This window comes from Poecile atricapillus, chromosome 18 (genome assembly GCF_030490865.1).
Source record: "Poecile atricapillus isolate bPoeAtr1 chromosome 18, bPoeAtr1.hap1, whole genome shotgun sequence".
Classification (NCBI taxonomy): domain Eukaryota; kingdom Metazoa; phylum Chordata; class Aves; order Passeriformes; family Paridae; genus Poecile; species Poecile atricapillus.
Window position 1 is genome coordinate 9,761,292 of NC_081266.1, and position 121,397 is coordinate 9,882,688.

General features: G+C 39.5%; 2 protein-coding genes across 2 annotated transcripts; one reads left to right on the forward strand and one right to left on the reverse strand.

Moving 5' to 3' along the window:
- Positions 1-24,603: 24,603 nt before the first annotated feature.
- Positions 24,604-73,401, reverse strand: LOC131586093 (1-phosphatidylinositol 4,5-bisphosphate phosphodiesterase zeta-1-like). The gene is made up of 13 exons (XM_058852833.1): positions 73,247-73,401; positions 72,084-72,234; positions 67,539-67,773; positions 60,839-61,040; positions 59,131-59,275; positions 57,127-57,282; positions 49,691-49,918; positions 47,707-47,863; positions 45,664-45,780; positions 36,566-36,738; positions 33,535-33,667; positions 31,837-31,986; positions 24,604-28,407 (listed from the first exon to the last, which is right to left on the reverse strand). Exons 1-13 carry the CDS (start codon positions 73,399-73,401, stop codon positions 28,325-28,327), a joined length of 2,085 nt encoding a protein of 694 aa, XP_058708816.1. The 3' UTR covers positions 24,604-28,324.
- Positions 73,402-73,516: 115 nt separating this feature from the next.
- On the forward strand, positions 73,517-74,061 carry LOC131586094 (F-actin-capping protein subunit alpha-3-like). The gene is given in 4 exon segments (XM_058852834.1): positions 73,517-73,616; positions 73,619-73,793; positions 73,795-73,943; positions 73,946-74,061. Coding segments are annotated over 4 exon segments (540 nt in total).
- The last annotated feature ends 47,336 nt before the right edge of the window (positions 74,062-121,397 follow it).

Sequence of the window (121,397 nt, forward strand, 5' to 3'; positions counted from 1 at the left end):
GCCTTTAGGCTGTCACCTTGGATTCGTTCCATATGAAGTAAGACCTTGTGTCTTGACTTTGGTTGGTTTTTGTTTGGTGTTTGTGTGTTTTTGAGGTCCCACTGAGAAAAGATGCCAGAGACTTCTTAATGTCAGGGGAGGGGTGGGGGATGGTGTTTATGAAAGGAGTTTCATTTCTCAAGTCAGAAGTAATCATGATCTCTTAAGAAGTGTGTGAGGAGTAATAAATCTTAATTTGTGTGAGATGAGAGGCAGTTTTGGATGTACTCCAAGGAAAAATGGTACCTTTAAAATGAAATATTTACTTCTAATCTTTATTTTCTTTGCAAGGAACCTGTAGAGGTTGTTTGGATTCTTAATTTTTAATATTAGGGTGGTATCAAGAGGACTGAACCTGCTCTAAAAGGGGGTGAAGTGAGAAGAGGCAAGTTAATACAACTGTTTGTCTGACACAAAAAGGGATGCCCTAACTAGGAGAGTTAAAACAGTCGTAGAGACATGAAATGAAAAGTGAGAATTCAGCATATAAGAAGAGAGAGTGGAGAAATCCAGAAGGGAAATAGGAATACATGTTATTTTGTTAAGGTGACTCTTACAGGATATGTATAACAAGCATTTAATATCTAATGTAGTATTGGTAGGGGAACCCTGGACAAGGAAGTCTCTAAGTCTGGGAAAGGTCTTTGAAGCGTGAAATAATTGGGTAGTTTGGCTGGGGGAGCTCCAGAGTGTTTTGACAGCCTAATGCAGTCTGAACTAATTGGTAGTTTATGAGCTTGATCCTTGTTCCATTTGAGAGGAGGGACTGGCATTGAGTGAATTGTCTTTGGTAGTGCTTTGAACTGCCTCTATGACTTGTTGGAGTTCTTCCAAGTTATCTCCAGCTTATTTCTTTATAAATACGGCTCATTTTGTCATACTTGATGTCCTCCTCTGAGAGTGTATGCGTTCTTGTTATGAGATTTGGTGCCTCAACTTGGAATTAGTGGCAAGGCCAGATTTGCCACTGGTGTAGTCTGGCACATAACCCATTCTTCTTTCTTTGTATTCATTTTATTCTTCTCTTGCTCTCCCTGCCTGGCATGTCAGGCAGGAGAAGGGCAGGAAAGCTTTCAGATGCAATGGATTGCTTCAACTCCAGTAGGGCCATAATGTTTGGTCTTTTGGAAGACTTTTGAGTCTGTTTCCTTGCTGAAGCTGCTCCTCTGTCATTCTTAGGAGCATCCTGGAAATGGACTTCTCTGGTCAGCCTTGGTTGCTGTAGAAGCTCATATCCAGTCAATTGATACTCAAGTCCTATTAAAACCAGTCCTGTCTGAAGTGCTTTTGGCAGCAAAGAATCTCTGAGTGCTGCAGGGGTTGGTACTGAAGATTTCTGTGTCTAATTTTTCCCTGTATTCTGGAATTATGAAGCACTCACATAAATATGCAAGTATACATAGGTAAGCTGTAAAATATTCCAGTAAAGAGGAAATAACTCCTTATTTAAATTGCAACATTATCTTATTAATAATTTATTCATTACATGTAAATTGATCCTATATTATAACTCTCTCCATGGACAAACTGTTCTCTTCCTTTTTGTTCCAAAATTAATTTTTTTTTTTCAATACTGATGCACTGGTAAAATGGACAAGTTGGATCAGTACCCCTGTTGCTCCTTTCCAAAAATACTATGCCTACAAATTAATATTGGAAAAGCTTTTTTTGTCTAGTGCTCATTACAGTTACTTAGTTCAGGATTGACAGTGGTTATATGGGGGAAATTATTTGGTATTAAAATGTGCAATTACTGTAAGTTCTGATTAAAAATATACACAGGATGAGTAAAGAAATAGATATAATTAGATATTCAATCCAGTTAATGTTTTTGATGCCACAGTTATGAAGCAAAGCCCATTTGGGTATGGACCATTCCCAGTCCATCACGGTGGCTTGTTTGCAGTTCTCCTACAGTTTTATGGTTTCTTCATTCTCAGAAAACAGCAAGGAAGGAACCTCAAAAAACACTCTATCTGCCTCATTAATGGAAAGATTTGAGCCATGACAAAAGTGGTGCAGATGAGGAGGCTGTTTTAGATGTTCATGCAACGATTGTTGCTTTGGAAGGAAACTCTGAGGCAGATTTTTGGGGCTTGAAGGATAAAGTAAGTATTTCTGTACAAAAGTTTATTCCCAAGTTGTAAGTACTGTGGTGACATGTTTGCTTTGTTTAAAAGAAAGTGTTGGTATTATTCTAAGATCAACATGAGATTTCTCTGTAATACTCTATCCAGTAAGATTTCCTTGTTGCAAGATCACTTTCAAGCCCATATGTAATTAACTGGCTTACAAAAGCATCTTGATTTCCCTGTCAGCAATGCAGTAGTTTTATGATAAGAGCTTGCTAATTCTTATGTCCTTGCTGGAGGACAATCTTGTTCTTGCATTCTCTCTTGCCAGGATTTGGTCATCCTGGATAGAACTGGTAACTGAATCTTAGGGGTTGCTCTACAATTGATCTGTTTTATTGTGAGAGTGCTGCAGAGGTGCATCCTCAGCCATAGAGATCAACTAAAAATACCCCCAAATACTTAAATACTGAAGATATGGAGTGTGCCTGTTGAGGATGAGCAGGGCTGGTGATTTCATCCATACTAGGAATTTTGGATTGTGAAAGCCCGGTGTCCCCAGTTCCATTTATTAGAGTGGAAACCTGGTTAGGGTGAATGAGCCCCTGTTAAAAGCAGTAGTGGATTTCAGAACATGCACATTTCCACTTTCTTCAACTGTCACACATCAAATGTACTGCAAAAAATAGTGAAAAGGTTGTAAATCCATGGGTGTACCACATTTAAGCAATAATCCGGTAAAATCACATCCAGCGGGTGCAGACTTTGAGATAACAAAAACTGTGCAAAGCGATCAGAGAGTCAGGGAAACACAACCTGTAAGGAGAGATTATGTAGCCTACAGAAGAGGGAGCTGGAAGGAACTCCAGAAATACACTAATAAGAGCTGCAGCAAAGTGAGAGCAATTGGTTTTCTGTGTCTGGTAGCTGGGACAAGTACTAATGCTCTGAAGCTGGAGCTGGGAAATAAACAACGTAAAAAGAAGAATATTCCTGATAGTTTCAAAAGCCTTGGTGGGACAAATTACAGTTGCAGTCTGTGTTTGTAGTCATGGTGTTAACACACATCCAAATGATTGTTTTGTTTATTAAGCATGTGATCAAAGCATTCAAATATCTAGCTATAGCCTAGATTTATTGGCTAAGAATGTGCTCTGCATGAGCATTTTTGTTTTTATTTTGAAATTATTATGTCACTAATAAGTTGACATGTGTTAAACTTTCACATTTATTTTTGAATCAGTGTTTGTTCAGTCTTGAGTTTTTTTTTTTTTTGTTTGTTTGGTTTTTTGGTGCTGCAGTCTGCATTGTGAAAGACTTTACAGATGCGTATTACTTTTAGGATGGATTTATTAGCTTTCCAGTAGTAATTAATCAGGTACATTCTGTTGCATATTGTCTGCATTTTTTGGTCTATTTTTCCCCTCTCTGAATGTAAATCTCATTGAAGTTTCATTCTATGCTTATATGGATGATAAGATATTAATCCTTGACTGAGTTTTCCTTTATCATGTGTAGCGCACAAATCAAAATACCACTTGGTTTCTGGGCTAAGAAGGGGATTTTCTCAGGTAAAGCTGAGGCAGCTGTATGTGTTTATAATGGTACCAGGTATCAGAGCAGCTGTATTATGTGGTAGCTGTGTTCTGTGGTATCTATTCAATGGTTATTAAAGTGGTTATTATATAAATACTGGAACCAGTATTATGTACTATAACCCACTGTCTGTTACCTTTAGGAATCTGCCTTGCTTTGCATGCTAAACCAAGTGCTTTCTTTGGGGAGCCAAATTTTTTTTATTTTCCTTTGTTCATCTAGTTACCAAGATTTTACAAGTAAATGCTCCTGCAGGGAAATTAATTTTGTCTTTTGGGAGTTAATGCTGTGTTTCTTAAAAATATGTGTGTAGCAATGGCTGAATGGACTGCCTGGGAAACGAGTAAAGAGTCTTTTAGTGCTTTAGCACTCAAGAGTTGTTTTCTGTGATTGCTGGCAAAATTCTTGATGGAAGGTGAAGTCAGTTCACCTGAGTTAGGATGTTAACCTTGCTGTGATGTAATGTGGGGATAAAAGGGTTAGGCTTGAAGTTTGGGTTGATGCCTGAAGTGCCATTAGTAATTAAATTTGTGGTGCAGTGTGAAAATATTGTTGTTGGGAACAATAGATTTTTTTTTTATTTGTTAATAAACTAGTTAACTGGGAGTGCAGGTTCTGTGCTCTGGCATTAATATTGATTAAACATATTATTTTTTAATAAGTGGAGGGGAGAAAAGCCCCACAAGCATCAGTTTGTTCTCATAAAGGATTATATACCTGTTTCAGAACAATTCTAATGCATTCCCTAAGTGCATATTCAGGGTAGGATTTTATTGTAATCTTAAATGTTCTATTTTGTTATTACGCTGATACCCATGTTCCTATGCAAAAAAGCATTAAGGCTGCCTTTGGGATGTTTTGTCAAAGTGGTTGAATTTTATAGCTCAATTTTAATTGTCTAGGAAATGGGGGGTTGCTTTTGTTTTTGTTTTAATGAATGGTCATCTAGAGTATAACCTCAGAATGGTTGTACTAGGCAGACAGACCTAAAAGACCTGTGTGTGATGAATGTTAAGACCTTGAGGAAAAAATACAATGAAAATAGGGTATCTACTGGGTGTGTGGGTGTAGCTAAATGCTGCACCAAAGCATGTTGTGGTATTTTAGTACTTTTAGTCTGCATATGCATGTGGGTTTTTTTGCTCTCTAGGATACTTTATGATGGAAGATAAAGAATGTGTTCCATTTGTTTCTTTTGATGAGCAAAACTTGCTTTTCAGTGAAGCTGCTCATCCATCCCATCCGTCCCATCCGTCCCATCCGTCCCATCCGTCCCATCCGTCCCATCCATCCATCCATCCATCCATCCATCCATCCATCCATCCATCCATCCATCCATCCATCCCTCCATCCATCCATCCATCCATCCCTCCATCCCTCCATCCCTCCATCCATCCATCCATCCATCCATCCATCCATCCATCCCTCCATCCATCCATCCATCCCATCCATCCACCCATCATGATGAATGATGATGAGTGCAGAAGGAATTTTCAGTATCACTTTTCAGTGTGGCTCCCCAGTTTGTCTTTCTGCTTTGTCTGTGCCATTTCTCTCGTGTGCCTCCTCCCCATTCTCTGTGCTTGAGTGCAGGTGACCGCGGGCTCTCAGAGACCCTCCGTGTTCATTGCTGTCCCTGGGGCTGGAGTAGGGCACAATGCTGCATCTCCATGGCCCCTGGAGTTCCATGGTGACAGGGTTGGCTGCTGTTCCATGTTTGCTTTTTGACTGCCTCTGGGCTTTTCTTTTCCAGCCCTTTTCTGAGAGGCAGCACCTAATCCAAGCCTGATGCCTGGCTGCGCTTCTGTTCCCTGTAAGAATCCCTTTTCAATTAATGCACCCCTTTCAATTGCTATCTTGTATCTCAGGCACAGGCTATTGTGGGTTTTCTCAGCAGCCCTCTTCAATCAAATTTCCCTGTCCTGAATAATTTTATATCAAGTGCAAGTTATTCCTGTGCACTTCACTTGCTTTTTCAGGGAGTTTATGAATATCTTGAGTATAATGGGTCCCGTATTCTGCATATTCCTACCTGTACATACACGGGGCTCAGGTTTTGTTTCATTACTGTGAGACTTCTTTAAGAGATCTGAGTGAAGGACTTAAAAAAAATAAAAATCACATTTTTACAGATAACCATGTGGCTCTGATTAATATGATTCCATTACAATAAATGTGAGAGGCTTTCCCCTGCAGAGGTGATACTAATTTTCTTCACGGTATACTCTATACATTGAAATTTCTATTAATTATGTTCTTCTCTGAATACCTGATAATTATATTCTTCTTAATACCCGATAACCACCCAATAGAGGCTGAACTGGGAAAAAAGCAGAGAAGTGAATAAGCAGACAGGATCACCCTTTGGTATCCACATTCTTTGGATAAAACCATCCTCTTACATGTGAAGAGCAGCCATTATGTCATATTACTAATTCTTCTCCTTATTTCCTTAGAATAATTAATATTACTTTAAAGTAATATTTTTTTTTAAAATACTAATTTAACCAGGTGGTTTTATTGCAGTTCACTTATGAGTTCTCCAAAATAAAACTTCCTTAGTGACATGCTTTGGGACGCTTTATAACTCTCTTGCCTATAAAGAAATGCTTCAGTGCTTCTAAGGGGAACTTGGTTTCTCCAGTGAGAAAAACGTGTTTTACTGTGGTTTTGCCTGTCTTAAATGTATTTTCTGCCTCCTCAGATCAAACCTCTTCTTAAGATTCTAAGAGAATTTTGTCTGTTTGGAGCAAGCCTCTGTTCGATTTTTGTGCCATATGCCAGAGGCAATTTTTCTTGGCCTGCTGAAATGCAGCTTTACGTTTTTGCTTTCCATACTTGGACCGGGTTCCACCTTTTGGAGGGTCTTTTTTTTCTTGTGGATTTTATTTAGTGGCTTTTATGTTTTAAAGATTACGACTGAATAAGAATTGGCTGCTGTGTTTACCCAGCAGCTCCTCTGCCTTCCCCCCAGCTCCCTGCTTTCTTACTTGCAGCTGAAACAGAAAACTCCTGACTTTCTGGTAGATGGCAGCATTTACTGCCTGTTCTCCTGCCCATCCCAGTGCTTGCTGGAGGAGCTGGATTCACTTAATATGTGGGCAAACACATTAAAGCCAAGAGGGAGGAGGGGGGGAGATTCTTGTCAGCTTTTTCCCAGACTTGGAGCAAGGATGCCATCCATACCTTTTGGAACGTGGCTTATGCTGAGCAGCTTGGCTCAGGAGAGGTTTTTCTTTTTCAGATCCTGGTTGTGTGGAATTTCTCAGAGGAGATTGAGTAGCTCAGCCTCTGAGTAAGAGGTGATGCTTCTCTGTTGCACAAGTCTGAGTACTGGATGCACAACCTATAAATACAGGGTATATAAATAGCATATGTTAAAGATTACTTAAGGTGAATTTGAACATAAAGACTAGGATTATTCTAGAAAGAAATCTGTCATTAATGTTGCCTGGCTTTAATAGCAGAGATTATTCAGGCTGTTTAAATCAGGTGGTATTTCCAGTCTTTCTTTCAAGCTCTCAATATTCTCTTCTCTTTGCAAATTTTCTGTGAGAACACACTTGATGTCCAGTTTAACATTTTACTTTGGCATAAATTTAGAAGTGAACTGAGAGGACAAAAAAGCAGTGTTGGAGTAGGATGTGGAATAAAATGCAATGGGGACACAAATGAGGATGATGTGGGAAAAGTAGGTATGTCAGGGGTAAATAGAATTGCAATATTTGGTGTTTTCATCCTTCCTGTGGAAAAAAAAAGCATGACTGGCTTCATTGGGTAACTGTGCTTTCAACCAGTTAGTGTATATATATCTAAAGGGGAGGCAAGTGTCAAAATATTTTTAAATGTTGCTTTTTATGTCCTTGAAATGATTGAATATAGGGGAGGGAATGGAAATAGTTCATTGCATTATGGAAGTGTTGACTTTTGTGTCCAAACCAATTCAAGGAACATATTGAAAATGCAGTTATAATCTGTTTATCATGTTCCTCCTGTTAACAAAAACATTTGGATATTTTTTGCCAATCATATCAGACACTTTAAAATCATCAGAGTATAGATGGAAATATCTTTTGAAGAATATGTAACTCACAGACTGGTAAAAATATTAGCCTTTATGGAAGAACTTCATAATACCTGTGCTGTGAATGTTAAATAATATAGCACTTTTCTAATGAAATCTCTAACTCACTGCATTTTTGGGCTGTAAATCTGCTGGAGCTGACTAAATCCTTATGTGTCTTGAAGGCCCAGGTCACTGGTGGGTTACAGGTGTATCAGTGTGACTAAATCAAATTATTGATTCAGAAGAAGAAAGAATGACTTTTGTAATGATACAAGATTTAAAAGGTAGAGTAATTCTGTTATTGCTAGGAACAGAAATTTTTGACTGTTTAATCCATTCTGGCTCTTTCCTTCTCCCTCCTTTCTGTCCCAGCCTGAGTAGATAGCCCAGAGGAAAGAAGTCTCTTTCTCCAGGAAACCTACTATTTTTATTTTCCATGCTCTGAAGGCGAATTCTGTTCTTCGTATAAAAATTTATGTAAAGGATTTTTGGGGATAAACCACAGCAGTCCTTTCTCAGCATCTTTGAAACTTGAGATGAAGTCTAAACCAAACAAACGTGAGACTGTTTGGGGGGTTTGGTTTTTGGTTTTTTTTTTTTTTTTGAAGGAATTTACCTCATGTCTCTTTTACTACTTAAAAGGCTTTTGCTTAGGGTAAGACCCATTCTTGTAGCAACCTTCCTGCTCTTGCTGTTCAAGCCAGGAAGAACATTTGAGGCTCATTTTAATAAATGTAGACTGTCTTATGTTGTGAGATTCATTTTGTTGGGACAAGCTAAATACTTGGATAGGATTTAGTTTTTATTTGGTGGGGTATTGTTATTTTTTTTAAAGTTGCATTTGTATATTAGCTTATGCTGCAGATCAGGTTACTTCTTTCACATGCTTCTGTGAATAAGCTGTGCATGTTCCACATTAAAATATTAATGCAGGACATATTTGACTCCTTGGCACAAGAATAAGATTTTCCAGGTGAAATGACTTGAAGTTGTAAAAACCATGCCAAGTACTGCAGTGCCAAAGAGCACTAGTTTATATGTAATTATTCTCAGATGTACTTCATACAATTAATAATTATATTGTACTTAGCATCATGAATAAAACCTGTTTTTCCAACTGTTTAGGTTATTCATATCTGAATCACTTCAACATGGGTTATTCTGGGGAAGGAAGTTGGCACTAAGTAGAATTTCTTAATGTTTCCAAGAGTGAAGAGGAATTTGGGACTGATTTTTAGAATGGACCTGTTGCCACACTAACCTGTGTTCATCCACAAACAGGCATAAATGTTCTGTACACAATTTAAACCAGAAAGCTGCTGTGAGGGGATACCAGTCAGGTCATCTTTCTAAAGCTGCTTCCAAACTTTAAAACTTGGATGAAGTATTTGAGGGTTAATGCTACTTTTGAGTTAATAAAATCAAAAGCTTTGGAGGAAATATGTGTTACAGGCAAGCATAAATGCTGACACTTTGTTTGGAGGATCTCTTACCAGGTCTTAAAAGAGCAGAAATGCTTGGTCTGGTCTTTAAAATAAAAATTTAGGGTTTAAAATTCATATCCAGAAGGAATAAATGTGATAATCAGCAAAGGTAACTTCTGTCTTCACACTCAAAAGGAAATTCAAATGCCTCTAAGTCAACTTGCACTCAAGTCAAATTTCTCAAGCACACAAAATCTAAAACAGTTTGTCTAAAGAGAATAAAAAGGAAAAATGTAGTAGGCCACAATGTAGCTCTAAAGAATCAAAATACCCCTGTATGAAAGTAAAACAAGTCACTTTGACATTCTTTAATACACTCAGGACATTCTTTATCACATTTGAAATGTGAAGTGGTGATGTAATTTTGATTGATCATACAATAATGACACTGAAAATATCTCTATGTGTGCAGTTCAGATATTGGTATTTCTAAGAAGCTTTTGGTAGCATTTTTTATCTGAATGTGCTCTTTGGACGGTTCCTATTTCCGTGGGTTGGCAGTGGAGTACTAGATTATTGCTTGTGGAGATTGATTTTTTTTTTTTTTTTTACCTCCTGATATAAAAACTAAAGGAAATTGTAACTCTAAAATCTGGGAGCAGTAAGTAAAGGATTTCTTTGAATATTAACTTATTACAAGCTATAAAAAAAATAAATAAAAACCCAACCAAACAAAACCAACCCAGAAAACAAAGCAACAAAACCCCAGCACAAACACACCCTGCAATTCCTATATTTAACAGAATTTAGTAATACAATGTGTAATACTTACCTGAACAAAAAGTTACTTTCAGACTATGGTAGTATTTTCCCTTAAATACATTTAGTAGGAGCACCTGTTTTAAAACTTACAGCAGAATTAACTTTTTTAATACTGTTCATAGATTGTTTTTGATGTTTTGGTGCAGTAAGAACACTGTATCTTATTTAATTTAATCTTAAAAAATAATACAAGTGTGAGGACACCTTGTGTCAGAGAGAGAGAGAGATTAGGGTTTTAGCACATTAATTGAAACCTACTTTTTGGGAAAGCACTTTTTTCTTTGTCTGTCAAACTTCCAGTTCTAAACAAATTACTGAACTTCAGACCCTGGGTTTTCTTGAGCAGGGAGTGTTTGGGTGAGGAGTTTAGAACAGGAGTTGTGTTTTATTTGTTTGCTTTACACATTGAATGAATTATTCAAAACAGGGGAAAGATGTCAGTGAATCTTCAAGTACTGCTGTGCAATCCTGTGTATCCCAGCACATCCTGATGGGCTGTGGTGTGACTTCCTGGGAGCTGGAAGCTGCAAGTATGTGCCTCAGGAGCTGTCCTGGTGTAGGTGGACAAATAAAAAAATCCTGTCATACTCAATTAATAATCCTCAATTAATAGCTGGGGGTTAGTTGATGCTGCTGTCTCATTAGCCCTTGCAAGTACAACATTTGGCAGATGTCAACACCTGTAAGGCACCCTTTGCTATGGAAATACAACAAATTCTTGTTTTTCTCTAGTGGCAGGATGTTGCCAACCTATTTCAGCTCTGTTGGCATCGCTCTGCAGTTGAGAGCACAATGATTCATTTGGTAGTACTATAATATCTCAGCATTATAGTCTCAGCAGCTAAGGATTTACCAAGAAACAGTATTAATCCATAATTAATGCTCTTTTATAATTATTCTGCAATACTACATGTTTATATACAGAGTAAATTAGATTATTATTTTGAAGGTTTTCAGATATAATTTGCTATTTGAACTGCAGCATAGGATATTGCCTTGTAGCTCTATGTAAATTGTTTAAAGGCACCTAACACAATAGATATTTTTTCAGATGAAGGAATTAATGTGATAAAAATGTTAAACTTTTATTTGTCTGGAGATGGTTGCTGGAGAGTTTTGTAGCTGACAATAAAGATGGTCCAGGAGGGTTTGCTCTGTGCATGGTTGAGTTGTGTAGGTCAAACGTGGTGATTTTTGTCTACAGAATCATTGTCTGTCAAACTGCACATTGCAGTTACAGATTTCTTTGGGTACAATCCACTGCAGAAGACAGAGCTGCTGTTGGGCGGAGAAACTTGGAGACAAGTTGGAATAAACACATTTACAGGTTTTGTCCGTTTATGCTGTTTGCACACTCACAATGTGCCTGAACTTGAACTGTACAAACTTCTCTTTTTCAAACTGGATTACTGAAAGTAATTCAGTCTTTTTATATATATCTTTTATATATATATCTTTTTATATATATTTTCTTCCTTTTCAGTTAAGAACAAAACCAGTTTGTCATATTTTCTTATTTTATTTGAATTTATGCAATTGTTTAGGGATTTTTTTCTGAGTTTCAAGCAGTTTGCTTTGAAATCTTGGGTCACAAATGGCTTAAAAGGTGCAGAATCAGCAGCAGTTTCGAAACACAAGCAAATTTTGATTTGTTCTTTTCATCTCTTCAGCAGAGGATTAAAGTAATCATGTTCTCATGTAATAATCAGTGTATAATAAAGCATTTGATCTTTCTTTTATTTTTCTGGTTTTCGAGTAGGATGTCAGAACATTTTTTTTAAATTTTCACTTTCAGTGCTGCTTTGTGACTGTTTGTATTTCAGTGTTTGTGTGGATATTTCTAAGTAATACCTTAGCCTTAAGAAAAGCCCATCAGAGGCTGATGAAAAGAACAAGTAAAGCTGTGAATGAATTGCCTCTGGCTTTCACTGAAGGCTGTCTTGCTCATTAATTTTTCTCTTTTCTTTTTTGGGCTAACTGGGTTTTTGTACTTTGGTTTCAGCATGTAATATACCATACAGTTTACCTCTCAAATTTCCTGTGATTTTTCTTTTTTTTAAGTTCTTTGGATGATAAGGAGCTTTTTTACTTACAGGAAGCCAAAACTCCAGTATTTACTATTCTATTCTTAAAGGTATTGTAAATACACATCAATGTACATCAGTGTTAGTAATTTTAAAGATGGGTATTCTAAGAAAATATAATCACTAAATATTCTTGGTGTATACTACCTTAAAAGAATTTGTACTGGAAGATTCAAAGCTGAAGAGACTTTTATTAGTCATGTAAATCCAATTGAATTGTTGATTTTCTTGTGGTTTTGTTTTTAGTTTATTTCCTGTGAATTATGTTTGAATAGTATCCTGAGAATAAATTGTGTACTTTTTGAAGGACATGAAATATTGGAGTGATAATGAAACTTCGTCCCTGGGCTGTTGTCCTGAAAGCAAAAGTCAATTAAAAAAAGCATTTTCAAGTGTTGCTCCCTCTAGTTTTTATTGATGTATGTAGGCTTTTTCCTATTGAGGAGAGTATAAAGCTCATTAAATCAGTTAAATCTGTTTTAACGAGAGGGAAAGGCAGAATGTGATGATTTTCATCTGTGCTGGTTTTATTTGAACTGTCACTGAGATTAGATTTGCTTGCAGCAGCTTTAGGAGGTTGGTGTCTGACGTGGAGTTCTTGGGGAGGGTAATGCTGAGCTGGTGGCAGCTTGGACAGAAGGAAAGCCTGTGCTATTAGGGGCTAATCCACTCTGCTGGATCCTGTGATTCAGCTGACAACAAAATTAAACAGCTACACCCTGGCTGGTGAATTTTGTTGTCTGAATATAATAAATAGTATCCCTGTTTCAGGCATCTGTCTGTGAAACCCCCCTAACACAGACTCGTATCAAGTATCTGATGGAAATTTATAATTACAGACCTGTGTTGTGTAGGGAAGTTCAACTGCAAATTAGCTGTGGATCGTTCAGAGTTTAATTATCCTGTTCACTGGTTTCATAATCTTTCAGTGTCTGTGGCTTGAGAATTACTCTACTCTCCCTTCCACAATCCATGCTGCATCAGTTTCCAGGGAAACAGGGAACAGAGGGTAAAGCTCTGGCCTGCTGGAGGGAGATGTTCTTATTTGGCAGGCTTGTGTAATAGGCAGTGAAAGTCAACTCTGTGTCACAAGTGGGTGGATCACGTCCTGCCTTGTTGAAAAGGTGAAGAAGCCAGGGGAATAGAAAAAACTGTTGGAAGTTAGTTTTAAAGTTTGAAAAGACAAAACCCTGGTTTCTAATCCATTGATGCTGTATCATCATTCCCACTGGGCTTCATGTAACTGTGAAAAGCAGCCAAATGTAGGAGAGATTCTCCCCTACATTTATTATTATATTATATTATTATCCAGCAGTTTGGCATGTGCTGTGTTCAAGGTTTTTTGAACAGTGTATTTAGTGGTTTTTGCAGCATTTGACAGAAACAGATTGCCAGAGGTGAGGATTTGTTTTGGAGGTTTTTTGGAGAACCTGCACAAGAATTCCTGGCCAGCAGCTGTCTGTGGTTCAGTGACTTCAAGAGTCAGAGCTGATATCTTTGTGTTTAACTGCACCTGATGGGTTTCTGTGTTCACCCCTGACCCCACACCAACTCTCCACAAGTTGTTTTAAAAACTAATTAAAAGCTCTGTGTTGTTTCATACATGCACACAAAACTTTCAGTGAATTCTCTGAGATGACCAGTCTATGAAATGGTATCTATTACTAGATTATATTACTGTTACTGCTAAGGTTTTATTCCATAGTAGAAATGGTCGTCTCAGAGCCCCCTCTTGGATTTTTCAGAATCATGGAATGGTTTGGCTTGGAAGGGGATTTAAAGATCATCTTGCTGCCATGGGCAGGGACACCTTCCACAGGACCAGGTTGTTCAAAGCCCCATCCAACCTGGCCTTGAACACCTCCAGGGAAGGGATGTCCAAAGCTTCTCTTGTCTGTCTTGTTCCAGTGTCTCACCACTCTCATAGTAAAGATTTTTTTCCAATACCTAATGTAACTCTACACTCTTTCAGTTGGCAGCCATTCCCTCTTGTCCTGTGTAAAATAGAGAGGGTTTTTTTTCATTAGTACCACTATGAAATACCACTTGCTATTTTACTGCTTGTGTTCCTAATCTTGTGTAAATCTTCTGTGATCCTTCAGCTGGGCCCTTCTTGTCATCCTGAATGGCACCCATGGTTCTGGGAATACTGCTAAGGTTTAACTTGTGTATTCACTCCCTCTTTGAAATCAGGGTGAAGAGTTTGTGAGCTCAAGTCCTTGCAGGTTTGTTAATTTGCATCCTTTCATTGTTGTGAACCACTACCATCTCTTCATTTCTGGCACCTTAGTTTCTTTCAGCAGCTTTAACAAGTGACCTTATAGGGTACTTTCAGGAGAACCAGATTCTCTGTGAGCTGAAAGGCCTGTTAGATGTTTTTATTATTATTTTTTGGTTTTGTTCATTTTTTCCCTTATTTGGTTTATGGGGTTCTTTTTGTTGTTGTTAGCTTGTTTTACCCAATAGTTCTCTGTGCTATGGCATTCATTTTCAAAAGCTGTTGTGAATGTTTTTATTTCTTTTTTAATTCATTGGGGCTTTTTTTTGGTTGAAAAGCTTTCTGATTTTGAAGTTTGAAATATGAGCTGTGTTAGGTTTGAGATATAGGCCTGTCTCTCCCCTTTTTACTCTACACATTTGCAAGTGATTCCTCAGAGCCTGCAATGTATTTATATTTAGACTTGTGACTTTTCATTGAATTTTGTATTCCTTTTTCCATTTGATCACTTTGAGAATTTTTCTTTGTTCAGTACTTCTCTTACTTTGCTATTAGTGATGCTGATCTCTGTTTTGTTTTAATTAATTTGGAGTGCTAGTCACGTTTCCCTTGCAATATATTAAACTTCCTCTAATGCAGACGAGTTTTGCTGCCACTGTTTTATCACTGTTATTTCATCAACTTAATTTTTGCATATTGAGAGACTTGAGAGATGAGGCAGAGATCTTGTGCTTCTTCAGATTGGTTCAGCCAGTGCTCATGGTTGTAATTCTGCACTGGCTACACAGTCAGCAAGTTGTCAGAATAGCATGTTCTTCTAAGTAGTTAATTTTAAATTCATTAAATTTGTTTTTATAAACTGATAACTCTACAAAAGGGTATTGTAATTTCTCTTTCTTTGCCTCCCTTGGGCTCTATTCTCTGTGTCTACAACTTTTCTCTAGTCTCCCAGCCTTCTTTGGGCTGAATTCTTTTGGGATCCTCCCTTGTGGGGAGTTCCACTTATCTCAGTCTTTATGATTCGAAGAAAACTCCCGAGCTTGTTAGAATCTTGTTTCTCGTGTTTATTGAAGGATCCTTACAAAACTTAACAGGTCTCTCCAGGCTGGTTACAAGGTTAATCTTTGCAATCTGGTACATTTCTTTCTTCTGATGGTACAAACAAGGCCTTGTGGCACACTTCGTGTCTGATACACAAAATGGCCCCGAACTCCGCAGTTCTTTTATCTTTATACCTATTTTTACCCAATTAACAATAGACACGTATATTATTTTTCTTAATGACCCAATGACCCATCACCTCTGTGATGCACTGCGGCATTTTCTATCCAATCACTAACTATTACCCAAAAACCTCCAGGAGAAGAACATGAAGAAGAAAGAAGAAAGGACAAGGGACAACACCCTAAATCCTCCATCTTGTCTCCTGTTCTCTAAACTATTTTTTTTCACCCAGTGATTTAAGAAACTTTCTAATCTACACACCTACACTTTTAGCTTTTTTCATCTAACTTTATCATTTGTTTTCATGTATCACCATGAAAACATGCTCATGAATTTCATATAATATGAAATTCAGTATTCTCTTGAATCCCAGAACTAAAAATTAAAAACAAGGGCACACAGTCTGTATCTCAGACTCCAACATTGGTGTTACACCTTTACAGTCTTGCAGATTTTTATAGCTTGGATTTATTTGCAAACAAACACAATGAAAGATTTAAGACAGTAATTTAAATTGGGAGTAGCTTCTTCTTAAGGAAGTAAAAGCCTTTATTTTTGGGTTAATAAAATTACTTCAGAATTAAACACAAATAGAATTCATTTTAAAACTTTAGGATTTTTCTGTTACCTTGATCACAAGTCCATTCAAGCCATAAAGGTTTTGTAAAGTGCAAAATGACTTTCCCAAGGTACCCTTTGATTTTCCTTCTGCCCTGGACTATGGACAAAAATAATTGATTTTTTAAAAACTTTTAATAAGAATAAAGAGGGAATTTGCTGGATTTCAGAACTACTTATGAGTCTGCTAGAAATCTTACTCTGTTTCTATCCTGAACTATCAGAGCAGGTACTCTTTGCTGCAAAGAGAGAAGTTCCACCTGAATATGAAGAAGAATTTCTTTCCTGTGTGGGTGACCAGAGTCTGGAACAGATTGCCCAGAGAGGGTGTGGAGAATCCCTCACTGGAGATGTTCCAGAACCATCTGGATGCAATGCTGTGCCATATGCTCTGGGATGACCCTGCTGGAGCAGGGAAGTGGGGCCAGATGACCGCTGTGGGCCCTTCCAGCCTGACCCCATCTGGGATTCTGTGGTTTTGGTCAGGTATTCCTCATGTTAACCTAAATTTATAAATAAGCCAGGGCAGACTGAGTTAGAAGTGATCACTAAATGTGATACTGTAATATGACAGAAGTCATAATCCTTAGTAAGAAAAATATTTCTGATGTTTCCTCCATTCTTTATTTCAGTGCTCAACTCAGAAACCCTAGGAGAGGATTCGTTTGCCCAAAACTTGGGGGTTTTTTGCCTGCTATGTCTGTTGTCTTAATAAAACAGTTTACTTCAAATTCCACCTACTCATGATTTTAAAAGAGATTTTTTGCCACGTTAATCCAAGCCTTGTTTTTGCACTATTACAGTCAAACTGCCACTATCACTCCTTGTTCCTGCTAGGAAGTGTCTAGCAAAGTACAACTCTTTCCATTGCAAGTCTTGCCTCAAGAAATCCTATGGTTAAACAGGCTTTTCACAAGAAAAGAAATTCAGCTCTTGTGCCAATCAAAAGAGAAACCGACATAAACTCATCATATGAGCTTTTTTGATTGTTTGGTGGCATAACAGTGCCTCTGCAGATGGAAAACTGGGACAATAGTGGGATTTGGAGCAGCCTGTTTGCCTTTCCTCAGCAAGGGAGGAGGAAGGAGGGAAATGTCACCTCTAAAGTGGGGGAGAAAAAAACCAATAATCAGAACTACAATGTCTACTTGGAATTCAGGTGGCTGGACATCAAATTACCTCTAACAGTCTGACTGCTGATTGCTACTATTCATGAAAAGGGGCTTTATTTTAGTTCTGAAATAATCCAGAGCAACAGCTCCCCCGTCGAGTTTTCCCGTCTGAATCTCTAAAATGTTCTCTTTTTTAATTTTCTCTCTTGACCCTCTCCTCCCACTCACCTCTTTGAACACAGATTTAAATACATTCAAAGAGATAGTGAGGAAGTAGTTTTCAGTCCATCTCATACAGCCAAAACACTGCTGCAAAGTGCCTCCCTTAAATTTTGAGAGGAATCAGCTGACAGAGGAAGGTTAGTTGGCTGAAGGCAAGGTAACATGAGAAAGAGCAGTCCAAAAGCACAGTGACAGTTTTACCTGACTCCTTTTCAGTTAATCACATCCACTTCTGGACACCCATGTCCTGTTAAACTACATTACCTTTGGAGCCTGTCACCTCAGCCTGGTTCCTTCCTTTGTCTGAAACAACTAAAATCAGTTGACCTTCAAGTTACAGTGATGTTTACCTATTCATTGAGAAGTGGAGATCTAGATTGCACTTAGGATCCTGGTTCCTTGGACTGGGACTTAGGGCTGCGTTTCATTCTCCCTCCTGATTTTTAAGAGATGCTCTGTTTACTGTTACTTGTAATCCTCAATGAAGTTTTAGTACAGTCCTAAATCAACAGAGGTGGGTTTTCAAGTGGACAGTGTAAATTATAAATCCTGCATTAACAATGTGGCCACATTGGAAAATACCCTTTAGTTCCATTGCCCTTTAATGGCTCTCTTATGTTGGCTATTGAATCCCATCTATCTAAATCCCATGGGAATTTTAAATCAGATGTGCTTTGGGGAACTTAGCAATAGCAATATTAATCACTCCCATAGTGCTGACAATATGTAATGGTTTGAGTGGGGCATCCTTTGATGCTGTATGATGTTAATGGTAGCAAGAATCAGCTTTGCAGTAGACCACATCATTTGCCTTGAAGGATCATTTCAGATAACAAAAACCAGAGGTTTGTTGTGCAAGAACTGGTTGTTCACACACACAAGCACTGTTTTCCTTCCCAACAGAGAAATTATTTATTGCTAGGAGACAGCAGTTTCTTCTATCCCAGGGATATGTTGTTGATAATGCTGTAGAAAGCCCCACATTTCCAGACACATACTGTGAATAATCAAAATCTGAGAAATTTCTTCATCCTGAGCCAGGTGTAAAACTACAACAGGAGATAGAAATGCAAGTGCCTGTATAATCCTTTGGGTTCATTGGCTCCAAATGTTTTAAGTTCTCTTCTTTTTGCCTGTATTCTCATTTGCATCATGTCACTGCATTGCTTGGGTGCTGACAGGCAAACTTCCTGTCTAAAATGCTGATTATATGATCAAAATTATTGATATTTTGATACACTCCATTTTGTGCTTTCTGACTGTATACTGTGTAACCAACACAAGGGTTTGTATTTAATTATAAGCCAAGCATTAAGTGACACGTGCCTGCTCTGTAGTTTTTAATTTTTATGTTTCTTGTGTGTTCTTTTGAAGCCTCAAGTAATAGAATGTGTTTCCTGAGTAATTGTAATCTGCTTTAGGAATGACTTTACAGCTCCTCAGAAGTTATCAGAAAATTCTCCACCCACCAGCACTGGCTGGTGTTGATGACTGAGCCTGGTTAATAGATTGTCTCTGATCTCGAGTTGCTGCCGTATAAGATGGAATATCTGGAATATCATTCAGTAACCTGAACTGGAAAATTAGAGATTGCAGCTGTGTGATGGGCGAGATCAGAAAGGCTGCTGTAAGAATCCTGTTCTGCCCATATTGCTGCAGGAAATGCTCCTGGCTCTTCTATAGCAATATGTTTTACAAAACACCCTTAGAAACCATCGGTCTCCCCAATATCAGCACAGATACTTGGGGGTTAAAATCAGTAGGAGCTTGCCATCTAAAATCCAGTTCCTATGCCTTGCTCTGGAAAGTGGAAAGGCCAGACTTTGTATCAGATTAAGATGAGTTAGAGTAGATTGAGGCTTAAGGATTTTTTCCATCAGAATGAAAATATTAAAGACAGATAATTTTACCTTGTCTCTGTGTTATTTAATTTTTATTTTCCTGATTCCATTTTAAGCTGAATTCTACTAATGCTTGTTATTCCACTGGCACTCCAGTTTAGCCCAGAGAATACTGAAAATGCAACATGTTTTTATGTCTGCTAAAAACACAGATTTCATTTGGTACTTTTTATTTGTTTTCTTTGCAAGAACATGGACACTCATATTTATGACCTTCTTGTTTTCCAGCACCTCCCAGATGGCTCTGCCCCAAGTGCACACGCTGAATTTTATCTTCTGCCAGATCCTTATGAGGTCAGTCGAAGGAAAACAAGAACAGCTCCAAGAGGCTCTGACCCTACTTACAATGAACTTGTGAGTACCATTCACTTTCTTCCACCCCTTCTTGTTTCATGGAATCATGGAAGGGGTCAGGCTGGAAGGGCCCACAGTGGTCATCTGGTGCCACCTCCCAGCTCCAGCAGGGCCATCCCAGAGCACGTGGCACAGGATTGTGTCCAGATGGTTCTGGGATATCACCGGTGAGGGATTCTCCACAGCCTCTCTGGGCAGTCTGCTCCAGTGCTCAATCACTGCACAAGGAAGTTCTTCCTCCCATTCAGGTGGAGCTTCCTGGGTATCTGTTCCTCCTGTTGCCTCTTGTCCCATTTCTGGGCCTCACGGAGCAGATCCTGGTACATTCCCTGACCTCTTCCTGCAGATGCTGACAGACATGGATGAGGTCCCCTCTCAGCTGTCTCTTTTCCAGGGTGAGCCCAGCTCACTCAAAGTTTTCTCATGAGAGGGATGCCCCAGTCTCCTCACCATCTCCATAGCCCTTCACTGGACTCACTCCAGTGGTTCCCTGCTTTTCTTCATCTGCTGAGCTTGGAACTGAACACAGCACTCCAGATGTGCCTCACTAGGGCTGAGTAAAAAGGCAGGGTCACCTCCCTCAACCTCCTGTCAATACTTTTCTTGATGCACCCCAGGGTCCCTTTTTGGCCATGAGGGCACACTGCAGGCTCATATTGTCCACCAGAACCCCCAGGTCCTTCTCTGCAGAGCTCCTTCCCAGCAGGTCACCTACAACCCACACAGGTGCAATTTGTTCTATTTGCTTTGCCCTCTCTTGAAACAAAACAACAATACAACATTTTTAGAGCCGTTGCAATGAGGGTGACCAAGAAGAAGGAATGTACCATAAGGAGAACCACAAATGGTGATGACTGTCTGCTTTGCATCTTTCTCAGAAGTGAAACAGCGTCTTTTATGTCTCTCTGTTCAGGAAAACAGTTGGATTTTTCACAGTGCCCTGTCTTACCCCATAACCACAGTTACACGTTAGCCAAATGAGATCAAGCATCATTGCACCATAACCCAGCAGTTCTGAATGAAGTTATGCACAGTAGCATGAAAAGTATTAATTGAATGGATGCTGTTATTCAAATTAACATTTGAAAATTGGCTGTCACTGTCCTAAATGATAACACAAGAATGAATAGCCAGGTTCTTTTCATGTTAAAATGCCATTAGTTCACAGCTATATATGATTCTTTCACACACCACTGAAGTGCTCATGCCTCTGGGGTGAAAGGAAACATTTGTATGGAGAAGCATTTATGGCAGAATGGGAAGTGGTATAAACTGTGTTCATTTGTAAGGGCAGATGAGATTGAAACAGTAGGTGGGATTGGAGATTATAATTATTACATGTAACAAATCTCCTAAAGATCTCAAAGCAATTTACAAATGCTCTTTCAGCAGGCTATAAAGTAGAAGGTGTGGAAAATATTACCACTCCACCCTGTTCCATAGATAAGATATGATGAAGGTTAGGTTAGTCAGCAGAGTCTCAGTGCTTATCTCTTCGTTTCTCAGTCCTGGAGTTGTAATATTTCTCTTTTCCCACATCTGTTAATTACAAAAGTTGCCTGCTTACACTGATGACTTCCAGCGTTCTGTAAGAAGGCTCCCTGAGTAGTATTGCTGCTCACAGCTGAGACAAATTTCCCTCCCTACAGTACTGCAGTGGAATAACAAGAAACTAGGCTTTATTTTTTCTGTTCTTTCCTTCTTTTTTCGCTATCAGAGTGGAATAAATCTAATTAATCTGTCTAAAGAAATTCCTTTACATTTGAAAGATATTTAAAGCAAACAAACATAATATGATTATATCATTACATTCATTGTAAGGTATCCAAAATGGACAACAGATAAGAGCCAGCCAGCAACACTGGAAGACAATTATCTTTCAAATTGCTCTTAGAAACCTTTGAATGCAAGGAAATCCAAAATCCCGTCTGCAGTTAGTCACTAGTCACTGGGAGGAGATTTAATTGTGGTTCACGAGTATTCCGCTGCTGTTAAAAGAAATCCCGTGAAAGCTTTAATGTCCTTAATCAAAACGGAGAGCCTTCTTCCCAGATGCTCAATCTTTTTCACTGGGAAGTGCTAATCACAGTGGGGACATATGGTTCCACTGAACTTGGCCCCTTCCAACCCGATGCCTGTGCTTTAGCAGCTCTGCTCCTCCATATGTGATGTCATTCTGGATGCATTTTTTTGTCCAAGGCTGGTAGACTGAGGCAGAAGCCGCCCCAGGGAAGCAAAACTACTAAAAATATAAGTCAGCTGTCTCTTAAGTTAGTTGCTGTCCAAAACACCGTGTACAGAAATGTAGTAGCCTTTTTTATGAGTTCATAAGTTTTTATTAAAGCCAAATGGCTGGAAGGAAGCTGTATATTAATTTCCTTCTTTGTTCCAGACTGAGAAAAATCTGAAATGTGCTTCTCTTGGGTATTTTTGATTCTAGTTTTGTACTTCTATTGCTTATGACTGCCTACAGCAAATTATCAACCTTGCAAAACTGCTTTTTATGTTTGATTTTTACTCGGGTGTGAGAGTGAAGATGTGAAAGTCCAGGAGGGCTGACAATAAAATGAGTTACAGCAAATGTTGTGGAGCTGCTTTTAGCAAACAAATCCTTCTTTTCTCTTGTGCCTGTGTTTGGATTTTGGAATTTGTGGCACTCATAGCAGTTAATGTTATATTGCATTAAGAAATGGTGGTAGAGAAGAGGAGAAGGAACACAGAAAAGTGGAATGCAGTGTAAAGAGAAAAGGAAGGCAGAGCAGCCCCAGCCAGTCTGATGAAAGGGGAGGAGGGGAACTGCACCAGGAGCCACGGCTGCTCCCTCCAGCACCATGCATCAAAACTGCCTTGGATTAATTACCAAATCTAGGAACTGTGCCATGGCTACCTATGGAGAAGCAACTGTCCCTCATTTGTGATTAAAATGTCATTAGACTCCTGTAGGTCAACAGTGTTTCTCTTTTTGCAGCCAGCAATAGTTGAATTCCAGCCCTAACTGTCCCACTGATTTGCTGCATGGCCACATATAACTCACCTCCATCGGATCTGTCTGTGTAAAAGGCAGGCAAATATTCTCACAGCACAATCATTTCAGGATTTAACTGTTCCCAAATTCTGGAACGTGTCATTTGTTTTATCCACACCCTTATTCAGCTTTCTCCAGACCTTTCTTCTGTCCCTACATCCTGATAATAATCCTTACTCCAGCTGAATTTGCAATACCATTTTAGAAACAGTTTACTGGGAGAATTTGAAAACCACCTACCCTGCACTGCAAAAGTCTGTCATTGCTCAAAGATGAAAGCCTATTTTTGGCCAAAGATTGAAAGTTGCTCATTACCCCAGTTCAGTTGCTTAACATTTACAGCTGATATGTGTAGGTTTTGGTGATTTAAAGCAACAGCTGGTACCTTTAATACATTGGCAAAGAAACAAGGCAGCTTTCTTTGATAGCATTAGCATCACCTCAGCATCAGATCACAGACTTACTCTAAATTATATTCTGCTTACTGTGCCTGTCCTTGCTTTTCAGATTTTCTTCATCATCTCACTTTTATTTTGGTGAGGAAAAGAGAAGCTGTGGAATCTGTAATTCATGGGCAATCTGGCAAATTAGGCACAGTAAACATGAAAACCAAAAAGCACCAGGTGCAAATTTCATGACAGCCATCCCAATCTATTATTTCCAAAGGCTTCTAAATGGAAAAGGGAATTTTAACCCCCTGGTAAGACCTTTCTTGGTGTCCTGTTGGTGCTTTCTGTGAGGGTCACCTGGTGTCCTGTCCATTCCATGAATGCAATTGCAAGTGGAAATACAGAGAGGGTTTATCAGTCCAGCCCACAGAGGTCCAAGCCAGAGGGGCTCAGTCTGCCTCTCCTTTCCCTCAGCAGTGCCATAGGTAACAGCCTGCATTCAGATTCCATGGAAAATCCAAGCAGGCAAATGACTTTAAGGCAGTTTCAGTTTTCCATTCTCCTGAAGTGAGAGAATGTCGCCACGTTTGCTTTTTAAATGGCATAGAGAGATTAAAATTTAAAGCATTTTTCCACTGCAAGTGAAATAGCAAAAACATTTCCAGCCATACCAATTTTAGATTAAATGAGCTTCTCTTAAGCAAACTTACCTTTCAGGCCCGCTCTGAGAGCATTTTCCTTCATATTTTTATCAGCCCACATGCAGTTTGCTCAACAGTTTTTGATTAATGCAGGGACTGAAGCATGGGAATTTGTTCTAAGTGCAATTTATTCTTGTTAGGCTATTGCTCCAGATTATTTGGGGTTTTTTTAAAATTCAGAAACTACACCATTATAATTTCATACTTTATCCCTGTGTGTTCTCACAATATTAAGGTAATTTAAAAGCTATTTTAAATCTATAGACATTAATAATTGTTTAAGACATGCTAAACTACCATCTCATTTATTTGGAGAAGTATCAACAGCACATCTGGAGTATCAGATATATCTAAATTTAGTAACTTCCATTTGCTCAACTGGGTCCAATCTTTCCCAGTTTTCACAGGGAAAATTATGAATACTGATTTTTTTTTTTCTCAAGCATTGTTCAAGACAGGTTTCAAATTTATTTTAAAATGGTAATCAGATTTCACGAGCTTAAGCTCGTGATTCTAAGGTAGAATCTCTTTATATAAACTAGATAAGGTCAAATGTATTTCTGAGGTAAATTCACTAAGTTAAGTGAATTTGGCTCATGGTTAATAGCTTACTATTCTGGATGGAAGTTTAAAGCAATTATCACAAAGTTGGATTAATCATCATCCTATTTGAAGTGCTTTGCCTGTCAAATAGATTAACAAACTTGTATTTTTTTTTTCTATTTCACTATATATTATTGCAGATTGTATATGACAGAGTCCCAGAGCTCCAAGGCCGTGTACTGAAGCTTGTTGTGAAAAGCAAAGGAACATTTGTGGGAGCTGTTAACATTCAGCTGAGCAGTGTCCAGTTCAATGAAGAAAAGTGGTACTCCCTGGGAAACAGTGTAATTTAAATGCTCTCCGAGATGATTCAATTATTTGCCCACTCACTAATGTTTCTTTATCCCATTTCCCACGGTACATTTTGTCTCAGTTGCCCTTGAGAATAGGCAGTCATCTGCTGAGCACATATCCTAACATTTCATAATGCTGTTGTCTTAAATGTGCTACCATGTTCCTGCCACAGATTCCTGACAGCGTGAGTTTAAGGAATCACGTGCTAAGGACTTGTAGCAATATGCAGAAGTTCTTATGACAGCAATGAAGGGCTTGGTTTTGTTAATATTAAATAGTACAGTAAAAATACTAAATTCTCAGTGTGTGGGGCCGCATTCTTTGCCCATTAATTCCACTGATGGTGTTGAAACAATGCTGGTAATGATGTAATTTATCATCATTGCATGTGATGAGTTCACCAGAGGACCATGGGATGGTTCCCTGACAATACATTTCCCTGCAGATGTCCAGCAAATTTCATATTAAATCTTATCCAATCAATACTTTGGGTTTTTTAAAGAATGTTAGAAGTTTTGATACAATGTCACATTTAATCCAGGGCATTAATTTGTCAACAATATGTATCATTGTTTTTTTATTCTGACATCCAAGAGGCAGATATAACTGGTCATTTGTGTGAAGAGAGGAGGGAGAAGCTGATGTTCATGAATAAAGAGATTATACTGAGTGTGAGCTTTCAGGGGGGATTTATTTAAGCTCATGATGCCACAGATATTTGTTCAGCAGTCTTCCCACATTGCACTCCTATGCTGCATAAGGGGTTCAAGTCAATACATGCATTGAATAGATTTAGAGTATTTATATATTAAATAATGAACATGAGTGGTTCCTTTAAGTTCACAGATGCTAATTATGGGCCCTGTTTTTCTCTAATTTGAGGAAGCACTTAAACACCTCTTTAAGCATTTGGCATATGAGCAGCCACAATGAGCTGTCCATTACTGCCAGACTCTTGCACACACCCACTGACCATGTAAATAAACCTTTCCAGGGCCAGGGGCACAGTTTTAAGGCACAGGAGATGTGTTGATTTGTGGTCTGATCTGCTGTAAATTTTAAGTTCCCTTATACTGGGCAGATCTGACATTTGTCCTACCAGGTGGAAAAGTGGTCAACAGAGGGGTAATAATCCCAGAAGTGAAGATAATTGCCTTCTTCTCCCAAAGGACACCCACAGCAGTCGTCAGAATAGAAAGTTGTATAAAGCTCCTGAAGTGGGACTTGGAGTGTTAGGAAATAAAATAAGCTGGAGTTTTTCTCAGCATCAAACAAATGGACTTGATCAGGTTTTATCTAAAAATACTTTCCCTAGTCAAACTGATGTACTAAGCTCCTCCTCAGTAAGGGGAGGTCAGGGGAACTCTGTTTGGATATTAATATTATTCATCTATTCAGAGCTGTGAGAAACTGTAAAATATTCGCCACATGCAAAGGATATTGGCTGGCACACAGAATATCATCACTACAAAGATCAGGACACCAAACATTTTTGTACTATAGGGTCTCATGGGAGACAAATCAAGTGCCTTGTCATTCAAGCACAGAAAACACACTGAGACCAGCTTACAAAGTTATGGAATCACCTGACCTTACATTCCAATATTGATTTTAGATTCCTCTTAGTCTACTGTCTCAGTTTCCTTATTAAAACTATAATGCAATTTTCTAACAGTGTTATTTCCTGTGACATTTTCTAACACTTGTTTACCACATGCCCTGATTTTCCATCTTAGAGCAACATTTAATGAAACAGCATTAGAATAACAATAAAGAAAAAGAGCATTAAAATCTATCATCAGAACTGTCTGTAAACTTAAGCAATATTATTTGGTATTAAAGAAACTTGTTGATATAACATCCTTTTTTAAAAAAAAATCATATTTGAGTGACAAATCTGCCATTAGTTGTGTAACTGTAGTCCTGTGGAAGGTCAACAATGCTTCAGTTCTGAAAGGAAGATGGGAAAATTGTGTCTTATGGGTAAGATCTACACTGATGTTAAGCAAGTAGTTGTCCTCCTAGATTTCACACACATAATCAACCCTTGATTTTTCTAAAACTCTCCAGTTCTCCTCGGAATACTGTGTTTCCAACTTCCTGAGTTCCCGGTAAGATGTATCCTGAGCTCCCTGCTCCTATGAGGAATATGGTTCTTTACAAACTCTCCATGAATTTTTTTATCTTGCTTTAGCAGCAGAACATTCAAGACTAAGCTAAGGAAAGGTACCAATACTAGCATATGATTTTTTTATGATTTTAATTTTTTTCTGAAAACTGTTTTTTCAGGTAAGAAAATGACAGTGGGCACTAAAGAGGAATAATTCAGTCAGAGCCCACTTTTTCCAAATTTAAAGGGAACATTGTATGTATAATTTTTCCTGTCCCCTTGAAAAGCTACAATGGTAAGAGATGTTGTTCAATACAAATAAAAATGCCAAATTCACATGCTTATATCCTAAAAAATTAGCATGATCTCTTATATGTATTGGATTATTATTCTCACTCAATAATTAATCATAAATTTGAAATTAGCTTCAACTGACATTAACTCAATTTTTAAAATATTCAAAAGCATTCAGTGTTTATTAATTGTTTCTAAACATTCATAGAATAATTGAATCACAGAATGTCTTGGGTTGGAAGGGATTTTAAAGATCATCTCATTCCAACCCCATGCCATGGCCAGAGACACTTTGTAGGTTGCTCAGAGCCCCATCCTACTGGTTTTGAACTCTTCCAGGGATGAGGAGTCCACAACTTCTCTGGAAACCTGTGCCAGTGCCTCACCACCCTCACAGTAAATAATTTCTTCCTTATACCCAGTTAAACTTACAGTTTAATTTACAGTTAAATGTAAATTACAGTTTAATCTTTCAGTTTAAAGCCATCCACCCTTTTCCAATCGCTACATACCCTTCTACTGGAAGGTTCTATAAAGTTTCCCTGGAGCCTTTTCTTCTCTAGGCTGAACAGCTCCAACTCTCTCAACCTTTCCTCACAGCAGAGGTGCTCCACACCTCTGATCATTTTCATGACCCTCCTCTAGACTCTCTCCAAAAGATCAACCTCTTTCTTGTGTTGGAGGCCCCAAAGCTAAATGCAACTTCCCAAGTGGGACCTCCTGAGAGCAGACTAGGAGGGTAAAATCACCTCCCTCAACGCTGATTTTGATAGCAGATGTGGGCTATGTTTCCACTTTTTCCATCAGTGGGAACTTCCCCAACCTGCCCTGACTTCCCAAGTGAGGGATCGCGGCTCAGGCCAGTTTCCTCAGGACCTGTGGATGTTTCTCATCACGTCCCATGGACCTGTGCACCTCAAGGCTCCTTAGGTTTTCTCAGACCCAGTCTTCTCCTACAGAAAAACAGCAGTAGGGCCAAGGACAGCAGCCCTTATTTGGGATACCCCCTCCATAATATTCCCTCTGGCTTCACAAAATCATTGTGAATGTGCCTCTCTGGGAATCAGGCCACTGGGGCTGTTGCGAAGTTAGAGATGTTATTTTATTGGAGCAGGGGGCAATCCTCCAGAATGATTTCTTCTGCAGAAAGATATCACTAATAGTACCAGATATGAACAAACAAAGAAGCAGGTTCCAGCTTGATGCCTTCTTTGGATATCAATGGAATGTTACGGTAACCTGTAAATATAATGACACCTTTATTAGCGTATAAACCACAAGCACAAATATTATGATGGAGTGTTTTTATGATCACCAATGCAAACAAGGCATAATTTATGATTCTGTAAGTAGCTCTTTAAAATAAAATGAAATTATACTAGAACTGAATATCATTTGTGCTGGTTTTTCTCATTTATATATATATAGTATTTCAATTCTGGTATCTTTGGTGTCAGAGTGAAAAAGCCCAGTGTTTTGCAGGATGTGATATTTTTTCAAATGGAAGACTTTCAGCCCAGTGATATTTAAACATGGGCAAACTTACATTGTAACATCCCAGGTTATGTGCTGCACACATTGTTTTGAGAGCAAATGAAAGAACTTGTGAATCAGCAATGATAGCACCTACAGAACGGTGCTGCAGCAGCCATGCACTGTGCAGCTGAGGCAGAAAAAAGTGAAGTGTAAGACTTCCTACCATGACTTCTTAAATGTTAATTTCATATGAGTAATTCACTTTATCAGAGATAGGTCATGCCATCATGAAGCTACGTGTTCATCTGGTTGTTGAAGCATTTGGAAAAGCCATAGTTCTCAATTTCAAACATAATTCACTTACCTGCTTAGAAAACAAAACAACTTTTTCTTAAAAATCCCGGCCTGTACTGCTTTATATGACTAAATGTCCCTTATTTAATAACAAGTGACAATGTCACTTATGGTTAAAAAAAATTCTGTGTTTTTTCTATGTATATATGTAAATAATTCCAGCTATTTAAGTAAGTCTGTTTTGTAGAAGTATCCATGTTCTGAACTGCAGTTTTCAAAATCCCTCTTTAGGTGTGTGTGGATGCCTGTGGAGTCTTTGGGAGCCACATTTACCTGGGTTTGGAATTTCTTGCTTCTTTCATACAGAATCATAGAATTGTTTAGATTGGAAAAGAGCTCTAAGATCATCAAGTCCAGCCTTTGACTGAACACCTCCTTGTGAACCAGGGCATGGCACTGAGTGCCACATCCAATTGTTTCTTGAACACCTTCAGAGATGGTGGTTCCACCTCCTGTCTGAGCAGCTCTTTCTAATAATGGACAACCCTACCAGTGACAAAATTCTCCCTGATGTCCAACTGAACCTTCCCTGGCACAGCTTGAGCCATTTCCCCTTGTTCTGTCACACTACACATAAGTTCCTCTGGTATTTAAGGTTCAGATTCTAGGCAGCAAATATTAAAGCTGGTTGTAGGCAATTTACATTTGAGATCAGTTTTTAAGGCATGCACACAATATGTGGAAGGCTTGGTTGATTTCTTATCCGAAGATACACTTCAAAGACTAAGACTAATTTCTGAAGACTTGTGTTCTAGCCCCTACCTACAGAAGATTCTACAAAGTTTCCTGAGAGAAGTAAAACTTCTTTTTTGTTATTGAAATTGCCCCAATTTGCATTAAATGATTAACTACTCTTGGATCCCATGATAATAGAGTTAAAAATTGAGTTCCTGTCCTGTATTAGTATTCACCATGGCAGATTCATTGGCACAGGGACTGTAAGAGAGGACTCCCCCCTCCTATTTGCCTTTAACCACCCAGGTAGAGAATTTTTCTCAATTTCAGCCCCTCTGAGTATAGCTACAGAATCACTACATGGAAAATCAAATTCTGCTGCAGCTGGACAGCGAGCATTCCTCCCCAGTGGAGTCTACAGGTAGTTGGGAGTCTGCTGCTGGGGAAAGGAAGGCAGTGTGGATATAGATTTGAATCCTTTCAAAAGAAAATGCAGAGGAGGGAGGAAATGGCACAACTTTGCCCCTCTGGCTGTCAAAGAAAATAAAAGATGTAAGCACTGCTCAGCTTTTGGAAGCAACTTGCCCTCAGGGAAACCTCAGGGATATGAATCCTAGGGACCTGGGGACAGTCCTGTAGTACAGATTTAAGCAATTGGAATGCTGAAGACTAAGACTGAAATCCATGCTCACTCTCCAGCATATTAGGCAGTTCTTGCCTTGTCTTCTGCTTGTTGTGACTCCCTCTGCAAGAACATTATTTTCCTATTTGACTGTTTAGAGAGTACTTGGGTACCTAAAGCAAAACCATCGTTCCAGACCTGCTTTCAGAGATCTCAATGTTAAGCATTGCAATGAATGTAATAAATTGTAATAAATTTTGAAATTATTTATCACTTTACCTCTTAGAAGCATTTTATTTATGGCCTCTGGGCATTCTGATAGCAAATTACTTTTTTTATATTGTGTTAAGTGGGGATTGGGGCAATTTGTTTGGCATCATTTATAATTTTTGTACCTAGACTCACTCCCTAGAATTTTAATTATTGCACTGAAAATGTTTCCTCAGAAATCTACTGCTCTTACTTTTCCAAAATATGAATCCCTCATTTGTAACCAAAATTATAAAGACATTAAGCCTCACTGAAAATTTGTATCTAAAAAAGCCTCAATCAATAATTTTGCAAGTACTTGTAAGCAGCAGTGCCTGATATTTGAATTTGTCTCAGATATTGTGAATTGTTAGGTTGAGTGTTCTTTCATTATCCTGAAGTATACAAATAAAAGGAAACTAAAAGGTTATCAGTGTAAAAATTCATGTTGTAGAAAAACAACTGAGCTCTAAGAGTAATGTCATTTTTCTTGTATAACTCCTCAGCCTCAACTAAGAATCACAAGCAGCTTTATGACTTCCAAACATGAGGGAAAAAAAATGCACCATTTAAAATCCTGTTAAGCTTAATAAAAAAGGTGTGGTGCCTGTTGCCAGCTCCAGTGTTTTGCCTTGCCGTCTTTATTCACTAATAAAAGCTGTTTGTTTTGTCAGAAATGGCTTTGGAAAGCCAGTGTAGTAAACAGACATTTTACATAAGCCTTTCTCCTTGGCCTATTGGCTTCTGTGTCTGCTCTTTATGAGCAGCCTTTTCATTACAAAAGTTCCAGGAACTCTACTGGCTTAACAAAAGAAACTCCAGCAAGAAAAATACCATGAATATTTTGCCCTATTTTTAACCATTGTGCTCCACTCTGAAAAGTTGCAGATAGGTTACCTGAGGGGGTTTTGGTGGTTGATTTTGTTTTAATTTGGTATTGGGTTTTGAACTTATCTAAGTGCACAAAACCACTGTCTTCATAGCAGCTCTGACTAGTCTCACTTCTTGCAATGAATTAAAATACCACCTGGGCAGTTTCCATCTAGAATGGAACACTGCAGTGGGAAGAATCACCTGCCATTAATATTGTTCTGATTTCAACATCATGGATTTGCATTCAGAGAATATGTTTATTTCAAAAACAGAGAGTGCCATTTATTCATTTTGTTACAAAATCGTGCTCTAGAAAATAAACATAGTGCTGAAGTCTCTCAATGCTACAGTAACAAAAAAAGCCTGGAATGTTGCAGATTTTTTTGAGCTGTTATAGGTGGTTGACATAAAAATATTACCTGTATTCAGGCTCATCACAGGTAAAGTGTACTGGCCAAGGAATTCGTTGTTACACAGAGAAATCTCATCCTGCACGCAGAAGCGTATCATTGCCAGTTCTGGAACTTGGATGTTAAAAGAGAATGTTTCATTCCATTTAGGGCTCAAAGCTAATTAAAGGAGAAAAGAAACAGGATTAAAATATGATTTCTTTTTTTTCTACTCTATAACTAAGCTGCTATCACTAGTCTGAACTGGTAAAGAGTTTCTTTTACCCTAGGTATCTGTGCCCATTTAAACAAATAACTAAACTCCCACTGACTGTAGTGGGGCAAAAGCCTAAGATAGTTGGTGTCATCCCTTAAAAGAGAGAAAAATGAGACAAGGATAGCCAGGTTAAGAACTTCTGCTCAGCTTAAATTTTCCTATAGCCATACCAGTTTCATGCTTTTGTCAAAGTTTCTCCTTTCACAGTGTTGGAAATGAATAAATTCAGGTAGTAAAACGTTCACTTGACTAGAAATACAAAAAGAGAATGTAGAACAGGAGGGGTTTCCCTGGTCTTTAGCAATGTTCATACAGGGAAAAGAAATTCAGGGGCTGATTTTAAACAGCAGCTATCTATAAAAAAGAAAAAGGAAGCATAGAAGACAGAGGCACAGACAAAATGAGATCACAGAAAGCTTGTAGTCTGAGACATCAAGAAGATCTGTATTATAAAGATAAGGGAGTGCTCACAGACAGCTACAAAGAGTACACACTTCACCTGTCAAGCAATTAAGGGATTACTCCTACCAGAGACTTCAAATGAGACGAGTGATGAAGTTACAGCAATTTCTTAAGAAAACCTCGTAATTAAGTTAAGTTAAGTGGTTAAGGCTGGGATAGGGTTAACTTTCTTCATGCCAACCCCTATGGTGCTGCATTTTGGATTTTTGACTCAAACAGCACTGATTACACCCCAGTGTTTGAGCTATTGCTGAACAGGGCTTCCACAGTGTCGAGATTTCTGTCTTTCTCACTGCAGAGCAGCCTCCCCATCCCAGTGAGGGGGCTGGGGGTACCCAGGAAGTTGGGAGGAGGCACAAGTGGTACAGCTGACCCCAGCTGGCCAAGGGGATGTTCCTTACAAATGGTGTCATGCTCACAGCTGGGGAGAAGGAGGAAGGGAGGGCATTCAGAATTGCAGTGTCTGTCTTCCCAAGTAACCTCAGAGCTCCAAAATGAAGCCTTGTTTCCCTGGGAATGGCTCTACACCTGCCTGCCCATGGGAAGTGGTGAATGAATTCCTTATTTTGCTTTGCTTGTGTGGGCAGCTTTTGCTTTATCTATCAAACTGTCTTCTTCTCTACCCGAGGGTTTTCTCATTTTGACCTTTCCAGCCCTCTTCCCATCCAACTAGAGGAGAACAAGCAAGCAGCTCTTTGGAGCTGAGCTGCTGTCCAGGATGAGCCCACAGCAGTGTGCAAAAAAAACAATTCCACCTTCCTTTAGAAAGGGGGAGTGCTCCCAGCTGTGTGTTTGTGCTTCCTTAATCTATCAGTCTAGAAAAATGGCACACACAGCATGAACTTCTGCTACAGATTTTGTGCCAGGAAATCCTAGTCTAGAGAGAAATAATTGCATTTTCTATAACTCCTTGGGATGCAAAGTTGGTGTTTCCTTATAAAATGTTGTTGTGCTTTGTTCACAGCCTCGAGGAGCAGACTGATGCTCACCATTGCTTCTTACAATACTAGATTTCTTTCTTGTTTGGTCCTCTGGTACACCATAGATTTCTATCTGCACTGTGGGGTCAGCTTTGTTGGTCCTAGAGATGCTGCTGGGTGGTAACTGATGGCCACTGATGAGCTGGAAAATTAAAGTTATATTGAAATAACTGTAAGAACGAACTAATTCACCACAGCCATATAGTCACCATAATAGAAATAGCTTTCAAAAGAAATTACTTTAAGTATATGCCAGTCATAAACTGGTGTAATAAACACAGTGGAATCAAGAATATGGTGCTTCCTATCTAATTTACTTATATATATATATATTTTTTTTTTTTAGAAATATTGTGGTTTAGGAGCATGTTTTAACTAGATCAGATTGGTCTGAGCCCAGTCCAAACTGACCTTGAATGGTTAGAGGGATGGGATACACATAACCTCTCTGGGCTGCCTGTGCCAGTGTTTCACCACCCTCTTTATAAATAAATAAATATATAGATAAATAAATAACTGAAATAATATTTTAAACAATAATTTTCAGGTTTTTTTATTCAATAGCTATACATAAAAATTATATTTTGCTACTGTACAAAATAATCCTATTGGAATCAGCCTACAGTGATTTTTACATTTTCTGCTATCGAGCTCATGAATTCCAATCTGTGTGGAGTGGATCAGCATCAAGACCCACCGTGACATCAGCATTGTGCTACAGGGTATGTAGCAGACTGCCTCACCTGTGCCTCATCTCTTGCACAGTGTTCCTTAGTATTAGACAAAAACTCTTCATTCAGTGAGCTTCCTGATGTGTTTTGACCAAAATTTCCAAAAACAGGAAATTTTGTCTCAGACTGCCCTGTAATCTGGCACCCAGACTAAGACAGGATTTATGAAAGTCACAACTTTGTCTGCTTTTTATCTATATTTCAGGGTAGCTAGGAAAGAGTCAACATCTGTGCAGTAATCAGCCTTTTAGGAATCAGTATATAACATGTATTGAGAGAGATATACAAGCCTGAAAGCCCAGGTGAAAGATATGACTCCCAATCCTGGTCTCAGGCCTAAGCATCATAAGAGATTCTTATTCCCCTGTCAACCACCCCAAAAATCAAAACCCACAAATCCCACACTTTGCTTTGATATTTTCCAGTGCTTGTAGCACCTTGCCCCCAGAGAAGTTCTAGCCTGAAATACTGAAGAGCAGTGGCTTGGCAAACACTGATGCTCTTTCTTCCTAAGGAATAGCTGCTGCCTTCACCAGGAATCTTTGCAATCACTGATGGGCTGCCCACTAAGGACATGGGAGATTCCTTGCCATTTCCTGAGGGCCATTGCCAAGGCCTGCATGACCCACTGCTAGACCTAGCCTAAGCCTCCCCTGGCATGGGAAAAGAGTGAGTTCTTTCAAGCACACCATGACCCAAATCCATAAATCAAATCAATTTTTGACATCCAAGGTGAAGCAGACATACAGAGTGATGTAAAAATTTAGGAAGCACCTTGAACATCCCTATTTCTGCTTCAAAGGCTCTATGCCTCTTGATGGGAATTGTGGCACATTGGGTTAAGGATAAGGAATTCAGTAAAATCAGGCCCTATGTGATTTTTCTATTCTTCATTCGTTCATTCATTCATTCGTTCAGAGAGATTTGCCCTTTAGATGTTTTCTATCTTTGCTTTCTGTTGTCATTTCTGCATTCATCTGGTTAGTAACTTTTTCAGCAGAAGCTGCTTTTCCTTTGACTCCTGCTCCAAATTGCTTTTGTCTTCAACCACAATTTCCTGGTTTTTGCTGCTGGCTATGAATGGGGCTCTCTGTGCCCTTCATTCCCTCAGCCAGTGGGATGCCATTGCCTCTCTGCAGCCCGCACTATCCAGCCTGAAGTCTCAGTCTAAAGTCCTCAATCTTAAACACAGCCTTTCTCTTCTCCAGCTCCTTCCAAACTCAGACACTTCCTCTGCATTGACAATGGTTTTGCCTGTCTCCTGCATTACAATTCAGGGTTTCTCCTCATCCTAATTCCAGCTTCATACAAATTAGGGCTAAAATAAGTGATGTATTTGCCTGGCTGCCTGAAATCATCCAGCAATGTCTATTCACAATTGGTATGCTCACTGTCAGGACACTAGAATGTTCTTGATTAGGTGCGTGCATTATGTAAGTATTTTATAATTGTCACTAACTATTGTTTTATCTCTGCTATTTATTACTCTGAAAGAAACAAAATAGCAATTACACACTAATTATATGCTAATTAAATAGCATTTATGCAAGTGGTATTCTGTGTAATCAGAAATATTACTTTTTCATTGGGAAAAGGGACTTTTCTAATTAGTGAACAATTATAACAAATCTACTTGACCTCAAAATAAAGGCCTTATCTAATCATTTATTTGTAAATGGCATGCATTTCAAGTATTTTTGGGAAGTCAATCACATTATAATTTGGGAGAAGTAGAAATAATTCAAAGACTTATTAATTCATCCCTCCTTTCACCCTTATTTATACCATTTAAGGATTATAAATAGTCTTTTATATATGCATAGAAAGATAATGAGACTTAAAAGAAGCATAAAGCTTCCTATCTTATCTTTAAAAATTTCCATTTGTCAATTAACATTATAATAGTACAGGTGGTATTATTGATAGTGAAAGAAATAACACCCAAAGTGCACATTTGAATTCTGTGTTTTCAGTTCAGCTTCCACATGCACAATTGTCTGGCCCCTTTTTCAGCTACATTATTTATATTTATTTGTACAGCATCCTTAAAAATCATGTATTTTTACAGTCTCCTGGAGGCTCTGAACCCCTACATATTTTTAGCAAGCATAAGTGAAATACAGATGGGAAAGCACCCAAGCAGCAGTTGATACTCTGTGAGAGTTTTACCATCTTGTTGAAAACATTAGTTCCCAACAAACAGGAATAGGAATAAAATGGGGAAAAAAATTAGATAATAATTGCATCTGAAATACATAAAATTTGCTTTCCCATTTTCATGGAACAAAACAACACTTCAGTCATCTTACCCTTATTGACAGAGACATTGGTTTGCTGTATCCTCCCACATTTCGGGGTGTAAATGTGGTATTGCGATCCCTCAAGAATACAGGTTTCAGCACATAGCCACAACCACCATTGTCCAGGAATTTTCCATCTTGCAATTCCATTTGTGTTCCCGGTGTTTGGAAGTTTAAGGCCACTGTAAAATTATATCAGTATTGATTTTAGTGAATTAGATTTGATAACATTTTATAAAAAAAAGTTAAAAAAAATTTCAAATGAGCTTAAGATATCTACATCTTTCAATTCATATGTAGGATCCTGTTATTTCCCTTAAATTAAGTGATACTCAATAACGAATTATTTGTGCACAAAAACAGTACACTCTTTAGAACTGCACCCTCTTTTAAGAACTAATCTATAGATCTTTTTTACATTGCTATACCTCTCTTCCCTTTTCTTTCTAAATTAGACCTTGGAGAATATGAAATAAGAGATCCTTCTCTCTGCAAGAACTGAATTCACATCCTAGTTTCTCTACAGCAGCAAGACCCTGCACTCCAAACCTGCTATCAAAGATCTGGTGCAGAAGTCAAAACCTCAGGATTGTATCTAACCTTAGTTATGGTGCAGAATTCATCACAAAAACATCTCACCCAGAAGATTAAGAAGCTTTAGTTTAGTTAGAATACTCAGTGAAAATACATATAAATTTATAGAACTAGAAGCAATTTTAAAAGTGTTCTTAAATTTATGTGAGCACACACTCTCTTGGAGCTTAATCCTCAAGTACTGGTGATTATTCTAAGAATACACCTGACAGATTTTTTCCTTTCCTTGGCAGTTCAAAACATTTTCAGTTTGCTGCAGCACCAATAATAAAATATCACACTTCTCATCAACAGGATATTGTAATTCATGAGATAAAGCCAACATTGAAATAGACCTGTTTAATGAAATTTCCCCCTATTCCAGTGCAATGGAGCTTCTTGTCACATTCCAAATAGAAAATGCAGAAGTCAAATCAGCAATGAATTATGACATTATGAACCCATGACATGTGTTAAACAGAGAATGATAAGAAGTCATTTACTTAAAAGGATGGTTTGGTAGGAATGAAAAAAGAAGACTTTAAGCAGTTCAAGTGACTCATAATAATTCATAAAGAGGACCTTATTACATTTTCCTGGGAGATAATATGAATGCATTGAATGAACATTTGACATAATGCAAAAATCCTTATTGCAAGTGGAAAACACACAAAATTGTTTTCACTGCAAAAATTACTCATTCCTTCACTGCTTTGATGATCATTTTAAAATATTCTGAAGCAAACAACACAAATAGGAATGAAGCAGCTGGTACAATGGACCTGATATTTATAATATGATATATAAACACATGTTTTTGGTGGGGTTACTTCTGAAGAGCTCTGGTTCTGTAGTCTCAAAACCAATGAATGGGTGGAATACATGAAGTGCTCCCAGAGTGCATCATCTGTTTAATCTGAAAGGAATCCCATCTGTGCTAGCTAAAATTGCTCTGCATCATGAACCAGCATGCAGCAAGTAGGAATAACTGGAAACCTTGTCTAGAAAAACCTCAAACAAAACAAAAAAAGCCTCCAAAACAAAACACAACATGCACTCCTGCTTTGATCTAAGTGTTAATGTAAAGACATGATTTTATGTTAATATACACAGGAATTTTGTTTTACCTTTAACAACAGAAACCAAACTTCAGAGTGTTCATATTGCCCATTGCCCACCATTGCCTTTTTTAAACAGGGTTGGTATTTTCTTGGTATGGTTTTGGCAGCGGTTCAAAATTTTCTCTTTATGACTCAACCCATCATCCAGAAACAGCCCCAAATTTGGTGCTATATGATGCTTGTATATTTTAATGCACTGAATCAAGCTGTGCAGAGGATGCTACAGGAGCTGCAACCCTGTGGCCCCTGGAAGTCTGAACTACAGATAAGCCAGGATCTCTCAGTCCTCAGGTGAGTCCTAGGCCACACTTTCAGGATACGTGGGTTTAAAAGTGCAACTGAAATTAGGCACATCGAACAGTCAGCTTCAAATAGCAGCTTCCACATGATGAACCAAATTACATGATTGCACATAATGAGACTATTGCTAAATTTACCAAGCTTTATAGGCGACTAAGCAGGAAAATCTGATGTAACAACAGCAACAAGCAAACGAGAATACTTTATATTTTATCACATTAGGAAAATTACTTTTGCAACACAAGTGAAGGGCAATGTTATTATGGGTTGATATCTCTAAACATCAGCACTGTGTTTTCACTTAATTTAATTTGACCTTAAGAACAAGTTAAAAAACGCATGGAACAGTAGTTTTAATTTACTTACTGGTTTCTTTGTATTGCAAGTTTTAAGGTGATTAAGCAAATGTGAGATTTTGTGTCATATTCTCTGAGATGCAAACCTCTACTAAAACTGTTTACAGGGCTCATAGCTGCTTGGAGCCTCCCAGGGCACTACTTTATGGTGCATTGATGTACAATTTTTCTTTTTAATCAGGTGCAGTATAGCCCTAACACTTCTTGAGAAATGGCAAGGATCATAAACTAAAAGCTATGCCCAGCAGCTTGGGCTGAGCAATATCTTTCTGCAAACAATCCTGAACTTCTACCCAGTGTTTCATTTTAGCTTTGGTGAATTCAAGAGCAGAACTGTTCAATAATATTCTTTGTACTTTTGTTTTATGAAACAGTATAAATTTAATGCATGTATGAAGAGAGATTTAAACTGACAGTTTATTTTGGAAAGAAACCCAAATGAGCTTGCAATGAAACCATCTGAGCAGTACATACTCTTAATGCATGGTTTTCATGGGGAAGTAAAGGCATCTGAAGTTGAACACGGTGTACATTAAATTTTCTCCTCAGTCCTTTCATTAAGCACCAGAAGAATTTTAATATTGACATCAAAATCAAAGCAGCACAGCAAAACATGGGCTCAGGGAACAACCTGAGCAAAGCAATTCTTCACTGTGATTCCTGCACCTAAAACAGATTTAACTATTCCTAGAACCATGAGGCTAAATCCCCTTCAGATCAGAGTATTGAATACTCAAATCATCTTGCAAAGTACCAAAGCTGCCATGGCAGTCCCAGTAAGCCCCAGGTGTAAATAACTTCATATGGCAAACTGAGGTTAGGAAATAGACTAGCTCCAAAAAATGAGCCAATCCATAATACACAGAAGGATATTATTTTTGACCCCAAACCTCTGTATCACAAGCAGTTAACTGAAGTCAGTTCCACCACTAATTGCAGAACTAAAGACACTCTAAATATTCATACACAGCACCTTCTATAGGTGCCACCATTCAAGACATAATTGATTTGTGGACTAAAAGCAAAAGCTTTGTAAAACCAAAATGAGAATTGTGACTGTGATTTGAAGGCATTGAGGAAAACTGCACATCTTTTGATCCTGCCTCTCATTAATATTCCCAGTGGGACTTTTAAATTGTAATTTTTTATTTTTTGTTCTTTGCTTCCTGGTTCTATCAGCTACATCACAACCATAAGGTTTAATGCATTTTCCCATTTAAATGGGAAGATTTTAAAATAGATAAGGACACATTTGTCACCATTTTTTCTTGAAATGAGTTACTTAATTGCATTTTATGCCATTTAAAAATGCATCTCAAAATGTATCAATTTTACGCCCTTTCAAAAAAACTCATATTCAGAAAGCACTCACAGTGCCAATGTTCCTATCCCCATGGTTTACCTCACTCATTTGAATCTAAAGAGATGTAATAGATCACACTTTTATCAGCCTTCTTGTCTTGCTCTCAGCTCTTTCCAGTTGTCTGTGCTCTTAAAGTGGGCCACTCACAATGAATGCAACGAAAATCTGTGCCTCAGATATCCCAAATCTGAGCTGAATTCCACCCAGCCTGGGAAATGCTATTGCAAACAGGAGCGTATCCTAATGCTCTGGAATGTTGCCATTGGTTATGAGATGATCAATGTGATTGGATTTGAAGCCACTGCTTTCATTCCACACCAGCACTCCAAGCTGGGCACAGACTGTCTAGGCTTTCTTCTCACATGCAGGTCACAGCTGCACTCAATCCATCACTGCCCAAATTTACAGAAATATTTCAGAAGTCCAGGAAAGATGGAGCGAGACTATTTACAGGGGCATAACAGGACAGGGGGGAAGAGCTTCAAAGTGAAAGAGAATAAACCCGTGAAGAGGTGAGACCCCACACAAACTTTATGAGCAAGGACTTTGGTCTACTAGACCAAAAATAAAGAAAAAAAACTCTTTTTTTTCTACCAGAAACAAAATAAAATATATAATGATTGATTTTCCTACAACACAGAGCAAGCTTATATGGACAATATACATTTTGGCATAAAAAGTATCACCTCTCTTCCTGGCAAAAAAAAAAAATCAGTAAAACTGTATTTTTTCTCTTCCCTAACAGACTCCAAATTGTATTAATCTTAATGATAACTTCTGGCTTTATTTTTCACCTGCACATTTTGAAATGGTTGTTTTCACTCTACAGAAGCTTGATTTATGGCTTACAATGTGAGGGATTCTGCCGTAGGAAGAGGGACTGCTCCTCTGAGAGCTGAATAAATGCATAACTGCATGACATAACATCCTTAAAATGTGCAGTCAGTCTTTTTTGTATGGTCTTTGGGCCAGTTTAATACTGTGGCTCTAAAGACACTGTCATTAGAAATGTGAAGAATCCAGTCACACAGTTCATAACTGCTGACATTGCTCCTACTTCATTACAAGTGGTCCTACTGGAAAAGAGATGTCAGGTGATTAAGAGTCCTCCATTGTCCAAGTAAATCTGCAAAGGGTTTAAGTAGAGATCCTCTCTTGTGAGATTCTCATGGGAAAAGTACCTAAAGCATTTCTGATAAATTATCAGATCTGAAAATCTAAATTGATTTTTGCTGTCTAATTAATGTGTCAGTCTGAAAGTCACACTTCAGTGTAAGTCTGAGTATTTTTGGTTGTCATTTGACCAATTTTACACCTGAAATGTTTCCAAAATAATTTTTAAAATTTACTTAACTTGTGATTCTTGGCAGAAAAGTGAATATTATCAGCTTCCCTCTCCTGTTTTAGTCTGGAGTCACTGACAAGTTTTAGAACAAGATCAGCAACTACTTCAGAAACAATTGTGTTCCTGCAATTTTTTCCCATCTTCCTTTAAAATTTATTAGACTTCACATAAATTATTTACTATTCTATTGGTTGTCTGCAGTGAAGACAGCTGGAAAAACTGATAAAATGGAATTTCAGTGTTTCTTTGCTTTACAGTGAAATTCCAGTATCTATGACACACACCAAAAACTGCCTAAAAAGAAGCAGAATAGCCCAAGAGCTTTTTCATAAACCTGGCAGTAGAAGCATTTCTGCAGAAGAGACATAAAACCTTCATTCAAAACCACTCCCAGCATTTGGAGCCATTCCAAAGGAAAGTTGAGTGCATTTGGAGAGCTTCAGATGTTGAATCATATTATCCCACCTATCTTGCAGGTGTCTACACCTGAATTAGCAGTACCACTTCACTCTTTGTGAAGACTAAATCAGTGAAATTCAAGGGAAAACATTAAAAAAAAAATTAGTCCTCTAGGTTTCACTTCCTAAGGAGGCATTTCTGGACTATTAAAACCAGTAGAAGAGAGCAATAATATAGTTATTGACACAGAACCCAAGCAGGGTCGGGTTTGAGTCATTTTAATTTCCACAGGTGAGGCATACCAAGATCAAAATTAGTTGGTTTCTTTTCCCTTGGTTGCTTCAGAGGTTAAAATCAGAACTAGTTAGAGAGCTCCTTATCACTCCTCTTTTCATGCATCATTTTTTACCATATTTTGTCATATTATTGCACACAAGACTGAACCACAAAACAGATGTGACAAAATTGCCAAGCTGCATTTCAGTGTCACAGTCCAAAATAAAACCTACAGAAAGTAAAAAACCCATCATACAAGTACAACTTTCACAGCAGCATATAAATTTATGCACACCCCAAAAAGCACATATGAGATATTCTGAAATAAAATTCTCTACCTACAACACCATGGTTTTCTCCTGTAAGTTATGGCATGTTTTGGTCATTCCTGCAGAGTGCTTTGGTACATGTAGAACATTTCCAAATGCCACATTCAAAAGGTTATTTAAGTCTTTTTTTATGATTTTCACCAAGGCTTTCTTTCATTTTGGATTTTTGTTGTTTTTTTCAGTCTATATAAAACAACTGATATCAGTTTATTTAAATAAATGTCCTGAATTTTATTTCCCTGCATAAATCTTTCCATTTCATTTTATTTCCTAAATAAAAAGGAGACATGGATACATCAAACCAGTTCTTTCCAGTGCCTCACTGCAGTTGTATGCAGGAGGCATACTAATTTTCACAGACTATGAAAAGTGAGGGTTTTTCTCCATAAGACCTCTTTTTTCCCAAAACCTCCTGTTCTTATGAGTCTCAATTTTCAGAGAATGGACAGGGAGTACACAGTGATATCCAAAAGCTATTTTGTGGAAACTCTGTACTTTTTACTGAGCTTTTTAACTTGCCTTCCTCTGGAAATTAGGTTTACACAATTACATGTCTTGTCCTCAGCCCCAAAAAGTCTTGAGCCTGTTGGACCATTTCATCCTGCTTTAGCTGAGTGCCAGGCTGCTCCAAGTTAATATGTTCCAAGCAATTCAGAGAAAATTGCTGGCAAGGTACAGAAGAAAGCACTGTTTTGAGTCAATCACTAAGGGAAGTGAAGGAGTAACTCAGTTCTCATAATTACAAGATGCAGAGGCCTGGAAGGCAGTGTTATGTGTAGGTTTGAACAAAACCTAATATATTTTCTTTGCCCAGCCAGAAAGGTTATGGATGTTAAAGGAATGTAAGCTTGCAGGTGTGGGGAGGAGAAGGGAGTTAAGAAGGGGAATAGGTGGCAAAGAGAAATCCAAGAGTCCTTTGAAGAGTTTCAGGGAATTGCAAAAGGGATCTAGAGGATTCACTTCTGTGCATGGGGTGTAAAGCACAAAGGCAGGCAGACAGGAGGGGTGTGTGAATTATACAGACATGGGACAGATATAAAAATCAAAAGTCTGTGTTAAATCAGTGAAAGGACATCAGCAGAAGATTCACTGAGATACCCTCACTTTGGGAGTTGCATTGTGAAGAGCTGCTATATTTCTGCCAAACAGCTATCTAAAGCAGATTAGGGAATAAATAGATCTAACATAGCTTGGAAATAATGTATGTGGAGAATTGTTTTTAATCAGCCTATTCCCATGTGAAAAATAGAGGGGTTTTTAAGTGAAGATGCAAATGAAGTGACCAAGAGGGCAAATCTAACCACTTCCTGCAGATTTTTAATTCTTCCAGGAAGGGGCCCAAACCCCCTATGCACCAAAAGTCATATGTTTTGCATATAAATGGTTAGACTGACTTCTCATTAAGGCACACTCTGAGTAAACAGCCAGTGTAGTAATTTTGAAAGATTTTGGCGCTGTCTGTGATCTAACAAATGGTTATCCTTTGCAGAGATAAGTGTGGAGATTCACAGGCTAGAAAGAAAACTAGTAAATTGCAGTATGATAAGACTGGGAGATTAATTCAATTTTAAATTAAGGACCTCTGGCGAGTGCTTTCTCTAAGAATGAAACAAACTTCCTAGTTTTTAATGGCAATGTATAGTTTAGATAGCAATGATAGCACACAGGGAGGGCAGCACCCCAGGTAAATAATCCAGACATGGCACTAAGTGTGGATGAACCACAAGGACACAACATAATCAAACCAATTTCACACAGTATGGTGATGAGAAGATACTTGGATAGTCCAGCACAAGTCCAAATCTGTACTGCAAATAAGCATTTATGAGGACATAGAAGCAAGTCAAATTTATACTAAATAGTAATTTTTGTACTCCTTATGTAGTTATGTAAAATAACAGTCAGGATGGAGAAAGTAACTTGTCACAGAAGATATATGGAGAGCTGAGAAAGGAAACAAGTGGAAAAGGAAGCCTGGAACAAGGGTGACATAAGCTCCAGGGCCCTACAGACAGAATGAAATCTGTGCCTGTCCTTGGATGAGTGTGTATTTCAACATAACAAGGTGAATCCACACCTCTCACCTCTCAAAACCGAGAGCCTAAGGCAAAGTGCCCTGCTCACCCCACAGTCTCCCTCAGGTGGCCTTGGCAAAGACTCAAAGACAGAATATATACCTGGGTACAAAAACTATTCTGCTCTACTTTACCTAGGGCTGAAGAAAATTTAGCAGGCAAACATAGAAATATGTTCTGGAACTGAGAATCTTTTAAACTGAAGAATAAACACGTGAAGGTAAAATTGTCTCTAAAGCCATTAAAAAGGACAAAATGCTTACAGGTGAGAGGTTTTCCAAAGCCTGCTGGGTACAGAAGTCATGCCATGCTTATTTTGAAAAAATTCAAATAAATAACTTTCAATGAAGAAGCAGAAGTTAGCACTTTTTTTTGTTGCCCAGGAAACGAATATGTTTTGTACTGGAAATTAAAATTCTACATGTATGTTCATCTGAATAAAGACTGGAGACTCCCAGCAGCTCCCAGCTGTCTCTGGATGTTGTGCTGACCAGGAATGTTTGAGTGCTGCCTTGTGTAGCATATCCTGTTCTGGGAATTTTTGGCACTACTATCAATTGTTGTGCTCACATCTGCACCTAAGCAAGTCACAGAGTGCCACTGAAAACCCACAGACCCTTCAGAAGAAACTTGCATTGCTGAGTAACGGAAACTTAAAAATGCTGAGCTTGTTATTAGTGATTTTCTTAATATCCAATTCAAAGAGGTAGTTTAAAGAGATTAATAAAATAGAATAAATGGAATATCTGGCATAGGAAACAGCTATTTAACACAAAGTGATATTTACAATTACTAGTGAGAAAAAACTGGTGGAATATGTGGGTTGAAGGAAAATTTTATACAACAAAAATTAAAATAATGCCACTGGGGGAAAATTACGTAACCTACATAACACCAGAATACTATAGGAAGCAAGAAACTCCTTTATCTGTAAAGCCTAGAATGCAATAGTTTCTGCAAGGATACATACCCATCTGACACCCTACATTCCAGAACTCCTGAGGATTATAATTTGACGAGCTCATTCTTGTTCCCTTGGGGTAAATTCTTGTAATAAATCTTGTAGTATGTGAAATAAACTCTTTAGCTGATAAACAGAAGGATAAAATCTTGGTAAGAAAACCTTTGTTATTAAAGAAATCCTATTTGAACAAATAATAAAAATACAGTAATTTGATCCAGCAATATTTTTACACAATATTATGCCAATTTATTCTATTTTAACATCATTTTATTTTGAAATATATTCATTTGTTCATTTAATAATTAATTTTTAAACCTTAATATTTTGTGTGTATTTGAATCTGACAGTATTCCTGTATAAAGAAATATATATTCCTTTGTAAGAAGTTCATTATCCAAAAACCATCCCTTCCCTGAAATATTCTGTTTCTTCACCTTTTTGCAGGGTAACCTTATGATTTCTACACTAAAGCCTACTGTATTCTCATGGGAAACTGAGACACAGGAAACTGCACAAAAGTTTCCCCCTTCTATAATAGCTCAAAATGAAAAAAAAAGGAAAAAAAATCATCTTTAGATGATCTTGGCTTGTTTGTTGTTTGGAGGTTTAAATAAAATGGCTAAATAATATTAGGACCAGGGAAGAGCACGTTTTCAAAAGCCACTGAAATTCTTGTTATATAAGCCTCAGAAGATAACTATCATGTACATTGTTTTTCCTTCTGCTGGCAGTGTTCCCTCCTTTCTCATATGTAAGCATTGACTGCAGGGATGTGGGAAACTTCAGATGACTTCTATCTGCACGATTCCTTTTTAGTGATTAAACAAAAATCTACATTTCCAGGGTCATCTCTCTGATCTCCATTTTCCTCTCACCTCATTTTTTGTTTGTTTAGCGGTTTTGTTTGGTAGAGTTTGGTTTGCTTTGTTGTTTGGGGGTGGTTTTATTGAGGGGGAGGAGAGGTTCTAGAGCTACTTTTCTATCTCCTAGAGTGCTGGAGGAACCAGAGAGAGGACTCAGTGGCTGGAAAATCCTACTTTGTGACACTGTTCAGCATCATTCACCTCGCCAGCTGTTGCCCTGAAAACTAAAACCTGATAATGTTTTCATAGCTTTAGTTACTTTCCCATGGAAGTTCTATAAACAGAAGTTGTTTATCACATTCCTTCTAAGAAACATCTTTTGATGGACGTTTCACACGACCAGTGTGCTTGGGAAGGTGTAACTTAATTATCCAATTCCTGGTCATTGTTGAGAATCTATAAATACTGGGGTCAGAAAATAAAGTTCCTTCTTTCCTGTTCTACCACTGGAAAGTGTTCATGTGAATCATTTTGTGTCCTTTAGCAACAGCCAGCCACTGAATCACCTCCACAAAGTGAGTGGGCATGTGGCAGCCTTCATTGTCATTGTCACTGTCATGCTCGGTGATCTCTGCTTTTAACGCTCCCTCGGGGCTCTCTGCAGGCAGCTGGAGCTCAAACAGCAGAGGCTGCACCAAATGGAGCTGCTCCAGCCCAGAATGGTTTGGATAATTCAGTTTGGCTGGGATGGAAGGTCTGCTCCAGTGGAGCAAGCTGCCTGCTCTGGGGTTTATCCATCCCATTAATGAGGACTCTCTTATCTGCACTTGTCACCAAAGCCAGGCGACTGCCGAGCCAACTCCGCTCAGTTCTCAGCCCAGACATGGGGGTGGGGAGGGAGGTGGTGAAATTTATTCCACGCTTTTTCAAGTGCTGACTGCAATTCCTAAATTACTTGATGCAGAAAACAATGAATCGAAAGGCAGACGTACATTTTTTAGACTGTGTTAATATTTGTTCTTATAAAAATACACGGAATTAAAGCAAAGTTGAATTTCAGTTTTCCTCCCAAAGCCAACAGAAATAAAAATATTATGCAAAGTACATATCTAAAACAGTGTTATACAAAGAACCAAATAAAATCAGACAGCAGGTGTTTCATAAAATTTTAACCCTTCAATGCCTAAGCAGTGAAGCAATCATAGCACCAATGTAACTTTTAACTGATTGACTCAAAAGAAATTACCTGAAGATCTTAAAAGTTTTCGTGCTGCACTCTCTCCAATTGAATTATTTTCATAACACTGCTGATGCTGCAGGGAATGCTCAAAGCTCACAAACTTCTGAGATTTGGTATAAACCACGAGGTCTGACAATGCAAGGGCAATCTTTCCCTTTCTCACCTAAACATCATCAGATGAATAATGGAATAAAAAAGTCACAATGATGAGTATTTCATTATTATTAATATTAATAATTCAGAGAAACAATCATTTTGGATGCATAAAGCATGAAAAAATATGTCACAGTTAATGAATCTAATAAATATGACCTTTAATAGTGAGATCTGATCTGCTGAGAGAAAACTGAGGTTATTGTGCCCACGTTTATCACAGCAATCATAGGGTGAGTGGAGAGATCCTTCCTAGCAGAATGTTCTTCTCAATAGCTTTACAGTTTTCCTGCTCCTAAGAGTGGTTTGCAAATAATATAATTTTTCATGGCTTTTAATGTTGCTCCTTAAAAATATACCTCCAACTTTCTATTCATAAATATATAAAGTACTAGAAAAGACCAACAGAATAAACTCATCTATAAAATGTAGAATAACAGGAAAATATTACATTGCGCCAAGAAAATTAATCAAAGGCCTATTCCTTTAAGCATTGCCCTGAAGTTAGGAAAACTCTTTTCTTCTTGATTAAGGTTGAAAGTTCTCTCACCAAAATCTTCATTTAGTCTTGCTCAATTACCAAAATAAGCCAAAGTGACTGAAATTTTACCAGGATCTTCTCTCTTACAGAGAAGCACTGTGTGACCACTTCATTTTCCTCAGCATAACTTCTGAGCTAATTGGGGGCTCAGAGCACTGCTGATCTCAGATCAGAGAGCTGCTGATGCTAATCATGTTTACATTCCATTAAAGCTTTTGAAGGCAAATTCTCATCCCACAAAATAATAGAGATTACCTGCTCATGGCTCTTAAACTATGCAACGTTCAAGTGCATTAATTATTCTGGGGCTATGTCCCATGAGGACACCAGGAGTCTACTGCCATGGAAATCCTGAAAAATACAACTCTGGAGGCAGGCAAAGCCAGCAGCATCACTGGGGTATCTTGGCTGTGGATTCAAATGCTCTCCCACCCTCCCATAAAGCAATACAGTGGGACATCAAGGCAAATATTCCAACAGAGTGGGACCCTGGAAACCACTTTCTCTTCTGCCTGGGAAACATGAGCAGATCCTTTTTGTTGCTGCTGTTTAAGAGTCTGTGGAATTCATTCTAGTCCGTTACATGGTCCTACAAATATTCTTGAAACCTATTGTCTAGAGAGCTGGTCCTTCCTGGTCAGAGTCCATCCTTCCTCAGAATTTTTCCTTACTATTTCTCCATGTCAGTTGGAATGAGAAAGAAGAAAAAAACTTTCAAATCATATAAAAAAAAAGAGACACTGCTTCTCAGCGAGAGTGCTGGGCTCTGAGGAGCACTGCTGGTTTAGCCACATTCAGGCAATCAGAGCATGATGTGCAAGAGTGACTGGGTACACCAGGTGCTGCCTGACATCCTAAAAAAGCTGAACAAGGCAGTTTCAACCTTGATGAAGCAACAGATTTTCCGTGGTAGAGAGTTATAGTTGGTTAAAAAAACTAAGTTCAATTTGACTTTCAAACACCAAATTTTTACACTTTTTTCAGAAATAAAGTTAAGTCTCTGCATGATAAATCTAAAAACACCTCTTCAGCTCCAGGTGCTGAAAAATGTTCCAGCACAACCAGGAATGTGCACCTAATTTAATGCAAAAAAATCCAGAACTGAAGAAAATAGGAGACTTTATCTATCTTAAAAATAGACTGGAAGACCTGGGGAAGAAATGGTTAACTCTGCCTGTTGTCATCAGGTACTGCTGTAAGTGTTCTCTATACATAGTTCCAGGAGAGCCATGGCACCAACAAAACACATCTTAAATCTACTGTGTGTTCTCTATATTCAATTGCAGCAAAAGTTACCTTTGGTTTTTTTTGAGGTGGGGGTGAAAGTCTATGATCTCTTCTTCTTCTGGTGGGACTCCTTGATGGCTGAAGAGGTAACGTGTCATGTGCGTCGTCATCCTCAGACTCAGATTCAGAGTCACTCAGTTCCTCTGTCTCACCACCATATTCAGCATCCATCCTGAGCAGACCTTCCTCAATTGTTCCAACTTTTTTATTTTTTATCAGAACTTTGAATTTTAATGCCTATAGAAAAGAGGTTGAACAATAGTAACTAGAATTACTTAGGTTTTCATCTCTTGGTGTTATTTAACCAATCTTCAAAGTTGTTTATTAAATATAATGATGTGAGGTTGCAAAATGAATTAAAATAGAGTGAGGCAGAAGCCAAAGCCAAAGAAACCAAACAGAATCTGGGGATCAATGTACACAACAGAATGAGCCTATCTAACACCATGACAGGAAAAAAGGCTCTCTTCCACAGGAACCCAGATGCTGAAACTATGAAAAGATAAAAGTAGAAAGCTAAGTAAGAGCCAAAAGTGATAGCCAGGCAAGACATAGAAGGTATATTTTTTTACTTATTTTTTTACTTCTATTTTAAGCCTAAATGTACTTCTATGTGTATATACACACTTAAAGATGTGTCTGCTATTCATTTGGAATGTTTTCATCTATCACTAAGCCTGCAGGAAATTTGTTATTTGATTAATGCCTTTGTGCATATCTCTCTGGTGTACCAAATGAAAACTTTTGTTTATAACTTGTGTTATTTTACAGTAGAACCTTATGCTGGTCTTACCTGGCCAGGGAAACAAAAGTTTGGTGATTTTGCCTAAGCAGTTTCTCTATTTTTAAATAGACGTGTATCAACCTCCATAATATGTAATGTAGAGGGAGAAAAACATCATTGAATTATATTGATTCTAACAGCATGGCTTTCATCTATGGAACAGAATCCTATGAGTATATATTTCACTTCAATTTACAAAACTATATTAATAGTAAAGCTTCTATTATGCAGCAGTACATCTGTACACAGGAGCTGTCAGGGAGTAACAGGACTTACTGTCACTCTTGAATAAAGTGATCCACAAAAATGTTCTTTGAATTTCCTATGCTCTAGTGGAAAGGAAGATTACACTACTGGGAGTGTGGCGGGAAGAGGGAACAAAAAAATTCACAATAAATGAAAGGTAACTGAAATGCTGTGTTTTAAGGTATCCACGAAGTAAATATGAAAGGTATGGATAACAGAAATATATAAAGCCAAAGTTTTTTAGTAGAAACCAGAGCCATAGGCAAGGATAGAGACATTCCATTTATTTCCATTGCAAGCTCCATTGCTCATAATCCCCCTATCGCTTCAGATCTCGTGTTGGTAGTTTGCCAGGGTGCCAGTGGAATGAGACATCCTATGCCCAATATCTATCAATGCCGTGCTGCTGGAAGGTTTGATTAGTCTCTCTGCACTGGTGACTCAGGATAAGGATGCCCTTTAACATTGCCTTCATTTCTTATTAATGCACTCTTTTTTTTATTTTTCTCTGGTATTTTTAGAAGAGTTTTAATATGATTAATGCTACTCATGTTTTTTAAGAGTTCTGAATTTTGCTTTGCATGTTCACATTTCCCAGTATCTAAAAGCAATTCTATCCACTTTTGATCTTGTATTTTGTTATTCATGGGAAGACTTCATTCTACAAATAAAAAAAAATAAAATAAAATAAAAAAAGACCTGGTATACAAGGGAAGAAAAAACTATCTATGGTTACATTACTGCCTCCTATATGCAAACATAACTTTAAGTAAAAAAAGACAATAGTGTGTGTGTGTAATGATATAAAAATGGGTCATGATGTCAATCAGTCTCTAAAATTCTGTTTGCGAGCTGTTAGCAAAAACATAAACATCCTGAGGTAGGAGAAGTTTTTTAAGGTTTGCTTTGTTTTCTACAAAGGTAACATTCTAAAATCATGGTTCTTTTCAGAAACAGTTACAAAAATACTCCAGAGAATTTGCTATTTTTTGGCCAGAAGCAAATGACAATAATAGTTACCCCCAATCACTGAAAGTGAAACACAGAGTGAAAAAATGGCATAGGCTTTTGTCTGAACTTCACACATCTTCAAAAAAACTTATAACAAATGTATGGTTACAAATTCAGTGACTGTGTGAAATCTGAGTTCTTTAATTGGTAATCAGCACTGCTAAACATGTGACACCTTTTTCTCTACATGTCCAGGTCTTCTAAGAGAGCTGAAAAGCCTTTTAATGAGCTGAAAGTCTGAGCATTCACTATAACTTCTCCTTTCTAGTTTTATTATGAAAGGCAAAATATGTTAAAAATACATTTGCTGTTTACTTCTATAAAAACTGCAAGCATACTAAAAAATTCAAATATGTAAAACATCATAGGACCTCCCTAGAGCATAGTGGGACTTCAAGACTGGCATAAGCAAAAACCTCGAAGTGCAATCAACTAGAACAAATATTTACATAATTAAATGAACAAAACCTTTTTCTTGTGCATTCTGGTTAATGGGATGTATAACACAAATCAGCTGAAGTAATGCCAAGTTTCCAAGATAAAAATCACAAGCACTTTGGATCGGGCAAACCCACCTATTGATGACTACAATTAATGTGAAAATTCAGTGCCCAGAAATGTAAGGAACAAACCCTGGATTTGAGACAGAAGTATTAAAGACAGAATAGCTTCTCCTGTTTAAATTGAGCTTGTTGTTCCCCCTTCTTCTCTCCTGACCAGCTGTAGGTGCTCAGTTAGAGGAATATCAAGCCTTGAAAATCTTGCTAAGTAACAAAGTTAAAATCTCTTCTGAGTTTTACATAATATTCTATTTCAAGAATGATACTGCTGCCTTAAATACTGATATAGGGTTAAGATACAACACCTCCTGTGAAGTCTGACACAGGGAAAGGTTTTGAGACAATGACAAGATTTGTTAAGTACAACTGTTAAAAAAACCCAACACCAGCTATCTTTAACGAATCACACTTAGTGAAGTGTGAATGGATGTCTTTGTGGCAGCCTTATAAATCACAGTTATCATCTACAGATACTTTATATCAATACTGTATACTTATTATACAGATATTTTTAATCAATACCACCAGCAAGGTCTGAGCTCTAGGCAAACAAATATTAATTATATCAGGAGCAGCATTTTAGCTACCTCATAGCAAGTTTTCCTACAACACATTTACCCAGTGAGAAGCACCCTACCCTGAAAATTCCATTTCTGTGTTGTGCTCTGTAGTAGACTTCAGGTAAGTCTACTTACCTTAAGTCTACTTAAGGATAAATAGCTGTGCTATAGCTGAAACTATATTCTACATGGGCAACTAAATCTCTGGATGCATTGGAAATAAGTCCAGATGATTGCAGAGAAAGATGGTTACAGGTTGGCTCAGAGTCTTCATTGCACAGATTCCTTACCAAAGTTCAATGGTCCAAGAAGATGCCTTACCAAACAAACCACATGATTTTTATACACCAAATAAGCCATTGACCCAAGACCTACCTGGGTAATGATATAAAATATGGCAATGTCTTGTTTTTAGTTACCTCCTGAAGTTGCTTTACAATGCAAAGAAGCTATTAACAGATAATGACTGTCACATGTTTACCACATTTCTGGGAAAATCATGTTCCCTCAAGAGTGCAATGCCTAAAAATAGTGAAGGAATTAGATGAGTCTTCTGTATGTACTCACTACAGCCTAGAGATTCCTGAAATTTTATGAGAAACAGTATGGATTTTTTTATTATTATTTTTGAGGTCATCACCAAGACATACCACATTCTCTTTTTTTTTTTTTCATATTTTTTGTAAAGAATAGATGCCATAGACTGATCAAAAGGCATAAGAGTGACTAGAAACATTTTGACTTGCTAAGAAACAAAAGTATTTCTGATGCAAAGACTTGGTCAAGACATTTGCATATGTGAATGTGTTGGTCAAAATAAATAGGAATTAATCTCATAAATGAAGCAACAGAATTAGATGTGCTTAATCTTGAATTTCTCACTGAAAACACTCACTGTGTAGAGAAAGCTCTCCTTTTTATACTGAGTAGATAAAGGTGAAGAAAAGTGTGAAGGATGAGTCCTGGCTTATGGAGTTAGCTGGTTTTCCCCATAATAGCAGAATTTAAAATATCCATAGCCCATGAAGTTGTACTGGAGACCTTCTATTGATCTTTCTCAAGGATCTCATTAAACAGATCCTTTTATTTGGACACCACAGGTTTAACAACCATAGGGAAGCCTTGGCAATCCTGGCCAGAAATGCTTCTGAGACATCACAATGCAGTAATTGATCTTGCAGCTGTGTGGTAAACATTAAAGAGAACTTGTAAAATCACAGTAGTTGCCACTTCACTTTCAGTTAATCACACAGCAATATCTCATTCCAGCTTTGTGACAGGAAACCTGCAAATAATAAAAGATTCCTAACTATCTGATATATCTATCCTGTCAGCAGTGTAAGGCAGTTCAATGCTCTACAATGCAAAATAATTGAGGAACAAACTTTCATCAAAGCATCAATGTGCTTACATTCTTTTCTGTGTTATATTGGATGCCCACATGCTCCTTTCAATTGCTGTCAGATCTCTTGAGAGGAAGAACACAACAGGGTAAGTAAAACCTTATCTCTTCTAGCATCCTGATATTTTCTAAGTTCATCTACAAATTGCTGCATAAGGCACTTCATTCCTTCACTTTCTATCAGCACATCACCAGGAGTGCTGGTACAACCAGCAGAGATGTCTGGCGCCCGTCACTGATGTCAAATCTAATTTAATGCAGGACCTGACTCAAAGGACCTGTTATTCCAGTGAAGATTAGAGGGAGTTCATGAAGTCTCTTTAGAAGCACCATGATGGCCAAGACTGGGAGCAGAGAACTGTATCAGGTCTGTCGCTTTGGGTGGCAAAACATCTTCTTGGGAAAGAGATGGGACAGGTGAAGCTTAAAAGCAGCCTCAGTTTCTCATGGGATAAAGTTTGTGGGAAAGAAAGAAGTAGTGCAAAAGTCTTCTCCTTCCTCCATATGTAGAGGAGGAATTGTGTGCTGAGATGCCACAGAATACAGGAATTGCAGGGAATTAATAATATCAATATAGTCAGATGGAAGTGTGAATATATGACTGAAGGCAAAGAATTAAAAAACCTTTAGTCCTGAAATTTTCTGGGGTTTGTTTTTCAGATGAAGCAAGTGTTGGGAAAAGCAGAGAGAGGAAGTGTTCAGTGATCCTCCGCTTTTATTTCCTGCGCCTCCATGTGATTTTCACTTAGAATTACAATGGTAGGAGACATCATTGCAAGGTGGTCCAAGGAACCACCTAAGAGTGGGCGTGTTCCTCATTTTAACCTCCTTCCACACACACACAATCATCTCAGTTGACAAAGGTATAGTTCAAGACCTACTTAAAGAAAGAAGCAGAAGATTGACCATATAAAAGAAAATTATTTCGATGGAAGCCTCCAAAACTCCAAAACCTAAAAGGAACCTGTAGTTGTCTAATGTTTCTTTGAAGTGTTTGGAGAAACTATGTGATTTCCCACTTCATGTACACACAAAATAACCATTCAATTCTGATCTTGAAGAACACTGAGGTGGCTTTTTCCCTTTTCTTGCTAATGCTCCGTCTTGAAAAAAGTGGACCAACAACTTATATAGGTGACAGCTTTTTTCTTTTTCACACTAACTGAGGATCCTTCCAACAAAGAGCATTTCAAATTCATCATTTGTGGTTCTGTAACATCTCTTTTGCACAGCTTGAGTAAAGCAGTCTGAAGACTAAATTCAGAATTTGGTTTTCTCAAATGACAATGAATTTACCCAGGCCTTGAAAATGCACAAGGTCCCAAGCTTTAAAGATGTGATGTCACTAAACTCCTTTTTTGGCTCTTCAAAAAGATGCCAGCCAAAGTCAAGCTTATATCTGAATTTACAAATTCAGTCATAGCTACATATTTCCATTGCTAAGTAAAGTCCTACTGACTTTTCTTACATGCATGATCAGAAAACCTAGGAGAAACAGAGAAGATCCTCATTTGTGTTCATTCTCAAGATAATAATTTTCTGAATTAAAACTTTTGTAATCAGGTGACGACAGTGGCGTTATTTAGGTAATCCTTACACCTTGCACAGATGGGAAATATGTCTCACAATACTTTAATATGTTAAAAGCTCAGGAGAATTAATCTCAGCTGACAGCATTTCCATACATAGACCCAGCAATCCATTTTCAGGCAAAACTCTACAGAGCTGACTCATGAAAACTCTAAGCTGTGGAAATATGAAGTATGAACTCCCTGTATCACAGTAACCATATGGTAAGGGACATATATCATAGAAATTAATATTTTTAAGTGTGTGATTCAGTGATTCCATTTCACTGATTTTGTGCTTGCTTCAGAGGACATATGATCCTTGCACATCTCCTACACTGAATCCAGCCGTGATTTGAGAAGCTTTACAACAAGCCCTCCTGTTTGATAGAGTTTAGATTTTTTCCTAATTGAAAAAACAGTTTTCAAGGCTTCAAAATTATGTTGGAAACCATGATGCAAAAAAATATATTGCTACAATAAAAAAAAAAAAGGGTGGAGAAACATGAACATTAAATATTACAACATTGTTATGGAAATATAAGAGTACGGTAATACTTCAGCACATCTTCTTGCACAGATCACTTCAAAAATATTTTTCCTTGACAAATCCTTAAAAAATTATTTTAAACACCTTTTGTGTGTTGTTTTTCCTTATGGCAGTGCTTCCTTCCCACATTTTCATTTGCATTTTTTTAGCTACTGTAAAAACACAAGGAATAAAATATGGCTATACTGGCAACAGCGAGAAGCTGAAATAAGTATTTTGTATGTGTGCACGTATTTGTGCTACAAAAGACTTGAAAAAAGTTTTTGTCCTTGAAAGAAAATTATGTGCAAAGACTGGAACAAAGGAAATGTATTTGTTTTAGTTTGCAATAAAATTTTCAACACCCATCTAATTGCCTTTTCTGACTTCATGTCCCAGGGGTCTCGGGCCATCCGCTGAGAAACACTGTCTGAGGGAGAAACACACTGAGAAAGAGAATGGCTTTGCAGTAGCAGAGGACCAAAAACAACCTCCATCATCACTGTTATTGACAAAAAATGTAGGCTCAGGTTTCCATTTCAATAACATGTTTAAATTTCAGGAATTTCCTTCAATTTAAGCAACAAAAAAATAAATCAGCAAATAACAGATGTATTTCCATGTGTTTTTTTGGTGCAGTTTAAATATTTTTGTTACTACCTGAAGTCTATTTCTGACACAGATGTGATCCATAAATTCAGTCCCAGAGGACTGAAAAAAAAAAATAATGAAGAACCCCACCATCATTTCCATTTCTTTCACAGAGAAAAATGAAAACTTATTACCTCAGGAGAAGGCAGTTCAGTCATGTCTACTGCACCACCAATTGGTGTAGTGAGAAGTTTGTCACCTAGAATACTTTTCAAGCAGTCTGCCATTACTTCCTGCTGTTTAGGGCTGCAGTGGTTCTCCAGAGACAGTATAACTGGATAGGCAGATGACTGGAAATATAATTTTAGGATTTTATTATTAATAAATAAAAATATGAATAATTGCTTTTCCAAAATATCTTACAAAAGTCCCCTTGGCCATCTGTATTTACATTCATTTTCAAAAACTTCAGAATATAGATCACTTGTTCCAGGTTAGTAACACAATAAAACAGGTAACATTTGTGGAAAAAAGAAAGCACAATTGAAGAAGAAAAAAGAAATGCACCTTCAGAAAGTTAAAACAGAGCTAGACATATATGAAAAAAGGACTGCTTTGTTTTGGTTTTAAAAGCTAAAATCAGATTCTAAAATTAAAATTGAAAGCATAAATCAGAATTAAATGTCTTTTGCTTTAGTTTATGACAGATTTTTTGACTACTTTTCAAATAGTCTATCAAGACTCTGATAGTCTCCCCAAAGCTTGTTCAGAAATGATTTCCTTTACATGAACAAGCTATGGATATTTTTTATTTTTGATAATACCACAAACTTTTCTAGGGACAGTATACACTTTTCTCATCACACTACTCAAGCAAGGGTAATTGAGTAAAAATTAAAGCTAAAAGGTGAAAAAGAGAAAATTAGTAAAAATTAGAGAAGAACTCAAAAGAAATGCATCCATCTAGACTTATAAGTAAATCTCATAAGTTGCCAATAATACTGGTGGATACCAAAAATATAGTCTGAATGAAATCTTTGCTCAGGCAGAGCCTAAATTGTCAATAAGGAAAACACCATTTTATGTTTTTCCTGTCTTTACATTTGTCTCCTGAGCACTTGCTATTGACTTTTAAGAGAAGAAAAGCTCAGCCTGCATGGACAGCTGGTACCAACCATGACCTGTTGTGATTTTATCATCTCATTGGCACTTGGGCTTGAGAACTGAAGTTTGAATTAGAGTTAAGCACTATGCAATATGCTGTGTGTTAGCAAGAAGAGGAAAGTTTTATCCAGTGGGTTTTGAAAAACAGTGGAATAAAATCATGTTTTTAATTTCACTTTTAAAATCAGAGATTAATTAAGTTTTATATAGAAAACAGAAAAAAAACACAGCTTTGATTAACACTGAGAAGGCTATAAATACATATGCATGAAAATCCACATAAATTTATGATCGTGGATGTATATATTCATACACATAATGCTGGCCTGATTCTGAGATTTATCTTAATATTCATTCAGCACTTCCTTTGAGCAGGAGTTTCACCAGAAGCTTATACAAAAGCCTGAGACGGTGCAAAAACTCTCCAGATTTCAGTGTTTTTCTAGAGATAGGTAAAAGGAACTTTGCTCTGATGGGTCACCTGACCAAAAAACATCAGTAGCTGCTAACATTTATCAGTGTCAACATTCAAAATCAAAAGAGAGGAAATGGAAAACAAAGTCTCAAACTCATCTATTATCTAATATTTTTGTCTATTTTATAAATTCACACAGAGGATACAAGACAGACTCATAGCAGCAGAAGAGTAAGTGACAAAAAAACCTTTAAGGGATATAAAGAAGGAGGAAAACATCAGAAAAAATCTGAACTAGGTCTTCAATATAGATTCAGTCCTTGTTTAAATTATGTCAGGTGAGAATTCCACCTAACAAGCTGAGTGAGATCACCTGAATCCTTTGCACTAAGTTTGGTTTATATTCATTATCAGGAAAAATGATTATGATTCCTTTAACTAGATTTTAAACTACATTAAGAACAAATAGCACAATTGCTCTGCAATTAATTTTTAAAATACCCATTGCTCAGTTGCATTTTTTTACCCTGGAGAATTTACAAGAGCCATGTCCCCACTTAGTTAAAGCCACCATCCCATTCTAACCAACTCATGTATACACACACAGATCTGTACGTACCATAAATGCATACTTGTCAATCACATGAATTACAGAGCGAAATGGAATTTTGCTTGTTAAAGTGTGACCATGATACACAATAGGTTCGTTGTTGGTGCCATCCCAGCAGTCAATCTCCAGGCAACGGCATCCTTTTAACAGAGCACTTCAGAAGAACAAGAGAAACAATTTTGCAGCCAAAAGAAAGATAGCAAACTTTTTTATACAAGTTGCTGTGTTTCTGATTACAAGCACAGGGATTAATTACAGAAAAAACACCTCATTTTCACCATAAATAGAAATCCTACAGAATTATATGAGACAGACATACTTTCTGTTTCTGCCTATTTTAGGTGTGTGTTATTTAATAAACTTTATTAGACCTTTAAAGAATATGGGATTACCTGCATTATCTTCCTTAATAGGCTAAAAATCAAAGATTTCAATAAAGGAATTTTAGAACAAAGGCAAATTGCCACTTAAAATAAAAGAATAAATATTTTCAATGCTATTTTGTGCTACTATTCCAAACTTGCTTAGAATTTTGAGAATCACTATATTTAAAAATCTATAGTACTTGGAGAATCAGGTTGCACTTGGTCTTTACATAAAACAGTTCCTCTCCCCAGACCACATTTCTAAGAGTGCTAAAGTTTCTGAGACACCCTGACTTTACTGCTTTAATCTGAATATGTTAGTGTCATCCCTTAAATTCTTAGGTTTCTAATATTTGACTTGCAACTAACTGAAACATTTCTTATAAACTGTTTTACTTAATTACCAAGCTGTCTTTTACATCCTGCTTTTCACACATTAACAATATGTCAAATATGCCTTTAGCTGATTTTAGCATTTTCCTCACACATATAGGAGATAAAGAGAGAGGGGGTTATACCTTCTTTGCAATTACTTTCAGCAAGGCAGCATTAACATAATGGAATTTTAAATACTGTTAGAAATTCAGTACTGTTTCTGATGGTTGCAAGTCACTAAAGAACATCAAGAGAGCAACCAAAAAAAAAATTACAAAGTGTTCAGATAGATGATGATTCCTGCTGCTTTCTCTTCATTAAAGTAGTACAAATAATTCTGGACACATCTCCTCCTAATTCTTAATACATCCTGCCCTCTCAGAGTTGCATTTACTACACAATTAATTTCTTTCTTCCCTGTCTTGGCAATAAGGCATCCTGGTCATCATCCTCTTGGAGTCACACACTGCACAGGTTCCTCTCCCTGCTGCCTACTTGAATGCCCATGTTTTGTTGTTTTTGTTGTTTCTAACCTGCCCACACTGCAACATGCACTGAACACAGATATCCTTGACACAGACATACTCCAACACACATCTTCTACATTGAACAGATCACAGCTTGCCCAGGAATTTTACATTACTTTCAGGGAGTTATTTATTTTTTGCATGGCACGTTGAGATTAAAAACTGATTTAATCGTGTACTGTACAATATACTATAGATTCCATTTGCTGCAAGGTTGATTTTCTGAGATGTAAGTGAAAAAAATAGATTGCTTCCAGACTATGAACAGATGGTTTGGCAAATATATTGAAAAGTGTACACACAAAATAAAATACCACTCTCATTTCAACTTGTATCTTTGATGGCTTTGTCCCTTATTTCCAAGTAGGATTGTATGTGACTTAGCATTAATTAAAAAAAAAAAAAAAAAGCCAAAGAAAGTTTAAAATATTAAAAATTATGTCTATATACCTGGTATAGCCCCATAAGTGACTGGGTCCCATTAGCTGGTCAGCTATCAAGTAGGTGTTGTGAGAAGATGAAATAAAATAGTCACATAATGGCTGGTTCATATCTTGATAGACGGTCTTGTGCTGGCTTTTAAATATTGAACATTCGTCTGAGTTCATGTATCTTATAAATCCTTCAAATGACAACTGCCTTTTCTTCCTCACTGCACAAAAACAAAAGGAAAAAAAAATAAATCTCTGTTGTGAAGCCACTCTGATGCACTTTCTGAAATTTTTAATAGCCAATTCTGAACACTGCTAAAGGTTATACAGCACAAAGCTTTCCTGCAATTTTAAAATTCATACCAAATGTATAAACAACACAAACATCAGATACGTGTGACTCTGGAGCTGAATTGCTGTGGTTCAAACTTCTGAGAGGAAAAAAATGTGTTTTGACACTTTTATTCTTCTATGGACAGCACTAAGAAGAATTTTCAGTAGTCCTAATTAAATATAAATAAAATATTTGTCATTTACTTTGGAAAGTAACATGCCAGACAACGTGTTAAGGGAATCTTCTCTTTTAAAAGAACCAGGATTGTTCTCTAAAAAGTCAGAAATTCTCAATATAATCTTGCAGAAACTATGACTTCTAGCACCAAATGTCTTTGCCAGGGGTGGAAAGTTCCAAATAAATATTGATCAAATCATGTTTAGAAATATTTGAAATAAAAATAGCATTGTAACCAAAGAAATAACTGTCTACACAGATGAATTGCAAATCAAGCCTATTACACTACTATATTTATAACAAAATGAACTAATTGAGTCCATACCAGTGATAGTCATCCCATTTGTTTTGGTTTTGACTGATTTAATGGCAAACAGAGCCATTACACTGCCAGCTACTGCTCTCAATGTCATGTTTGTAATGCAGTCATTTTACAAACGATATAATCTCAAAAGTTAGATTTGCTTCAAAATATAGTTTGAATTAGTGAGGGATTTTGCTCAGTTCTTACTCTAAAATAATTTTATTGTCACCGTTAGGCTAGTAGTTAACAATAAGTAAATAATCCAAGATTATTTTATGTTAATAATAGTTTAGAAGTCGATGTATACAAACTTGGGGACTGGAAATACCAGTAGGAAAACCCCCTTTTCTGCCCTGGTAATTCTTACTGCAGCTATAAGAATCAGAATGTACAAGTTAGAATTGCAATTATCCATCTTTGGTGTGTGACAGACTGGAAGTTTTACACCTGGATGAGAATTTACAGAAAATAATTGTTTCTCAATTACACAGGTCTTTGAACTAGAAAACTTGCAATGTTTTACAATGATAAAGAAAAACAGAAGGGCATCCAGACATCAAACATGCATTCACCCAACAACTTATTCCTAACAGAAGTCTTTCTGAAGTTATTCTTCCAGTCTTCCATTGATGAAGAATCCACAGACAACCCAACAAAAGCATTTCAACTGCTAAATAACCTTGTTAGGAAATTTTTCATAATTAGGAAACAGAAATTTACCCTGAAACTTCCTTGCTGTCCAAAATATTTGTTCTGTTTGGTATTATTCCTCTCCTCTTTTTTCACACTTTTTCTCCTATGAACACTGCTTTTGCACTTCCCACTTTCCACTCCTTTCCTCAAAAAAAAATCCAATCCAGGGCATTTTCTGTTTCAGATTTCTGATAATTTTCGTTTTTCTGCTATCCATCTGTATTGTTAATCTTTCATAGGAGAAAACAGGATACTATTTCTTCATGGAATGTCCTGACAAACTGCAACTCACTTTTACCATCTTAGAAGGGTTTACGTATTTATTATTTTCTCCTTTTTTTTTCTAGTCACTGACAGTGACTAGTTCTTTAGATGTTCCCTTTCTAAAACAAATATTACATTTGATCTTTTCCAGTCTTTCAATTCATCATTCATTTCCCCCCTGTTTTCAAAAGTAACCTTTGACTTGTATTAGTCAAGCTTGTTACAATTTTCTAAGAACTTGGATTTATCCACCTGTCTTCACTGACCTGATTACATCATTTAAGAAGGTCCTACCCTGTTCCATCCATATTTTTGACTATCTTACTCAGATTAATAATATTAATAGTATTACAGAACCGACTGTACTTATTGCATCGGGAATTTCTTTGGTCTTCTTTTAGCTGAGAGATTTGCAGGATGACTTCTTGCAGCCTTGATGACTCTTGAAAAGTGAATCCTATAGATTTATCCACATGCACGTGGTATATTGTTCTATACTTGTAACAACTGGATTAAATTTCTACTGTCTGGATCTTTAAAAAACATTTTGAATTTTTTCACATTACTCAAAACAGAATACACTCATCCTGTATGTTTTGCCTCTAATGAATTACATGAGCTGTCTGGATTTCATTTTGGATTATTTTATTTTTCATGGTCTATAGATTTCTCTGAGCAATTACAAGTAGAGCTAGTAACTATTTGTGTGTGTGTGTGTGTACATCTTTTATGTTCTACCTTTTCTGCATTTATTTATTAAATTAGTGAAAAAATACTGGCTTTTCAGTCTTGCTTTTTTTCTGAATTATTTATGATGTTTTCCTGGCTGTTCTTGTCATCGACAAAAGTTAACTGCAATATTCTCAAGAGAAATTAATGTTCAAGCAAATATGCTAACGACCATAATCCCCAAAAAATGAACATCTAACATTGTTTTGTTAGTCAATATGTAAGCTCATAGACTTCAGTAAAACATTCAGCTCATGTCTCCAATCAACAGACTAAAAATCTTTGTATTTTTACAGAGCTTACATTTCTGAGGAATAGCCCAGCCATGCTATTTTCTGACCACTTACAGACATTTTCTGCTTCTACATTAAAGGAAATGGGAATTCATCTCCATAACTATTCCACAGTGAAAAGACTTTCATCAAGACCTTACATTTCTCCCCTGGAGGAACCTCAGTCTTTTTCTCCATTAGGACCTTTTAGCAGTAGTTAGTGTGCACACACATATCCATTTGTTGTAGAAAGGGAAGGCAAGAAAAGATTTCTGTCTTCTCGTTGCCTCTTTTTGTTCACAAAGTTCAATGATTTCTTTTGTCTTGCCCTCCTCTTTTGGATAGTGTACAATTCATTTTATTAACAATATTCCTTTATATTGTTTGGGGTTTTTTTAAATCTGATTTAAGATAAAATTATTTTTCTCATTCCTCCTGTTAGGGTAAACTCCAGCTCTGCCATATATACAAATACTGTCATATCAGAGAGGAATTATGGATATTTGAACCTGGGTATTTGAAAAACTTGGATTACATTATACATTATTTTCAGAGTTTATTACATTCCATTTTTCTTATTTACCTTGGAATTTCTTTGAAAATGTTTCTCTTCAGAAAGAAAAAATGGAAAACTATCACAAGATGTTTGCTGCCCTGAAGGCCTTTAGAGTACCCACAATGAGGCACACAAAACAAGCAAGAAATCACTCTGCACTGGCCAGAGCCTCCTGCAAGACCCATTTCCTCCTGAAGGGACTGAGTACAACCTGCAGCCCTGCCAGGGTCTGGGAGAGGTGTCTGGACTGAAATAGAGACTCAGGAGTGGGGAGGAGAAGAGCCTGAACGGAATGTGAGACTAGGAAATGTGGAGAGAGAGATGTTTCCCATGTTTTTAAATGTATGTGAGTGCTCTTTGCTTCCAGAGAGCTAAATGAGTAATTAAATGTCTATGGTACTTGGGCCAGAGAGAGTGGAGTGGGTACAGATACATTTGCTGGGAATTTTAGGGGTGAACTCATGAGAAATACTTGCAATCACAGACAAGGGTTTTACTCTGCTATAATGGAAGGAGGAATCTTTCAGTCATTAAAAGGCAGAAACATCATCAGATGGAATTTCATACTATGAAATTTGACTACATCAGTATGAAACATTCATGCTCTAAGGGAACAATAAAGAGAGAAGTATTTCCTTGACTAAAGTTATAATACACTTAATTCTTTTCTAGTCTCAGTTTATATTCTAGGGAGGCTTTTTCTCCCTTACCCACACTTACAGCTGGTGCATGCTGGAATAAAGTATCTATCTGAGCAGCAGTTCACTTTTCTAAGGGTTTATATCTCATAATCACCTTGTCTTGAATTTTTTCCCTGAGACTAGACCTTTACACATCTTTTCATAATCTCATATATTGTGTCTCTCAAATCCAGCCACAGCCATTGTCTTAGTTGAGATTTTTAAGCCATCTTTCTTACTTCACATGATTTTTTATGAAATCTGTGGGAGTTTGGCAGAGATGTCTCCTTTATTAAGTTTGATTTACCTTGGCCAATGGGATCAAATGCTCTCTTCTGCAAATTTGTGCTCTACATTCAGCTCTGTCTCGCATACATCAAAAATCCAAAAAAAACCTTCACGACTGTGTGCACTAGGAATAAACTGCGAATGTTTTTTTTTGCTTCACAAATACATTCTGGATTACTCAAAGTCCTTGTCTGACAGATGCACCAGGCTTATATTGTTATTTACAAAGCAAGCTGTTTTTTTTAAGACAGGATGGCATTTTTGCCCTGTTTTTGTATTGCCTAGCAGGAAAATAGGCAGGAATAGAGTCCTTGAATGGCTCTACATTGTAAATAATACTGGGATGCACTTTCTTATCCTCACTGTGCCTCTAATCCTATCCATGTAAATGAGCAGAATTTTTTTTAAAAAAGACATATATACTAAGCTTAAAAAAAATTATTTAGTTAGCATGTTTTCTTTAATCTCATTTAATGAGTTGAGTCTTCTATTCAAAGCTAATAGTAAAATGGGAAGATAATGGAATGTTTGGGAAGAATAAAACTCTCATTGGGGTGCTAGTAAGACACAACTGTCAGGTGTGAATCACATATTTTGTGATCAATTCCATAGAAATGGCTCTTTCTACCAAAAATGCAAGGTTTTAGCGCACACGTGAAAAAACCTGTTAGTGTAGTATTTTGACATTGGGCATCTAAATTGTATAACAAGAATGAAAGATTAGTTTATTCCATACTGTCCTGAGCTAGCTACAGTACCTACAGAGAATAAATTCAAAGTTATCTGGCTCAATAGCTTTGAAAATCTCTCTGCAGAAATGTTAGGGATGCACTGGATGCTATAAATGGATTTATTTAAATTAGATGTAAAATGTAGTCATTGTTTTCATCCTAATCTTGACATAGCAGTGCTATCACATTTATGAGAGAATGGTCATTACTATTAGCAAACCTGTCAATCAAATGTCAAAGCCTGGCCTTTTCCCTTTTTGTAAGACACAGGGAGGGCAAGGGTGACAGATGAGTCCAACAGATCATCCTGATGAATAATGTTCTGTAGCAAATTCAGAACGACACTTACACAAAATGGTCTATCACAATACCATATGAATCATCTCTCATGTCAATCATAACTGGAACTTTTCAAGAAATATGTTTGAGTGGGAGTATGAATTCACTCAAAGGAGCATGAACAATACAGAGGTTATTTTGTTCAGCGAGATTATTTCCAATAACAAGACAAACAAATTTATCACAGGTGAAGAAACAAACAAGAATTTGTCTCAGCATCTGAAATTTCAACCAGACATTAAATTAAACCTATAGAAACGTCAGTTGATATTTATAAAGGTGTTTTCTAATGGACTGAAGATTATTCATTGTTTAACTGTGCTATAGATTTGAACTTTCCCATCAAAACAGGTAACACAAAATAAAAGGAACCTTTTAAGCTGGTAATTTGAACAATTAGTAAACATTAGCTCCTCTGAAAGAGCAGAATATGTTTAATAAAATACAGTTAAATTTGAAAGGCAGCCTTAAAGAGTAAAGGCATAAGGAGTCACATGTTTTTATTACTGGACAGTAAGTGCCTCTAAATGAAACACCCAATGTTCTTCTGTTTCTCATTGAAAAAGTGGCATTTTCCATTTTCTTCTTCTACCACAGGTCACCATAGAAAATCCAGTGCTATTATCCCAGAAGAAATATTTTCCCCTTGGGTTTGTTTTTCTTAACCACTTATCAATTCCACCCGTTTTCAACGACTGGGAACCAAGGAAACGAAAGAATTGAACATATTCCACTGAATAAAGTAACAGCTTGCAGCAAAATGCAGTTCTATCCTTTTCCTAGCTGTAAATTTTGCCACAAGTTGAAATCAGTGACGCTCAGCAGAAGTGTTACACCCCAACTTGAGGCACCTTTAAATAGGTGAAGAACATGTTACAGATTTATGAAGCCCTCCTCATCTCAGCATTCTAGTGATTCACAAAAGGTGACCAGGCACCTACAAAAATTTTCCACAGTGCCCCTGCAAGGAAGTCAGAAGGACATAAAAGTCTTGTCTGAGGCCTTGAATTTTCACTAAGTGACTCAAGGGAGAGAAGACAGTGTAACGAGCAGAGAAGAAAAATGGCAGATATGGACTTTAAGAAAAACAAATTGAAAATGGTTTGTAATGTGCTGAAGAACAGAATTTGTAGAAGGACTAGAAATAAAAAGATAAAGAAATGACAGAAAAAAGAACAGAGCAGAGAAAGGAGGGCACCATAAAAAGAAATTAAAACACAGGAAGAAAACATAATAAATAGATGAAAAGACATGCTTTTAAAGAAATAAATATATGAGGTTTAGGACAACACAGTCATTGAGAGAAGCACGAGAAATAAGAGCTAGATATCAAATAGTTAAACTGTACATACCTTCATCAATGGGTTCATACTTCATAATAATTTCTAAGGCAGTTGTTTCATTAGCTTCAGTTTGAAATTGTTCTTTTATAAGAAATTTAAGGAGCTGGCTGTCAGGTAGAATTTTGCCATCTGTCGAGTAAGCCTTGAATAGTTCTTCAAATTCAGGCCTGTGTACAAGAGCTCGATAAATTGCTCTGAAGTCGTCCATGCTAATAATATTTCCTGACTGTTTGTCAATAGTTTTCTGAGGGAAAAAAGCAACCAAAATTTATTAAAAAGAAAAAAAGAAATTAATGAAACAACATGCAATTATACAAATTATGCACCAAACACTCTTTTATAACTGACCATAAGAGTGAGCATCATAGAAGAATCCTCAGGCAACAGTGATTACACTCCTCAACTTTTAGATGACACTTTGTGTGCTACAAATATTTTATGTAAAGTAAAATGGACCATATGACACAATTAGCATCTAAATAAGTGCAATAAATTTAGATTTAATGCATTTTTAATATTCAAACACATTGTTGAAAATCTTTAAAATGCTATGCATTAAAATAAATGTGCAGCATAAAACTTATCAAGTGGAAAATATATTTAGTATAATACCTCTCCAACAGCTATTTACACCATATTGTAAATACTGTCAGTCAAATTTGCACACAAAATCAGCAACCAGTAATCTTAAAAATGAAATAAGGATGACCAAATTACCAAGAAATACAAACCTTTCAACACTTCAATAAACGAAGTTTATTGTTTCACAACAAAACAATATTCAAGTTTGAAGACAAGATATTTTGTAAGAACCTATGACACCATGTTCTAATCTTAACAAGCCAGAATGTTTAACTTAGATTAATTATTCACACTTTCAGAATTCTTGAATTGTAAGCTTGTTTTCATACAGCTTACAGAATGTTAGCATAGTAATTAATTTCTGTGTTTCAGTATAAAAGTCACTAGAAAAGTTAAAAGGCCACAAAAGAATTTGAGCAGAATAATGCTTTTTTACCATTTCTGCTTTTTACATTTTTCACAGGTTTAACAATTCTATTTTTCCTTTAAAATTTTCTACTTAAAATAAGTAACTGCATATATATATAAATAAGCATAGAAATAAATATATGTCTTGCATATATATAAACATAATATATAAAAATATAAATATAATATATATAATATATAAATATAAATTGCATTTCTATATAAATATAAATATAAATATAAATATAAATATAAATATAAATATAAATATAAATATAAATATAAATTTATTAAAACATTAATATAATATAATATAATATAATATAATATAATATAATATAATATAATATAATATAATATAATATAATATAATATAATATAATATAATATAACCATAATAAGATATAATATGTAATACGTATATTAAGATATAATAGCATATATATAATAATATATAACATATATTCTATTATATAAACTATATACTATATACTACGTATATTAATATTATTTATTAATATATAATATAAAATATAGTATATGCTATATGCTGTATATTGTATATATGTTATATATTAGTTAATTATGTACTGATTAATTAATTAATATCAATATAGAAATATAAATGTTTCTAACATTTTAGCCTGATTTTTGCTTAAAACCTGCCAAATCAAGAGAAATCTTCTGACAAAATTGCTCACAAAAACCACAAATGGCAATCCACTGCCTCAGTGCTTATGACTGTAAACTGATGAAAATTCTCAGTTGTTGGCTCCTTAAACTGAGATGCCAAAGACACCACGTTCCAGCATCCAAACATCCAAACATGGCCCTTACTATGGCTGCTTTGGCTTCCACAGAAATGTCTAGAAGCAGGAAATTGCTTACTTGAGCTCTGGCTGCTCTTTGATCAAGAGATTGGATTACTGCTAAATTAGATTGGTTTTGAAGCCATACCATGAAAGCCAAAAGTTTAAAGATCTGGTGCCAGTTCCTTCCTATGCAGTAAAGTTCTTTCTGCACTTCTGAATAAGTACAATAGGAGTAAAAATATATTAAATAACTGAAACGAGTACAAAATTAAATTTCATGAGGAGTTCTAGTGAAAAAATCTTACAAATGAGTACTTCAGTGTTTGCTTTGAGTTTGCAAAAGAGAATAATAATGATCATTATTAACAGAAATCACCAGCAAGAAAATATTTCTGTACAAATGCTAATTATACACATTTCATTACTGCTGAGAAATTCCCCATCTAAGGTTGATTTCTTCCATCCAATTTTTAATGTTCTTAACAGTGCTGCAAATTTGCTTATAACCATTAAGCAGGAAAAGAAAATACCAACTTCTTTTGAAAATAAACAGTCTATCAGGACTTGGAGGATGTTCACTTAGTTACTGGCACAAAGAGAAGCTGGACAAAAAAGTAAAGTTTCTATTTTAGCTGCCTCCTGGTGAAATACAGGCAATAATACTACACAAAAGAACTCTTCAAATTAAAGTGATAAAAATCATGTCACTATAAAAAGATATTGTAAATTTTTGGGGTAGATTTTTATCATTCCTATTTTTATTAATGCACATCAAATTTTTGCTGTTCAGAAAAAGAAGAGACAAAGTCTTGAGAGAAATTAGATGAAAATTTATTATTCCTTAAAACCTTAATGTTCATAATTCTGATACTGCTCAAAAGAGTATTACAGTAAAATAAGCTCAAAGAGAACAGAGAAGAAAAAAGCTGATTATTCCTTAAAATTAGCTTTCTATAAAATGTATTTTGCTATGTAGAACCATTAGATTAACTGCTGATGTGCAGTTAATTACAAAGATGTCAGTAACATCCAGAATGCTTTGGATTTTTACATATTGTTTCGCTGATGAAATATTTGAACCCCCCAAACTACTGAACCCCTGTAAATCTTTCTCAAATAGCATAGGGCACCTAACAGTACTGCTATAAATAACTAGATCAGGCTATTGGGTATAATATGTTGTTAAATACAACTAGATCAGACTTCTTCTTTGCAGGTCACTTCCCTCAAATCTCCTTTTCTCTTCCCACAGCTGACCATCTCTCACATTCCTGCCAGAAACCAAAGTAGGGGGAAGATAGAGGAAACAACGAGAAATATTTTTAAGTTCTCAAGAGATCCTCTAGCTTTGAAACTTTCTCCATGCAGTGAAAGTTCAAAAAACCACAGGAAGCCTCTTCAGCCAGCGTTGAGCTCATGCTGCTGGTTCTACCTTGGTTTGAGAAGGCAAACAATGAGAGAGGAAGACAGGGTGAGGAAAGCTTAGTGCCTTCCTTCTTATGACCTTTCTGACTTGCCATAGTTAATTGTCTCTGCCAAATCAGGACAAAATTTGCCAGCTGGTTGCAACATTCTCAAAAGAATCATATCTATAAAGGTGAAAGTAAGTAAATATACATGTATTTATATAAATATATATATATATTTATATATATATACACACTTGTTTTCATTCCCTTAGGGAAAAAGCATTACCAGACAGATGGGGTTTTTTGGGGGGGAAATGATGTAAAGGGAAAATCTTAGATATTTTGAGTCATTACATGAAGAAAATATGTATCCAGTACTCATTTGTTAGTATTTGCTCACTGAGACAAGATCTGCTTGGCAGTAGTTTGCTTGCCTACACTAAATGAACTTAAGTCCAGCTTCTAGCTGTATCATATAATCTTCACAGAAATATCTTAAAAACTGCCACCTCTCAAGGCCAAATCCGTTCCCAGGGAGTTAGAGAGCGATTCCCATCCATTCAGGCACACCTCTTAAATATTACAGGAGAGGTATAGTGGAGAAAGGAATGAATGTGTGCTGGATCTAAAGCCTGGACAGCTCAGAGAAATCCCAATTGTCCTCCTGGAAAGAGGATTTTGAGAAGATTGCTCTCATGGCTCTGTCCAGAATCAGACAGACATGTCTGGGCTCATTAGCTTGACCAGAGAAGCTGAATAGGATGAAACCAGAATGCTTTAACTTTTCTCAAGCGCAGACATGTTACAAAAAAAAACCTGGGAATCCAAACCAACATATTTTCCATCTTACACTAATTTGTTGTGGAGAAAAGACAGAGTTATGTGGGTGTCAGTCTCTCCGAGTAACAAGCAGTAGGACAAGCAGGAGTGGACTCAAGTTGTGCCAGGCTATTAGGAAAAATTTCTTCACTGAAAGTGTTGTCAAGCATTGGAACAGGCTGTCCAGGGAAGTGTCTGAGTCACCATTCCTCGAAAATACTTAAATACTTGTAGATGTGGTGCTTAGGGACAAGTTTTAGAGGTGGACTTTTCAATGTATTAATGGTTGGACTCAGTGATCTTAGAGATACCTTCCAATCTAAAGGCTCATGATTCAAATTCAAACCCTGGGTTATCTATTTTACACAGACATGAAAGACCTGGAGGAGGAAAATTCTTTGCTGATTTTGCACACCACACTAGCTTGAAATACATTTCCCCAAAAATTAACTTGAAAAAAATCAGCAAACATATGATGTGTGTAACTTCTAAACCATTCATTGCTTAATGTACATACACCTTACCTTGAAAATATGTTTTAAATGGTCTTCATCAAATTTTATTTGCATTTTTTCAAGCAGCCTCCTGCAGCCCTCTAAATCAACATTCCCATTCTTGAAATCATTCTGAATTGTATTCCAAAACCACGTATGAGACGTCAGGTTAAGGAAGATTCTGGCCAATTAAATTGCCTTTTAATGGAGGGGATGAGGGGGAAAAGTTTAATTTCATTAAACCTAAGAAGATTGTGCTTCCCTTTCTTCATACTCTAGAACATCCTTGCATTCTGCCCTCTGAGAATGCAGCAGGCCCCAAGGTGTGCAGGAAGAGATTTCTGCTCTGTCCTCAAAGTCCCAGAGAGCAGTGACAGAAGGGCCGAAGGGAGGGTGTGATCAAGGGGTGGTCAGGGTGCAAAAAGGGCTGCAGTGAGAGGAGGGAAACGTGGGGAAGCCGAGGGGATTCAGCAGGCTCAGGGAATGGTGGGGAGTGCCAAGAAACACCAGGGAACGAGTGCTCCCAGCATTGTGCCCACCCAAACATTATCAACCGGCCCTGGCTGACAGGACTGGCTGCCCCAGGCCCTCCAGGGCATCCCCTGTGTGCCCAGGCCTGAGGGGAAAGGGCCATGTCAGGGGCATCCCAATGGCAGCTGTCACAGGGCAGGGAGAGCAGAGGAAGAGGAGAAGGTAGAAGAAGAAAAGGATATCTGTTCTCATCCATGGTGGCTGTGTACCGCCTGCTCCAGGCCCCTCACTGCAGTGGCATAGCCGAGATCTCACTTGGGCTCACAGTGGGCTCCTCATGCCACTGTGACCTGACAGAATGGCATGGAATGTTCACTCCCCCATCCTTCCAGTGTCGCTCCAGTGTTGCTCTGGTGATGTCACAAACTGCAGGCGCCCAGCACAGGCCCCTTCCTGCCCCCGCTCCACCACCCTGCCACCATCCTGTGCCTTTTCCTTCCAGCACAAAGTGTCCCCAGGCCCTGCCCCTGTCTCCCACCCATTGCTCCACCACCCTGCCACCATCCTGTGCCTTTTCCTTCCAGCACAAAGTGTCCCCAGGCCCTGCCCCTGTCTCCCACCCATTGCTCCACCACCCTGCCACCATCCTGTGCCTTTTCCTTCCAGCACAAAGCGTCTCCAGGCCCTGCCCGTCTCCCACCCTTAGGATATCCCACACCCACAGCACGTCTGCTGGCAGGAGCTGTGTGGGGCAGAGCAGGCCTTTTGCAGCCAGCCGTGCCAATGTCCTCCAGGGGAGCTTGGCCAGCTTGGCCGAGGTCTCTCTGTCCCGGTCCGAGGTGACAAGCTGGTGAGGCAGAGGCTGCCAGCACAACATCTTCCCCCAGATAACCAGGAGCACTGTGCTACCAACCCACTGCAGAGACCTGGGGGGAAATCCCTTCTTTGGGCCTTGGAGAACCAGCTGGCTTCACGGCACAGGGTGATGGTGGATGTTGAGAGCTGTGGGATGCCACCCCAAAGTGCTGGGAGGCCACCCAAGCTCCCACTTTCCTGCTGGGAACTTCTCTGTCCTCAAAACCAGCCTGGGCAAGAGCAGCTGTCCATGTCCTGCTTTGAGGCACACCAGTATCAGCCTTCAAATCACTGGGACAGCCCTTGGAAATCAGGCTGGACTTACACCCTGACTCCATTTCCCACTCGTTTTACAGGAATTCTTCCCCAGGCAAACTGCTTCGAAGTTGCCAGCTTCCGTGTAGCTGTCAGCAAGCCTGAGTGAGACTCGAAATGTGACAGACCAAAGGCAGTTTGCCACAGATTTTATGAAACTTGTGAAAGCTGAGGACACCAAGTTTTGTATTGACATTCTGGAAAACATTCAGGTTTTGTCAGAGGATGTATGGGACGAAAATCTGTCGAGGAATTCCCTGTTACTCACACTTTTATGAAGTGGAATAAACTATGGAACAATCAGCATCTGAACACCAAGGTCTCCAGTGCTGAAGTGCCTCAATGCTTACTGAAATACCAGCTTTGATACGATGGCCTAAATAAAAAATGGGGAAAAAAGACAAAATGGAGTTGTTTAATTGATTTATTTCTGGATCACTCAGGAGAGTACAGAGACTTCCATCAGTCAATCACCACTTTAAAAATAATTCAGGTCTGCGGTGACTGGAAATAATTTGGTTTTTTTTTTCACTTTCTTCATGTACTTTTCAAGTACTTTACCAGGGATGGTCAAGATGTCAAAGGCAGCACAGTGCTCCAGCTGAGATAGCAAGCAAATTCTTACTTTCCTTCGCAGTTTTAACCAAAATTATATTCACTTTTGTAATTTCACACCAAATGAACCATTGATTATAAGGAATCTAGTAAGGAAGATCAGCAAAGACATTGGGACATTATATCTAGATTTTTTTTTTCATTGCTACTGAAACCTTGTAAATTCAGCCTTCAGGCTTTGCTTGTGCATATATCTTTCAATCCCTTATATAGATACATGAACAAAGAGAAGATCAGGACACTGGAGGAATAAATTTCTTATAGCTAGTGCAGAAGATATTTCAGGACTGACCAGGGATGTAGGCTGGGTGTTGCAGCATTAAAGAATAAAGAAATGCTATTCCTCTCTCCCAGTATTTATTACAAAGGTCAAAGGAATGCATGTGATTTTGGTTTACTTTCAAACTATAATAGTGATTATTTCCTAACATTTATCAGAGATTATTACAAATGCCTACCATCCTTGCTGTTTTCTGTAAACATAACTTTTAATTAGAGTTTCAACAGAAACAAAGTTTAATTGCAAGAACTACTGTAAATACTACACCTTAAAAAAAAAGGTGTAAACATTCAAGCATTATTCTTGCACATATTAGATGTTTTCATTGTAAGCATAAGATTTTGCTGTTGTTCATCATAGCTGGTGGGAATTGCAGTGCCACATGGGTCAAACACACCCTTTTGTAAATACTCATTTGTGGCTTTATAGATTCACTGCTGACTGACCATGATTGCTCTCATTGTCTTGGTTTTAAAATGTCATAAAGAACTATGCATTGATATGGTTTCAAGGAGAAAAAACTGTGTAAAAATAGGCATCTTCAGATTACTCTTGTGATGACAAATGAAGATTTTGCATACTTACTGCCCTCTGATTTGGGAGGTTCCTTTCTCTATGTATCTGGATATGATAATAAATATCCCAGAGAAACCAATGCAGTTGAATAGAGAGAAAGATGGAGCACAGAGAGCATTTTCTGTGCTCCCTCCGTTCTTCAAAGAGAGCTGCATTACCTTTGGGTCATTCTCTTTTCACCCCACAGCTGCTACTGAGATCCATCCAACACCAATCCAACCCTTTAGTGCCTATTTCCTGCTGGAGACCATTCAATGAACAAGTAGCTGTCTTTACATGAAATTTGGTTGAAAAAGTGATTATTTCTTTATTGAAAGTAGGAGTAATTTTATTAAAAATGTTACACAATCCAGGGTTGCTATAGTGAAGATGGCTTATTGGGCGTGTAGTTTATGTCTTTATATCTGCAGTACCAGAAAATAGAAGAAATTTTGGCCATAGATGTAAGTGCTCACAGAAACAGATATAACACTAGAAATTCTGGATTGGAAAAAAATCACTTTTTCACAAATATTGAGCATGAACAAATAATAAGGAACAACAAAGAATGATGAAAAAGATGGAACAGTTAAATGACTTTCAGTTTCAAGATTTATTCCACCAGATCAATCCCTTATGAGATATGATTTTGCAATACATTGTTTTGTTCTGTAGAATTAAATTCTGTCAACTTTAAAATGCTGTTTCTATATAGAAAAACTGTAGCAAAGAGTGCAATAATAAAAAGCATTTAATATTGTAGTATCAGTCTATCAGCCTACCTTTATGAACTTCTCATTTTCTTTCAATTTCCTTTCTCTAGAAAAGAGGGGATCTATGAAACCAGAATTTGTAACAAAAGCTGCTCAGAAGGATGAAATTTCAGCAGAATAAATGTTCTGATGTCACTGAAAATGCCTACTCATTTTTAGCAATGCTATGAAATTAATTTGAAGAAGGTAATTACAAAACAGGCTTTGCCAATTTTCCCTCTACATTCTCCAGGATGGGCTTTGATTTATTTTATTTCATTTTATTTTATTTTATTTTATTTATTTTATTTATTTTTTTTTTATTTTTGGAACTTGGAAATTTGAGAAAGAATAAAGGTTATGAGAAGAAACTAAAGGTGTACAACTCCATGGAAAACTTCACTGAACTTTTATTTATACATTTTTATGGCTCTGAATGTCTTTGAGACTTAGTTGCAACTGCTCCCTTTTTTGTCTGTAAGTGATTTTTTGTTGCATAGGGAATATGCCAACTTTCATTATTTTTATTCCTGAAATTGCCTCCTGTTCTCTCTAATGCTTTGAAAACCATTCACATTCTTATAGCTGCTTGTGAATCCCTCTCTTTTATTTTTTTTTTCAGTTCCCTGTATTTTAAAATTTAATGAAGGATTGACATGTATAATATATGCATATTTATATACACAACAAAAACAAAAATTCAAGTTTTCCACTGCAGTAAGGAGTTCAGAACACCTTTTTTTCAGAACACAAATTTCAATTCTTCAAGAATGTCTCGGGCCCTTCTCTAGTTAGGATGTGATTAAAAATGTATTTTTGTACTCTCTACAGGGGAGGCATTGGAGATGGATTCATATTCTGAAATTCCATTCCAAGCATCATAAACTCAGCAGTGCTGGTATCCAGGCTGCCTGGAAAAATTATATTATGGCAGCTGCATGTACACACTGTGTTATTTCTAATTCATTCGAGTTCCCTTCCTCAGGATAAATGGCAATTACAGCGGCTCTCTGGCTGTCAGTAGTACATGACACCACTGTCATTGTGTCTGCTGAGCAGTTATTTTAGTCTCTGTTCGCTCCAGAGGTTACACATTTGGTTTCTTCAGAAAAATACACCCAGTGTGGCTTATTCATTAGAACAGCCTCATGCTGCCTCCTGTGCTGAGCCACAGAGCAAAGGCTGAGCAGAGGGAGTTGCATTTCTTGCTGCCACCGCCCTGGCTGTAAGAGCTCTGGGGCACATGTGGGGAGGAGAGGACAAGAGCAGGACAGGGAGTGCCCAGGTGCCAGCTGAGGATGAAAGGGACAGGCGGGAACCCTCCTGCTACCCAGGGGAACAGTCCTGGTACTCCCTGAAAAGCCTCCTGTGGCAGTGCATGACCCTGGCGCGTGGTGGCTCTTCTTACGTTCTCATCATCCTTTCCCACTGCCTCTGCTTCTCAGAAGATGTGTTTCTATTTAAAGAATTAATTACCACTCTATTGTCTTGTCTTGTGTTGTTATGTCACCCTGCAGCAGGTTCAGGGCTGCTGTGTCAGTGACAGATCCCAAGGTGCAGGATGGAGAGCAGCACTTCTCTGTCTCAGGTCTCTGTTTTAACAGGGAGCAGGGAGAGCAGAGCCCAGCTCATGAGACATCCTTGTTGTGTTGTAAGCCTTGCAGGATTGAGTTCTTACTTTTTTGGGTAAATTGTGGTTGTAATACAGCTTTGGTCTAGTTAAATGTAGCCCTATTTGCCTGAATAAAACCAGGCAACTTCACACGGGCAGTGTCTGGGCTGTCCTCGCTGACCAGGTGGTGCAAAATGGCTCAAGCCCAGCTCCTCATCCCCTGCTCAGGTGAAACACCACAAAATAAGGAGGTCAGATGGATATTGAGGAGAGGTTTTGCTCACCATTACCTGATTTACAGTGGTAAAAGGCATCTTTTCCCTGCTGTGATTCCCTGCTGTCTCTGCAGGGCAGGTAAACCACATTACCAGCTTCAAGGACACACCTTTCTGGCACTGAAGACAGCTGCCTCAGTGCCTCCAGCAGAAAGATGGAGCAGGATTTGCTTAGTCATTTCTTCCACGTTATGAGACTGATTCTTCTTGCTTGGAAAATGAAAAATAGCTTTTTTTCAGTGGGAATTGTATCAGACTCCTAAAGTGCATCTTAGTAGAAAAATCTATGAAAGCAATGGGTTGCATGAAAACCAACTTGGAATACATAAAGTAGAGAAAGAGGAAGAGGGAATTTATATGTGATGTTGTTTCTCTAACTTGTTTTGGAGCTGGTCAGGAAACTTGCTCTTTTTTCCCTTTGTTATTTTTCCCTTTCTCTTGGAAACTGGAGGAAAAAAAAAATAAAATCCAGTGTTTTTGACCAGACAGAACTGCAACAATAGTGAATAGTGTCATCAGTGACTGCCAAAAAAAAAACACCCCAATTATTTGTCACTCAAGCATTAATTTGCCACTGAATTTCAGACTGATGGCAATTAGTAAACAGAAAATCTCACTGGCAGTTAACAAACAGGAAGGAAAATGAGCACTGCATGTCAGACCACTTTCTTCCATCACACTCCTTATCTGTGTTTTTTAATTTCATCCCTGATTTAAGCATGGAGCAGGTTTTAATATGTTAGCTAACATGTATTTCAATATTTTACAGATCTGCTTCCTCTAAGTTGTTAACTAAAAAAAATCAAGCTGTCTGGCCTTTTTTAGGTCCTCAGTCAGCTGGTCACAATCCTGGAGTACAATTGGTCATATCCTATGAGAACAGCCGTCTGACAATAATGCTGAAACACATGAGGAACCTTGTGAGTATTTTTATCAGAATGTGTAACCTGTAAGTCCTTGCATTTGCAGAGTACTGTGAAAACATTAATCTTCAAACAGCCTTTCTGGGAGAACTAATTTCAACTCAAAGTAGTGATAGTGCTGCTCTGTCATGATTTAACAATTGGTTTTTCCCTTTGAGCTCACTCAGTATGGTTACAGGTGTGAGACAGATACAGAAACTGGGTTTCCTTAATGGCTGGTAATGGCCTTTTCCAAGAAAACCAATTTTGATACTGTTTTGGCCCTCTCAGCAGACACATTTTGATAGCAGTCAGACATAAGGCATGGTGCAGCAGCATGACTTTTTGCAGCACCTCAGCCTGGAGCTCTGGGTTGATTATCCAGACATTGCTTTCTAGTCCAGCCTGTCTATGAAGAGGGAAGAGCTCAGCAGAGGGAGCAGTGGTGAATTTTAAGGAGCAATGTCATTTGGAGGTGTGATGCTCAGCTTTGTAACACTGTCAGGAGGCTGAGAGGTAAATGTTGAGTGCTCCTGGAGCCAGGCTACGGGAGGGGAAGCTGGCAGTGCTCCTGCAGCACAGAATTCCTGCAGGTGGAATTGGCTGCTGAGGGTGACTTCAGAGATGGAGCTGGGGCTGTGTGTGAAGTGTGATCTCTCGGTGCAGGAGCGTGTCAGCTGCTCCATAATGAATTCCCTGCCTAGATGTGCTCTCGAATTCCCATGGCTCACGTCTCCAGCAATATCTGTGGCAAGAGAGCCTTTACTTGTCTAGCCTGGGGATTAGAGCAGTTATGAGCTATTGTGGGTTCTCAGTGCATACTCTATTCCACCTCCATCCCAAACTGGATTACAATCCTTTTCCTAAATGGGGCCAGATTGAGGGGCTTATGTGGGCACCAGCCAGAAATAAAATGAGGCTGATGGTTTAATTAGTGGGATGAAGCACATGAGGCTTACATAGCTCTGACTGTTTTCTGCTGGCCACTCTGGCTTCTCATTTGCAATTCAAGCATCTCCATTCTGGTCTGTAACATTCAATACTTCTCTGTCCTGAGGCTTGTTTTCTGTGTCCTGTGTGTCACTTTGACAGGTGAGATCAGCCTCTGCTGACAGGCCCAATTTATACAAACTTTACCTTCAGGATGTAGCATAAGACCCTCTTTATTTTTTGTGTTGAGCTTTCTAAATCTAAGTGACTTTGATAAACTTCTGATAAAGTTCTAATTGGTGAGAGGGGCATATCAAAGTGATTGCCATGCTGATGATATCATTGAGATTTCAAGCAGGTGGTGTGGAGATGCACACAATTTGCAGGTGTTGGAATTAGTCTTTGTTTCTCCTTGTTTCCATCTTTGTAAATGTGTAGGTTCCTAACTGTGTTCTTAGGAAGTTCTGGTCATTTAATTAAATGAAAGTAAATTACAGCATAGATAGCTGTGTAGTGCAAACATAAAATCCAGGGTTCAGTTCACTTCATTATGGAAAGGGTGCTGTGGATAGACAGGGAAAGCCGATCGGAAGATCTCGCGTTGTACGCGAAGATAGGGCCCCTCCTTCTACAATGTTCTATAACCCATAATACTACGGTGATTACGTCATCATATCCCGGTGATATAAAAACCTAGCTCACCGGAAATAACGGCTTTTTCACCGTCCACCAGATTGGTGTTAGCGCGTGATTTGCCAGACAGGCCTGTAAGTTCAGCCGTCGTGTCACCCACGAACCGGGTCGCTACGCCTCACCCCGAGGCGACAAGTGCTGCCGAAACCCGGGACCGCTCCCCGATACACGCGGGTTCGAGCGGCCGGAGTTCAGGAGTCTCGCCGGACGCTGAGTGACGGCTGGAGCGGCAGGACCGACTCCAGCGGGGAGGACGCTCCCGTACCGCCGAGATGCAGTCGATCAGCAAGGTAGATTCGCAGCTGCATAAGCAGAGCGGTATAGACTGCAAAAAATCCAGGAATTTTGAATGCGTGGTTGTCAGATTGTTAGAATCGTGTTACCGATGATCCCGTAGATATTATTCTCCCAGATTGCTGGGATAGGTGTTCCGAGGCGCTCACAAATGACGTCTTGCGCATTAAGTCCAGCAAGTGCCTTAAAAGCTGGGTGAGAGTTACGCAAGCGCTGAGAAAAGCGCTTCACGAGCAGAAAGTTTGCAAGGCAGCTCAAAGCTGTTTAAGGGTTACACCACGGGTGGGGGTAGGAGCTGCCACTCAGACCACGTGTATTGATTACCCCACCGATTTTAACGAGCCATCTAATGATGACGGCCGACCCAAGTCGCCGTCCCGCCTGCCCGGTCCTAATGCAGGTTTGGCCGCGGAACACACTTTGCCGCCGGGGCGTACCGATGCCACGGAGCCACGGGGCGCACCCGACACCGCGGGCCCTGGAGATGTCGGGGAAAGGCCCCCGCCATATGCGCCGCGAAATGGCGCCGGGGACACGAGCAAGGGGCGGAGCGAAGGGTGCCTAACACACGCGGACATACGCGATCGGGAGTCTAAGGGGAGGCGGGCGGACAGCGCCGAGAGTGAAGGGGAGGAGAGCTCACGGTCCAACCGGAGAGCATGCTCTAGAGTGTCTCTAGTAAGGAAAAGAGCCCGCTGGAAGGAAGGCGGAGAAAGGGAGGGGACAAACCCGTCCCTGGAAAAGGGAGAGGGCGAAGCCCAACAAAAAGGCACCGCAGCCTGGAAACCTCGAGTCAGTCAACTTGCGGCACTGATCCAGACACCGGTCAGAGCAAGCGGTCAAATGACGAGCCCACAGCGCAGGCTTGCAACCGCAGTAAACTAAGCCCTTGTATTTACACCCAAGGCTTTGGCTCCTCTGCTGACTCTGTTGGGAGATCCACGTCCCTTGTAGAGGGAATTCCCTGAAGGGAATTTGCCCATTCACGTGGGGTGTCCTAGAGAAAAAACCTTTGGATCCGTCACATCCACACGTGCCAGATTTGCTGCTGATGCACAACTCTCACCCCTGGATCAGCTTCAGAGTGTCCTCTCCCTCACTGCTGCAACATTTCAGTCATGTGTGAAAAAAGCCAGTCCTGACTGAGGGAAACTCTACCAAAATTTCTGCAAAGACAAACAACGGAGAACAGCCCTATGGATTTTGTGACTGGAAAGGACCATTAATCTGATCTAACCCTCTGCAAAGTAAAAGCTGTATTTTTTCACTAAGGCAATACTTGCAGCCAAGGAAACTGTTTGAACACAGAGATGTTAAGACTGGTTGGTAATGTTTGCCTACAGTTTAAGGCTGTGGGTGCACAATGAAGACAAGTTCTGTTAAACAGATATTTAGAAGATACTAAAAATGTTTCAGTCTCAAGATTTCCCTCAGCAATTCATAGGTTCATTTGAATCCTGAGATTCTGTAAGTCAGATGGCTCACTGCTTCTGCTTATGATTTGAATGGCATCACCACGATTGCTGAGGAAAATAACTTTAAATTCCATTTTCAAATATAGAAAAGCCATGATGCCAATAAAATGCAATTTTCCAAGCGTGTATTACATAACTTGAAGTCAGCTTATTGGGGCACTGCTCGCTCCTCTCAAATACAAACAGTGCAACACTGGGCACTTTATGCATAGGGTTTACAGTCAATATTGCCTTAATAAAGTGAGGCTGGGCTAGAAGGAAACATTTGTGTAGGGGTGAAAACCCTGGAGGCCTGGAGATTTTGCCTCTGGAGTCATGGAGGATGTGGCAGGTGGAGGGGTGAGACAGGGCAGGTTTATTTTTTAAAGACAATAGCACAGTACCTGGCAAAGTGCACTGAATGGTCTTAGGAGGAATATAAAGGAGCCCCAGAGGAGGTTTTTTTTTGCCTCTGAAAGAATTTGTTAGCTTAGAACAAGAATAGTCCGACTGTGGCAGCACAATACCCAGAAAAGCAGCAGTAGGCAGGAACAGAACACAGGGGGAATGCTGCTCTACTGTAAAAATGTAGGCTTGTGCAGATGTGGAGATGAATTTCTGAACACTGAAATACATGTAGGTTTTGAACTTGAACAAGTCCAGTTCTGTTCACCTTCATTAACCAACACAGAGAGTGGGAGCTATCCAGAGCCCACCAGGTCTCACACAGGGCTGGCTATGGGCTGGTTTAGCTCCTCACAGGCAGAAACAGCCAGGCTTCCTACTGCTGGGCTTGCTCACTCCTCAAAAAATACCAGAGACAAGAGAAACAGCCATTGCTGACATCCAGAGAGAGGTTTCTAGCATATTTCCTTGCCTGCTTCACGGAGAAGAAAAGGGAACAGTGGCTCAGCATTGGCTCAGGAGGAAGCCTGTTTTTGCCACTGACTTCATTGCCATGACTTCAGGCATGCCCTGTTTTCCTAGATAAGCAGCTAAACTTTCAATCCTCACTGATAAACATTTTTGCCCATTACTTCTTGTGGACAGAGTAACTCCTCAGGGGTAGAGGGGGGGAGAAACAAAGCCAAGTTATCCTGAACGTCATGCCAGTAAATGTAAAATATTACTAGAATTCAGGAAAGCGTGCGTGGGCGATGAATTCAGAACCAATTTTACAGGGGGAAAATTTGCTGCAAGAAAAATAAACTCCTACAGTTCTGTGCAAAAGTACTTCCAGCTTTCCTTTTATAAAAGCTCTGAAGCTGTCATGTACCACTCCTGGTGATTAATGATTCTGGGATAGCTGATATGTGGGTGACAAATGAGTAATCAGCTTTAGGCTTACACAGACATCCAGCCTCTTTCCATTTCGTGTCCTATGCCGTGAGAGTACAAATTGCTTTCAAAAATGTTTGTGAGATGCGATGGTTTAAATGTGCTGGGACGAAAGGTGGAAGCCAATCTTTCCCCAATCCAAAGGGATGAAGTCTAAGCCTGCAGCACAGGGCTATAGGGATGTTCCCACCTACAGTACAGGTGGATTCTCTGCTGCCTTTTCTGGGATTTCTTTCAGCTTGAGCTGGGAAAGGGTTGGAGATCGTTGTTCAGTCTTAGCTGGTTCCCATCGTTCCTCTCATGGGCTCCCTAACTTTTACACTTTATGATTATCCTGATATAGATTTAAATGGAAAATATAGAATACCTGCCAACAACGCAGTGCCTGCCAGTGAAATAAAAAGCCACATTATCCTTTCAGAATATTATGAATGTGTACTGCTTTCCTTACTGCAGCCAACAGGGATGGGAATGGAGGTGTACAGGTAGGCAAGGCAGGGATGGAAAACAAGTGGGAAAAATATCACTTTGAGCTGAACAAAGTTATCCAGAGAGTATCAGTAACAGAATTAAATCAGCAGCTTGGCTGACAGAGGGGAGGTAACATTCAGGTGAAGTTCTCCTTAGTCTGGCACAGGAAAACAAAACAAAAAGCCATAGGAAAAAAGCTCTCATACTAACTATAGCTTATAAAGCATTTGTATTTAATTTTATATTCATAGAAAATTCTTTTGAAGTGAAAGGAAATTAGCTCTGATAAGCTATGTTCTCCTTGAGACTCAAAATTAGCTGAACACCTCTAAACAAAGGGTACTACAACTCAGCAGTAGTTTAAATTGGAAAGAGATGAGGTCTGTTCTTGTGGCACAGGGATTACTGTTGGATTCAAACATACTTGTTTTGAAAGGTGTTTGACAAATATGTTGTACAGAAAGTTCTGTAAGAAAAATAAAAAAAAAAGTAAGAAAAATGTTTCTGATGTTTCCTCCATTTTTCCTTTATTCTCCATTCTCCTTTATTTATAACTCAGAAACCCTAGGAGAGGATTCGTTTGCCCAAAACTTGGGGGTTTTTTGCCTGCTATGTCTGTTGTCTTAATAAAACAGTTTACTTCAAATTCCACCTACTCATGATTTTAAAAGAGATTTTTTGCCACGTTAATCCAAGCCTTGTTTTTGCACTATTACAGTCAAACTGCCACTATCACTCCTTGTTCCTGCTAGGAAGTGTCTAGCAAAGTACAACTCTTTCCATTGCAAGTCTTGCCTCAAGAAATCCTATGGTTAAACAGGCTCTTCACAAGAAGAGAAATTCAGCTCTTGTGCCAATCAAAAGAGAAACCGACATAAACTCATCATATGAGCTTTTTTGATTGTTTGGTGGCATAACAGTGCCTCTGCAGATGGAAAACTGGGACAATAGTGGGATTTGGAGCAGCCTGTTTGCCTTTCCTCAGCAAGGGAGGAGGAAGGAGGGAAATGTCACCTCTAAAGTGGGGGAGAAAAGAAACAATAATCAGAACTACAATGTCTACTTGGAATTCAGGTGGCTGCACATCAAGTTACCTCTAACAGTCTGACTGCTGATTGCTACTATTCATGAAAAGGGGCTTTATTTTAGTTCTGAAATAATCCAGAGCAACAGCTCCCCCGTCGAGTTTTCCCGTCTGAATCTCTAAAATGTTCTCTTTTTTAATTTTCTCTCTTGACCCTCTCCTCCCACTCACCTCTTTGAACACAGATTTAAATACATTCAAAGAGATAGTGAGGAAGTAGTTTTCAGTCCATCTCATACAGCCAAAACACTGCTGCAAAGTGCCTCCCTTAAATTTTGGGAGGAATCAGCTGACAGAGGAAGGTTAGTTGGCTGAAGGCAAGGTAACATGAGAAAGAGCAGTTCAAAAGCATAGTGACAGTTTTACCTGACTCCTTTTCAGTTAATCACATCCACTTCTGGACACCCATGTCCTGTTAAACTACATTACCTTTGGAGCCTGTCACCTCAGCCTGGTTCCTTCCTTTGTCTGAAACAACTAAAATCAGTTGACCTTCAAGTTACAGTGATGTTTACCTATTCATTGAGAAGTGGAGATCTAGATTGCACTTAGGATCCTGGTTCCTTGGACTGGGACTTAGGGCTGCATTTCATTCTCCCTCCTGATTTTTAAGAGATGCTCTGTTTACTGTTACTTGTAATCCTCAATGAAGTTTTAGTACAGTCCTAAATCAACAGAGGTGGGTTTTCAAGTGGACAGTGTAAATTATAAATCCTGCATTAACAATGTGGCCACATTGGAAAATACCCTTTAGTTCCATTGCCCTTTAATGGCTCTCTTATGTTGGCTATTGAATCCCATCTATCTAAATCCCATGGGAATTTTAAATCAGATGTGCTTTGGGGAACTTAGCAATAGCAATATTAATCACTCCCATAGTGCTGACAATATGTAATGGTTTGAGTGGGGCATCCTTTGATGCTGTATGATGTTAATGGTAGCAAGAATCAGCTTTGCAGTAGACCACATCATTTGCCTTGAAGGATCACTTCAGATAACAAAAACCAGAGGTTTGTTGTGCAAGAACTGGTTGTTCACACACACAAGCACTGTTTTCCTTCCCAACAGAGAAATTATTTATTGCTAGGAGACAGCAGTTTCTTCTATCCCAGGGATATGATGTTGGTAATGCTGTAGAAAGCCCCACATTTCCAGACACATACTGTGAATAATCAAAATCTGAGAAATTTCTTCATCCTGAGCCAGGTGTAAAACTACAACAGGAGATAGAAATGCAAGTGCCTGTATAATCCTTTGGGTTCATTGGCTCCAAATGTTTTAAGTTCTCTTCTTTTTGCCTGTATTCTCATTTGCATCATGTCACTGCATTGCTTGGCTGCTGACAGGCAAACTTCCTGTCTAAAATGCTGATTATATGATCAAAATTATTGATATTTTGATACACTCCATTTTGTGCTTTCTGACTGTATACTGTGTAACCAACACAAGGGTTTGTATTTAATTATAAGCCAAGCATTAAATGGCACGTGCTTGCTCCGTAGTTTTTAATTTTTATGTTTCTTGTGTGTTCTTTTGAAGCCTCAAGTAATAGAATGTGTTTCCTGAGTAATTGTAATCTGCTTTAGGAATGACTTTACAGCTCCTCAGAAGTTATCAGAAAATTCTCCACCCACCAGCACTGGCTGGTGTTGATGACTGAGCCTGGTTAATAGATTGTCTCTGATCTCGAGTTGCTGCTGTATAAGATGGAATATCTGGAATATCATTCAGTAACCTGAACTGGAAAATTAGAGATTGCAGCTGTGTGATGGGCGAGATCAGAAAGGCTGCTGTAAGAATCCTGTTCTGCCCATATTGCTGCAGGAAATGCTCCTGGCTCTTCTATAGCAATATGTTTTACAAAACACCCTTAGAAACCATCGGTCTCCCCAATATTAGCACAGATACTTGGGGGTTAAAATCAGTAGGAGCTTGCCATCTAAAATCCAGTTCCTATGCCTTGCTCTGGAAAGTGGAAAGGCCAGACTTTGTATCAGATTAAGATGAGTTAGAGTAGATTGAGGCTTAAGGATTTTTTCCATCAGAATGAAAATATTAAAGACAGATAATTGTACCTTGTCTCTGTGTTATTTAATTTTTATTTTCCTGATTCCATTTTAAGCTGAATTCTACTAATGCTTCTTATTCCACTGGCACTCCAGTTTAGCCCAGAGAATACTGAAAATGCAACATGTTTTTATGTCTGCTAAAAACACAGATTTCATTTGGTACTTTTTATTTGTTTTCTTTGCTAGAACATGGACACTCATATTTATGACCTTCTTGTTTTCCAGCACCTCCCAGATGGCTCTGCCCCAAGTGCACACGCTGAATTTTATCTTCTGCCAGATCCTTATGAGGTCAGTCGAAGGAAAACAAGAACAGCTCCAAGAGGCTCTGACCCTACTTACAATGAACTTGTGAGTACTGTTCACTTTCCTCCACCCCTTCTTGTTTCATGGAATCATGGAATGGGTCAGGCTGGAAGGGCCCACAGTGGTCATCTGGTGCCACCTCCCAGCTCCAGCAGGGCCATCCCAGAGCACATGGCACAGGATTGTTTCCAGATGGTTCTGGGATATCACCGGTGAGGGATTCTCCACAGCCTCTCTGGGCAATCTGCTCCAGTGCTCAATCACTGCACAAGGAAGTTCTTCCTCCCATTCAGGTGGAGCTTCCTGGGTATCTGTTCCTCCTGTTGCCTCTTGTCCCATTTCTGGGCCTCACGGAGCAGATCCTGGTACATTCCCTGACCTCTTCCTGCAGATGCTGACAGACATGGATGAGGTCCCCTCTCAGCTGTCTCTTTTCCAGGGTGAGCCCAGCTCACTCAGAGTTTTCTCTTGAGAGACATGCCCCAGTCCCCTCACCATCTCCATAGCCCTTCACTGGACTCACTCCAGTGGTTCCCTGCTTTTCTTCATCTGCTGAGCTTGGAACTGAACACAGCACTCCAGATGTGCCTCACTAGGGCTGAGTAAAAAGGCAGGGTCACCTCCCTCAACCTCCTCTCAGTGCTTTTCTTGATGCACCCCAGGATCCCTTTTTGGCCATGAGGGCACACTGCAGGCTCATATTGTCCACCAGAACCCCCAGGTCCTTCTCTGCAGAGCTCCTTCCCAGCAGGTCACCTACAACCCACACAGGTGCAATTTGTTCTATTTGCTTTGCCCTCTCTTGAAACAAAACAACAATACAACATTTTTAGAGCCGTTGCAATGAGGGTGACCAAGAAGAAGGAATGTACCATAAGGAGAACCACAAATGGTGATGACTGTCTGCTTTGCATCTTTCTCAGAAGTGAAACAGTGTCTTTTATGTCTCTCTGTTCAGGAAAACAGTTGGATTTTTCACAGTGCCCTGTCTTACCCCATAACCACAGTTACACGTTAGCCAAATGAGATCAAGCATCATTGCACCATAACCCAGCAGTTCTGAATGAAGTTATGCACAGTAGCATGAAAAGTATTAATTGAATGGATGCTGTTATTCAAATTAACATTTGAAAATTGGCTGTCACTGTCCTAAATGATAACACAAGAATGAATAGCCAGGTTCTTTTCATGTTAAAATGCCATTAGTTCACAGCTATATATGATTCTTTCACACACCACTGAAGTGCTCATGCCTCTGGGGTGAAAGGAAACATTTGTATGGAGAAGCATTTATGGCAGAATGGGAAGTGGTATAAACTGTGTTCGTTTGTAAGGGCAGATGAGATTGAAACAGTAGGTGGGATTGGAGATTATAATTATTACATGTAACAAATCTCCTAAAGATCTCAAAGCAATTTACAAATGCTCTTTCAGCAGGCTATAAAGTAGAAGGTGTGGAAAATATTACCACTCCACCCTGTTCCATAGATAAGATATGATGAAGGTTAGGTTAGTCAGCAGAGTCTCAGTGCTTATCTCTTCGTTTCTCAGTCCTGGAGTTGTAATATTTCTCTTTTCCCACATCTGTTAATTACAAAAGTTGCCTGCTTACACTGATGACTTCCAGCGTTCTGTAAGAAGGCTCCCTGAGTAGTATTGCTGCTCACAGCTGAGACAAATTTCCCTCCCTACAGTACTGCAGTGGAATAACAAGAAACTAGGCTTTATTTTTTCTGTTCTTTCCTTCTTTTTTCGCTATCAGAGTGGAATAAATCTAATTAATCTGTCTAAAGAAATTCCTTTACATTTGAAAGATATTTAAAGCAAACGAACATAATATATCATTACATTCATTGTAAGGTATCCAAAATGGACAACAGATAAGAGCCAGCCAGCAACACTGGAAGACAATTATCTTTCAAATTGCTCTTAGAAACCTTTGAATGCAAGGAAATCCAAAATCCCGTCTGCAGTTAGTCACTAGTCACTGGGAGGAGATTTAATTGTGGTTCACGAGTATTCCGCTGCTGTTAAAAGAAATCCCGTGAAAGCTTTAATGTCCTTAATCAAAACGGAGAGCCTTCTTCCCAGATGCTCAATCTTTTTCACTGGGAAGTGCTAATCACAGTGGGGACATATGGTTCCACTGAACTTGGCCCCTTCCAACCCGATGCCTGTGCTTTAGCAGCTCTGCTCCTCCATATGTGATGTCATTCTGGATGCATTTTTTTGTCCAAGGCTGGTAGACTGAGGCAGAAGCTGCCCCAGGGAAGCAAAACTACTAAAAATATAAGTCAGCTGTCTCTTAAGTTAGTTGCTGTCCAAAACACTGTGTACAGAAATGTAGTAGCCTTTTTTATGAGTTCATAAGTTTTTACTAAAGCCAAATGGCTGGAAGGAAGCTGTATATTAATTTCCTTCTTTGTTCCAGACTGAGAAAAATCTGAAATGTGCTTCTCTTGGGTATTTTTGATTCTAGTTTTGTACTTCTATTGCTTATGACTGCCTACAGCAAATTATCAACCTTGCAAAACTGCTTTTTATGTTTGATTTTTACTCGGGTGTGAGAGTGAAGATGTGAAAGTCCAGGAGGGCTGACAATAAAATGAGTTACAGCAAATGTTGTGGAGCTGCTTTTAGCAAACAAATCCTTCTTTTCTCTTGTGCCTGTGTTTGGATTTTGGAATTTGTGGCACTCATAGCAGTTAATGTTATATTGCATTAAGAAATGGTGGTAGAGAAGAGGAGAAGGAACACAGAAAAGTGGAATGCAGTGTAAAGAGAAAAGGAAGGCAGAGCAGCCCCAGCCAGTCTGATGAAAGGGGAGGAGGGGAACTGCACCAGGAGCCACGGCTGCTCCCTCCAGCACCATGCATCAAAACTGCCTTGGATTAATTACCAAATCTAGGAACTGTGCCATGGCTACCTATGGAGAAGCAACTGTCCCTCATTTGTGATTAAAATGTCATTAGACTCCTGTAGGTCAACAGTGTTTCTCTTTTTGCAGCCAGCAATAGTTGAATTCCAGCCCTAACTGTCCCACTGATTTGCTGCATGGCCACATATAACTCACCTCCATCGGATCTGTCTGTGTAAAAGGCAGGCAAATATTCTCACAGCACAATCATTTCAGGATTTAACTGTTCCCAAATTCTGGAACGTGTCATTTGTTTTATCCACACCCTTATTCAGCTTTCTCCAGACCTTTCTTCTGTCCCTACATCCTGATAATAATCCTTACTCCAGCTGAATTTGCAATACCATTTTAGAAACAGTTTACTGGGAGAATTTGAAAACCACCTACCCTGCACTGCAAAAGTCTGTCATTGCTCAAAGATGAAAGCCTATTTTTGGCCAAAGATTGAAAGTTGCTCATTACCCCAGTTCAGTTTCTTAACATTTACAGCTGATATGTGTAGGTTTTGGTGATTTAAAGCAACAGCTAGTACCTTTAATACATTGGCAAAGAAACAAGGCAGCTTTCTTTGATAGCATTAGCATCACCTCAGCATCAGATCACAGACTTATTCTAAATTATATTCTGCTTACTGTGCCTGTCCTTGCTTTTCAGATTTTCTTCATCATCTCACTTTTATTTTGGTGAGGAAAAGAGAAGCTGTGGAATCTGTAATTCATGGACAGTCTGGCAAATTAGACACAGTAAACACGAAAACCAAAAAGCACCAGGTGCAAATTTCATGACAGCCATCCCAATCTATTATTTCCAAAGGCTTCTAAATGGAAAAGGGAATTTTAACCCCCTGGTAAGACCTTTCTTGGTGTCCTGTTGGTGCTTTCTGTGAGGGTCACCTGATGTCCTGTCCATTCCATGAATGCAATTGCAAGTGGAAATACAGAGAGGGTTTATCAGTCCAGCCCACAGAGGTCCAAGCCAGAGGGGCTCAGTCTGCCTCTCCTTTCCCTCAGCAGTGCCATAGGTAACAGCCTGCATTCAGATTCCATGGAAAATCCAAGCAGGCAAATGACTTTAAGGCAGTTTCAGTTTTCCATTCTCCTGAAGTGAGAGAATGTCGCCACGTTTGCTTTTTAAATGGCATAGAGAGATTAAAATTTAAAGCATTTTTCCACTGCAAGTGAAATAGCAAAAACATTTCCAGCCATACAAATTTTAGATTAAATGAGCTTCTCTTAAGCAAACTTACCTTTCAGGCCCGCTCTGAGAGCATTTTCCTTCATATTTTTATCAGCCCACATGCAGTTTGCTCAACAGTTTTTGATTAATGCAGGGACTGAAGCATGGGAATTTGTTCTAAGTGCAATTTATTCTTGTTAGGCTATTGCTCCAGATTATTTGGGGTTTTTTTAAAATTCAGAAACTACACCATTATAATTTCATACTTTATCCCTGTGTGTTCTCACAATATTAAGGTAATTTAAAAGCTATTTTAAATCTATAGACATTAATAATTGTTTAAGACATGCTAAACTACCATCTCATTTATTTGGAGAAGTATCAACAGCACATCTGGAGTATCAGATATATCTAAATTTAGTAACTTCCATTTGCTCAACTGGGTCCAATCTTTCCCAGTTTTCACAGGGAAAATTATGAATACTGTTTTGTTTTTTTCCTCAAGCATTGTTCAAGACAGGTTTCAAATTTATTTTAAAATGGTAATCAGATTTCACGAGCTTAAGCTCGTGATTCTAAGGTAGAATCTCTTTATATAAACTAGATAAGGTCAAATGTATTTCTGAGGTAAATTCACTAAGTTAAGTGAATTTGGCTCATGGTTAATAGCTTACTATTCTGGATGGAAGTTTAAAGCAATTATCACAAAGTTGGATTAATCATCATCCTATTTGAAGTGCTTTGCCTGTCAAATAGATTAACAAACTTGTATTTTTTTTTTCTATTTCACTAGATATTATTGCAGATTGTATATGACAGAGTCCCAGAGCTCCAAGGCCGTGTACTGAAGCTTGTTGTGAAAAGCAAAGGAACATTTGTGGGAGCTGTTAACATTCAGCTGAGCAGTGTCCAGTTCAATGAAGAAAAGTGGTACTCCCTGGGAAACAGTGTAATTTAAATGCTCTCCGAGATGATTCAATTATTTGCCCACTCACTAATGTTTCTTTATCCCATTTCCCACGGTACATTTTGTCTCAGTTGCCCTTGAGAATAGGCAGTCATCTGCTGAGCACATATCCTAACATTTCATAATGCTGTTGTCTTAAATGTGCTACCATGTTCCTGCCACAGATTCCTGACAGCGTGAGTTTAAGGAATCACGTGCTAAGGACTTGTAGCAATATGCAGAAGTTCTTATGACAGCAATGAAGGGCTTGGTTTTGTTAATATTAAATAGTACAGTAAAAATACTAAATTCTCAGTGTGTGGGGCCGCATTCTTTGCCCATTAATTCCACTGATGGTGTTGAAACAATGCTGGTAATGATGTAATTTATCATCATTGCATGTGATGAGTTCACCAGAGGACCATGGGATGGTTCCCTGACAATACATTTCCCTACAGATGTCCAGCAAATTTCACATTAAATCTTATCCAATCAATACTTTGGGTTTTTTAAAGAATGTTAGAAGTTTTGATACAATGTAACATTTAATCCAGGACATTAATTTGTCAACAATATGTATCATTGTTTCTTTTATTCTGACATCCAAGAGGCAGATATAACTGGTCGTTTGTGTGAAGAGAGGAGGGAGAAGCTGATGTTCATGAATAAAGAGAATATATTGAGTGTGAGCTTTCAGGGGGGATTTATTTAAGCTCATGATGCCACAGATATTTGTTCAGCAGTCTTCCCACATTGCACTCCTATGCTGCATAAGGGGTTCAAGTCAATACATGCATTGAATAGACTTAGAGCTATAAATATATATTTATATATTAAATAATTAACATGAGTGGTTCCTTTAAGTTCACAGATGCTAATTATGATCATTTTCATGACCCTCCTCTAGACTCTCTCCAAAAGATCAACCTCTTTCTTGTGTTGGAGGCCCCAAAGCTAAATGCAAGTTCCCAAGTGGGACCTCCTGAGAGCAGACTAGGAGGGTAAAATCACCTCCCTCAACGCTGATTTTGATAGCAGATGTGGGCTATGTTTCCACTTTTTCCATCAGTGGGAACTTCCCCAACCTGCCCTGACTTCCCAAGTGAGGGATCGCGGCTCAGGCCAGTTTCCTCAGGACCTGTGGATGTTTCTCATCACGTCCCATGGACCTGTGCACCTCAAGGCTCCTTAGGTTTTCTCAGACCCAGTCTTCTCCTACAGAAAAACAGCAGTAGGGCCAAGGACAGCAGCCCTTATTTGGGATACCCCCTCCATAATATTCCCTCTGGCTTCACAAAATCATTGTGAATGTGCCTCTCTGGGAATCAGGCCACTGGGGCTGTTGCAAAGCCACAGATGTTATTTTATTGGAGCAGGGGGCAATCCTCCAGAATTTTGCAGAACATCACCGAATATGAAACATGAATAAAGAGTGATGCAGGTTCCAGCTTGGTGCCTTCTTTGGATATCAACGGAATGTTACGGTAACCTGTAAATATAATGACACCTTTATTAGTGTATTAACCACAAGCACAAATATTATGATGGAGTGTTTTTATGATCACCAATGCAAACAAGGCATAATTTATGATACTGTAAGTAGCTCTTTAAAATAAAATGAAATTATACTAGAACTGAATATCATTTGTGCTGGTTTTTCTCATTTATATATATATATAGTATTTCAATTCTGGTATCTTTGGTGTCAGAGTGAAAAAGCCCAGTGTTTTGCAGGATGTGATATTTTTTCAAATGGAAGACTTTCAGCCCAGTGATATTTAAACATGGGCAAACTTACATTGTAACATCCCAGGTTATGTGCTGCACACATTGTTTTGAGAGCAAATGAAAGAACTTGTGAATCAGCAATGATAGCACCTACAGAACGGTGCTGCAGCAGCCATGCACTGTGCAGCTGAGGCAGAAAAAAGTGAAGTGTAAGACTTTCTACCATGACTTCTTAAAAAGTTAATTTCATATGAGTAATTCACTTTATCAGAGATAGGTCATGCCATCATGAAGCTATGTGTTCATCTGGTTATTGAAGCATTTGGAAAAGCCATAGTTCTCAATTTCAAACATAATTCACTTACCTGCTTAGAAAACAAAACAACTTTTTCTTAAAAATCCCGGCCTGTACTGCTTTATATGACTAAATGTCCCTTATTTAATAACAAGTGACAATGTCACTTATGGTTAAAAAAAATTCTGTGTTTTTTCTATGTATATATGTAAATAATTCCAGCTATTTAAGTAAGTCTGTTTTGTAGAAGTATCCATGTTCTGAACTGCAGTTTTCAAAATCCCTCTTTAGGTGTGTGTGGATGCCTGTGGAGTCTTTGGGAGCCACATTTACCTGGGTTTGGAATTTCTTGCTTCTTTCATACAGAATCATAGAATTGTTTAGATTGGAAAAGAGCTCTAAGATCATCAAGTCCAGCCTTTGACTGAACACCTCCTTGTGAACCAGGGCATGGCACTGAGTGCCACATCCAATTGTTTCTTGAACACCTTCAGAGATGGTGGTTCCACCTCCTGTCTGAGCAGCTCTTTCTAATAATGGACAACCCTACCAGTGACAAAATTCTCCCTGATGTCCAACTGAACCTTCCCTGGCACAGCTTGAGCCATTTCCCCTTGTTCTGTCACACTACACATAAGTTCCTCTGGTATTTAAGGTTCAGATTCTAGGCAGCAAATATTAAAGCTGGTTGTAGGCAATTTACATTTGAGATCAGTTTTTAAGGCATGCACACAATATGTGGAAGGCTTGGTTGATTTCTTATCCGAAGATACACTTCAAAGACTAAGACTAATTTCTGAAGACTTGTGTTCTAGCCCCTAACAACAGAAGATTCTACAAAGTTTCCTGAGAGAAGTAAAACTTCTTTTTTGTTATTGAAATTGCCCCAATTTGCATTAAATGATTAACTACTCTTGGATCCCATGATAATAGAGTTAAAAATTGAGTTCCTGTCCTGTATTAGTATTCACCATGGCAGATTCATTGGCACAGGGACTGTAAGAGAGGACTCCCCCCTCCTATTTGCCTTTAACCACCCAGGTAGAGAATTTTTCTCAATTTCAGCCCCTCTGAGTATAGCTACAGAATCACTACATGGAAAATCAAATTCTGCTGCAGCTGGACAGCGAGCATTCCTCCCCAGTGGAGTCTACAGGTAGTTGGGAGTCTGCTGCTGGGGAAAGGAAGGCAGTGTGGATATAGATTTGAATCCTTTCAAAAGAAAATGCAGAGGAGGGAGGAAATGGCACAACTTTGCCCCTCTGGCTGTCAAAGAAAATAAAAGATGTAAGCACTGCTCAGCTTTTGGAAGCAACTTGCCCTCAGGGAAACCTCAGGGATATGAATCCTAGGGACCTGGGGACAGTCCTGTAGTACAGATTTAAGCAATTGGAATGCTGAAGACTAAGACTGAAATCCATGCTCACTCTCCAGCATATTAGGCAGTTCTTGCCTTGTCTTCTGCTTGTTGTGGCTCCCTCTGCAAGAACATTATTTTCCTATTTCACTGTTTAGAGAGTACTTGGGTACCTAAAGCAAAACCATCGTTCCAGACCTGCTTTCAGAGATCTCAATGTTAAGCATTGCAATGAATGCTTGTAATAAATTTTGAAATTATTTATCACTTTACCTCTTAGAAGCATTTTATTTATGGCCTCTGGGCATTCTGACAGCAAATTACTTTTTTTATATTGTGTTAAGTGGGGATTGGGGTAATTTGTTTGGCATCATTTATAATTTTTGTACCTAGACTCACTCCCTAGAATTTTAATTATTGCACTGAAAATGTTTCCTCAGAAATCTACTGCTCTTACTTTTCCAAAATATGAATCCCTCATTTGTAACCAAAATTATAATATATATAATATATATATATATAATATATAATATATAATATATACATTAAGCCTCACTGAAAATTTGTATCTAAAAAAGCCTCAATCAATAATTTTGCAAGTACTTGTAAGCAGCAGTGCCTGATATTTGAATTTGTCTCAGATATTGTGAATTGTTAGGTTGAGTGTTCTTTCATTATCCTGAAGTATACAAATAAAAGGAAACGAAAAGGTTATCAGTGTAAAAATTCATGTTGTAGAAAAACAACTGAGCTCTAAGAGTAATGTCATTTTTTTGTATAACTCCTCAGCCTCAACTAAGAATCACAAGCAGCTTTATGACTTCCAAACATGAGGGAAAAAAAATGCACCATTTCAAATCCTGTTAAGCTTAATAAAAAAGGTGTGGTGCCTGTTGCCAGCTCCAGTGTTTTGCCTTGCCGTCTTTATTCACTAATAAAAGCTGTTTGTTTTGTCAGAAATGGCTTTGGAAAGCCAGTGTAGTAAACAGCCATTTTACATAAGCCTTTCTCCTTGGCCTATTGGCTTCTGTGTCTGCTCTTTATGAGCAGCCTTTTCATTACAAAAGTTCCAGGAACTCTACTGGCTTAACAAAAGAAACTCCAGCAAGAAAAATACCATGAATATTTTGCCCTATTTTTAACCATTGTGCTCCACTCTGAAAAGCTGCAGATAGGTTACCTGAGGGGGTTTTGGTGGTTGATTTTGTTTTAATTTGGTATTGGGTTTTGAACTTATCTAAGTGCACAAAACCACTGTCTTCATAGCAGCTCTGACTAGTCTCACTTCTTGCAATGAATTAAAATACCACCTGAGCAGTTTCCATCTAGAATGGAACACTGCAGTGGGAAGAATCACCTGCCATTAATATTGTTCTGATTTCAACATCATGGATTTGCATTCAGAGAATATGTTTATTTCAAAAACAGAGAGTGCCATTTATTCATTTTGTTACAAAATCGTGCTCTAGAAAATAAACATAGTGCTGAAGTCTCTCAATGCTACAGTAACAAAAAAAGCCTGGAATGTTGCAGATTTTTTTGAGCTGTTATAGGTGGTTGACATAAAAATATTACCTGTATTCAGGCTCATCACAGGTAAAGTGTATTGGCCAAGGAATTCGTTGTTACACAGAGAAATCTCATCCTGAACGCAGAAGCGTATCATTGCCAGTTCTGGAACTTGGATGTTAAAAGAGAATGTTTCATTCCATTTAGGGCTCAAAGCTAATTAAAGGAGAAAAGAAACAGGATTAAAATATGATTTCTTTTTTTTCTACTCTATAACTAAGCTGCTATCACTAGTTTGAACTGGTAAAGAGTTTCTTTTATCCTAGGTATCTGTGCCCATTTAAACAAATAACTAAACTCCCACTGACTGTAGTGGGGCAAAAGCCTAAGATAGTTGGTGTCATCCCTTAAAAGAGAGAAAAATGAGACAAGGATAGCCAGGTTAAGAACTTCTGCTCAGCTTAAATTTTCCTATAGCCATACCAGTTTCATGCTTTTGTCAAAGTTTCTCCTTTCACAGTGTTGCAAATGAATAAGTTCAGGTAGTAGAACGTTCACTTGACCAGAAATACAAAAAGAGAATGTGGAACAGGAGGGGTTTCCCTGGTCTTTAGCAATGTTCATACCGGGAAAAGAAATTCAGGGGCTGATTTTAAACAGCAGCTATCTATAAAAAAGAAAAAGGAAGCATAGAAGACAGAGGCACAGACAAAATGAGATCACAGAAAGCTTGTAGTCTGAGACATCAAGAAGATCTGTATTATAAAGATAAGGGAGTGCTCACAGACAGCTACAAAGAGTACACACTTCACCTGTCAAGCAATTAAGGGATTACTCCTACCAGAGACTTCAAATGAGACGAGTGATGAAGTTACAGCAATTTCTTAAGAAAACCTCGTCATTAAGTTAAGTTAAGTGGTTAAGGCTGGGATAGGGTTAACTTTCTTCATGTCAACCCCTATGGTGCTGCATTTTGGATTTTTGACTCAAACAGCACTGACTACACCCCAGTGTTTGAGCTATTGCTGAACAGGGCTTCCACAGTGTCGAGATTTCTGTCTTTCTCACTGCAGAGCAGCCTCCCCATCCCAGTGAGGGGGCTGGGGGTACCCAGGAAGTTGGGAGGAGGCACAAGTGGTACAGCTGACCCCAGCTGGCCAAAGGGATGTTCCTTACAAATGGTGTCATGCTCACAGCTGGGGGGAAGGAGGAAGGGAGGGCATTCAGAATTGCAGTGTCTGTCTTCCCAAGTAACCTCAGAGCTCCAAAATGAAGCCTTGTTTCCCTGGGAATGGCTCTACACCTGCCTGCCCATGGGAAGTGGTGAATGAATTCCTTATTTTGCTTTGCTTGTGTGGGCAGCTTTTGCTTTATCTATCAAACTGTCTTCTTCTCTACCCGAGGGTTTTCTCATTTTGGCCTTTCCAGCCCTCTTCCCATCCAACTAGAGGAGAACAAGCAAGCAGCTCTTTGGAGCTGAGCTGCTGTCCAGGATGAGCCCACAGCAGTGTGAAAAAAAAACAATTCCACCTTCCTTTAGAAAGGGGGAGTGCTCCCAGCTGTGTGTTTGTGCTTCCTTAATCTACCAGTCTAGAAAAATGGAACACACAGCATGAACTTCTGCTACAGATTTTGTGCCAGGAAATCCTAGTCTAGAGAGAAATAATTGGTGTTTCCTTATAAAATGTTGTTGTGCTTTGTTCACAGCCTAGAGAAGCAGACTGATGCTCACCATTACTAGATTCTACCATTACTAGATTCTACCAATACTAGTTTTCTTTCTTGTTTGGTCCTCTGGCACACCATAGATTTCTATCTGCACCATGGGGTCAGCTTTGTTGGTCCTTGACATGCTGCTGCGTGGTAACTGATGGCCACTGATCAGCTGGAAAATTAAAGTTATATTGAAATAACTGTAAGAATGAACTAATTCACCACAGCCATATAGTCACCATAATAGAAATAGCTTTCAAAAGAAATTACTTTAAGTATATGCCAGTCATAAACTGGTGTAATAAACACAGTGGAATCAAGAATATGGTGCTTCACATCCAATTTAATTTTTTATATATAATTTTTTAGAAATATTGTGGTTTAGGAACATTTTTTAACTAGATCAGATTCCTCTGAGCCCAGTCCAAACTGACCTTGAATGGTTAGAGGGATGGGATACACATAACCTCTCTGGGCTGCCTGTGCCAGTGTTTCACCACCCTCTTTTAAATAAATAAATAAATAAATAAATAACTGAAATAATATTTTAAACAATAATTTTCAGGTTTTTTTATTCAATAGCTATACATAAAAATTATATTTTGCTACTGTACAAAATAATCCTATTGGAATCAGCCTACAGTGATTTTTACATTTTCTGCTATCGAGCTCATGAATTCCAATCTGTGTGGAGAGGATCAGCATCAAGACCCACCGTGACATCAGCATTGTGCTACAGGGTATGTAGCAGACTGCCTCACCTGTGCCTCATCTCTTGCACAGTGTTCCTTAGTATTAGACAAAAACTCTTCATTCAGTGAGCTTCCTGATGTGTTTTGACCAAAATTTCCAAAAACAGGAAATTTTGTCTCAGACTGCCCTGTAATCTGGCACCCAGACTAAGACAGGATTTATGAAAGTCACAACTTTGTCTGCTTTTTATCTATATTTCAGGGTAGCTAGGAAAGAGTCAACATCTGTGCAGTAATCAGCCTTTTAGGAATCAGTATATAACATGTATTGAGAGAGATATACAAGCCTGAAAGCCCAGGTGAAAGATATGACTCCCGACCCTGGTCTCAGGCCTAAGCATCATAAGAGATTCTTATTCCCCTGTCAACCACCCCAAAAATCAAAACCCACAAATCCCACACTTTGCTTTGATATTTTCCAGTGCTTGTAGCACCTTGCCCCCAGAGAAGTTCTAGCCTGAAATACTGAAGAGCAGTGGCTTGGCAAACACTGATGCTCTTTCTTCCTAAGGAAAAGCTGCTGCCTTCACCAGGAATCTTTGCAATCACTGATGGGCTGCCCACTAAGGACATGGGCCTACAGCCTGCTCCGAAGCTAGCCTCCAGAATTCACCCTTTCAGTTTAGGAAAAAAATAAAAAATATACAGTGTTTGTAACATCCTGCTGGGCCCTGCAGGAGGGAGAACAAACACGGCACAAGTGGTTTCTTTTACTAGATATTGGAACGGATACTCATTTGGAATTTTGGTTTATGATTTTGATGTTTAAAGATTGTTTTCCTTGCAAGGATTTGACGGTTGAGTCAAATATCTTTAACTCAGTGAACGAATACAAAACATTGCTAGTCTGGTCGAACTAACAGTCTAACTTGTCAATATAGTAGTTAAAAGGAACACTAAAGTGGTACAAGGTGAGCAAATTTGGGTCTCGCAGGGATTGCAGGACTTTGGTGCGGTTCACCCCCTGCAAGGCGGGGGGGAACGCGTGCCGGCCGGTGCACTGCTCGAGCCCCGGCATCGTCTCGCGGGGCAGCTCGGGTTCGCAGGAGAAGAACCCGGCAGCACAAGGCTGGCAGAACTCGGCCCGGCGCCCGTAGCACGGTCCACGCGCGCGCGGGCCACGCTGACGGGCGCGGGGGGGAGCAAAGTTCGCTCTCCGCGCTCACCTCCGCTTCCCCGCTGGAGCGCGAGCGAGCGCGGGGCGCTGTGCGGGCCCCGTGGTTCCGTGCCGCTTCTCGCGGCTCGCTCCGCGCGGGGCGCGCACGCGCGGGGGGAGCAGGGGCGTCCGCGCGGGCTCCGCGGTCTCGCGCCGCTTCCCGCGGCACAGAAGAAAGGAGCTCACAGGGCGCGCGCGCGCGAGCGAAAGGGGGGCTTGGGCTCCCCCCCCTTCCCCCGCCGCTTCTTGGCCGGCACCTTGGATGGGTGCGGGGGGGGGAATGCTCGCCACGGCCCCGGCCCCAGCTCCAGATCTGGGCTTGGGCTCGGCTTTTACGGGGTTTTTGCGGCCGGCCGGAGCTAGGGGGCCCGGCTGGCCGCCCGGCCCGCGGCTGGCGGCGGCGGGCGGGCGCAGGGGGAACGGGGTTGTTGCTGCCCCTCCCGCCACCGCTTCTCTGCCGGGGGGAGCCGCGCGCTCCGCCGCGTTGGTACACGGGGGTTTGTCACTCATGTTACGGATCTGGTTCTGGTCCCAGACCCGGGATCGGGCTCGGTTTCTACAGGGCTCTCGCGGCCGGCTGGCGGCCGCGACCGGACCGGTTGCCCGGGCTCCCCTGCGGCGGTGGCGGCGGCGGCAGCGGGCAGGGGCGCCCCAGACAGTTCCAGCGGCGCTTCGAACTTGGTTTTTTTTTCTCTTTTCCATTTTTTTTCTCGGTTTTTTTTTCACCGCTGCCGCTGCCGCTGCCGCCGAGGTGGTTTTGCCGGTGGCTGCGGCGCTTCTGTGTGTTCGGGTTTCTCGGCGGCGGCGGCGCCCTGCACGCTGGGCGCGGGGGGGCTGAAGAGAGGGTTTTTCGCGGCCGCGCTGGCAGCTATTTGGGGCACCGGCGGAGGCTCCATGGCGGCCGCTGGCAGCAGTGCCCGCAGCGCCGGTCCTGGAGGGGCCGGCGGAGGCTCCGCGGAGGGCGCAGGCAGAAGCGGCTCTCGCGGCGCTGGCGATGGCGGCGCCTGCGGGTGCGGTAAAGGCAGAGCCGCGCGACTTCTGCTCTGTTGTTGTTTTTCTGCTGGCAAAGCCTGCGCGCCGAGCTCTGCGGATGGCGGGCGCACAAACTTTTTTGGGGAGGGAGATTTCTGGCTCACGGACTGCTCCTTTCAAAAACAAGGGTCTGGACTCTTCTGGATGTTAAAAGAAGTAGCCAAACCTTTATTCGATGGCAAAAATACCAACAGGAGTAGGAAGACAGGCTAGCCTGACTCCCTGCAACTCACAACCCGAGGAGCAAGGAGACCTCCCCCAACACAGCTGTGCACAAGGTTAGATACCGCTTGAGCCCCAGGGGATGGTACAACTCAGGGTCCAATGAGGGATCAGGGGAGGAGGAGTGAGGGGAGGCGGTTACACTACTGGGAACCAATAGGGACATGTCATGGGCGGGACGGCAACTAGGGAACCAATCGCGAACCGAACTAGGGGTGAGGAGCATGGAAGGTTCTGGAAGAAAGGGTCAGGTTTACAATGATGGATAGGGGGATTAGGGCAGGCCGGGGTGACGGGCAGGGAAGGTTGGGGATTAAGGGGAGGGGTTTACATAATTGACAACTGGGGTCAAAACCAATACAGTTAATAGGGGAGAACAAGAACATACCAACAGACTAACAATTACAATCGTAACACTATAAATACTTATAACAATTCCCCCCTCTTAAACTTTGATCGGGCTTAAGTCCAAATCTTATAAACAGTCCTCAAAGCAGTCTTCACTAACTTAAGCCCGCATCAAAAGCACTTATAGTCAATGTGCTTCTTGTCCTAACTTCAGACTTCCTCTTCATGCTCTTGATAGATTTTTCGAAGCTTCTGGAAGTTTCTGTAGAGGTTTACTGCCGATTCAGGTCTATGATCTTTGTCTGAGTTTTCAGTCTTTATCCGAGAAATGTTCTCACTTAATTCTTGTTGCAAACTCAGTTCCAGGGATTTTTGTACAGTTTTCGTGATGGTCCGGATTATCCATGGGATTAGACAAGGGAGGAAAGAGACACCGGTTAATATACAGCCTATGACAATTAACAGCTTTTTCCACCACTCTCCATTAAAAAGATTATTCCACCAACTGGTCTTGGCTAATGAGGACCACTTTTGAACTGGGACATGTGCTAGTCTTCTGATGTTAGTAGTTATGTTCTTGATTACCTCACTGTGGTCGTCTATCTCAACGCAACACTCGGAGGAGTTGAACTTCCCACACACGCCTCCCTCTTCTGCCAGTAGGTAGTCTAGAGCTAACCGGTTTTGATAGATCATGGTCCTCATTTGTCGGGCTTGTGCAGACAGCAAATCAAGGGCTAGGCTGGACTGATTAGAGATAATCTCTACCACTGCTTGTAACCGTATCAGTCTGTTCAGCATATATATTGGGGTTCTGTATCCCCATGATCCATCTTGCGCCCAGGTAGCCGGGCCATAGGTTGCTATAATTCGTTCTGGTGGTCACTCATCGTCTCCCCATTTTTGGGTTCCCCCAATCAACACCTCTCTCCTTTTTCTTTTCAGATCATCATACAATGGAACCCCCAAATGCCAACCCTCTAATCGGGGAAGAAGGAAAAAGGAAGGTTTAATAATTCCAAGTGTGCAGCTTCCCGCCCAGTCTTTAGGCAGCATAACATCGGCTGACCTCCCACAAATCCCATAGAAATTAATTGGAGCCTTCCAGAAGCCCGGGGGTTCTATGGTGTCCACTCCAATATGGTGCCAAAATTTGGCTAACCTTTTATCCTCCCGTAGTGGATTCGGGTTTGGATCTGTAGTTGCACACTCATGTAAGTTTTCCCTCTCCACATAAGAGCATCTCGGTTCCTTCTCCTTAGCCCAATACAAATGAGGTGCTTGAGGAATCCACCATTTATGTGTGTCATTTGTTACAAAATACCTTTTACACGGCAACTCACCCACATAGAACTTAAATCTGGGTCCTTTTCTCCAAATGCATTCTTCTCCAATGACTTCAGACCGCAATCTCCATACTTCCTCCAAGGACCTCTTATCTTGAATTGTCTTCCCTTGTTCCAATGCCCTTAGTAAGTTTTGTGGGGTTAGAGGTATCCCTTCCCATGGCCAGATCTCCGCCATTTGGGTGTCTCCACAAATCCAGCAGTTAGTGATGTTAAATTCCCGACTTATCCTCTCAGCCAAGTCCAGGAAGAGATTCTTACCTCCTAATGCCTGTATCCCAGGACCTTGCTTGACTATCCCTTTTATTTCCTTTTCCTTAACCCAGTCTGATCTGTAATCTCTGCCCACTTCATCATCCCTCTCTTCTGGCTTTATTTCCGAACAGATCCATTTTTCTTTCATAGGACATTCCCCCAACAGTTTCTGCTTAAAATCACCTACATTTTCTGACAGCCAATAAACCTTGCCATCCTCTTCACAAGTGGTTAACTCCAAAAAGTTGATACATCGGGGACTTGGATTCGTATGGATTCTGAGGATGGCTGTCCGAGATTCTCCTGCATATATGGGGTAGTAGCATTTGTCGCAAGGGAGCCCTTCCCCTTCTTGGAGAGTCAACAGGAGGAATACCCATGGGAGTCCGATGCAGGTAACTCTCCCACCCATATTCGTGGCAAAAGTGTCTCTGCTCGGTCTTGCCTCCCCTTTTTATTCTCCTTTCCGGCTACCTCCTCGCTTCTTTGCTGCAGGAGTTTAGATTCCCTTCCGTATCAACTTGTTAATTCTTTTTAGGGCCTGATCTCTAGAGATGTGAGGGAATGTTCTATTTGTCTCTCAGGATCTGTCGATCTGTAAGAAGAAGCACAAATATTACAACTTATTTACAAATATTACAACTTATTCACACTTTCAACAGTTCAACTCAACATCTTGCCTCATATTACGGTTTGTCTCACTTAAGTCTTTTTACATATATCCAGTATCATTACATCTCTCGGTCTGTATTTTAAAAATATCAAATAAAAAAACAAATAGATATGCAGTTGTTAAGTTATGATAAATAGGTAGTGATAAATAAATAAATAAATATTAATCATTTTGGAATCTTCTTTCCCAATAAATTAGTCAGTAGGTTATGATAAATAGATAGCAATTAAATAAATAAATAAATATTAATCATCTTGGCATTTTAAGTTATGATAAGTAGATAGTAATAAATACATAAATAAATAAATCTTAATTATTTTTAATAAGTTATACAGTTGAACCCAGTTTAAGGCTTCTTCCTGAAAATTAACTTGGTGTCTGTTCTCTTCTCTGTGGTCCATTCACTGGGAGCTGGAGCTGGTTCCTCTGGTGCCGGAACTGGTCCTTTTACTCTGGTGGCATGTGTCCATCCTTTCTCTCGTGTATGTACAGCAGTCTCAGTAAGTAATAGAACCTGGAAGGGACCTTCCCACTTCGGTGTCAGTGGTTGTTCTTTCCAAACCTTAATGAGGACCCAATCCCCTGGGTTGACTCTATGAATCTTGGTGTCTAATGGGGTGGTCTGGGGAAGGTATCCCCTTTTTCTTAACTCTTGTAAGTTATTAGCTATTGTTTGTATATACTTCCTCAGATTTTGCTCCCCCTCTTCATAAGTTCCAATGCCATCTAGAGTAGTCAAAAAGGGCAACCCAAACATCATCTCGTACGGCGACACCCCCAAGTCTGCCCTTGGTTGTGTCCGTACCCTCAATAGGGCTAATGGAAGGCATCTAATCCAATTCATTCCGGTTTCCTCAGACAATTTCGTGAGAGCGATCTTCAGTGTCTGATTTATCCTTTCTACTCTTCCTGAACTTTGTGGTCGCCAGGGAGTATGTAGTTTCCAAGCAATGCCCAAAGCTGCTGTGATCTTATGTAAAACACTGGCAGTAAAATGAGGACCTCTGTCTGAATCTATGATATTTATTATTCCGTAGCTGGGAATAATTTGTTCTAGTAGAATTTTGCTGACCACCTCTGCCGTTGCCTTTGCCGTTGGATATGCTTCTACCCAATGGGTCAAGTGGTCTATTACTACCAGCAAGTATTTAAATCTTTGAACCTGGGGCAGTTCTGTGAAGTCTATTTGTATGTTTTGGAATGGCCTTTTAGCTAGCTCTCTTCCTCCATATGATGTCTTTCACATTACTTTTTTATTTACTTTCTGACATATCATACATTCCCGTGTAATTGCTTTAATGATTTCAAATACCCCAATGCAGACATAGGTCCTCATGAAATGATCACATATTGCCCGTGTCCCCCAATGTGTAGAGGCATGTAAAGCTTCCAATATTTTCCTTGCTAATGCTTTGTTCAGAACTTGTCTCCCATCTTGTAATCTCCACTCCCCCTTCTCATTCTTACTCGCACCTATTCTTTGTAACTCCTTCTGTTCTTTCTCATTAAATACAGGGACTTCTTTCTCACTTTTGTCTGGACCACCTCCATCTTCAATTCTCACTTCTCTTAATTGGAAAACCATCTCAATCTGTTCCAACGCTGCTGCTTTTGCTGACTGGTCCGCCATACGCTTCCCCTTTATTTCCATCGAATCCCCTTCTCTGATGCCCTTTTACATGGACCACCGCTATTTCCTCTGGTCCCTTCAAGGCTTTTAACACAGCTTTTATGATGCCCTCATGTATCAATGTCTTCCCTTTTGAACTTATGAACCCTCTTTCAACCCATACTCTGCCAAAGGTATGTACCACTCCATAGGCATATTTAGAGTCTGTATAAATGGTCCCTTTTTTCCGGTTTAGCCATTCTAAACCCTTTAACAATGCGTAGATTTCGCAGCATTGTGCTGACCAACCATCAGGTAACCTTCCCTTCTCTACAACCGTCATATTCTTTCCATTAATGACTGCATAACCACTCACCCTTTTTCCATTCATCATCCTAGAAGACCCATCTAAAAAACAAAACTTCCCCTTCCGTCAATGGACATGCCTGTAGATCTTCCCTTACTTTTGTTTGTAGATCAATGATTTTTAAACACCAATGTTCTAGTCCTTCTTCTGTTGGTTCTCCATACAAAAATTGGGATGGATTTTGGATCTTCGTCACTGCCAGTTCCAAGTTCTCTCTGTTATTTATCATCAGTTCATATTTTAAGAGTCTGTTGTCCGATATCCAATCACTGGCTCTTTTGCTCAAAATAGATTTTAAATCATGCGGTGTGTACACTTTGATTTTACTTCCAAAAGTGAATTTGTAACCTTCCTCTATGAGGACTGCTGTTGCTGCCAAAGCCTGAAGACAATTTGGCCACCCTCTGACCACAGGGTCTAATAATTTTGACACATATGCAATAGGCTTCCTAACTCCACACCATTCTTGAACTAAAACTCCATACGCTATTCCCACTTTAACAAATAACTCAAATAATCAGTTTAAATCGGGTAAACTTAAAACCGGGGCACTAGCCAATTTTTCTTTTAACTGCTTTAACTTCTTCTCATCTTCTTCTCTCCAAATAATAGGTTCCTCCTCTGCTAATTTTTCATATAAAAACTTCACTAATTTTGTATATTCTTCTCTCCAGAACTTGCAATATCCAGTCAATCCTAACAATTTTCTTATGTCCGTTTTAGTTTTTGGCGCTGATAAAGACAATATTCCTTGTACTCGGATTGGGTCTAACTTTTTGTATCCTTGCCCAATCAAATGCCCCAAATATCTCACTTCGGATTCTACGAACCGCAACTTTTTCCTGGACACCCTTAGCCCTTTCTTTCCCAAATAATTTAATAGACTAATTGTAGTTTCTCGTACTTCATCTTTTAATTCACCCAAAAGTAATAAATCATCAACATATTGTAAAATATTAACACCTCCCATGGGCTTGAATTCACTCATCAGTTCTTGTAGAGCCTGCCCAAATAAATTCGGGGATTCCGTGAAGCCTTGCGGTAACCTAGTCCATTGTAATTGCTGTTTCCTACCAGTCTCGGTGTCTGTCCACTCAAAAGCAAACCATTTTCTACTCTCTTTCTCTAACGGGCAAGACCAAAAAGCGTCCTTTAGATCGATTACGCTAAACCATTTGTGGTCTGACGGTATCCTATCCAGTAGGTTATAAGGATTGGCTACCACTGGATACCGAGTGATGGTCTGTCTGTTAACCTCCCTCAAATCTTGCACTAGCCGGTAGGTACCATCTGATTTCTTGACTGGCAAGATGGGAGTATTGTGGGGGGACATGCATGGTTCTAGTATCCCTCCTTCAATCAACTCATTAATGATGCCATTCAGTCCTTGTCTCCTTTCTACCAATATGGGATACTGTCGTATTCGGATCGGTGGTATTCCAGGCTTCATTTTTACCTCTATTGGAGGAATGTCCAACAACCCATGCTGCCCTTTTTCTGCCCATACTCTTTGATCTATCTCGCTCTCCTCCTCTTCTCTTAGCAACAACATCTTAGCCACCATCTGCCCCTCTGTTGGTATTACCCCCATTTGTAATTGCACTTGTAGGTCCCGACCCAGTAGATTGCACTTTATATCCGGGATGTATAGCAGATCCACACACCCTTCTCGGAAATCCCCCTTAACTATTACCCCTTCTATAATAAAAACCTCAAAAGGATTATTTTCAGCACCATTTACTTTGCAAGTCCTTCCACTTAAACTATATCCTTCTGGAATCTTGGAGACACTAGATCTATCTGCCCCTGTATCAACCAAAAATTCATATTCTTCGCTCTGAGGGCCTACTTCCAATTTTACCAAGGGTTCTTTTCGATGTTTCATGCCGTCCCTCAGAGCATAGAACCCCTGACACCCCTAATCATCCCCTTTTAGTATTTTTTCTAGAGTGTCCTGTTCTTTGGCGATGTATTCATCTTGTTGCCTCTTCTTACAAAACTTCTTAATATGTCCTCTCCCATTACAGTAATAGCATATTAATTCTGACCTTTGTATCCTTCTCTCTCCTCCCCCTCTCCCTTCCTTTTCTTCCTCCCACCTCCTGAATTCCCTCTTGTCATCCTTTTTGGCTCCTCCTTTTTCTCCCCCCATGCTCTCTTTGGCCACTGCTATCATTATTTTTGCTGTTGCTTTTGTTTTCTCCTCTTCCCTCCTCAGATAAACTTTCTGTGCTTCCCTCAGCAGTTCATTCAACCCCTTCTCCTGCCAATCATCCAATTTTTCTAATTTTCTTCTTATATCCACCCACGCCTTGGTCACGAATTGTATTTTTACTAGCACCTGTCCTTCCGGGCTTTCTGGATTGACACTTGAGTATAGCTGGAAGTTTCTTCTCAACCTCTCCAACCACGCACTAAGTGTCTCTTCCTTCTCCTGATGACTATCAAAGGCTAGCTTTGCGTTATTCGCTCTCGGTACTGCCTCCCTTATACCTCTAATCATTAATGTTCTGTAATCTCTCATACTCCCTCTTCCCTCTTCCTCATTGGGATTCCACCCAGGATCTCGATTTGGAACCTTCTTCTCCCCTCTGGGGCCAATCCAATTTTCCCTCTCCCATATCCTCATTGCAGCGGCTCTAATCAACTGATTTTCCTCTAGGGAAAACAGGATATTCAATATTGAATTCAATTCTTCCCAGGTGTACACACTCGGGCCTAGGAACTGATCTAGCTGATGCGAGATTCCAATTGGATCTTCCAATAAGGTTTTTATCTCTTTCTTAAAGTTCCGCACCTCCGAGGCGGTCAGAGGAGCATTCACAAACCCTATACCCCCTCTAGCACCTCCCATGGGTACTTCCCGCAACGGGAACAGCTTTTCTGCTATTCCACTTTTGTCCTCATTTCTTTTTGTTTGGAATCTGGTATTATATCTATGTCCCCCTTCATCCCAACTCTGTTTGTCAGGGACCGGAAGGGATACAGGGACATTCGGGTTAGTTGAGGGAGAATCAGTCAATTGGTCGCTTTGAGATGCTGCGGGAACTGCAATGATGTTAGAAGGAGGCCTCGGTGGAGGAGTTGAGGTTGAAACCCCCACTGGTAATCCCAAAGAGGGTGTCAGTGTCATGGGGGAGATGACCGGGAAACTAGAGGCTCTGTAAGAAGAGGTAGTGGGTTCTAATATTGGGTATGTAGATACAGACGAGGGGACCAGGGAAGCTTGAGGTAATGTAGGGTAAGATGTTAATGGCAGAGGAGGAGGATGATGCACCATAGGTGGAGTTGGGGGAGGAGGTGGTGGGAGGTTTTCTAAAGGGTCCCATTTCCTCTCCAATTTCTCTTCCTCTCCTTTTTCAGACTCCTTAGTTACTTTGTATACTTTAATTTCTTCTTCCCTCTTATCATCATGAAGCCAACAACTGGCATATTTTACTTCCTCTTCATTTGATGTCTCCCTTAAATTTACATGTTTAATCAGGGCCAAACACAACCATCTCTCTCCCGACCCATACCAGGGCCAAAACACCGGGCCCTCAGAAATGCTCTCTTTTGGCCATATTTCCGTGCAATAACTTACCATTTTTACCTTATCTAACTCATTTAGCCTTTCCTCCTTCTCCCACTTACTCAGCATTTTTCCCAGTGGGCTATTCGGAGGTATTTCTCTTGGCATCTTTTCTTTTCTATTTTTCTTATTGCCACTCTTCCCCACACATTGCCCCGTATTGCCTTTCTATGTGCTCTAAGTAATATAAATCAATATATGTCTTTCAAACAAAAATGAAATACACACCTATGGCCTCACACTTCAATGACCAGAATCAAAAATACCTACGAAGTGTTATCAATGTATTAGAATAGAAACAAAACGACAGACTATTAAAAATAATAATAATAAAATGTAAATACAATCTCTGAATGTTGTCGGGTAGAAACAAAATGACGGAGAATCAAAAACAATAATTAAATATAAATGTAATCAAGTAAAAAGCAAAATAGCAAACAATTAAAATAATCGGGTTAAAAGCAAAATAGCAGACAATTGAAAACAATATCTAAACACAAACGTAATCAGGTCAAACCCCAAAATGGCAGACAATTGAAAGTAATCAGGTAAAAACAAAATGGCAGACAATAGGAAATAATAATTAAATATAAATGTGATCAGGTAAGAACCAAATGGTGGACAATTGAAAAATAATTAAGTATAAATGTAATCAAGTAAAAACAAAATGGCAGACAATTGAAAATAATCGGGTAAAAACAAAATGGCCGTCAATAGGAAATAATAATTTAATATAAATGTAACCAAGTAAAAACAAAATGGCGGACAATTGAAAACAATAATTAAATATAAATGTAATCAGGTAAGAACAAAATGGCGAACAATTGAAAACAATAAAGAAAAACCCAAAATGGCGGACAATAAGAAATAGTTAAATGATAAAATTAATAGTCTAATTAGCAATCGACCTTCACAGCTCAAAATGGCTGCCACAGCAACAGAATGGCCACCCTCCAGCCACTTAGCCTCCCATACCAAGATGGCTGTCCTGCCAACTACACAATCAACACGAAATGGCTGCTCGACCAGCCACACGATCCACAACAAAATGGCTGCCCTGCCAGCCACACAATCCCTGCTCACCACAGCCAGGGGATGATCTGGAGACTCTCGGCTGAGCCTCACCCCAGAACTACATCCCTCTGGTGCAGCGAGATCACTTTAATATACCAAGCCTCAAACTAAATGGATAATGTGCCTCTACCCAAACTGAAGTTTAATGACGGGAAACACAAATCTGAATCGCAATCAATTCTCGTAAAAAAAGTATCTCTTAAAAAAGGAAATTCAACTAACAACAAAGGAACTTATAAATGACCAGAACTCAAAGAACCTTATACAAGAACCCTATAATGACAGGCTCTAAAACCATTCCCTCCTAATCCTAATGAGTAGAAGGCCCTTCCCACAACTGGTGGCCCTTATTCCCTCTCTAGGGTCTCCGTCTTGTGAGGTTTCCCCCTATGAACCCCAAAAACTCCGGGCGAGGTTCCTAGTTCGGGGTCCTATCTCCCCAGGTTGTCCCTCAACCCCCCGAGGAGCACAAACCCCAGAGTGAGTACCTCCTTTCTCCCCTGTCCAGAGAAAAGTTACCTCCCCACCTCCAGGTCCTAATTCCCCAGATGGTCTAACTCACAAAAAAACCTTCCCACCTGGTCTTAACCACCAAGGGGGACCCTCCCACAGTTGGTGGCCTCTCCCTCCTAGGTCTCTGCACTGTGGTGCATGGACTCTGGCACCTTCCCGGCCTTAAGGGCTTCAGAGTCCTCTCCCAAACTTCTGAAGCTCGGGACATTCAGTTAGATTTCGGGGGAATCCCTCTCTCAGGTGTTGTCCCAGGCACTTTGGGGTCCCTAGGGGTCACCCGTCTCCTTCCTCTGGGTCCCTGGGGTTTGCCCGTCTCCCTCCTAGCCTAAGGGGGTCCCTCCCCCTTCACCCCAACACCTTACCGGTCAGGGTTGCTCCCTGGAGAGGGGGGGTCCTTCTCACCGGGTTGTCACTCCTGCTGGTCTTCGGGTTCTATCCAGCAACCCTTCCATGGTCTCGACGTAGTCCAGGGGTATATATAAAACGAAAATGCGCACCACCCAAATCTGTGCTACTCCGGGACCACCTCTGGGCGTGGATATCCCGGGTTTCGGCACCAAAAATTGTCAAAAACAAGGGTCTGGACTCTTCTGGATGTTAAAAGAAGTAGCCAAACCATTATTCGATGGCAAAAATACCAACAGGAGTAGGAAGACAGGCTAGCCTGACTCCCTGCAACTCACAACCCGAGGAGCAAGGAGACCTCCCCCAACACAGCTGTGCACAAGGTTAGATACCGCTTGAGCCCCAGGGGATGGTACAACTCAGGGTCCAATGAGGGATCAGGGGAGGAGGAGTGAGGGGAGGCGGTTACACTACTGGGAACCAATAGGGACATGTCATGGGCGGGACGGCAACTAGGGAACCAATCGCGAACCGAACCAGGGGTGAGGAGCATGGAAGGTTCTGGAAGAAAGGGTTGGGTTTACAATGATGGATAGGGGGATTAGGGCAGGCCGGGGTGACGGGCAGGGAAGGTTGGGGATTAAGGGGAGGGGTTTACATAATTGACAACTGGGGTCAAAACCAATACAGTTAATAGGGGAGAACAAGAACATACCAACAGACTAACAATTACAATCGTAACACTATAAATACTTATAACACTCCTGCCCGCTGCTAAAGTTCTCTAAGGGTCTGGGCAGAGCTGAAGGACCGCCACGCAGTTCGGTTTCACTGTTTTTAGGCTGGCACTGTTTCAGTGCCTTAAAAATCACTCCCCAGGTTGCTGCCAAGCTGCATGCACTGGTATCTCCCGCAGCCAGCCTAGTCCACAGGTGGTCTCCCACTGACCACCAAATCTCAAGGTTAAACACATCATTCACAGTCATAGCAAACTCCTGCGCTTTCACCCAGTGGAACAAAGCGCATTTATCTTCTTCAGGAATACAGAGTCCCATGCTCAGCAAGGCATCTTGCCATGCAAGGCTGACAAGTTGCTCGTCAGCTAAATCACAAGTTCTCCATTATGAAATTTTTTTATCTTGGCGGCTCCGCGAATGCAATTATGCAAACGCTAATGGCTCAGACCCGGGTTTTTGAGCTCTGCTTCACCAAGATGAGCCGTTCCAAGCCCGCTCTCTGGTAGGCTCCACTATCCCGTTGGTTAAAATACCAGTTCCCTCTAGGAGAACCCGGGAGAATTCCACTTACCCCTCTAGGGGGAAGGGCTGGCTTTGTCCTCGCTCGCTGCTTACCCTCAGGGGATTAGCAGATGTCGTCACGTCGGTTGCTTTCTGACCTCGGGGGTTGGCTGCACATCACGTCGGGTTACCAGACCTCGGAGGGTCGGTTCATCATCATGCGGGGTAACCAGATTTCGTTCTAATTGGGAATGGCAGAAAGAATGACACGGACTCTCAAGGGAGTCAGAACAGGAGAGAATCTCTAGTTTATTGCTACAGCCATGTTATATAGACTAGTTTGTGGAAAGTACAGAAAAGAAACTCTTATTGGTTAGTAAAGTACTACATTACCATCATTGGTCAGTGGGGTTCACCACCCACCCTGACCCTCTCCTGCAAGGAAAACAAGAGAACAGACAAACAGCACCTGCAGGCTGTTTTCTGTCTTTGAGGATTGTTTGAAATTCTCCCATGAAATTCCCAGGCTAGCTCTCAGGCAGGTCTGGCAGGCCATGGGCCTACAGCCTGCTCTGAAGCTAGCCTCCATAAAGTTCCACCTGAATATGAGGAAGAATTTCTTTCCTGTGTGGGTGACCACACTCTGGAACAGATTGCCCAGAGAGGGTGTGGAGAATCCCTCACTGGAGATGTTCCAGAACCATCTGGATGCAATGCTGTGCCATATGCTCTGGGATGACCCTGCTGGAGCAGGGAAGTGGGGCCAGATGACCGCTGTGGGCCCTTCCAGCCTGACCCCATCTGGGATTCTGTGGTTTTGGTCAGGTATTCCTCATGTTAACCTAAATTTATAAATAAGCCAGGGCAGTCTGAGTTAGAAGTGATCACTAAATTTGATACTGTAATATGACAGAAGTCATAATCTTTAGTAAGAAAAATATTTCTGATGTTTCCTCCATTTTTCCTTTATTCTCCATTCTCCTTTATTTCAGTGCTCAACTCAGAAACCCTAGGAGAGGATTCGTTTGCCCAAAACTTGGGGGTTTTTTGCCTGCTATGTCTGTTGTCTTAATAAAACAGTTTACTTCAAATTCCACCTACTTATGATTTTAAAAGAGATTTTTTGCCACGTTAATCCAAGCCCTGTTTTTGCACTATTACAGTCAAACTGCCACTATCACTCCTTGTTCCTGCTAGGAAGTGTCTAGCAAAGGACAACTCTTTCCATTGCAAGTCTTGCCTCAAGAAATCCTATGGTTAAGCAGGCTCTTCACAAGAAGAGAAATTCAGCTCTTGTGCCAATCAAAAGAGAAACCGACATAAACTCATCATATGAGCTTTTTTGATTGTTTGGTGGCATAACAGTGCCTCTGCAGATGGAAAACTGGGACAATAGTGGGATTTGGAGCAGCCTGTTTGCCTTTCCTCAGCAAGGGAGGAGGAAGGAGGGAAATGTCACCTTTAAAGTGGGGGAGAAAAAAACCAATAATCAGAACTACAATGTCTACTTGGAATTCAGGTGGCTGCACATCAAGTTACCTCTAACAGTCTGACTGCTGATTGCTACTATTCATGAAAAGGGGCTTTATTTTAGTTCTGAAATAATCCAGAGCAACAGCTCCCCCGTCGAGTTTTCCCGTCTGAATCTCTAAAATGTTCTCTTTTTTAATTTTCTCTCTTGACCCTCTCCTCCCACTCACCTCTTTGAACACAGATTTAAATACATTCAAAGAGATAGTGAGGAAGTAGTTTTCAGTCCATCTCATACAGCCAAAACACTGCTGCAAAGTGCCTCCCTTAAATTTTGGGAGGAATCAGCTGACAGAGGAAGGTTAGTTGGCTGAAGGCAAGGTAACATGAGAAAGAGCAGTTCAAAAGCATAGTGACAGTTTTACCTGACTCCTTTTCAGTTAATCACATCCACTTCTGGACACCCATGTCCTGTTAAACTACATTACCTTTGGAGCCTGTCACCTCAGCCTGGTTCCTTCCTTTGTCTGAAACAACTAAAATCAGTTGACCTTCAAGTTACAGTGATGTTTACCTATTCATTGAGAAGTGGAGATCTACATTGCACTTAGGATCCTGGTTCCTTGGACTGGGACTTAGGGCTGCATTTCATTCTCCCTCCTGATTTTTAAGAGATGCTCTGTTTACTGTTACTTGTAATCCTCAATGAAGTTTTAGTACAGTCCTAAATCAACAGAGGTGGGTTTTCAAGTGGACAGTGTAAATTATAAATCCTGCATTAACAATGTGGCCACATTGGAAAATACCCTTTAGTTCCATTGCCCTTTAATGGCTCTCTTACATTGGCTATTGAATCCCATCTATCTAAATCCCATGGGAATTTTAAATCAGATGTGCTTTGGGGAACTTAGCAATAGCAATATTAATCACTCCCATAGTGCTGACAATATGTAATGGTTTGAGTGGGGCATCCTTTGATGCTGTATGATGTTAATGGTAGCAAGAATCAGCTTTGCAGTAGACCACATCATTTGCCTTGAAGGATCATTTCAGATAACAAAAACCAGAGGTTTGTTGTGCAAGAACTGGTTGTTCACACACACAAGCACTGTTTTCCTTCCCAACAGAGAAATTATTTATTGCTAGGAGACAGCAGTTTCTTCTATCCCAGGGATATGTTGTTGATAATGCTGTAGAAAGCCCCACATTTCCAGACACATACTGTGAATAATCAAAATCTGAGAAATTTCTTCATCCTGAGCCAGGTGTAAAACTACAACAGGAGATAGAAATGCAAGTGCCTGTATAATCCTTTGGGTTCATTGGCTCCAAATGTTTTAAGTTCTCTTCTTTTTGCCTGTATTCTCATTTGCATCATGTCACTGCATTGCTTGGGTGCTGACAGGCAAACTTCCTGTCTAAAATGCTGATTATATGATCAAAATTATTGATATTTTGATACACTCCATTTTGTGCTTTCTGACTGTATACTGTGTAACCAACACAAGGGTTTGTATTTAATTATAAGCCAAGCATTAAGTGACACGTGCCTGCTCCGTAGTTTTTAATTTTTATGTTTCTTGTGTGTTCTTTTGAAGCCTCAAGTAATAGAATGTGTTTCCTGAGTAATTGTAATCTGCTTTAGGAATGACTTTACAGCTCCTCAGAAGTTATCAGAAAATTCTCCACCCACCAGCACTGGCTGGTGTTGATGACTGAGCCTGGTTAATAGATTGTCTCTGATCTCGAGTTGCTGCCGTATAAGATGGAATATCTGGAATATCATTCAGTAACCTGAACTGGAAAATTAGAGATTGCAGCTGTGTGATGGGCGAGATCAGAATCCTGTTCTGCCCATATTGCTGCAGGAAATGCTCCTGGCTCTTCTATAGCAATATGTTTTACAAAACACCCTTAGAAACCATCGGTCTCCCCAATATCAGCACAGATACTTGGGGGTTAAAATCAGTAGGAGCTTGCCATCTAAAATCCAGTTCCTATGCCTTGCTCTGGAAAGTGGAAAGGCCAGACTTTGTATCAGATTAAGATGAGTTAGAGTAGATTGAGGCTTAAGGATTTTTTCCATCAGAATGAAAATATTAAAGACAGATAATTTTACCTTGTCTCTGTGTTATTTAATTTTTATTTTCCTGATTCCATTTTAAGCTGAATTCTACTAATGCTTGTTATTCCACTGGCGCTCCAGTTTAGCCCAGAGAATACTGAAAATGCAACATGTTTTTATGTCTGCTAAAAACACAGATTTCATTTGGTACTTTTTATTTGTTTTCTTTGCTAGAACATGGACACTCATATTTATGACCTTCTTGTTTTCCAGCACCTCCCAGATGGCTCTGCCCCAAGTGCACACGCTGAATTTTATCTTCTGCCAGATCCTTATGAGGTCAGTCGAAGGAAAACAAGAACAGCTCCAAGAGGCTCTGACCCTACTTACAATGAACTTGTGAGTACCATTCACTTTCTTCCACCCCTTCTTGTTTCATGGAATCATGGAATGGGTCAGGCTGGAAGGGCCCACAGTGGTCATCTGGTGCCACCTCCCAGCTCCAGCAGGGCCATCCCAGAGCACGTGGCACAGGATTGTGTCCAGATGGTTCTGGGATATCACCGGTGAGGGATTCTCCACAGCCTCTCTGGGCAATCTGCTCCAGTGCTCAATCACTGCACAAGGAAGTTCTTCCTCCCATTCAGGTGGAGCTTCCTGGGTATCTGTTCCTCCTGTTGCCTCTTGTCCCATTTCTGGGCCTCATGGAGCAGATCCTGGTACATTCCCTGACCTCTTCCTGCAGATGCTGACAGACATGGATGAGGTCCCCTCTCAGCTGTCTCTTTTCCAGGGTGAGCCCAGCTCACTCAGTTTTCTCATGAGAGGGATGCCCCAGTCTCCTCACCATCTCCATAGCCCTTCACTGGACTCACTCCAGTGGTTCCCTGCTTTTCTTCATCTGCTGAGCTTGGAACTGAACACAGCACTCCAGATGTGCCTCACTAGGGCTGAGTAAAAAGGCAGGGTCACCTCCCTCAACCTCCTGTCAATACTTTTCTTGATGCACCCCAGGGTCCCTTTTTGGCCATGAGGGCACACTGCAGGCTCATATTGTCCACCAGAACCCCCAGGTCCTTCTCTGCAGAGCTCCTTCCCAGCAGGTCACCTACAACCCACACAGGTGCAATTTGTTCTATTTGCTTTGCCCTCTCTTGAAACAAAACAACAATACAACATTTTTAGAGCCGTTGCAATGAGGGTGACCAAGAAGAAGGAATGTACCATAAGGAGAACCACAAATGGTGATGACTGTCTGCTTTGCATCTTTCTCAGAAGTGAAACAGCGTCTTTTATGTCTCTCTGTTCAGGAAAACAGTTGGATTTTTCACAGTGCCCTGTCTTACCCCATAACCACAGTTACACGTTAGCCAAATGAGATCAAGCATCATTGCACCATAACCCAGCAGTTCTGAATGAAGATATGCACAATAGCATGAAAAGTATTTATTGAATGGATGCTGTTATTCAAATTAACATTTGAAAATTGGCTGTCACTGTCCTAAATGATAACACAAGAATGAATAGCCAGGTTCTTTTCATGTTAAAATGCCATTAGTTCACAGCTATATATGATTCTTTCACACACCACTGAAGTGCTCATGCCTCTGGGGTGAAAGGAAACATTTGTATGGAGAAGCATTTATGGCAGAATGGGAAGTGGTATAAACTGTGTTCATTTGTAAGGGCAGATGAGATTGAAACAGTAGGTGGGATTGGAGATTATAATTATTACATGTAACAAATCTCCTAAAGATCTCAAAGCAATTTACAAATGCTCTTTCAGCAGGCTATAAAGTAGAAGGTGTGGAAAATATTACCACTCCACCCTGTTCCATAGATAAGATATGATGAAGGTTAGGTTAGTCAGCAGAGTCTCAGTGCTTATCTCTTCGTTTCTCGGTCCTGGAGTTGTAATATTTCTCTTTTCCCACATCTGTTAATTACAAAAGTTGCCTGCTTACACTGATGACTTCCAGCGTTCTGTAAGAAGGCTCCCTGAGTAGTATTGCTGCTCACAGCTGAGACAAATTTCCCTCCCTACAGTACTGCAGTGGAATAACAAGAAACTAGGCTTTATTTTTTCTGTTCTTTCCTTCTTTTTTCGCTATCAGAGTGGAATAAATCTAATTAATCTGTCTAAAGAAATTCCTTTACATTTGAAAGATATTTAAAGCAAACAAACATAATATGATTATATCATTACATTCATTGTAAGGTATCCAAAATGGACAACAGATAAGAGCCAGCCAGCAACACTGGAAGACAATTACCTTTCAAATTGCTCTTAGAAACCTTTGAATGCAAGGAAATCCAAAATCCCGTCTGCAGTTAGTCACTAGTCACTGGGAGGAGATTTAATTGTGGTTCACGAGTATTCCGCTGCTGTTAAAAGAAATCCCGTGAAAGCTTTAATGTCCTTAATCAAAACGGAGAGCCTTCTTCCCAGATGCTCAATCTTTTTCACTGGGAAGTGCTAATCACAGTGGGGACATATGGTTCCACTGAACTTGGCCCCTTCCAACCCGATGCCTGTGCTTTAGCAGCTCTGCTCCTCCATATGTGATGTCATTCTGGATGCATTTTTTTGTCCAAGGCTGGTAGACTGAGGCAGAAGCCGCCCCAGGGAAGCAAAACTACTAAAAATATAAGTCAGCTGTCTCTTAAGTTAGTTGCTGTCCAAAACACCGTGTACAGAAATGTAGTAGCCTTTTTTATGAGTTCATAAGTTTTTATTAAAGCCAAATGGCTGGAAGGAAGCTGTATATTAATTTCCTTCTTTGTTCCAGACTGAGAAAAATCTGAAATGTGCTTCTCTTGGGTATTTTTGATTCTAGTTTTGTACTTCTATTGCTTATGACTGCCTACAGCAAATTATCAACCTTGCAAAACTGCTTTTTATGTTTGATTTTTACTCGGGTGTGAGAGTGAAGATGTGAAAGTCCAGGAGGGCTGACAATAAAATGAGTTACAGCAAATGTTGTGGAGCTGCTTTTAGCAAACAAATCCTTCTTTTCTCTTGTGCCTGTGTTTGGATTTTGGAATTTGTGGCACTCATAGCAGTTAATGTTATATTGCATTAAGAAATGGTGGTAGAGAAGAGGAGAAGGAACACAGAAAAGTGGAATGCAGTGTAAAGAGAAAAGGAAGGCAGAGCAGCCCCAGCCAGTCTGATGAAAGGGGAGGAGGGGAACTGCACCAGGAGCCACGGCTGCTCCCTCCAGCACCATGCATCAAAACTGCCTTGGATTAATTACCAAATCTAGGAACTGTGCCATGGCTACCTATGGAGAAGCAACTGTCCCTCATTTGTGATTAAAATGTCATTAGACTCCTGTAGGTCAACAGTGTTTCTCTTTTTGCAGCCAGCAATAGTTGAATTCCAGCCCTAACTGTCCCACTGATTTGCTGCATGGCCACATATAACTCACCTCCATCGGATCTGTCTGTGTAAAAGGCAGGCAAATATTCTCACAGCACAATCATTTCAGGATTTAACTGTTCCCAAATTCTGGAACGTGTCATTTGTTTTATCCACACCCTTATTCAGCTTTCTCCAGACCTTTCTTCTGTCCCTACATCCTGATAATAATCCTTACTCCAGCTGAATTTGCAATACCATTTTAGAAACAGTTTACTGGGAGAATTTGAAAACCACCTACCCTGCACTGCAAAAGTCTGTCATTGCTCAAAGATGAAAGCCTATTTTTGGCCAAAGATTGAAAGTTGCTCATTACCCCAGTTCAGTTGCTTAACATTTACAGCTGATATGTGTAGGTTTTGGTGATTTAAAGCAACAGCTGGTACCTTTAATACATTGGCAAAGAAACAAGGCAGCTTTCTTTGATAGCATTAGCATCACCTCAGCATCAGATCACAGACTTATTCTAAATTATATTCTGCTTACTGTGCCTGTCCTTGCTTTTCAGATTTTCTTCATCATCTCACTTTTATTTTGGTGAGGAAAAGAGAAGCTGTGGAATCTGTAATTCATGGACAGTCTGGCAAATTAGGCACAGTAAACATGAAAACCAAAAAGCACCAGGTGCAAATTTCATGACAGCCATCCCAATCTATTATTTCCAAAGGCTTCTAAATGGAAAAGGCAATTTTAACCCCCTGGTAAGACCTTTCTTGGTGTCCTGTTGGTGCTTTCTGTGAGGGTCACCTGGTGTCCTGTCCATTCCATGAATGCAATTGCAAGTGGAAATACAGAGAGGGTTTATCAGTCCAGCCCACAGAGGTCCAAGCCAGAGGGGCTCAGTCTGCCTCTCCTTTTCCTCAGCAGTGCCATAGGTAACAGCCTGCATTCAGATTCCATGGAAAATCCAAGCAGGCAAATGACTTTAAGGCAGTTTCAGTTTTCCATTCTCCTGAAGTGAGAGAATGTCGCCAC

What these genes read in the sequence shown, in the direction of transcription:
- LOC131586093 (XM_058852833.1), bottom strand. Translation starts at nt 73,401, where the DNA reads ATGTTGTGCTGGCAGCCTCTGCCTCACCAGCTTGTCACCTCGGACCGG. An exon ending in GTATGAACCCATTGATGAAG is followed by an intron (nt 61,041 to 67,538) that starts GTATGTACAGTT and finishes GTTTTTGTGCAG; the next exon opens with TGAGGAAGAAAAGGCAGTTG. An exon ending in CAATGTCTCTGTCAATAAGG is followed by an intron (nt 33,668 to 36,565) that starts GTAAGATGACTG and finishes TTAATTTTCCAG; the next exon opens with CTCATCAGTGGCCATCAGTT.